Source organism: Dryas octopetala, chromosome 9, assembly GCF_963921425.1.
Source record: "Dryas octopetala chromosome 9, drDryOcto1.1, whole genome shotgun sequence".
Taxonomy (NCBI): Eukaryota; Viridiplantae; Streptophyta; class Magnoliopsida; order Rosales; family Rosaceae; genus Dryas; species Dryas octopetala.
In genome coordinates this window covers 8,262,410-8,404,043 of record NC_141374.1, presented here as the reverse complement: position 1 = coordinate 8,404,043, position 141,634 = coordinate 8,262,410, and the positions used below count along the sequence as shown (strand labels likewise).

Genomic DNA, 141,634 nt, shown 5'->3' with positions numbered 1-141,634 from the left:
TACAGTGAGAATGACAGGCATTTTAGAGGCGTATTCATATAGCTTGTGCTTGGCTTCATGCCCCTAATATTAAGGCACAGAGGTCTTGAGTGTGATCATTCACAATGCAGGTCCTGTGTTAAAGCTGGTAACTTAGGTGTTAGCTGTCGGTGATTAGATGATTTTGAAACTCTCCTTGTAAAGATGTGTAGAAATGGATCTTATGCTCTTTACATACAACTGGAGTACTTTTTAGAAGAGGAAATTCCAAAGTGCTATTATTTAGTATTGATGTTTTGGGTTTATCTTAACAGCATCCATGTAATTCTCTGTGTGTGTATGTGTTTTTTTTTTTTTATATTATTTTTTTTACAAGCGGCCTCTATAATTCTCTTGTAGTACTCAAAGGTCTCGTTTGGTGCTCAAGATTGGATTCAATAGACTCACTAGATTCAAGGTATATTGAAGGAATAAATGGAGGTTAACTAATAAGTTTTGTTCAACTTGAAGGACAATGATAAATTAGTCATAAGGGGTTGATATCCCACCATTTATGGGGTGATTGGAAGGAATAAGTTTCTTTCATGACTAATCCATCTTCTTTCTTCAACTTAGACAAAAGTTAGAAGTTAGCCTCTATTTTTTTCTTTCAATATAGCTTGAATTTAGTGAGTTAACGTGTCCAATCCAATCCTAGACATCAAACGTGGCCAAAAACTTCCTATCCCTTTTCTATGACAAACTTTATTCACCTTCGATGATTGATCTGAAATAGTGTGAACCATGGAGTCTTGCTCACCTAATTTACAAATTTTGAACACCAGTGAACATTTATTTCATTCAGTGGTTGGATTTAGTACTAGCACTTACAAATTTAATCCAATGGTGGTTATACATTGTTTCTCACAGTTGCTTAATTTGTCCCTCATCTGAGCAACTTTGATGAATCATATATGAAAATAAGCCAATTTGTGTAGTTTCATTATGCATTTGTTGCTCCACAAAACTAGCTTGGGTAATATGGGGTATCTCTATGGGGAAAGTGGGTGTCTACTTATTTTCAGATCTATCGTCTTGTAAATCATTTGGTTAGGTGGTCCTAAGATAGTTTCTCTGTTGTGGTTTTTTAGCAATTAAGTAAAAATTGTGATTTCGACCAAAAATAAGTAAAAGTAGTGATAAGTTTATTGTATTACCTTATATTCAGAAGAGGAAATAGCATTTTATTCAGACTTTCAATTGGGTTTTAAGGCTACAAGAAGAAAAGCTGCAAGAGCTTGCGCAACGCAACTTGCAATTGGGATTGCAATGCAGTGGGTTATTCTTTGAGCAAAATACCACTCCATTGCAGATGAACAGTGGGTTGCAATAGATTGACATTGCAAAATGTGATGCAATGCATTGATTTTTGTATTGCATTGACACTCATTGATTTTGGGGCCCACATACCAGAACTGATGCCATGCCACAACATTTTTTTGTTATAGAGTCCAATATTTTGTATAAGAAAATGGTTTTTAAAAAGTAAATGATTTTCCAAGTTCAATTTACATCACCTAATGTTAAATAAACCAATTTAATGTTTCCAAATGCTAAAATGATCCACCTAATCATAAATTACCCCATGACAAATTTTAAAATTGCATAATAGCCGATATGTTTTTTCGTTTCTCATATCGGTCAGTCGGTCACTCGATTTTATATTTTTATCGCATAATGATCAATGAGTCCAGCCCAATTAGTTATTTCGTTATGTCATTTAATATTCGACTGGGTTATTTTTGCCCCTCCTTTTTTTTAATGTCCCACATTTCACTCTCTTTTACTTTTTCCACTTCCCTTTCGCATGCAGATCGACCCAGCGATCTCTTTCTCTTACCCTTACTTTCTTTACTTCTCTCTTGCATGTAGATTGACCCATCGATCTCCAATCTCCAATCCAAGCTGATGAGCTTGGTCACAATTCAAACATGATGCACCTTCTCCTGAGGAACAGCTTCTACAACAGTCTCAACAAGAAGAACGTTCGGTCGCCATTGATGTTGCATCATCCAGAATGGAGGTGAAGGAGGTCCTTGGAATCAAAGGCAATGATTCAAATTCAGTTACTCAAAATCAATGACTAACACATAATCTCTTATTCAAAATCAATGACTGTGTAATTCAAAATCAATGACCATCATACAATCACTATATTTAGGGTTTAGAAAAGTGGAAAAGCTGACATCGACAACATGATGGCAATGACAACAATTATAAGAGTCTTTTGAGGCTGGTTTTTAGGATCCAAAATTCACTTTATTCCATTTTTGTCAATAGTGAGTAAATTGGTATTATGAAATAGTACATTGGATAATGTATAATTATGTAATATATTATTTTTTAAATCACCCTAAAAAAAGGCGCTCAAATTAACAAAACAAAAAAGGCACTAAGTGCACATGAGTCGTTGAACAGTGCCAATTGCCATTACTCGACAATAACTATACAGCGATAGTTTATGTTCAACAATAATTTTGCAACAATGAACATGACAAGGAGTAATGTGACTCAAATAGTATTTTTTTTGTGTTTTATGTTGTTTTTATGAACTTTTGACATGTTTGGGTAAGGAAAAGCCTATAAGTATCATCTTTATGCCTTTTTTTTTTATAGTTATTGCACAATGAGTGTAGGCATTGTTTTAACAATGGCCACTATTCAACAACGCCCATGATGTAAAGTGCCAAAAAAAAAAAAAAAAACAACATGTAACACCCATGCTGTAAAGCACCAAAAAAAAAAATTAATGTGCATTGGGCTTCGTGCCCAGTGCGTTTTTTCATTAAAGTAGGTTGACTTATCACTGGTTTTTTTAGAATAGTTCGGTCTATCATAGTATTTTCCACAATGGGCTTGGAAAAAATATATAAAAAAAAGCCTTTTTAAAAGCAATTCATATTCCCCTCTCGGAGTTTTGTATGAAAAATATACATAAAAAAAAAAAAAAAAAAAAACCCTTTTCCACTATTTGCCAGACTGCCACCACTCCCCTTCACTCTGTGTTTCTCTCTATTACTTTTCTTTACAAGTGCATCCTGAAATGATGTAAGAAAGGTCGTTGTGAAAGCCATGGTGGTCATAGGTCTCCTCAATGCAACTCAGTCAAACCTCCACTAAAGTGCTAAATATTATATGAGTTTTGAAGTCCCTGATAAGAGCAAGTTCATACTAAGCATGGTGTCAAAAGTGCTTGAAGTCAGACTGAAAAACGTGAAGAACGGTTGAAGGATGCGTGAACTTAAAGCATGGTGGTCTGTTAGGAAAACGGAGGTCACAAGGAGGATGGCTAGCTGAAGATGAAATGATAGAGACTTATCTTGCATTGGAAGTTGGCCAGATGGAGAAAAATTAAGTAAGGTCAGGTTTGGCATCCAACTAGGTCAAAAGTAAGGTCTGATCCCATAATGAAAGAGAAAAGGTTAAGGTTTTTATTTAGGGGGTTCCCAACTTGGATTTTAATAGATTTTAAAAATCTAATGAAATTTATGTGTCTCCAACTCAGATTTTAATAGATTATAAAGAAATCAAAGTGTTTCAAACTCAGATTTTAATGGATTCCAATAAAATTCAATTCAAATGTCTTAAAAAAGTCATAAATTTCATTAAGTAAAACATTTTAATGGATTTATATTCATTTTTTATACATAACAAATTTCACGAGAATTTCAGCCAATTCCTTTAGATTTTGATGGATTCTATGAATTTTAAAATCTGAATTAAGGACACCCTTAAATATGATTTTGGCAAAGATTATTTTACCTATAAACTTTTAATAAGCTCCAATTCGCATTTGATTTGCATCTACCCGCTCATAAAATCTAGGTCTATTTTACTAGGGCAAAATCAAATGTTAAAACTTTTCCTTGTTGTTTTTTTAAGAATTCAAAACTTGTCTATTAAGATTATATGTTAGAACTTAATCAACCCATCTCGAAGATGACAACTCCTCTATCTCGGGTCTAGAGGTGTCAAGCGGGTCGGGCCGGCCCGAGCACGACACGGCACGACACGATTAAAATAGGCACGTCACGGCACGGTACAATTAAATGGGCCGGGCTGAAGTTTTTAGCCCATCGGGCACAGCACGAGCACGGGCACGAATTAGGCACAACTATTTTAACATTTTTAGAGAACTTTCCAACAAAAATATTCAATTTTTATGTAAAATAATGTTAATATTTAATTATAAATAAGAAAAAATATCATAAAATTAGTTTTATCACCATAAAAAATAGAGTAAACTTCATTTTAGTATCTCAATTATGCACTGATTTTCAATTTAGTACCCAACTTTAAAAATTTGACAAAAAGTACCTTAACTTTCATTTTGTGTCAAAATAGTACCTCCGTTAGTTTTTCTGTCAAATAAACCGTTATCTGCTGACGTGGCAGTGATATTTTCGTCTTTTTTCCCACATTTAAAATATAATAATATTTTTAAAATTTTTTGAATAAAAAAATTCTTAAAAAAATTAAAACTTTAAAAATTTTAAAATTTTTTTGGGGCCCTCCCCTCCCCAGCTAACCCCTCCCCTCCCTGCCCGACCCGCCCTCGCCCTTCCCCCTTCCCTAGCCAGCCCCCACCCCACCCCTCCCCTCCCCTCCCCTCCCCTCCCCTCCCCAGCCCGCCCCCCTCTCTGCCCGACCCGCCCCTGCCCTCCCCCCCTCCCTAGCCAGCCCCCACCCCCCGTCGCACACCCCTCCCCCCAGCCCCAGCCCCTCCCCTCTCTTCCCCGCCCCCACCCAGCCCCAGCCCCAGCCCCATCACCTTCCCTTCCCGCCCCCACATAGCCCTTCCCCAGCCCTCCCCCAACCATCCCAGCCCGCCCCCAGCTATCCTTCCCCCTCTCCCTGCCCGACCACCCCAGTCCCATCGCCCTTCACCCCCCTTACCCAACCCCAACCCAACCCAGCCCCCCGACCCTCCCTGCCTATCTCTCCCAACAAATTTTTTAAAATTTTTAAAGTTTTAGTTTTTTTAAGAATTTTTTTTATTAAAAAAATTTTAAAAATATTATTATATTTTAAATGTGGGGAAAAAAGCGAAAATACCCCTGCTACGTCAGCATATAACGGTTTATTTGACAGAAAAACTAACGAAGGTACTATTTTGACACAAAATGAAAGTTGAGGTACTTTTTGTCAAATTTTTAAAGTTGGGGTACTAAATTGAAAATCAGTGAATAATTAAGCTATTAAAATGAAGTTTACTCTAAAAAATAAAAATAAAAAAAGGTTCGTGGGCCGGCCCGTTTAAGGCACGGCACGAGCACGAATGGTCCGTCGGCCGTGCCGAGCTTAGGTCTTAATTATATGGGCCGGCCCAAGCACGGCACGAAAGCACGATGAGCTCAACTTAAACGGGCCGGACGCCGTTTGACACCTTTACTCGGGTCCGTGGTGTTGGAGAGAGGAGAGGAGGATGGGGAAGGGTGAAATTTTCTAAAATTTTGTATGAAGGGTAAAATGGGATTTTGATATGTTGGCAAAAAAGACAAAAAAGGGGGTTTGAAGAGTAAATTTGGGTTAAAAAATGAAGCAGTCGAGTTGCATCCAGGGGCAAAAGGTATAGTCGTATAGAACATAGAACATAGATATTAGATTTGTTTCTTCCTTGTTCCATTCCGTGTCTCTTGTCATTTGTGAGATAGATAGTTTTAAGGTAAAAAGCCGATGATGAAGAAAAGGGCGACGCTGAAGTTCGAAGAATCGAAGGCGTTGTTTGGGCTGCTCAGAGCAGAGCAACGCCCACTCGAAGAGACCCTCTCCGACTTCAACTCCATGTTCTCCAATCAGAACCGCCAATTCATTCCCTGTTACTCCCTCTCCCTTCTTCTAGAGGTCTCTCTATACTTTCCCTTTTTCTTATACATTGAAAGTTACTCACTTTAAATTCTTTACAAAAATGGAGAAAAACCCTAGATCCCTTAGGGTTTATATGCAATTGGGTATCCATATTTCATGTTTTAGCTGTTGGGTTTTGTGAGATATGTGCTATGATGTACGATTCTAACTTGTTTGGATGCTATGTACTACTCAGGAGAAGAAGATGCTGAGTTCCACTCAACGTTTGATTGCATTCGCTATTCTTCATCATGCTTATTCTACCCAGAAACCTTCTGCGAATCCGTTCATAAGTTTAATTATAAACGTAAGCATTGTTTTGTTGTTGTCACTCTTGCGTTGATAGTTCATTAGTTTTGATAATTGAATACACTTTGGTATCTGGGTTTAATATATCCATAGCGATTAAATCACCCAAACAAGTTTCGAACTTGTTTTGTTTGGCATTTTGAATAGTGGGTTTACAGTACAACCATTGGAAGTTGTGATTTAAATGGTGACCATAAAATCCCAAAACAAAGAGAATACTCATATGATGGCTGAAAAAGAAAGAACTCAACTCAACTAAGCAGTCTATTTACACCTGTTATTCATTTATTTTTTATTTTTGAACTGTCCAGGACAATCATATTTCTTCATTATGTGACTTAAACAGCTGTTAATTTTCACCATTCTATGGAGTTCTATTGATCACCCTAAAGGTTATTAAAATAGAAAGCTTAACTTGACACCTTTGATGTTTATTTATTTTTTTTGTTTTAACGAACTTTAGCTAGATATGTAAAAAAATATTTGGTTTGAGACCCATGATTGCTAAATTATAAGGTTTTACCGAATCACCTATAGGGCCATTGAGTTCAATTCTGCAACTATAACTTACAGTATTGAGTTCAGAATTTTATATGAATATATTACTAGATTAGTGTCAGCTTTGAGAATGTAAATATGAAACTATGAAAAATTTTGATGAGCTTGTGGTTTCAAATGATTTATCTTTTTACTAGTTGGATCATGGATGGTTCTATCACCAATATAAACAAAAGTGACACTGAATTCTTTGAACATCTCGAATCTTGCTGATAATCTTGTTAATCTTTTATCCTAATTAAATTGTTGAATGTTTTCTGTTGGAGCTGGCATTTGCTTTTTTTTTTTTTTTTTTTTGGGGGGGGGGGGGGTAGTAAATGCATCCTTATGTCTGTGCTTAGCAGTGCAGTTTGGCTCTTAATTTGTCTTTCTTGATGGTACAATTACTTCATCTTTTGTGTGCTTTCTACTCTTGGGTTACAGGCTGCATGTGATGTTGAAGCTGAAAAATACGAGAGGGCATTTGTTTTGCAGCTATTACAGCTATTTGGCTCTGATGGCTCATGTAGTGGCAAAGAGGTTCTACATTCTTTGTTTAGCTTTTTGATTTGTGAAGTTAAATTATGTTGTTGATTTAGTTCTATACAAATTTTCTTATCTTTGTGTGTATGTGACTTAAAACTGCAAACTAACACCAATTTTGTAATCTTGTTCTTTTCCCCTATAAATGTTTCTCGATTAAGATCATTACAATGAAATTGACCCTAACCTATTGGATGTATGCGCTCCTTAGGGTAATTAGCAACTTTTATGAGTTAGAATTTCCTAGATATCCTATATGTACGTCTATGTGTTTACCTGACACCCCCGCCCCAATGGTTAGATTTTGGATTTTTCTTTGTTAGCATGTAGTAAAATGATACTTGTTGTATATGTAGTGTAAACTGTTAGTATCAGACATCATGTACTACACTACTGTAAAGTGTAACCTGCAACCTTCTCTTTGCCTTCCCCTCGATGCAGTGGTACAAATTTCAGGAGCTTTCTTTGTTGCAGTTTTCTTTGTATGTATGTATGTATGTTGCCTACTTGCCTCATGTATTTCAGAATCATTCAAGTAATACTTTTTGGCAGAGAACTGATTTTCCAACTTTTTAATATGGATGCAAACCACCTTTTATATTTCTAAATAAATTTGATGGATGAGCTCTTGCATTCTTGTCCAATATGTCAGGTTTATCATCATTGGTTCTTTCTATATGGAGGATGTGTTTTTTTGTTAGTAGGTGGCTTTGATATTTGTAGTATTATGTAAATAAAATGTTAGTATCTGAAACCATTTTCTCCACTCCTGTGAACTGTGATAAGCTCCATTGATTTATCCAACTTTATTTCATTACTGCCTCATCATCATATTTTGGACGTTTCTTTTCAAGATTATGAATATCTGAAGGAGGTTCCTCTGTTGCAGCTTCTTAAACAGTCTCCTTCAGATTACATCAAAAATTTTGATCCTTCAGTGCACGTAAGTGATGTGTAGCTACGCAAATTTTACAATTTTCTAGCTTATGAAGGATCCTCATTTCATCAGGGATTTTTTTGATATGTGGTGAGATGCATTCTTAGTGTATTATCTTAATTGATATTTTTCAATTGTCCTCACTTTCAGGCTTTCCCTCAGCATGAACAGTTGCAACAGCAGTATGCTGATAAAGTCCAGCCAGAACCAGATAATTCTCCACTTAAGGATGGTTCAGTTAAAAATGTGGTAGCAGATCCTGATGTTCCTCGTGGTTGTGATGCTAACTCATTCGAGTATGATCCTTGACAATAGATTGTTTTTTCTTCTTTGCTTCTTCTGCATTTGACATCAAGGATCATCATATAGGTTTGATCTACATCCTGGAGAAAAACCTAAACTTGGTTCTGGTGATAGAGACGAGACGGTGCTTGGCTTGCTGTCCAATTTAGAGTTGGAAGGGTTAAGTCCTCACTGGTGGAGGCCCGTACCACCAAGACTCCCTTTTCAAGACGAAGAAGTAAGACATAAGGGTTTGTATTTAGATTAATTTTATAGATTACTTGTTTACTTTATTTATGCTTGTAAAACCTTTTTCAGCTACTGTGGCTCAACCAAGTTGACAATCATGAAATTTTATGGGATGATGGTATGTGTGTTGATACTAGCAGAGGGGCAGCTGTACGGGATTTAATTGCAAAGGCTTTGAAGGGACCACTTGCGCCTGCACAACAAGAGGTGCTGATATATATTTGTATGATATATAATATATGATATAGTATTAATAATATAACCAGTTTTTATAAGTATGCATGTATATTTCTATGTCAGTCCAAATGTTGACTGAATCAATCTTTCCATATCGAAGTTGTCATGTGTCTTTCTCATTGGCTGATGTGGGTCCTAAAATTTAGTGTGAGATTGTCTGGTGGTTGGTTCTGGTACGTGCATGAATAAAATAGTATAATATTTTGTGAATACGGCAGTAGGTAACTTGCACTAGAAAGCTAAGGGAGCTGTGAATATTTATCAACCATGTTACCCCTATTCAACCATCCGAATTGATTTAGAAGGCTAAGGTACCTTGTAAGGTACAGATTTTGGTTTGGAATTTTGTTCATGTGATGATCAATACTTGCAATGTTATTCAACGAAAATAGCCTAATGTTTGTATCTTAACCTCTTGGTTAGTGTGTAAAAAGGGAGCAGAGAATATTGATTATATTTTCCTCCATTGCCCAATAGTGGGCTCATTGTGGAATAAGCTCTTTTTCGAGCTGAGATTGAGTTGGACGATTACAGCTTCTTGTGTTAAAATTTTTGTCGAGAAACATTGGGAGACAAAAGGAAAAAAGCTTTATGGAATTGTTGTTTTGTGGCTTTTTTTTTTTTTTTTTGGGTAGTTGGTTAGAAAAAAACTCCAGTATTTTTGAAAAAATGTGAAGGAGGTGGTGTTATTGTGGGAGGGTGTGTTATTCGGCTTTGGTTTCCAATAATTCTAATGAATTTAGAGATATTTCGTTCTTCATTATTCATGGGTTGGGAGCTGCACTTTGCTGATCTTCTGGGAAATTTCCTTGTTTCTTTGTTTTTGTCTATGGTTATAGATAGAATAGCTTTGTATGCACTGGTTTTGTAAGTGGACTTCTTCCCACTGGTGTAATTTGTGTTCTCTTGAATTTATTGAATAAAGTCTGTTTCTTATAAAAGAAAATTGCAATAGAAAGAAACTCTCTGATGAATGGGGGAAAATAAAAGAAGCCCTATCCAATTGGGTCTACTTCAAGGTTGATTTAAAGCCGTTTCAGGCAGACAAGGCTGCTTTCTTTTGTAGAACCCGCTTTAGGCAGAGGAGTTCAGAGAGTATGGCAGGTGTTTCTTAGAAGGACTGGTGTATCTCGTAACCTGTCCTTCTAAAAAAGACACCTGCAAGAGTTGTGTTTCATAAAATAAATTAATAATGATAAGTATATTTTGTTGAAGGCTTCATTTTTACCTCACTTCTCAAAGAAAAACTGAGAAATTCATGTTATTTTATTTATATCGTGTTACATCAGTCATTTTGAAGGCAGAGATGACCCAATGCTTGCCCTTTCATTGTCCAGCAAGTCTTGTTGGAGTTGGCAAATGACCCGAAACTTGTATATCACTGTGGGCTGACACCAAGAAAGCTACCGGTAGTTTTCATGTAACATAACTCTCAGTCAACAACATGAGTATTAGTCAATCTACTGTTGTATAATTCCTCAATTCTTGTTTTCAGGAATTGGTGGAAAATAATCCCCTTATTGCAGTTGAAGTTCTCACTAAGTTGATAAATTCCCCTGAAATTGCAGAGTATGTCTTTGGTTTGTGTGATTTATTTCTGTCTCTAATTCTAGAGTGATTCTGCTTTAAAACTGTCCACTTCCTCAATTTCCAAGATTTTTATGCATTATAGACATTTTTTGCTTACAGATACTTTACAGTGCTTGTCAATATGGACATGAGTCTGCACTCAATGGAAGTTGTGAACAGGCTTACAACAGCAGTTGAACTTCCTTCAGAGTTCATACATATGTACATAACCAATTGTATATCATCATGTGAGAACATCAAGGTACTTGCTTCACCTTGCCACCGTTATTACTCACTATTTTCTGAGATCTAAAGGCACAATTCAAATGTTGACTCTGACATGTTAAGGTGTGTTTTGGATAATGTCTCCATTTGATGGTTCTGTGCATGTGAGACTAACTGGGAGATGAAGAAAAGTGGGAGGAGTTTTCTTGGTGAAATAATTAATAGACTGGCTAGATTCTTAGGGGTGGACATGGTGGTGGGTTCTTAGGAGTTTTTCCCCACTCCAGTTGGGTGGCTTCAGTAGAGAAAAATCTTGTATACAACCCTTCTCTCACATTGAACCCCTCACATGTTAGTCATGTGACCAGTTTTGTGAGATGCAGGTTGTATACAAGAATTTATCCTTCTGCAGGTGAGTCAGTGCAGTGTGCATGGTGGTGGTGGTGGTGGTTGTGAGTGAAGTTGAATAGGCACGTGAATTCTCTTTTATAATTCAATTAGGCTTGGCTTTTATTGTAGTGTAAAACTTTGTCACTTGTCAAATTCTTCACAATCAAACTGATGAGCTATATGCTTGAAATCTATGACAAGAAGCACAAGCTCAAAATGAACCGTTTGTTTTGATTTAAAGTCCTACTCTTAAGGTATTAATATTTAATGTTTAATGTTTGTTCTTATTACGAGACTCTTTTGTTTTATGGACTTGGCATCTAAATTTTTCTTCCTCCCAGGACAAGTACATGCAGAACAGACTTGTGAGGCTTGTATGTGTTTTTCTACAGAGCCTTATCCGAAACGACATTATCAATGGTCAGAGTCATCCCTCTTTATGTGCAGCGTGTACTGTTGTTATTTTGGTCATTTGATTTTGATTCAACATGCAAACATCAGTGGCTGCAATCATATATGCATTAAGAATTGTGCTCTTCATGATTATCTACTTGCATTGCATGTTATATGCTGAAGGATACATTGTTGTAATTATAGGAGAACTCTGAAAGTCACATTTTGAAAAAATCTTAAATCGGAAACTGTTGGTAATGTTACTGACTTTGGTCAATGGTTGTCTTTGCAGTTAAGGATCTTTTCATTGAAGTCCAAGCTTTTTGCATCGAGTTCTCGCGGATTAGGGAAGCAGCTGCACTATTTAGGCTCCTTAAGTCTTTGGAATGAATCAAACTCATTTTTATTTATTTATAAATTTTATCCCAATTGTAAGATTGTTACTCTTTTGAGCTAAGCAATTATCTTTTTATTATAAGCACAAATAACCTTTCAGATGAAATAATTATAGCTCTTTTAGACGAAAATTCCCTGCAAATTTGTCAAGCATTGAAATTGAAGCAAATGAAATCTTAAAGGCTTTGCTTTCAAGGGCGGTTTATCAAAATTTAGAGTGATGGTGGCTCAGTCAGATTGTGGTGTGCATGTGTTGGCTTAAACGTCAGATATAAACTTGATCATGGCTATATCAAGGCTAAGCCCAAAATAATAGATTGAAATGAAATTGATAAAAAAAAAATACAAACAAAAAAGATTTTGCGTTTTCTTAAATTTGTTATGCTTATATCCCTTGAAGTTTATCGTCTTTTCACATACATCCTTTGGGGTTTCAATAACTACACATACACCTCATGAAGTTTTAAAACTGTTGCATATAACCCCTACAAAAGAAAAAAAATAAATAAATAAAAAAGAAAATATTTGTATTTAGGTTGGACTTTACACCTTGAATAATCTTATTAGGCTATTTAATCCCTTAGCATGCTTTTTTGCATAATTTCTTATCATTTTCGTCTCACTATAGGAGGTTATATGTAACAGTTTTAAAACCTCAGGGGGTGTATGTGTAATTATTGAAACTCTAAGGGATGTATGTGAAAAGTCGATAAATCTCAAGGGGTGTAAATGTAATTAACTCTAAATTTGATCACTACATGTTTTCTTAAACTTGATTGCTACACCGAGCATTTTAAATAATTTTTTTCTTCTCATCGGAGTTATTGTTATCCCTATTTGAGGATGTGATATTCAAAATGATCTAATTAAGGATTTTTAGTTTACTTAAGTACTAGAGTCAAATATTTTTCGTCAATTCAGTCATAACTACCGTTTAAAATATGTTACGTGACCTGCACGTGATCAATTTGTGGGGGATAAAAAACGTTTTTTCTTCTAAAAAAGAATTATTAAAAAAATATCATTAATAGAATTTTAAAAATTTCAATTATGTCAGCATTGCTTTCTTTATAATCTCTTTTTTTTTTTTTTTTAATGAAAACACCTTACAATCTCAATTCCATGCAAAGTATTCAAGGTCCTTCCACACAAAGTATAATGAAATCAAATAAAATGTATGAAACACAACAGATAAAAAAGGTCAAGAAATTAGCATTTCTAGAAAGTATGCAATTGATTGTTACACTAAATTTTGAGTCTGAAGCAAAAATAAAGAGAACAAAAAGAAGACTTTGAAAAGAAACTTACTGATTTGCTGAATTAGCATCACAATAACTTTGTAATGATGAGGGTACTCGATAATCAATTTTCTGATATCTGCCAACGAAAATATCGATATGAGAAAAAACAAAGATATCAATCAAACTTCTCTCTGAATTGCACTAAATCTATCAGCATGAATTTTCACATTCTTCAGTCTCCACAAACCAAGATCAACCTGCCAGACATTGAACGCATCAAGCATTACTTTGCTAACATAAAGGTTATTGCCAAATTCACAGTTTGACTGGCAGACTAGTACTGCACCTTCTCTCCTACCTTAAAAAATTCATGAAATGCTTTCAAAAAAGAACATAGTTTCAAGTTTCAACAGGGTTCCAATAAATTCTACATAGTTTTGAAAAAACAAAACAAAACAAAACAAAACACATTTATAATAAAGAAAAGGTTTTGATTTTACGCCTCAGTTTAGTTTCCTACTTTTCAAATGGAATAACATCACAATTGTTTCAGAGTTTGGAATCTTTGGATGAAAGCATTCACTGATACATTTGAACAAATTAGTTCAAGTAGTTTATACATGGAAGTGGATTATACTGATACTTTTGAATATAAGCTCTCACTGTTATATTCAATATTAATTAATCTAACTCATCACTGTTAAAAGACAAGAAAGGCAAGAATTCCTTCCATTGATACTATGGCAATCTATTGGAATACTTTTTTTGCTCTAGGAAAACAGAACATTATATGCAAAAGACAAGAAGTGGACGAATACAAATACTATGTATGCTTAAGAACTTATTATAAATAAGCCAAAACGTGGTGCCAAGGCAATCCCACATCGGAAAACAAAGGGTTTGTAAAAGGTTTATATACTATCAGCTTGCACACGAACTTGTCCCTTCGGGGACATCCGATAAAATTGGAACGATACAGAGAAGATTAGCATGGCCCCTGCGCAAGGATGACACGCATAAATCGAGAAATGGTCCAAATTTTTTTTGCATATCGTCTGCTACCTTCGAATCGTGTCTGCTCTGCTATTGTTGCTCACCATTCAAGGTACCTTCCGAGCTTCAACCATAAAGTTTGGAATTTTGTGAGTTTCGTTTTGCTTCTTCCTTGTTAAATTACTTCACTTTGATGGTTCAGTGACTGATTGGTCTTTGATTAATTGTGATGAAACGCATTTGTGAACCTTGCGCCCTAGCTGTTTGATGAAATGGGTATGAGGATCTCTTAATCTGTTGTCTTTTCTTATGCTTTTTTGAACTGGGTTTTCCTTCAATTTAGTTTAATTCTTGGGTTTCATCAACAAAACTCAGATAACCTACTCTCTCTCTGTTTTTTTTTTTTTAACCGACTGAAGTACTAAAAGTCTCAAGTTCTGAATGATTTGAAGATGATTAACTAGTTTATGACGGCTTATATGTGAACTTATTGCTTGCTGTGGTGCGTTAATCTCAAATTTTGTTTTAATTTTTAATTTCGTTTTTTTGCTTATTTAGTTTATTTCAACGTTTTCTTTTTGGTAGTGGAATTTTGCTTTGAATTTGATAACCCGATTACGAAAGAATTTTGCTTTGAATTTGATAACCCGATTACGAAAGAACCACAGTACAAACTACAAATAAAAATGAATGGCCCTAAACTCTGTTCACTCATTTGAGTGTAAATTCTAAATCATGGTTATCAGATTGTAAATGAAAATTTTGGAATGAGTGTAGAAGTGTCCATGCTAGAACATAGCAATACTTATTGAAACTTCGTTTCCACAAGATAAAGAAGGGGAAAGGATTCAGTTATGCTGTTCAACATTATAGCTTTGTTCTTCTGTTATAGAATTAGGTTGCAAATGGGATTAACACATGAGAACATGCCCACTGAATACTCCTATCTGGGTCCTCTTAATATGCCTATGATCTAAGCATTTGATACTTGATAGTGTAAAAGTAATGCGTATACGGATTAGATCATTTGTTGAAGTATAAGGTATAGACTGTGGACTAATCTTTGGTATATTGCCTGTCCACTTGATTTTCAATTCGAAATTAGCAAGTGGATATGTTACTTGGGGGTGTATTCAATTGAGATTTTAATGGATTTTAGTGTTTTTTCATAATAGTTTCAGTATTCAAGTCTGCCTACTTATGTGGCTTATTGAGATGCATGTATACTTTAAATATATTTGTCAGATGTCAAACCATTCTATATTTATATGTTAAGATGTGTATGTGTTTTTTCTTACTTTCTGTTATGAAATCAATTGGCTTCCTTGGTTTTTTTTTTTTAATTATATTTTTGTTATCACTTATTGTCATTGAATTGAGAATAGTATAAATAAGCAGAGAAGAGATGCCTTATTTTATGAAGTCAATCATGACTGATGATGCCTTAGGAGATTCTATGAGTAAGCAGAGAAGAGATGGATAAGAATGTAGAGAAATATCTATTTTCAATTTGAGTGTGTTCTTATCAGAGTGTCTCTTAAGAACATTATGGTGTGACTGTACATCAGTGTGTTCTTATCAGTCTCTTATAAGAGTCTGTATTGGTGGCACCAGAGTTTTTATTTTTTATTTTTTTTCAGATTAAAAAGGAAACTTTGGTGGCAATCATAGAGACTTGGTGGATGTTGCTTTTAGAGGTAAAACATATAATTACGAGCTTCATCCAATAGATCTCTATGGCTGCAGTGCTGGGTATAGTAGCTTCCTCCACCCCAAACCCAATGGCTTTTAGAGGTAAAGCTAGATATTCTTTAGAAAAGAAACAGTAAGCCTATATATCAGTATTATGTATATGCATGTAAGGATGTGTTTGCTTTGCATAGCATTAGATCTTTTTCGTTTCTAAGTTTAGATTGGTGGTAAAATTCCAATTTTCTTTTCAATATTTAGAGGGTTTATAATATGTTGGTTTAAGAGAATATAGAAGTTCTATCTCCAGTAAAACTGGACTCAGGAACCAGTGAATTATTGATGGCTATGGATTACACAAATTTAACTATTGTATTCAACTAGGGTAGTTTAACTGTGAGGGTTGAAGATACAAGCCTACTACTTTAGAATTAATTTTTAGCAAACCCATTAATGTTATCATCTTTATGAGGAATGGGAAATGTATTTCTTTCTCTTTGTTGAATGTTGATATATTTGAATCTTTTCAGTTGGTAACAAGTACTACTCAATCTGCAAAAGATGCAAAGCAGTGAAGTACAAAAATTCCAAGTTAGAAAATTAGAGATCACAGACAAAAGCAAGGGTTTCATACAACTATTGCAACAGCTAACCGTATGTGATTCTGTATCTGACAAGGATTTTGAAGATCGATTTGGAGAGATTAGCTCCCTTGGAGATGACCATGTTATCTGTGTTATAGAAGATGATCAGTTTGGGAAGATTATAGCAACTGGAAGTGTGTTCATTGAAAAGAAGTTTATAAGGAACTGTGGCAAAGTTGGGCACATTGAGGACATTGTGGTTGATGCCAATGCTCGTGGGATGCAGTTAGGCAAGAAAGTTATTAATTTCCTCACAGACCATGCTCATTCGGCAGGTTGTTATAAAGTGATTCTTGATTGTATTGTTGAGAATAGAGCATTTTATGAAAAATGTGGCTTCAAGCAGAAAGAAATTCAGATGGTGAAGTATTTCATTTGAAAAGCATTTTGGTTTCTTGTAAATTTGCTTAGGGCTACATTTTTGAGTGGAGAGGAATAAATACAAACTTAGATCTTCACACAAAATACGGTTATGTAATGAAGAGAAAAAAAGAGTTGCCAAGAAAACCATTACTTGGTTCATGGTTGCAATTTAGTCACCCTGATTTATAATATTATGTTGGCGTTGCTTTGTTTCTTCTGCCTTGTTCTGGATAGAAATAAAGAGATTTGGCAGTGAACACGTGCAATGGTGGGTGTCAATGGAAATTCAATTCAATCATATTGACCTCTATTTTTCAATTGTGTCAATTATTGACTCGATGAAACTGTTTTGTTGCATGGTTCAATTCAATTGCATAAGTCAGTATCTATACGTTTTTTAATATTTTTTTATAATCTCTTATAAATTAAAAACTATAAATTTAATTATTTTATAGATTATACCATTGAAAAATGAAAATATCTCAATTAGATTTTTCAAATGAGCCCAATATTTAATATTTTTAAATAATTTTAAATTATCACCTAATTTTAAATTTCATAATTTCATATTATAAAGTATAAAATAAAAAATATATTAATAAAAACCATAATTTATGTAATAAAAAATAGCACATTACAACTTAGACTTAAAAACAGTATATGGTACAACATAAGAATTAAAATATATTAATTAGATAGTCTAGCTATATATTAATTAGATAGATTAATATATATTAACTAATTATATACATTAATGAAGTGGACTGCTGCATGTAATGACTATATTTCAAATGGTCCAATATAATATTTTCACGTGGAAGCCACATCCATTTGCTAGTACAAGTCGACAAGGTGGGGTAGGGGGGTAGCTTCTTTGCCAATCAAAGCATGCCACATGTTCATTCTCTTTTTTCATATGAGGTTGATTTCTTAAGTGGGGCAGGTTGTTCTCTTAGTATTTGTAAGGTTAATTTGTAATTTTCATATCAATTTTTTGACATTCATTGCAATTCAATTTTTAATATTAACTCTTTATTGCAAAATTTTTTTCTTCTATAAAATTAATAAATTGAAATTAACTTGACATTGACACTACCAGTGCACATGCTATCCCTTTCATGACAATATCAAAATAGCCAAATGTCACGTATAATTTTCGTGGTTTGCTTCATATTGTGGTTTTAATTGTTTAATCCTACCATCGTGATTTTTTTTTTTTTAAAGAATTGACCATCGTGGTTTTAAAATAAGGTTTATTAGTTGCTGATGTGTGATCCACTTGCCAATGGTGTCCGAGACAATGTTATGCCTTCTATTGATTTCTAATGGAAATTTTTATGCTATTCCTCAAAAAAAAAAAAAAATAATAATAATAATAATAATAATAATAATTCTATGTGGTGTACACCGTACACGCACTTACGCACTTATTTCAATAAAAAAGACTAACAATGTCATTTATGTGAATACATTGTATAATCTCGCCGTGGCCCCTCTGTCTCCTCAGTACGTCCAGAGGTCCACCGCCGCCGCTGCCTGTCGAATTGATGGTAAGCTGGTTGTTTAATGATTGTTCTAGCTTTCTTGTTACAATCTAGCTTCTGCAGAGAAATTTTGTATATCTAAGATAGAAAGCCACTTTCTTAATTTGTGTGCCCTCATTAGTATTGATCATTTTGTTGAATAGTAACATATACCAGCAATTCAAGTTTTGGGCTGATCCTTTTTGAATGAAATTTGCAAAAATTGATGCTTTGAACTTTGAACTTTGAATATCAAATATGTATTGTCCAAATTCAGTGCTGCATTTACTTTCCTTGGTAGTTCACTCAAGTAGAAAGAAAGAGATGTAAGCTTCAATATATGTATGACAAGACATTGTGTCTTGCAGAGCATGTTGGTTTTGTAAGCAGTATCGATATGATATTTTGGTTCTCTTCTAACAGTACTTTTTTCATCTGAAGCAATATATATATAAAAGTGTATAATTTCTCATTGTTCTTTCTTGCTTTTTATTTTTTATAGACGGACTCTACAGAAATGTCAAGCCATGGTGCTGAAAATGAGGAAAATCAAACAGCCCCACAGTCCCCACAATCAACACCAACTGAGGGTGGGGACAACTTTGTACCAAATACTGAGACTTGTGATTCATCGGGTGAAACCTTACGTAAAAGGAGATGTACGTTAGAAGTATGGGATCATTTTACCAAGCGTATAGTTGCCGGAAAAATGAAATCTGTTTGCAATAATTGTAGTAGGATGCTAGGAGGGGATAGCAAGAATGGGACCTCACATTTGCATGATCACCTCAAATGTTGTCCTTTTAAGAGACAAAAATCCATATCACAATCAATCTTGAATCCTACAGGGAATAGTGATGGGAGCCTTAGACTTGGTACGTATAACTTTGACCAAGACAATGCAAGGAAGGAACTTGGTGTTATGATTATTATCCATGAGTATCCGATGTCCATGGTTGATCATGTTGGGTTTAGAAGGTACTCCCAAGCTTTACAACCATTATTTAAGGTTCCTTCTTGGAATACTATTAAGAGTGACATCTTCAAGATTTATGAGTTTGAAAGAAAGAAAACAATGAGGCTCTTGGATACCAATGAAAGTAGAATTTCCGTTACTACGGAAATGTGGACATCTAACAATCAAAAAAGGGGATTTATGACTGTCACTACTCACTTTATTGATGATTCTTGGAAGTTGCAAAGTCGTCTTGTGAGGTAAATTTATTTAATTATTTACTATAATTTTTTAATAGGTTGTGATGTAATCAATTCAGTAATTTTGTTTTTAATTTGAATTGTTTTTATGGTAGGTTTGTATATGTACCATGTCCACACACTGCGGAGGTGCTTGCGGATGTTTTGGTGGATTGCTTGTTGGAATGGAATCTCGATCGTAAGTTATCCACTTTAACGGTAGATAATTGCACAACCAATGATGCCATGATTAATATAGTTTTGGGGAAGTTGTCTTCTAGTTCACTTTTGTTGCAAGGAGGCTTTTTTCACATGCGTTGTTTTGCACACATTCTTAACATGGTGATGAGGGATGGGTTAGATGTTATAAAAGAGAGCATTGAGATTATTCGGTCTAGTGTTGCATTTTGGACTGGAACTCAAAAGAGAGAAGAAAGGTTTATCGTGGCGGCTCGACAATTGAGAGTTCCAAGCACTAAGAAGTTGGAGCTTGATTGCAAAACTAGGTGGAACTCTACATATACCATGCTTACCACTGCATTGGAATATAAAGATGTTTTTCCACGTCTGAAAATGCACGAGTCCCTATACAAAAAAGTGCCTAGTGAAGAAGATTGGTCAAAGACAAAGGTGCTAGCTGAAAAATTGAAGCTCTTTAATGATGTGTCTAAGTTATTTTCAGGATCCAAGTACTCTACTGCCAATCTTTATTTTCCAAATATTTGCAAGATTAGGTTGGCAATTGAGCAGTGGGTTACGTCAGATGTGACTGAGGTGAAGGAAATGGCATCAACTATGCTACCAAAGTTTGAGAAGTATTGGGATGCTGTGCATGGGTTGATGGCAATTGCAAGTATCTTGGATCCAAGGTATAAGATGATGCTCGTTGAGTTCTATTTCCAAAAAATCTATGGAGACACATCTTTTCTTAAGGTTGAGGGAGTTAAAAAGTTAGTGTATGACTTGCTTAGAGAGTATCAACCAAGATCACTAAGTCATCAATCATCTCAAGCTTCTAATACTAGTTCTACTTTTTCACTAAGTGCTATAACTGAAGTTGATCAAGAGTTTCTTGAGTATATGGCTAGTTCTAGTAGCGCTCAAAGTGTGAGGTCAGAGTTTGACTATTATCTAGAAGAGTCTCGTATACCATTGAATGTTGATTTTGATATATTGTGTTGGTGGAAGACAAATGGGGTCAAATATCCCAAACTGCATTTGGTTGCTAGAGATCTTTTGGCTATTCCTGTGACTACAGTAGCTTCAGAATCCGCATTTAGTACAAGTGGAAGAATTGTGAGCCCTCATCGTAGTCGGCTTCATTCAAAAACTATTGAGGCCTTGATGTGTGCTCGAGATTGGCTATGGAAGGAGATTAAAGGTATTCTGAAATTTTTTTCATGGTTTGCTAATTAAATTGTTTTAAAGTTTTCTAATAATATATTTTTTTCGTTTTATGATTAGAATCAAGCCCGAATGAGGTAGAAGTCATGGAATCTGAAATTGGCGATTCAACTATAGCTGATTCCTATAAGGAGAAGGTCAGCAACTCATATTTGAATACATTGATGGTTTTGTCTGGTGAAAAGCTTGTGGCTGCTACTATCTTTTTAAAATTCTGATATTCCTTGCTAAGTGTGGCTAATTATTCTTTATTTTGTTTTGATTGGTTTAGGTTTCTTGCAATGAGCAGGAGAATAGCTCATTATATGATTAAAATGTAAACCTTTATGGAGTGGTGTAAGGTATCAGTCTGCTTGATCTTTTATTACATTTTTTCTTCCCCTGCTTGATCTTTTTGTACTTAAAAAGCTCTCATTTGGTGCTTATTCTTGTATTGTTGTTTTGCATCAATTTGAATCTTTCAGGTTTCAATTCTTAGGAGTACAAAATTGCAAAGAAAAACTGGAGTAGACCATTTTGAGGCCCAAATTGATCTTTCAGGTGAAAAGCTTCTATGAGACTGACTGATCATGTCCATTTGGTTTTGTTTGTTGGTTTAGCTTTGTTTTGGATCATGGCCATTTGGTTTATTTGGACTGCATTGAGTGAGATAGCTTTATTTTGGTACTGCTCGACTGATGCATTGAGTGTGCTGGACTGCTGGGTGAGAAAGAGATATGTACAGAGTCAATGAGTGCATGAACCAAGATTTGTTTTAGATGAATGTGATGATTGATGTTTAGGAATTGATTGTCATGCTAGAGTCAATGAGTGCATGGCTGGATGTTTGTGTTAGTGGATGTGCTTAATAGGTCTTCAACAAAATGGCTTTGGTTAATTGGTTTATCCAATTTGGGATTTGTAAATTGTAGGGTTTGTTGCAAAGAAAAAAAAAAAAAAAAGAGGCATGGGCGGGGATTTGGGGCGGGCTCAGGGAGCCACTCCCCGGTGGGGGATCCCCGTTTAAGTATCCGGGAATTGGGGCGGATTCGGGGAATAAAACAATTTCGGGGGCGGGTCCGTTGCCATCCCTACATGTAGGAAAAATATATTTGCACACCGAATCAGTTGACGGCTTCATGTATTGCTCTTGAGGGAAAATGGTAATCATAGGGAATGAATCTTTACTCTTGCTAGTCTTATCTTTTTTTTTTTTTTTTTTTGGGCCAAGGAGTCTTACCTTTTTTTAAATTTGAATAATTCTTGACTACGAGTCCAAATAATGGGACAAAAGTTGTTTTTTTACTTTTATTAGAAATTAAACTGAATTACACAAATTCTCAAGCAAGAGTGTCACAACACAACGAACAGAAATAAACATCAGCCAATTTATTCTGTAGTATCATTGAGTTAATAAGAGACCAAAAGATTGATCCATCAATCATACACATTCAAACTAGAGTCCACCTCAAATTACCAATAAGCACACATGTTGGATCCAAAAAAGTGGAACTTTATTCATATTATATCCTAACCGATCCAAAGTACACATTAATCTATCAATTGGTGGGCAAGGCAAGTGCACTTGCGCCTAACCAACATACAATAATACAAGCAACTAAGATGACATACATACATACATAAATTTCTATCCTTAGGCATGTAGCTAAATAGTTGAATATAAAAGATTGGGAAAGTATCCCAAAAGATGCTTAATTGAGCTGAATGTCTGACTGATAGGCAGCCCCAGCCTTCCAATCACTTGGGATGGCTTTGGTTGCTTGCGCCCATTTTATCCCTGCGCTGCCACTCACTTGGAACCTGATGTTAATGCAACCACTTGGTGGGTTTGGTGTGTCCCACACTGCTCCATATGCTCTACGCATGCTCCTCCATCGTTGGTAATCCTCCTGCATGCCCCAATATATTAGACACACCAAATTTGTTTAATATATATGAGGATTTAAGTCGATGCTGATTGTAATGTGATCTTATGATCCAAACTGTTTGTTCATTAATTTTGTACGTTTTGAGTTTAAAGATACAGTTAGTTGAACTAGAAATTGTTTAGTCATTTGATTGTCACTATCATCATTTTAGTATTGTTTATGAATTCGTCTAGTTATTTGGTCATAATAATTTCAAATTTGACTGATTTTTTTTATAAGAATGATCACTAAAAGTGACACTTATAAAATTAATAAACCATTAGCACTATATAAAAGCACATTGCAGGGTGGACTCCACATGTAGTTCTCAAGTTAAGTACTCAACCTAAGTTGCATATATTAATTTGCATTTCAAATGAGTTTTTGTGGTTTTGAAAGTTGAAATTGATGCAGCATTCGAAATGAACTTTATTACCTCCCACAACTCAACAGCTGTGATGTCATTTTGGCCAGCTACATATTGAATCACTATAGCCAAGTATCCAGGATATTTGCTATGCTCATGAACCTTGAACACAAGGTTGTAACCAGAGTACTGGCAAGAGATCCTTCTGTATTCTATATCAACCACACCATAAGCAAACAACTTTTGAGTTGCATCTGGGTTATTGATTGCCAACTTTGCATAGGCTCTTGGGCTGAAGATAAAGTCAGTTCTGTCTCCTTCACCATAGTCAGTCACCACCACATTTACCCCATCAGCACTGCAATGTTGAGGGTTTGTGCACCTAACCTGAATATGACACACAAAATTAAAGTTGACTGTACTTGTTTCAAACTTTTCTATTGTCATACAGTCTGACATGATATGTTGTAATCTGAATCATTATTCAAATGAAATCTTATTTAAATATGTTGTCCAGATTGACAATGTGACAATACCAGAAATCTAGCAAGAGAACCTTACACTATGCTTAATTATAAATTAAAAAAGCCACTTGTTTAGTTGTTTATTGTTAGTGCTAATAAACAAAGTTATTGAACATAATTATTGTTCATGAATTTTGAATAGTTAATACAAGTGCGTAACATAATTATTGTTTATGAGTCTATGACAATGTTTTTGTCACATTCTAAGGTAAATGATTGAGTAACTTCGATCGAGTGTACCTGGTAACATGCACCACAGCCAGTTCCATTTCTGTACAGCCTAGAAACTCCAGATACATGGCCATCGTTGACAGTCCTTCCATATTCTCCAAAGCCACAAGCTCCAGCTACATGATCAACATATCAATAGAATTAGTTAGTACGTAGTTTCCACGTACTGCTATATTTTGCAAGGCTACTTTGCTTTGTTTCCGCTGTACAAGGAAATGCTCTATTTCTTGCTAGACATTTTGATATATTATGTTGCTGATTATAATTTGGGCAATTGATAATGAGATTCTTGTTAAAATGCGAGCTGAAACTGATAATATGACAATATAACGTGACAAATGTATGACAACATATGAAGCATTACTTCATGCATACATAAAATACAAACACACACACACATATATATATATATATATACACACAGATACAGTAATTCGATCTCTTTTGCAAGTAGTCTAATAACATGCTATAATGTTAGACTGACAATTTCACACATTCAGACAGGATTCTACATTTCTGGTTGATTAATGATGGTATGACATGTTAGAATATGATATGAGAAAACATTAACATATACATATACATATACATAGGAGGTTATACATACTTGGGGTCCCATAGCAATCTGCGCTACCATAATAGGTTGCTCTAGAGCATGTAAATGTGTCTTGAGAGGTACACAGTGCAGGCAAGAGCACCATGATACAAAGAAAACACATTTTCTGCATAAGGGAATGAAATTCCATATTTCAATGACAAAGTTTCCTAAGCAATTTATGAAAGCAAGCTCAGATAGAAATAAGCAAAAGAGTTTAGTAGGGAGGTTGTGAGAGAACAAAGATATGTGAGTCCCATATTTATAGTTGAGGCTGGAGTAGGTGCATGTTGAGGTGTTAGATACATTTTTTCTTCCACTTTGGGACTACAGAGTGCAAAAGGCTAGGGATTGGAGCTGGTCAGCTGGGGTTTAGGATTAGATCGATAACGTGTACATGTACACTTGGACCCCTTTATTGACACCTTAAGACCATTTATGAAAACAAATTATTAAGGTTTTTTTAATCTGAAAAGGACATATTACTATGTTAATTGAGAGAATACAATACATTTGCAAGAAGCCCAAGCCTAACTTTTGTCTCTCATTCTTTGAACCTGCACGCAGATTAATTTAGGGTGTTTTGCACTCATCTTTAGATTTGGAACCATTGTTCCTCTATTCTTCCTTAGTAGTACAAATTGGACAAAAACTAGGAATTTTGTACATCTGTGTACAAATTATTGTCAACATCACATATTGTGGACATTCAGTGAGAGAAGAGAGATTACTTTGTTGTCAATGTTTCAAGAGGTACTGCATTTGTAATCGGTTGTGTGACTATCCGGTGAATTCTCCTTGATGTATGTTGCAGAGATTGCATGATAAAATCATATTGTGTTTATATTCAAAACTACGTCATTTCAAACTTTCACATAATTATAATTTTAATATAAATTTTAAATACTAAATCCTAAACTATAACGCTTGACCTTAAACCATGACATTATTTTGAACACAAACACAATACCACTAAAAAAACATAAATAGAGAATCATACCCTAAGCTAAAGCTACCAGTTACTAAAGGCACTAAAGGCACCAACCTTCAATCAATCTGATAGACATGTATTACAACATATCCTAGTGTCAAATCTAATTGGGCTTCTTCTTTTCTTTTCTTTTTTTAATGTCAAATAGCTAAAGCTATGGGCTATAAACAAGTGGATTAATTTGAGCCCACCAAACCCATCATCATGTTTGGTTGTAACGCACTGAGGTGGAGTATATGAGTAGGAAAACTAAAAGCATGGAGCTCTTGTCCGTGTCAAAGTTTAGATCAGAGGAAGAGCACTTAGTTTTATAATCTCATAGTAGATTGGATTTAAGATTTTGACCAGTTTGCTGTAAACCAACAAAAAGAAAGAAATTGTTTTTTGAAAAATTACCGACAAGGAGAACTTTTGACATGTTTTTATGGAAAAATAACATGTGTAATCAGAGGTTTCAAAACACAATTTTTGTTCAATCACAATTGGCTTCCTGGCCAAAGAGTCGATATTGGGGTTGGTGAATCTTCATCTTTGTTGTCCATTTGGCTGCTTGCAAGCACACCAGGCAGCATGAGAGAGAGAGAGAGAGAGAGAGAGAGAGAGAGAGAGAGAGAGAGAGAGAGAGAGAGAGAGGAACATTCCGTTTTCATTTAACAATTCAACGAATATCTTTAACAACATCAAGTCTAATGCCCCGGCTGATCCAACAATTAACCAGCAAACAAAAAAGGAAATAACAAAAAGAAAAAGGCCAATGCAACACTTTTTTTATTTTACAGAAAATAGATTCAACAGCTACAAAGGTACCATCAAAACAGAACACAGTGATAAGTTCTTTAGGCTCGATACAAGTTTAGGCTATGTAGCATGAATTCCCTTGTTGCACTAGAAATATTGGTGTTACCACTTAAAGCTTGATGCTCAGGTTTTTCCGTGCATGGTGCAAGGCTTGCTCCGGCATTCCCAAAGCTAATCACATAAACTTCAATCTGAAAAAGTTAATTTGAAATAATGAATTCGCATGCACAACTGGCAATAAAAATGAGACATCACAATTCCACTACTTTGGAGTCTCCAATATTAATCTTTCAACAACAATTTACAAACATGTACAAATCTTATTTACGTTTATATGAACATCATCATGCGTACACTAATTGCATTGACATAAACTAATCTTTGATTAAAGTATTGAGCATTCACTATGCAGACACTTTGTGCTGTTGTGACCTCAGCAAAAGCACTCTAGAAAAAATTAGCAACCTCCGACAAAGCAGAATCTCCAACCTACCCAATAAATCGAATTACATTACTACAGCCAACAACGAATCATGTACCCAATAAATAACACACTAGTATCAACTACCAAAAATGTAAACTTTCTAAACACCACGCACCAACTAATTTGTTCACACTGATTATATCATAGTTTAAGGAGGGGGTTCCAACACAGAGCAAGTGACTCACTATTGGGATTGAAAAATGACATCACTTAAAATAAATGGGATAGCCACTTAGAGCAAATAATGGAAGAAACTGTTGAGAAATATGTGTACGGTTTATATTATCAAACTTTCTACTTCATCACATCCCTTTCTTACACTATAATATGGGAGGAGAGAAGAAGGGAAAAAGGTCATGTTGACGGAGACGAAACCAAAGCTACCAGTAACCAAGCCGCTTTAGTCATTCTGATTCCCAAATTGAGCAGGCAAATGTAAGGTGTATAGCAGCTAACCATATGGTCAAACTAACAACTTTAGCCACCTCTTCCAGGTGTCTCCTTACTGAATCTTCTGGAGAAATAATGGCAAAGGTGGTGTGGCCATTAAAATAACAAGCAATTACTTTGCAATTCGAGAAACAACTTATATTCAGACTAAAGCAACAGAATGGTTAAGAATAGAAACTGGGAATGATTGTGAGAACTGAAATTAAAAAAGAAAGTGTGCAAATTTCTCAATAAAAAAAGAAAAGCACATGTCCAAAAAAGCCCAGTTCCTTTTCCATACTAGCCTGTTCAGTTAATTCATGGCCATACCACAGCATATGAAGTGGTTCCACCATTGCACTAGATAAGTTAAGAGGAGCTACAATGTCAATGCCGTGGTATGATGTGCAACAAAACACTACCCAAGAACATGGAGTTTCCAACCTCACCAGGGAGCTGGACCAGCTGGTGTCGTTGGCTGAGAGAAAGGAGGTTTTCCATCCTTTCTCAAATGACAACCTAACTAACTGGAGTCTCCAGAATCCGTCAAAATTGTTGAACAACAGAAAAAAATGCGCAAGTAATCCAAGCGTCATAAAGGAGTTGAGAAAGGTTTAGGATAATTTCTGACAAACTGCCAGTAAAAAGGGGGCCACTGATTGTCAAACTTAAACACGAGCCACTATAAAATTTCACGTAATGAACAAAAAGCAATTAATCATCACATAACTTAAAAACTGACAACTTATTATTGCCCTGTACCTGAATGTTCACCTGTTAATCATTCCAAGTCTTCCTACGGTCAAATAAGTTGTGCTTTTTTCAGGTCAGCGACAACCCCCCGGTCTACGGTACCCCTTTCATTGTACAGTACCTGGAAAAAATAATTGAAATGGGTATACAGTATGGTATGAATTAGACTAAACAAGTATTAAGTCTTTCTACTGGAGGTACCTTGTCTATGATTCCATATTCAACTGCCTCACTAGGACTAAAATATTTTGGACGCCTAATGTCCGCTTCAATTTGCTCAGTTGATTTTCCAACATGCTTTGCGAAGAGCTTAACCTAGAACATAAATTAAATAATAAACATTTGAATTGATAGATCAACTCATGTTTAAATGCACTTTTTTGTTGGACAGAATGCACATTTCAAATGCAAAGATTATAGAATTAGTCACTTCTGGACTCAAATCACAGCGGTTTAAATACCACCGCATGTTCAAAGAAGAGCATTTTACCTTTACCTTCCCCAGAATTATTACAATTGAGCTAAATGGGAATTTTTAAAACCTTCCTCCAACCAAAATAAAAATAAAAATAATATGGATTCATCATGGCTGTAACGATTTAAGTGAATTCAAAATAATTACCTTTTATATATAAGTAATTCAAAACAATTACCTTTTTATATAATAAGTAATTCAAAACAATTACCACATCAAGCATATGCAACAAAAAAAATATTTCTGTAAAGAAGCATGAGAAATTTTTTTTTGTTTTTTTATATTTCTTTTCTGATAAATTATAAGCCAAAATTTTCCAACTTGGTCTCACTTTTCTGCTACAAAAAAGAGAAAAATGGTAAAACAAATGAATTCAAGAAAAAATACAATCTCTTCCATTCTTTGAAAGTTTTGAAGATCATAAACATCTAGCCAACATCCAAACTAGTCAATGAGCACGGAGTGAAGAATGGGAAGAAATATGTAGTCCAAGGGCCATTAATCTTACCAGTTCTTCTTTAACATTCTTCACTTCCTTTCTTGCAAGGTCAATATCTGTTGCTTGACCTTGAAACCTTGCAATCGGCTGCAGATAGATAACGAAAGAAGACAAAAGATTCATGTTAGAATTTAATCCACATGCAAGTGCCACTCAACCAGATAAAAAGTACTAATTCCAGCCTTGCAATAAAGAGAGAGAAAAAATACGATGATACAATATCTTAAAGCTCAACAAATTAGTGATAAAGATAGAACCTGCTTTATCATGATTGTTGATGAGGGTAAAGCAGAACGGTTTCCCTTGGCACCAGCAGCCAAAAGTAAGGCAGCTTCTCCCCAAGCATTACCAACGCAAAGAGTAAATATAGGTGGCTTGACATATCTGCAGCGGTTAAAAATTAGTTTTAAACTGTAAGGGCAAGGTTCAGATCATCCCTAAAATTCAATGAATGCAAAGTAGAACTTATCAAACATGATTGATTAAAAAACATGACATAAAAATGGAAAACATAAAGATTAATGACCTCATGACATCATATATTGCAAAAGCCTCTGTCTCATAACCCAACTTCTCACCACCCTGAAGAGTACAACATAAAAGTCATATAAAACGAACAAATTATTATAAGAAATAAAAGAATTAAACAAGGCATAATATTTATAATCTTTGCTGTTCTCTTTAAGAGTAAATTGGAAAAGGGGGCATTAAGATGAGAATTGGTACACATAGGTATGGTTTTAAATAATAAACAGTTAACAAGCAACTATCCTGTTTCTCAGCCAAACTGAAGAGGATCCAGCGGAAAAAAAGAGGGCTAACAGCTCAAGAAGACAATAATTTATCTTTCTCCTAACACACCTACCATCAAGTTGATTAACAGAGCAATGCTTATGACACAAGAGAACTTCAATTACAACTACAGATACAATCAGAGAAGTGGGGCAGAAGTAGCCCAAAAGTTAAAATGAAAATAATTAAATAAAAGTGGAGTTACAATCATACATTCTTTGGTTCTTTCTGGAAAACCTTAGCTTATAATCAATACTGCTGCCCCCATTGTTGACATTACTATAAACCCTCACAACTACTACCATCCCACCACGAGAATTAATCCCAACTTCTCCTTTGCAACCACCATAATTGGCATCACCTATGATTGTATCAGAACTTCTATTTTATAGATTGGAACCACCCAATTACCACTACTATAACTCACTCTGGCACCATCATCAACATCTAAGCAATCGCTAGAATGAGACTATAAGCACTCATATCTACAGATAAATGCATAATAATGTAATAAGCATGCACTCTCTAATTACTACCGAGTGATTAATTGACCAATACCATCAAAATGCAAAACCATGGATATACCTACGTTTTAGAACTTTCCCATTTTTGTCCTGCCCCATCCACCTTTTAATTATGGGCAAACATTGGACCAGTCATCTTCTAATTATCTCATACTATCGTGACTAAATAAAAAAATTTTAGCAACATTAATACAACATTTTCCCTTGGACTCTTGGTTGTGCTTCAAAGATTCCAATGTGTTAAACAAGCAGATCGTTACACTAAAGCTACCAAAAACAAAGAAGGGTGTTGAGTGTTAACCTTGGTTGTTCCGGTGGAGTTTATGTACAAGTAAATAGGCTTTGTTTCGTCTTCATACTGAAGGTATAGAAACTCCGCAAGTATCAACTCCGTTACCGAAGGAACAAGTGACATGCCCAAGTAAACAATCCGATTTTTGTACAGATATGATGCCAGGTCCGGAGGCGGTTGCTCCCACGCACTTCCCCTTTGAAACGGAATCACCTAAACACACAAATTTCAATTTTTTTTTTTCAATTTTTCAATTTCATCACACAATAATAATCAAAATGAACATTACCTAAAATCTCCTATCTCTGTAAATTGAGCCTAACGGTGAAATGTGTGAAGGTAATTGGAGGAAACACACAAAGTTCAATTGTTATTCAATTTTTCAATTTCATTTCACAACAAACAAAACCAACATTACCTGCAATCTCAAATTTCTTCAAAGTGAGCCTAATTACAGCTTAGAAACCCTTAAAAAAGCAAACTCGCGGTGCAAATGTGTGTGAAGGTAATTAATTTGAGGAGTACCATGGTGACGACGCCTCGAGAGGGCTTGGAGCCGCGAAACGACGCCGGATTGAGGGAAGTGGGGCGGAGCTTGTGGCCGGAGAAGTCGGAGGAGAGGCTGGTGCTGCCGGCGAAGGAAGAGAGGAAGTTGGTGGAGAGGGAGGCTCTGATAGGGGACTTGGACGACGACGCCGTTTGGATGCGGTGGTTAAGGTTTACGGCTCGGGGGGTAGTCGGTGGCCGTGCTAACATGCCCGTGTGGAACGCGAAGCTGGAAGCTGTGGTGGCCACCTCCATTGATTTAGTTTAGAGAGCAGTGATAAGTAACTGGTAAACGCTGTGCGAGAGTGAAGGAAAATAATACAAGAAGATATTGGAACGAATAGACTGGGCTTTTGTGTTATCGGGCCTTCAGTGGTGGGCTTTGGGTCAAAACTCGTTTAAATGTTGACTAATTCTAAGGCAACCCCACAATCTGCTTTTCACAGCCCCACTGCCGGCGGGGTGGAGGAAGGGAGGGTAGGGTGGTGGTGGGGTGGGGCTGTTCAATATGATTTTTTTTTTTAAAGTTGAGGGTAAATTGGAAATTTAAAGATAAACTAAAAAAAAAATAGACTATGGAGTTTCTTTAGAGTTACAATTATTGTTAATTGGAGTTGTAAACATTTAAATTTAAATATAGTCTACAAATAAATTTAAAAATAAAAATATTTACCTTAGCAATAGAAAAACTGGATGAGTCAACATCCAAGGTTAACCAAATATGTCAACCTACCTAAAAAACAAGGTGATAGGCCGGTCTACTTTTAAGTATTGCTTGACTCTGCTTGGCGCTTATTTTTCATCTTTTGCAATATCGTTAATGTCCAATAGTAACTATATGTGAACGGTAACGTCGGTAAGTATAAAAATGCATTAAAATGATGCTTATAAATATATTTTATGTTTCTTTTCTTACATAAATACTTCAAAATTAAACGAACATAAACATGAAAATTCAAATTTATGAAATCACATTCACCCTAATTTTAACTATAACAATAGTTGTTATTATTTGTCACTGCAAAGATACTGTCAAAGAATAACTATTGGTCTAGTACAACGCCTTATATTCACTCAGCGACTCTTTTTTTTTTTTTCCCAATTTTATCGCCTCATTTTAAAAATGTGGGCTTATTATCATTTAGTGAACCTTTTTAACATTCTAAAACATTAGATGAGTTGATTTAACATTAGGGGTTTAAAAACCATTAGTGTAATTAACCCTAAGTTTATTTAAACAATTAGTTCAATTGGATTTGATATTGCAGGTATATTGACACAAATGTCTAATGTGTCACTCATTCACGTTGAGATGCATTATTCCTTATTTTTGGTAAATAAGTTTTACGAATGTACCAATACTTATTTTTTTTGGTAGAGTGGGGAGGCCTAAAACAATACTTATTGATCTGCTTGAAAAGTTGTATAAGAAATGCTCTTTCTTTTTCAAAAGAGTGATAAATTTTTGTTTATTAACAACTCTAATACAATTCCAATCTCAACGAAAAAATTTTAAGTATGACCGTAACACCGTTATATTGTGTTATTAATCTGTGTGTTATAATATAGATAAATAACGTGTTTATAAATTTAAGGTTTAAGGTTATAGATTTTAATAATTTTATTCATATTATATTTTTAATGAATTTATCACATCGTTATATAATGTCATTGTGTCGTGAAGAAAGGAGAAAAGAAACTTAAAAATAAGACTTTTCAAATCTAAGTCGCCGGCACTACTGTTTTTTAAAAGGTGGACCACGGACTCTTCTTCCTATTTTCTTCCGAGCGACTCTTTTTTTTTTTTTTCCCAATTTTATCGCCTCATTTTAAAAATGTGGGCTTATTATCATTTAGTGAACCTTTTTAACATTCTAAAACATTAGATGAGTTGATTTAACATTAGGGGTTTAAAAACCATTAGTGTAATTAACCCTAAGTTTATTTAAACAATTAGTTCAATTGGATTTGATATTGCAGGTATATTGACACAAATGTCTAATGTGTCACTCATTCACGTTGAGATGCATTATTCCTTATTTTTGGTAAATAAGTTTTACGAATGTACCAATACTTATTTTTTTTGGTAGAGTGGGGAGGCCTAAAACAATACTTATTGATATGCTTGAAAAGTTGTATAAGAAATGCTCTTTCTTTTTCAAAAGAGTGATAAATTTTTGTTTATTAACAACTCTAATACAATTCCAATCTCAACGAAAAAATTTTAAGTATGACCGTAACACCGTTATATTGTGTTATTAATCTGTGTGTTATAATATAGATAAATAACGTGTTTATAAATTTAAGGTTTAAGGTTATAGATTTTAATAATTTTATTCATATTATATTTTTAATGAATTTATCACATCGTTATATAATGTCATTGTGTCGTGAAGAAAGGAGAAAAGAAACTTAAAAATAAGACTTTTCAAATCTAAGTCGCCGACACTACTGTTTTTTAAAAGGTGGACCACAGACTCTTCTTCCTATTTTCTTCCGAGCGACTCTTTTTTTTTTTTCCCAATTTTATCGCCTCATTTTAAAAATGTGGGCTTATTATCATTTAGTGAACCTTTTTAACATTCTAAAACATTAGATGAGTTGATTTAACATTAGGGGTTTAAAAACCATTAGTGTAATTAACCCTAAGTTTATTTAAACAATTAGTTCAATTGGATTTGATATTGCAGGTATATTGACACAAATGTCTAATGTGTCACTCATTCACGTTGAGATGCATTATTCCTTATTTTTGGTAAATAAGTTTTACGAATGTACCAATACTTATTTTTTTTGGTAGAGTGGGGAGGCCTAAAACAATACTTATTGATCTGCTTGAAAAGTTGTATAAGAAATGCTCTTTCTTTTTCAAAAGAGTGATAAATTTTTGTTTATTAACAACTCTAATACAATTCCAATCTCAACGAAAAAATTTTAAGTATGACCGTAACACCGTTATATTGTGTTATTAATCTGTGTGTTATAATATAGATAAATAACGTGTTTATAAATTTAAGGTTTAAGGTTATAGATTTTAATAATTTTATTCATATTATATTTTTAATGAATTTATCACATCGTTATATAATGTCATTGTGTCGTGAAGAAAGGAGAAAAGAAACTTAAAAATAAGACTTTTCAAATCTAAGTCGCCGGCACTACTGTTTCTTAAAAGGTGGACCACGGACTCTTCTTCCTATTTTCTTCCAACCCACAAGGACCACAACTACTGTTGTTCTGTTTGTTGTTTCTTGTTTGCTAGTCAAAACTCTTTACATTGACCACAAGGTCCAGAATTGACAGGATCGGAGTGTGGCTCCTGCTTTCCCAGAAATATACTATGAAGTTGCTTCTAAATTTGCAGGTAGCAGAGTGAAATCGTGGTATATACTTATGAAGTTACTTCACTTTTTTGTATTATATGAGCTTCATTGTGTTTTGTTGCCACCCTCCTTCCCTCTTTTGCTTGAAAACTTTGTGTTCTTGTGCAGTTGTGCACCTTTTGTTTGGTGCTAATATGTTTGTTCACTTGTCACAGATTCTTTACCTTACCCTTAAAGCCTTAATTCTTATTATGTAGAGAAGTTTTCAGATCTGTATCCCTTGTCTTGTTTTGTCCTGAGGAAGGCAGTAATATTAGTGTTTCTTCAACAATTACTCTTCCTATTAGAATCTAGATGCATTATCCTAAGCAGCTTGATTGTATCAGTATCAATCAGTACTCTCCTAGAATGGACCTGAGGTTGAAGAAGGCTGCTCAAGCAGGAGATATTGATCTCTTGTACACTTTAATTCTGAAGGATGCTAAACTTTTGGACCACATTAGTGGGGTACCATTTGTTGATACTCCTCTACACATAGCTGCATCTGAAGGGCATATACTGTTTGCCATGGAGATAATGAGACTAAAGCCATCATTTGCTAGGAAGCCAAACCAAGATGGGCTCACTCCCATGCACTTGGCTCTGCAAAATAGGAACACCCAGATGGTGCTTCGCCTCCTTGACATTGATAGAGACCTCATTCGCGTGCCGGGGAGGGAGGGTGTGACTCCCTTGCACCATGTAGCCAAAGAAGGAAATATGGAACTCTTGGCTGTGTTTGTATCAGCTTGCCCAAAATCCTTTGAGGATGTGACGATTAGAAACGAGACTGCTCTGCACATTGCGTTGAAAAATGATAAGATTGAAGCATTTGAAGACCTGGTGAGATGGCTAATACAGGTCTGTTATGAAGAGGTCCATCAACTGGAGAAAAGGATATTGAACTGGAAGGATGAGGATGGCAACACTTTGTTGCACATTGCAACATCTAGAAATCAACCTGAGGTGAGTTTTCCTGTTCTTATTGTTTTTAATTAAATGGGGTGCTACACCAATTATTGACATTACTTTATATACATTTGGCATCTTGGAAATTCAGCTTCAGAACTAATGATTGGGTGAAACTTGAGGGTATATTTTGTCGTATTATAAGCACTGATAGGGCCCTCTGTTATCAATACCTCAATTGTGTGCTGTTACAACACGGCAGCAAACTTGTCATATTGGATAAAAATGTTTTTAACTTCTTATTTTGCTTGAAGCTTTCAGTTTACTCAATCAAAGAAGAAACCACATTTTTAAATTGATTTATCTATTAATTGGTTAATTTCTCCATTATGCAGGTAGTTCAGCTATTATTGAACTCCAGAGTAGATGTAAACTCCAAGAATTTGGAGGGTTTGACGGCCCTGGACATGGTACAGCATCAAAGGCCGTTGGCTGACGGACGAATAAGAACCATGCTATGTGGTGCTGGAGCTCAGGGAGGAGCTTCACTTCCTACTGTTCTCACCATCACACATTCCTTAAGGTTGGAAAACTCAATTTGATCAAGAATTGGAAATTTTACTATTGTCATCATAGATACATAGCTTCATTAATTCATACATACATCACTGCCTCACTATAGACTCTGAAAAACTCAAAGAATAAGTTTAGCTGGTTCATAATTCCTGAAACCTTTTACATGGTAACAAATATGTCCAGCTTTGGCATACCATAGTGTAAGATTTTCAGTCTTTGTTGGTCAAATATATTGCTCTCAATTAGGCTTGATATGTGTCACAGAACCACTCACATAGGATCACTGCCATGAATGCAATGACTTATTTATAGAAAGTCAACCACTTCTAGCTCAATTGTTCCACAATTTCCACAGCATAATATTGTAATCTCTCAGCTTCCTACTTATGTCTCTTCTCAGAACGGATCAGAGGTTGAAGAAGGCTGCTCAAGAGGGAGATATTGGTGGCTTGTATGAATTGATACAGGAGGATTCCTATATTTTAGAGCGCATAGATCAGGTTCCATTTGTTAATACTCCTTTGCACATTGCTGCATCTGCAGGGCATACCCATTTTGCCATGGAGATTTTGATATTAAAGCCTGCATTTGCAAGGAAGCCAAACCAAGAAGGCTTCAGTGCAATGCACCTTGCTTTGAAACATGGGAAAAGACAGACAGTGCTTTCTGTCTTATCTGTCTATAGAGACCTTGTCCGAGTCAAAGGAAGGGGGGGTATGACTCTCTTACATTATGCAGCTGAAATTGGAGACTTGGATCTTCTAGCTGAGTTTCTAGCAGCTTGCCCAGAATCTATCATAGATCTGACAATTCGAAAAGAAACTGCACTGCATGTTGCTGCAAAGAATGACAGGTCAGAAGCACTTGAAGTCTTGTTGGGATGGCTTCAGCATGTTGATATAGACCTGGTCTTGCAGTGGATTGATGATGAAGGCAACACTGTATTTCACATTGCAACAACTAGAAATCAATTCCAGGTAACAGGAGAATAATGTTTTGCTTCAGGTATCAGTAATTGTCCATTAAGTTCCTCAACCTGCAAGCATACATGCATGTATTTCATTGATTTTTAGGTTTTCCTTGAGGTTTGAGTTTGAGGTATTAAAAGGAAACAAAGATAATTTTCTTTCCCACTTGTCACCTATCTTTTTAATATACCAATGATCAATGACAAACTCTTGTGCCCAGTATCCTTGGTAGTTATAAGGACTGCTATTATAAGTTGGCTATGTATAATTTACCACAGTTTTCAAATAACACAAATGGTGGGATGGTATTCCTAGAAGTTGGGTATGTAGTCATAAGCTTCAAAAACTAGAAAGAGCTGATTATGAACTTGAAATAGTGAAGCATTTAGCTCTTCCAAATGGATAAAAGAACCAAGTTGTAGAAGACAACTGCTTTAGTCATACTGCAAAACAACCAATATCTCTGACCTTTTTCCTGTATGTTTTAATTATAACTTTGCATGCTAATATTATGCAGGTGGTGAGGTTGTTAATAAAAAGGGTTGATATAAATGCCAAGAATTTGGAGGGTTTAACAGCTCTCGACATCTCAGACCGCCAAGGACCAGTAAACAATACAGAGATCAGGAATTTATTACTCCGAAGTGGAGCCCTAAGAGCTTCATCACTTCCTAAAGTTTCTACTCTTGCAGATTCTTTGAGGACAGAGATGTCATTACCTGAGAAATGGGTAATATGCAGTTACCTCACTAAACATTGCATTTCAAATGAAAATCGCAATGCGCTACTAGTGGTAGCTGTGCTGATTGCAACAGCCACATTCCAAGCTTTGCTCAGCCCCCCTGCTGGTATCCGGAAAGATTACTCTGAAATTCCATATGGTCTCGAAACCAATACCACCAACAGTACCAGTGAACAAAATGTTCCATCATACTTTGCCTTTCACTCCAAGGCAGCATGGATTTCTTTCTTGGTTTTTAACACCATGGCCTTTTTGACATCAATATCTGAGATATTGTTTCACCTCCCACGTGGCCCTTATTTTTTGATAAAATTGGTTTTGCCTCTATTATTTTGCTACATGCTCTCATTGAGTCTCACAACACCAGTTTCAAGCGTGATGCCATTTTACCTCCTTTTATTATTTTTATCTCAACTGAAAGCAGTAGTGAGGACCATCTTTTTTAAGAGGTCATTGGAACTAAAGCTATCCATGTTGAAACACTGTCACAATTTACATAGAGAAATGAAAGTATGACCTCCTTTATTCTATGGGATCCAGTGCAATGCTACATACAACTGATCGTGGATGTACACGAAAGGGATTACTTGAGAAGTGTACTACCAAATTCTGCCATGTATATATATGATTTTCATTAATTATGGGGGTGTGTTGAACAATATAGTCTGTGCAAACTAAAAGAGAAACTGTGTAGTAATACCTTAAGGCCCATCATCGAGTTGCATTACTTACGACGTTATTTTCTCCCACCAATAATGTGATGCATTGAGTTCAACAAATACGTCTCTAGGATATAATGAAGTTCTGACTTCCTGCATGACGACAGTAGACTCAAACACCCTTTGAAGCTTGAAGCCTGCCAAGAAATCATATATTTCTGCAGAATAACAAGACAATAGATTTGATTGACGTCGAAATATAGAAATGTTGAGGCATATGCTGATTTGGAAGCAGTAACACAGAAAGAAAAAATATTGTTTTCTGGTTGAAATCTGATGCCCAGATGGGGATTTTTTGTCTTATTTGTAGACTTCTATGCATCTATTCATTTTGAGTTGCATCCATTAGTTGTAGTTATCAGTTAGGATTACATGTTTTGATCATACTTTTTCAAATTTCACTGTACAATCAAACTTATGGTTCAATCTTTAAAGAAAGATGTAGGGTACATAATGGAATTAATGAGCTCTTATAACTTATCTTATTAAGGTTTTTCTCTTTTTTCCATGTGGAGCTACTTTCACACACAATAACTGCTTGGAATATCCTAAAGAGTTATGCATTTATTCTGAAAAAATTCTAACAGATTGAATTTGAATAATGAATATTCTTGCTTTATGTTCTAAAAGTTCCATTATTGGTACATGTTTTGAGATCATTTTTAGCTTTTGTGCGTAAATTGAATGTTATTATGTATTAATTGTTAAGATGGATCATGCTATCATACGATATGTCAAAATGCTTTGTGGATGATTTGGAAGACTCATAATGCAGTGATGTTTGCAGGTTCTGTTGCTGATTCTTGAAGCAATGTCACTTGTTTGATTAAAGTGGGAGAATATTTTGTGGCCAAAGCAGTATTGCAATCAGAATTTATATCTTCACAGTAGAGCAGGGTAAAGGCCCAAGATGTGGTAGACACTATGCCTTGAAGAGGGAGTTTTCTTATGCAAAAAAAAAAAAAAAAAAAAACCAGCAAATCAGTAAAAATCTGTCTATGTGATGGATGTAATGCCCCCTAATAAGACTGGAACGAAAACAGATTGTACAATTAAAACTTCAAAGCCAAGTAGTCTCTTTTGGCAGAACCCTTCATGTGCTACATTTTGAAAGGTTTCATGATGCAGTTAAGGGCTGTGTGGCTCATGACGAACTATGTTATTTCAAACTTTTGGGTTCTATGCTGGGGTTTCTACCTCTAGCAGTATAGCAGTCATGCCTGCACTCATAATAAGAGTTGGATTCTTGTTCTCCCCAACCTCTAAATAAATTTTATAAATAAAAAAAAAATGTTCTAGGGTTCTATTTCTTAAAATCACCATTTGAGAGAGGTCTTTCTTTGATAATCAAACTGTAATTAGATATTCTGGAAGGTTTTGAACACATGAGAAAGGAAAATGACCAAAATTTCTGACCAACAACACTAAAACTTTATTATAATCAAAGAAAAAAGCAAATTATACCTAGATTCAGTTTTCACGAAGTTTCAGCATGCAAAGACAATCAAAAAGACCCCAATCCAAAGAAGGCCTAGAAAAGATCCATATACTATGACCTAATGCTGGCCCTCAAGTCTCAAGGCTAGCAACCCTCCAAGTCGCGCCATCTTAGGTAGACCAGCCCAGCACGATGGTGTGTGTAAGCTACTGCACAACCAGGATATGAAAAAGTTGGTGACTGTGGCCAACAATATCAAAGTACTTTCCTGGTCTCCACCACTCTTTATCCTTATAGCATAAATCAAAGGCCCCAATCCATAAAGGATGCCCATTAATTAACACCTCATTTGCAACCTAAGCCTATAACACAGGAACAAAGCTATAATATTGAACAGCATATATAATTATATCATTTCCCCTTCTTTATCTTGTTGAAATGAAGTTTCTGTTAGTATGCAATGTTCTAGCATGGGCTCTACACTCATTCCAAAGTTTTCATTTAGAATCTAATAACCATGATTTAGAATTTACTCTCAAATGAGAGTGAACATAATTTAGTGCCATTCATGTGTATTTGCAATGTCGTTCTTTACGTTAAGCCAACCTCTTAACCCGGCGAATTCTCTCAATTGGGTTATCAAATTCAAAGTAAAATTCCACTACCAAAAAGAAAACGTTGAAATAAACTAAATAAGCAAAAACAGAAATTAAAAATTAAAACAAAATTTGAGGCTACAGCACCACAGCAAGCAATAAGTACACGTATAAACCGTCATAAACTAGTTAATCATCTTCAAATCATTCAGAACTTGAGACTTAGTACTTCAGTCAGTTAAAAAAAAACAAAAACAAAAACAAAAACAGAGAGAGAGTAGGTTATCTGAGTTTTGTTGATGAAACCCAAGAATTAAACTAAACTGAAGGAAAACCCAGTTCAAAAAAGCATAAGAAAAGACAACGGAGATCCAAATGTGTTTACAAGAGCGCGAGGTTCAGAAATGTGTTTCATCACAAATAATCAAAGACAAATCAGTCATTGAATCACCAAAGTCAAGTAATTTAACAAGGAAGAAGCAAAACGAAACTCAAAAATATTCAAAATTTATGGTTAAAGCTCGGAAGGTACCTTGCATGGTGAGCAAGAATAGCAGAGCAGACACAATTCGAAGGTAGCAGACGACGATGTGCAAAAAAAATTTGGACCATTTCTCGATTTATGCGTGTCATCCTTGCGCAGGGGCCATGCTAATCTTCTCTGTATCGTTCCAATTTTATCGGATGTCCCCGAAGGGACGAGCTGATGTGCAAGCGGATCTTATATAAACCGTTTACAAACAACAGTGTTTCCCGATGTGGGATTGCTACGGCACAGCGTTTTGGCTTATTTCAAAATGGTGTAGTTTTAGGCTTTAGTTTTTAACTGTAAAATAAAGTTTCTTTTGAGGATTTTTGGAGGCTTGGAGCTTCGTAATTATTTCAACTTCACCAATTTTATTCCGTTTTCTCAAAATAATTTAAATGAGTGATAATTTTTAAATATAGCTTAATCATATTAACAGTTTGCAAATTTTGCCTCAAGTCTCATTTGAATTTTAAACTTTATTTTTAGATTGTTGAGTTTACTAATTTTGCTACCTTACTCACTTCAATCGCTTTATTAATTTATTTAAAATTGCCGTTAAATATTTATATGTGACAAGTATATAACTGACTTACGGTCCTCAAAATATAACATTTTTTCACCTCAAAAATCAGTCATGTACTTGTCACATACTTACCCCGCAACAGTGTGAAAGATGGTTTCTCAATTTTAGTTGATTGACATACAAAAAGAGAAAAAAAAATAAAAATGAAAACAACTTGGAGTGAATTACATGTATGATGTATGTAGGACTTTCATAAACCACACTCAATGAGTCAATGAGTCAAACTGCCAAAGTAAAGACCCTCCCTTGCACAAACAATAAGAAGAAAGCATCGGTTTGGGAACGTCAAAATAGCTTCGTAGAAAGTAGAAGAAAATAGACGTTAGCACCTAGGGTTGCACTATGGGTGCATTGTATGTGTAAATTTGAATATGGTGTATACCGTGTATTTATAGGATTTTGAAAGTTCTTATTTGGTAAAAGTCCTGAAAAGATAAGAATTCTTGAAAGCTAATCACTTAATTGCATGAGGAATACTTGCTAAAAAGGATATATTGACTAGTAATTAAAGGGTTTTATTTGTGTCATGGAGAAGAAATGTAATCCATGCATGGTCTGACATAACAAGACTAAGGATATTTTTGTGATCTTCTAAGTTGACCTATTGGACTATGTTAGTAGTGTGTCATATCTTTATTGGCTTAGTAATATTTAGTCATTTAAGCCTTTTAACTATACACGCGGTGCTTCGATCTATGATGATTTTATGCTCTTACAAACTATTGCATGTATTAATGGAATGGGTTAGTTAAAATTTAGATCATTAATTGACTAGCTTACTGTCTTTTTTCTTTTTTTTTTTTCCTTCTCATTCACTAGTTACTTTTTTTTTATCGTAAAAGATTAAATCTATATAATCTATCAAAGATTAAATTTATATGCAGTTGTTGGGTTAAAAAAAAAAAAAAGATCCCCCCTCCCCCAACTAAAAAAAAAAAAGATTAAATTTATATAATCGTAAGTGCATTATCCAAAATTATGCACGTTGTTGACACGTAGTTACCCTTATAAGAGCATGCACAATGATAATGCTAAATGCTATCGTAAAGATAATAATTTTTGGTAAAAAATGAGCTACAAATCTACAATGGAGGAGGGTTGCTAAATGCTAGACTTGTTTAGCGATTGCTAAATTTTAGCATAGCAATTATTTGGATTAAGAAAAATGTGGGACCCAGCTGGAATAAACATTCAAACCGAATGGGAATAGGAATTTTGGTGCTAAATTTCCACTTAGGCCCGGAATTGCATTTCATTACCAGATCATCCCGTAAAGGAATAGTTTAAAACTTTCCATTCTAGGCGTTTGGAACGATTAGAAATTAATATTAGGAAATGATTTGCCCTTTCCTTTCAATACTGTGCAACTTACACTTATGGAACTAAACACTAATAATTTCATCCATAAATTTCATCATGGCCATTGCTTGGACTCTTCCGTCTTCTCCCGCACGCAAATTACCGTACGACTTGCAGAGTGCAGACAAAAAAAAAACCCAGTAAGGGTAGTTTGGTCAAACAAAGTTAAAGACCACAGTTTGACCTTCTTCTTTTTTTGGCCACTAGTTTGACTTTCTTTTTGACTCTTCCAGACACAGTAAGAAAATGAGAGAGAAAATATTGACTGAAGGTTGGACTCCTTTTACCCCTATGGGTTTTGGCCTGCATGCTCTGAAGAAGTGAACTCCTCTACCTCCTATTCTGTCACGCTTTCTTTGTTCCTCTGTCTCGATCTGTCTCTGCACGTTCACCATTGTTGCTGGTAACCCTCTTCCTCTAAACTTCCTTTGCTCTCGATCTTTTTGTGTAGATGTAAGTACGCATATATGCATGTGTTGTACGATCGTTGTGTGTGTGTGTGATTTTGTTGTAAAGGTGCTGACTTTGTGATACTTTTTATATTTTTTTGTAGAATAGATTGAATCCCTTGCTCTGTGTCTCGGTATCTGTCTCTCTGCAAGTTCGCCATTGTTTCTGGTGAACTCTCTCTCTCTCTAAACTCTCTTTGTGTGTAGATGTAAATGTATATATGCATGTGTTGTATAATTGTTGTGCATGTTGGTGAATTTGGAGTAAGGGTGCTGACTTTATGATGCTTTATGTATTTTTGGTAGAAAAAATTGAATCTTTGTGGCTACGATGTTGATTGACTATAGCTTGCCCATAGCAAAGAGAACAAGGGCAAGGGTAGACCAAGCTTACGCGGAGTATTTTGAGAAAAAGAAGAAGAAGAAGAATGTGATGGGTGACTCGGCCAGTTTGATTCAACCCATTAGAGGTAGAGATGGAAAAATAGTTGGGAAAAGAAAATTGCTTTATGGCTCTGAGAATTTGGGGTCTCGTTGTCCTGGAGAGAGTGCAGGATCGAAGAATGGGAAGAAATCTAAACTGGGTTTTGGGATTAGTGAGACTGTGGGTCCAAATGATGTGGAGGATTTTGATAGTGAACAGGATGAACTTTGGGCCGGGTGGGAATTTGCTCTCAGATCTTGTGAGATAGGTTCCGAGGATTCCAATGTGGTAGGTTGCCTTGAACAACACTTTTTTACTCTGCTCTTTAAAGTACATACTATTCCCTATAATGTTGCATTATTCTAATGTACTAGGTGTCTAATATCATCATGAGTGGTTATATTATTGCAATAGTCTATCATTTTTGCATAGCTGGTGGTTCTTGTCTCCCCTCCCCTGTCTCATGTATGCATGAAACCATTTAGACAGGATGACTACTTGTATTTTTTCAACGAGTTCGTTTTGTTTCTTGAAAATATGGTTTTCTTATTATAAGTGAAATTTTGATTGGCAGGTTGAGAATAAAAGAAAACTGCTTGATGGGTCTAAGAAAATGGTTGGTAAAAGAAAATTGCTTGATGGGTCTAAAAAATTGGGTTCTCATTGTACAATGGACTCTGAGTCTGTAGCTGTTTCTGATGATGGTGAGGAGATCAGCGTGGAAGTTATTGGTATAGGACCTTTGGGTTCATTGGAAAAAGCGGATGGCGATTCAGTGGATTCTTGTCCTGCAGAGATTGCAAGATCAAAGAATGTGCAGAAATCAAAATTGGGTGTTGGGAAAATTGAGTATGTGATTGATGTGGAGGATAGTGATGACGACGTGGTGTTTGTAGGTGATAAGGGAGGAGGAGGACGAGGAAGTTTTGATTGCTTGAATTTGCAGAAGAGTGAGGGTGCCGGTGGGGTTGCTGGTGGGGTTGCCAGTGAGGTTTTGGGTGAGGATGCTGGTGAGGATGCTAGTAAGGCTGCTGGTGAGGATTATGAACTAGAAAAGTCACAAAGTTCTGGTTGTTTAGAGCACTTGAATTCTTGTGGTGGAGATGATGAGGTGAAAAGGGGGCAGAATAATGAGGTTGATAGTGCTGGTGAGGATTATGAACCGGAAAAGTCACAAAGTTCTGGTTGTTTAGAGAACTTGAATTCTTGTGGTGGAGATGTTGGGGTGAAAAAGATGCAGAATAGTGAGAGGGAGGATGCTAGTGAGGTTTCCGGTGAGGATTATGAACGAGAAAAGTCACAAAGTTCCGGTTGTTTAGAGCACTTTAATTCTTGTGGTGGAGATGTTGAGGTGAAAAAAGGGCAGAATAGTGAGGGTAAGGGTGCCGGTGAGGATTCTAGTGAGTTTGCGGGTGAGGATGCTGGTGAGGATTATGAACCAGAAAAGTTACTAAGTTCTGGTTGTTTAGAGCACTTGAATTCTTGTGGTGGAGATGATGAGGTGAAAAGGGGTAGAATAGTGAGGTTGATGGTGCTGGTGAGGATTATGACCAGAAAAGTCACAAAGTTCTGGTTGTTTAGAGAACTGGAATTCTTGTGGTGGAGATGTTGAGGTGAAAAGGGGGCAGAATAGTGAGGGTGAGGGTGCCGGTGAGGTTTCTGTTGAGGATGCCAATGAGGATTATGAACCAGAAAAGTTACGAACTTCTGGTCGTTTAGAGCAGTTGGATTCGTGTGGTGGAGATGTTGAGGTGAAAAAGGGGCAGAATAGTGAGGGTGAGGATGCCAGTGAGGTTGCCGGTGAGGTTGCTAGTGAGGATGCCACTGAGCATTCCAATGAGTATACCAGTGAGGATTGTGAACTTGAAAAGTCACAAAGTTCTTGATGCAGTACAATCAGCCAAAGGTTTACAAACGTAAACCTAAAAGAACAAGAAGCCTGGAATCCACCAGGAAATTGAGAGAAAACCTCAACAATTAGTTTAATAAAAATAATAATAGAATAATCCGCTAGCAATTGTAAAAATTGCTTAAGTACGCTTAACGAAACCCTAGGGCGCAAACAACCATATAATTAAGGCCCACGGATAATTACAAACCCAAATAAAATAAAAAAGAAAATAAATAAAATGTCTAAAAGTTTAGAATGCAGTTTGACTCGTCTCGCGATTCCCTTCGAAACGATATGCATTAATACCACTTTCAGAGCCAAACCCTCCGACTAGTAGAAATCATTTCCCCAATTTCTTGGGTTTGCAACGATCAAGCTGTTGCATAAACTTCTCCGCCATCCGTTCTGCATCAGTCTCCTCTACTTCCGAAGAACTCGACCCCGAGTTATCTTCAAGATAACACGCCTCATCATCATGGAATTCATGAAGGTCTGCAACATTGAAAGTGTTGGACATTCCCATTGACTCGGGCAGATCAATGATATAAGCATTATCATTGATTCGTTTCAGCACTTTGAATGGTCCATACTTCTTTTGTTTAAGCTTACTATATAAACCAGCAGGGACCCTCTCCTTCCTTAGAAATACCATCACGGAATCTCCTTCCTGGAACACTTTCACCCGCCTGTGCTTGTCGGCTGCAGCTTTATACTTAGCATTGGTCTGCTCCAGCTTCTGCTTAACCTTATCTCTTACTGCCAGCACTTCCTCAGCCATATTTTCAGCAGCAGCACTTGTACAATGACCTGCAGGTAACTTCACTAAATCCACCACATGGTTAGGCACAGCGGTGTACACAATGGAAAATGGAGACCTCCCTGTCGCGTTATGAACTGCGCTGTTATACGCAAATTCAACCTGTGGCAGCGCATAGTCCCACTGCTTGGGCTTTTCTCCGCAAATGCTTCGTATCATATTTCCCAGCGTCCTATTTGTGACTTCAGTCTGACCGTCAGTCTGGGGATGAGCAGTGCTGCTTCGGTTCAAGGAAGTTCCAAACATTCTCCACAGAGTGATCCAAAAATGACTAAAAAACTTGGTGTCACGATCAGAAGTTATAGTTTTCGGCACACCGTGCAGTCGGACCACCTCTCTGAAAAATAGCTTGGCTATGTTGGATGCATCAGCTGTTTTCTTGCACGCAATAAAGTGCACCATTTTGGAAAACCTGTCAACCACCACAAAAACTGAATCCACGCCCCTTTGTGTTCGGGGCAATCCTAGCACAAAGTTCATAGCAATATCCTGCCAAATATCGTTAGGAATAGGCAAAGACATATATAAACCGGTATTTTGAACCTGACCTTTCGAGACTTGACAAGTGTAGCACTTCTTAACAATGGCCCCTACATCCCGCTTCAACTGGGGCCAATAGTAACGCTCCTCTAAGCTTGCGATAGTTTTGTCACGGCCCAAATGTCCGCTCAAACCCCCTCTATGTAAATCTCGAATAAGCTTTTCTCGCAAGGATGTCATAGGGATGCACAGCAGATTACCCTTGAAAAGATATCCCTCATTAATAAAGAATTCTGTCACTGGTTCGTGGTTAACACACTTCGCCCATATCTTTTTGAAATCGTGGTCAGCCTCATATAATTCCTTCAAACATTCGAACCCCACAACTTCCTGAGAAAGAGTAACCAGCAGGGAAGCTCTTCTACTTAGGGCATCAGCAACCCGGTTTAGAGTTCCAGACTTATGCTTAATAACAAATGGGAACTTCTGCAGAAAAGTCACCCACCTGGCATGCATTTTATTAACATATTTCTGGCTGTTAATGAACTTCAGGGCCTGATGGTCTGTGAACAGTACGAATTCCCTCTGGATCAGGTAGTGCTCCCATTGCTTCAATGCCCTTACAACTGCATAAAATTCTTGGTCATAAGTACTCCATTTCTGACGGGCTTCGCTTAGTTTTTCAGAAAAGAAAGCTACTGGTCTTTTTTCTTGGGAGAGCACGGCACCCACTCCCACTCCGCTAGCATCACATTCGACCTCGAATACTCTCTCAAAGTTTGGAAGAGCTAGAACCGGAGCGGTGCAAAGTCTCTCTTTGATGAGAGCGAAACTCTTCTCCTGCTCGTCTCCCCAATTAAATCGGCCCCGCTTCAAACACTCCGTGATAGGCGCAGTAATGGTACTGAAATTTCGCACAAACTGCCTGTAAAAAGTGGCCAGACCATGGAAACTCCTCACCTCAGTCACTGATTTTGGAGTCGGCCAATCCCGGATTGCTCTAACCTTCTCATCATCAACCTGTATACCGTCCTCACCAACTACAAATCCCAAGAACAGCAGCTTGTTGGTGCAGAAAGTACACTTTTTCAGATTCATATACAACGAATTTTCTTTCAGTACGCCCAAGACTCGTCTCAGATGAACCAAGTGTTCTTCTTTGGTCCTGCTGTAAATTAATATATCATCGAAATAAACTACAGCAAAAGAGCCAATAAATGGACGAAGAACCTGGTTCATAAGTCTCATGAAGGTGCTAGGCGCGTTGGACAACCCGAAAGGCATCACCAGCCACTCAAATAGGCCATCCTTGCTTTTGAACGCCGTTTTCCATTCATCACCTGGTTTAATTCGAATCTGGTGGTAGCCACTTCGCAAGTCTATTTTTGTGAACACTTTAGAACCTTCAAGCACATCTAGCATGTCTTCTAGGCGCGGAATAGGAAATCTGTACTTGACTGTAATCTTGTTGATGGCTCGGCTGTCAACACACATACGCCACGCATTCCCTTTCTTTGGAACTAAAAGGACCGGAACCGCACAAGGACTCATACTTTCCCTGATGAACCCTTTTTTCAACAAGTCTTCAATCTGTTCCCTTAAAATCTTATTCTCCTTCGGACTCATGCGGTAATGGGGAAGATTTGGTAAACTAGCGCCGGGTACCAAATCAATTTGATGCTGTATGTCTCTCATAGGTGGCAGTTCATTAGGCAATTCGTCAGCGACGAGCTCCTGAAAATTCCTCAACATCTGCTGCACTTCAGGAGGAATGGTGGTGTCTTTGTGTACCGTCAACAAACCTTTCAGTACCACAGGAAAAAAAGAATCAGCTTCAGTTATTGCTTCATTAATCTCCCGCTCACTGCTAGTCAAGGTCAGGAAACTGGAATTCCCTCTTTCTGGCACACTTAGCTGTCCTGACTGTGTAATAGGAGCCATAGCAATTTTATGTTTGTTCCAAGTAAATAACACCACATTATCTCGTCCCTTAAATGTCGTATCCAAATCAAACTGCCAAGGGCGTCCCAACAGTACATGGCACGCATCCATGTCAATCACATCACACAACACTTCTTCCCTATAATGTCTACCAATGGAGAGTGGCACTCGGCAAGTTTCAGTAACACGAACTGAAGGTCCTTTCTCCACCTAGCCCAGCGAATAAGGCGTCTCATGCGGCTCTGTTGGTAACTGGAAATGCTCGACCTCCTTTTTCGACACGAAGTTTTCACAGCTGCCATTGTCGACAATCACACTGCACACTTTGTTTTTAATTGAACAGAGCGAACGAAAGATACTTCGCCGCTGCCCTTCCTCTTTTGGAGCCAAAAGAACTCGTTGTAACACCAGATTAATTCTTTCCAGCCCCTCTCCAAGGACAAACTCAGCCCCTGCATAATCATTGTCAGCCGCTTCTTCATCTCCCTCTTCAGGTTCATCCACTTCTACTAAGTTCGCCTGTCTAGCTCAGGGCAAACATTCGAACGATGCCCGGGTTTGCCGCATCTATAGCAAATATCTGTAGTGGGTCTGGCGTACGGGTTTTGTTTTTGGGGTTGGCTGCGAAACTGCCCTCCTCTATCAAAATTCCTGCCACTACTTTCACTCGTTCCTCTAGCTGGGAAATTCGAAGACTTCGATGCACCCCCGCTACTCTGCCCAGTTTTCCCTTTATCAGCAGGAACAACAGCACTCGCTTCAAAGGAATCTGCTACACTCCTCCGATAAGTTATTTGGCGCTTCTCTTTTTCCATTAACTCGGCCTTCAATGCTATGTTAATCGCCTCCTGCAAGGTCCACATATTTTGCAATCCAATTCTTTCTTGAATAGATGATTTCAACCCGTTCACATACCTTGCAACCTTCTGGTTTTCTGTCTCCTGTAGATGGTTACGTTCGGCCAATCGCATAAATTCATCCGTGTAATCAGCCACTGCTCTATTGCCCTGCACGCAGCTTATAAACATGCGATACAAAATTTGTTCGTAATCTGCAGGAAGGAATCTGCCCATCATGAGTTGTTTCATCCTTCGCCACGTCCGAATACGACTCTTTCCTTGCCTCTGGCGGGTATTCTGCAATTGATCCCACCACACAGCCGCAGTACTTTTTAGACGGAAAGCGACCATTTTCACCATCTTGGACTCCTGAATCTCCATAATCTCGAAGAACCTCTCCACCTCCACCAACCAATCCAAGAAATCCTCAATCTTTAGGTTACCCGCAAAGTTCGGAATGTCTGCTTTAATCCGATAGTCATCAAAACGGTGATTATTATTAGGACGATTCTGGTTATTTTCCTGGGGTAGTTCTTCGATCTCCTCCTCAGATTCGGAGTCACTCTCTTGCACACGACGTCCCACGGGGTTTCCCACGTTTTCGCCCCCTTGATTGATACCACCATTATTAGCGACTGCTCTCCCATTATTAACACCAATATTGCCAACCGTTTGCCTTAATAAATCTCGAATCTCACCAAATTGCACAGACAGATTGTCAATTCGACGGTTCTGGGCATCCAGATCCGCTCGAGTGATTGGTTCTGCATTTTCACGGTCACCCATTGCTTGAATCAACGATATCGAAGAGGAGAGACCTGCTCTGATACCACTTGATGCAGTACAATCAGCCAAAGGTTTACAAACGTAAACCTAAAAGAACAAGAAGCCTGGAATCCACCAGGAAATTGAGAGAAAACCTCAACAATTAGTTTGATAAAAATAATAATAGAATAATCCGCTAGCAATTGTAAAAATTGCTTAAGTACGCTTAACGAAACCCTAGGGCGCAAACAACCATATAATTAAGGCCCACGGATAATTACAAATCCAAATAAAATAAAAACGAAAATAAATAAAATGTCTAAAAGTTTAGAATGCAGTTTTGAGGCCCTAAACGATCTCGGATGGCCGAAAAAGCCCATACATCATGGCATAGCCATGAGTTTGACTCGTCTCGCGATTCCCTTTGAAACGATATGCATTAATACCACTTTCAGAGCCAAACCCTCCGACTAGTAGAAATCATTTCCCCAATTTCTTGGGTTTGCAACGATCAAGCTGTTGCATAAAGTTCTCCGCCATCCGTTCTGCATCAGTTCTTGTTGTTTAGAGCAGTTGGATTCTTGTGGTGGAGTTGTTGAGGTGAAAAAGGGGCAGAATAATGATGAAAGTGAGGTTAGAAAGAGAAGTGGGAAACTGGGAGAGGGGCAAAGTGTTGAGGTTGGTGCGAAGAGAAAGATAATGGTTGACTGTATCGGATCAATCATTACTCTCCTAGAACAGACCTGAGGTTGAAGAAGGCTTCCCAACCAGGAGATATTGATCTCGTGTACACTTTAATTATGGAGGATGCTAAACTTTGGACCACATTAGCGGCATCCTTATCTTATCAAAGCTGTTCTCTTATTTCCATGTGGAGCTACTTCCACACACAGTAAATGCTTTGGAAATGTGCATTTTTTTGCAATCTTCTAACAGATTGAATTTAGACAATTTTCCATGTGTAGTATGCTTCTGATTTCCTAAAATAAAATGCATGTGTCCTACTAGAGATGCACAGGGGAGTTTTTTTATGATAGGCTGCAATTGAAACATTAGATGCTCTGATAGTCTTACAGCTGAAGCTGAAACAGCCAGGAAAAGCTTGGAAATTTGCTTCCATATTACTCATAAGGGTCAGTTGTGAATGGCCAGATTGAAATTATTGTCTATGACATCAAGCAACTGGCAGTTTGGTTCCCATTTTATTTCTCTACTCATGTAAGATGCCAATATAACATGACTGCACATCTGTACGTAGCAGCTTTGTCCATAAAAAGCTTGTTAAATCCATCTGACATAATGTTCCTCCATGTTGGTTTGGAGGTCTTGGAGCTCGATAATCTATTGATGTAATTTTCTATGAATTTCTGTTATTTGACCCAACAAAAAAAGTACAGCAAAGCAGTCAAAGAATTTGTCTATGTGATCATGAAAATTTATTGGACAATTGAAACTTCTGAGCCAGGTAGTTTCTTTGTGCAGAACCCATACAGGCATGCTATTCGTATAGACACGGGTTGTATGGCTCACGGACTTTGTTACTTAAAGCTTTAGGGTTCGGAACTTCTAGCTCTAGTGGTAGAGCACTTATGCCCACACCCCATAACAAGAGTTCGATTATAAGAGGTCTCTTTGGTAATCAAAATTGTACTTAGACATGCTAGAAGGTTTTTGATCTCAGGAGAATAGAACAATGTCCAAAATTTATGACCAACCACACTAAAATGTTATTCTGGCCCGAGAAAAAGTTATACTATACCTTTGATTCAATTTTCATGAAGTTTCAACATGCCAATAAAAATAAAAAGATCCCAACCCCAACACAGAAGAAGGCCTAGAAAGGATCCATCCACTATGACCTAATGCTGGCTCCCAAGTCTCAAGGCTAGCAACCCTGCAAGTCCCGCCATCTTAGGTAGACCAGCCCAGCACGATAGTGTGTGTAAGCTCCCGCCACAACCAAGATATGAAAAAGTTGGTGACTGTGGCCAGCAATATCAAACTTTCCCGGTCTCCATCGCTCTGGTATCCTTGTAGCATAAATCAAAGCCCCCAATCCATAAAGAACACCCATTAACACCTCATAGCCAGTAGTCTGGAGGACCTCTGGTTGGTTTCTGTACAATATGAGCTTATGTGCTAAAGGCACCACACCTGACACGCCCATCCCAAAGAAGAGAGAAGCACGATAACTACGGAACTTGGGTCCTTGAAAAAGTGGGAGGAGGGAGAAAACAATGGTGGCGCTACCTAGTAGTGTTATGAATCCCAAGTAGAGGTTGCAAATGAAGGGGTTGCACATGAAGGAGTAGTAGACAGGAGGGTAAAAGGAGGTTGCAATGAGTGCAGCGATGCCTGCATAGTCACACCTGAGTACTATGTAAGAAAGGCGCTCTGAGTGGCAAGCAAGGAGGTGGCATGTGCTACTGGCTAGCAAGCAGAACATGGCTCCGCCTAGGAAAGCAAAAAAGGGCCACCTAGTAATAGGTCGATACATAAGGGGAGCCACCATGTTCATCAAATCTTCTTTCAGTCCATGCTGCAATTATCAAACAAATAACAAAGGCATCAGGCCGTGAAACATGAAAACAAAAGGACAACTTCGAATTAAAAAGTATGTTTCCATAAGTATATAGAACAGGTTTTACAGAGATATTTTATAGAAAATTATATGTAGTCAGGTAGCTCGGTCAAAAACTGACGCATATGAGGTGAAAAGACGTGGTAACCAATTTGAAAGCAATGAAATGACAGTTTTGCGTGAACATAACTTACAAGCAGAGTTGCATGTTATATCAATATATCGTGGGAGTCAATGTCAAGGAGCAGGACAATACCACAACAGAATTCTCAGTTTGATAGGCATGGGAGAATCGCTCAGGCAAGCATTTGGTGAGAAGTTCCATTACATTCCCTGAAACTGAGAGAAAATCCATAGATGGCAAAGATGTCTTAAACTCGTCTTTTAATTTATAAAGATCAGACAGGTTGGGCAGTGAAGGGAGGCAATTCAACAGTTCTGGATGAATTTTGTACAAATCAGCTCTTCTAATCATCTCAGGCAAACGTTGCAGGGAATGAAGATCCATGAAGTCTGGAGCTCTTGTTGCTGTGTATATGGTTAAGAAGAGGAAAAGGAAGAACCCGATCAAATGCCTACAAAGTACAAACAAATTCAAGAATGTTTAAGAGCAAAGGTCCTAAAATCATTTATCAGTAATCAATGTTGTTTCATATAAGGACTGCATCAAATATAATGAAAATCATGTATCACAATTTCACAAGGTATTACCAACATGAATGTATATAAATTAGGGAGGGAGAAAGGAAAAGAAAAACAAAATAAGCATTAGATTAAAAGAGGTAATAAGTTCTTGAACTAAAGTGCTTACGTCCAGACATTAAGAGTCTCATTATGAATGGAGAAGATGCTTAGAAACACCTGCTTCAAAGGCCATTCGGATCGGTAATAACCCAGAATGAACTCGTTGTCTCTTAAAAACCCAGGCAATGAATGGTATTCAACAAGCTGATTTTTTCCTTTCTTCCATAGTCTCTTTCCCTTTCTTTCCTTTAGAGACACTTTTTCTCCATCTTCACAGTCAAAATGATTATCTAATGATTCAGAGGAAGCAACCCAATTCTCATAGCGGCCACCTATCATCTCTGCAACCCACAAACAAGAATCAATGAGGGACATTGTCATACTAAATAAGACTACAAATGAAGCTCTGATAAAAGTTAAAGAAGACATCACAAGCTAATGCAACAGGCATTGCATGAGAAGAGCTTTTCTTGGAAAAATAAAAAGAAACAAGTATCAGATGCACAAAATCTGAGAAAATACCAGTGGAGTTCACTTTATTATTCATATGCAGGTCCTCCCATATTCTTGTGTTTCCTAAATTATTTCAAAATTTTCTTTAGTAATGATAGATGATTAAATGTTTGATAAACAATATTCTTGAATATCTAATATACCCAAAAGGGTAAAACCCTTGAGAGACACTTGGTTAAAAACAGTTCAATCACACCAGGTTGTTAACATGTACCCAACTCATTGCTTTACAGTAAACCAACAGTTCAGGAGCCAAAATTAGAAAGTCTATGACCCGTTGTTGGCTTTATAAGTAGATATACATCCTCTAGAATTTATATCACAAAAGATTATCCAGACTAAGGTTTATTTGTAGATCTTTTCCCCTCACCCATAGCTATTTAATTAAAAGAGTGTCATTAAGGGAATCTGGGAGGCTTGGGAGCCTCTCTAACCCAATCTAGCAGAGCTCATCATAAGTTTGCAGAGATATATAGGCCAACAGATAATCAGGTGAAGAAAAAAAAAATAAACAAAAGGTGTACTTTTTTGATAAACATTGGTAATTCTTTTAAGATTTTCAACAAACAATGACACAAAAATGAATATTCACAACAAATTGACAGATTTTCCAGTAAAATATACAAATGGTGAAGCCAGGCCACAATGCAATCAAGTTTTCATAGACCATACCCAAAATCATCAGCTGATTAATTGGCAGAACACAATTGGACGAGAAATATTAAACTCAGAAGACATGTGAGAGAAAAATTACTTGGTCTTGGAGAACCACCACCCATGATCAAAACCCAGAAGATATATATATATATATATATTTTGGATTTATTTGGGTCTCTTTAAAGGAAACTGCCAAAAACACAAAAAAGCGTCGATGAAAACAATTGCCGTCGAAAATAGTTATTTTTCTTGGCAAAATTTCCTTTCCAGGGAAAGAAAATTTCCCGAGAAAAGTAGAAAATGCTGATGAAAAGTGTGATGAGAAAGGGAGAGGCAGTAAAGCTGGGGTGAGGAGGAAAGTTTTGGTTGGTGTGTCATGTGTGTCATTAAATACCAAGACATTGATTGAATGTGTATTGTGTAAATTTGGAAGGAAATCTTAATTTGAGAAGCTGTCTTTGGGCTTTTCTTGACAAATGGCTACCTATTTGCGACGACAACGCAACTTCTTGGGTGGTTATAAACTTATAATGGAACTTTCTTCTCCTCATTAAGTCATAAAAACTGATATTGACCAAACAAAGAACACAAAGTCACAACAACTGGTCGCGTGTTACAATATTTTTTTTGCATCAGTGTATTTGGCATTTCGAATCTTCGTTGATCACTATGATTCAATAGTGGGGTACATTTGGTTAGACTGATGCATATTTGGCACAAACCTAACTCGTTAAAAATAACCCAATATTATATCAGTTTACTTGACGTTTTAAAATCATTGTTGATTCGTATGATTCAATAATGGTGTACATGAATTGAACTGATTCATATCTAACACAAACCGAATTTATTTAAGACTGACTCGACCTAACCGTAGATATATTTGACACTTTAGGTCTCACTAGACTAAAAATTTGAGCTGATTAGATCAACCTAGTCAAACTTGCTTTCAGTTAAATTAGTAAAAGCATGTGACATATTTGAGGGTAGACACAACCTGTTTACATATTTTCTTTTTGAAAAGAGCCTTTTACATTTCTTCGATTAATTTGTTTATCAATTGCATTGAAGAAAGGTTTCTTCATCTTCCAAAAAGCCAACACTAAAAATTGCCTTGGCTAGTATAAATCCTTCAGGTTGGTTTCTAATTTTCTCTCTCAATATCTACTCTCAATATTTACTCTCAATTTCTCTTAATCGCTCTTGCTCTATATATATATATATATATATATATATATATATCTACTCTCAATCTCTTTTCTGTTCAATAATTTTATAAATTTTATAAATCATATTAAAAGATAAAAAGTAAATTAAAAAAGGGACCTGCCCCTCTCGGACACAATCTGAACCGATATGAATCGTACTTTGGGTTGGGTTGAACCTATCCTTTTAATGAGGGTAAAAAACTAAAATATAAAAAATTATCAAATTAATCTGACCACATATCTTAATAGAATTGAATATGAAATGACAATTGAATGCTAAAAGAAAGTAAACACACACTCAAACATGCATGCATAATGCATTCTATTTATATTGAAAGCAAACAATCTTCTTCTTGCCAAGCTAAAAACTCAAGTGCAAAAATTGATTGGAAACTAGTGCCTTTTCTTGCTTTTTATTCAGTGAAGCAGTGAAGAAGAAAATTGGAGAAATTGGTTTAGAGAGAGAGAGGGGGGGATGATGGTTTCAAGCAGTAGTTTTATAGATTCAAAGGGCTGGGAAATACTTGTCCAATCTGCATGGTAGCGCATAAAATTCATCGTTCCTAACGTCCGAGCTATATAAGCAAAACTTCTCCCACCAATATAAACCGCTGTCTTTTCGAGATGCATCAGTTTCACGGGACAGTGAGCAGTCCAATATCATAGCAACCAGAGAAGCTACCGTTGTGTGGGACATGAAGATGACAGTCACTATATTGTGAAACTGAAGTAATTGAGCAAATTAGAATAAGCAAGGCCAATGGAAGATTTTAAACGAAAAAAATTATAAGACTCTAGGAAAAAAAAAAAAAAAATCTTACCCATCCAGTACTGCTTTTGGACCCTGTGTGATAATATTCTCTGAAGTATTGTGGTACTGAAATTCCCATGAAGAAAGAGAAGCCCAATATAAATTTTGTTCTGAAACTGTTCAAGTTACAAAATTGGAGAAAACCAAGACCTGCAGAAGCTGCAAGTCACATTATAGGCGATTGTTAAATATAAGGCATTAGAATCATATTTCTTGTTTTTGTTGTTTGACAACTTAATTCACAATATTTCAATCAAACAACTGAAACTTATGTACTCATGCATTAATGGGATTGTGTAGGATAAAAACATAGGAGAAATCATCATAATGCATGTTCTGCAATGTATGAAAACATGAAAATGTCAATACAATGATCAGATGTCTAAACAAACAGAGATACGTACCAACATAGCCAAATAAAATACAATAAATAGCTGCTATTATTGGCAATGGAATAGAAGCAAAAAGTGCTCCAAATTTTCCTGGTTAAGAACACCACTAGGCAACATGAGAAACGATGAAGAATACATATGTAGTATAAGAACTAGTATGAAACTACGTCGAAAAATTGGCAGCATACCAAATACAGAAAATAAGATCATGAACCCAGCTGATATTTGGATGACTCTACGGCTTCCAACTCTAGTCATTGCTAATAGACCAGCATTTTCCCTGCGTGGCAAATTAGAAGAGTGTAATAAGAAGAAAAAATTTGGTAAAATACAAATTGTTAGGTTAGGATTCCAACCCTTTTTCTTGTATAAAAAAAACCCTGCTGCATTGTATACATGCATAAATCGAAAGAAGGCATGAATTTTACTGAAAATAGAGACATGAGGTTTGAGTTCATTACACTGAAGCAGTAGAGCCGGTTAGACAACCAAACATCCCATTAAGTAAAACTCCTATACCCTGAAATTAAAGAAGAAAAATAAAATTAAAAAAAAAAAAAACATAAAAAATTGACAATGGAGCAAAGCACCTAGAATAGAAAAACGTCACAATTCTAAATTAGACGAGCAACAGGCAAAGATGTCCCTACCAGCCAGCCAACACCACGGCTAATGACAGAGGGTGGTACAGGTGTGGCACTCCCATATCTTGCTGCAGCAAAAAATGTACCAGTGGACTGCAAACATTGAAGGTATACTAACAATATAACTAGAAAGCCATCTTTTTCTCAACAATGTCTTTTTCATTTGATCCAAAAGCATTCCATTATATAGGAACAACATTGATAAATACTGATAACTCTCGGATAGAGTATTAGAACGGAAAAATCCATTAGATGATGAACTATTGGTTCTAAGATTTTTATAAATTTTATAAATGTGTTTTCCTAAAGCAGATTCCACAACTGAGCCATAGAGACTTACACTTGCATTTTGTTAACTACTGTGTATAATGTAAGCTAAAGTACTTAACAAATTCACTGCTACCATCAAATTCTTAGTCAAATTATAAACCAAAATTTATACAACAGTATCATTGTAGATTTAGAACCTTTGACATAAATCTAGTTTAATAATTCCTTTATACTACAAGTATTCCCAAGTAACTTAAGTGAAAATAGGAATGAACCTCAAAGGTTGAAACAAAAGAAGCAGCAATCATTGCAAAAGCTTCTCCTGCATTAAAAGTGGGGCTCCCCCATTGAAACGGATAAGGAATATATATCCTGCATATTTATGACAAAGCAAAAAGACAAGAAGATCCATTGTTGTCAAAATACTCAAGAGACAAAATGAGTTAATAGATAATTACAGATCGCATACAGAAGCTCACCATGGAGATGCACCAAGAAGGCCAGTACGATCAGTGCGGCAACTAATTTGGGTACTGGCAGGTTTGTGGTCATACACACCACTTGAGGTCAGAAGTTGTGCAAACAACCATACAATTGCAACAGAGAACAGCAAAGCAAATCTGTCGCATATTTGCTTCTTTGTATGTATAAAATGAGGAAGATACTGCAAAACAGTTAATCATCTAGAACATTACTTAGTGCCATGAGAAAACTAAAGGAAAAGACTCTTCATTTGATGTCATATACTGTGTGGTATCTGGAGTAGGCAGAGTAAATAATAATTGATCAAGACTTGCCTGTGCGATGAAAACCATGATGATCAACTCTGGAAGCCCAAGTTCAACACATTTGGCCAACTAGAAGAAGAGAAAAAAAGAGGGGAAAAAAGAGGTGGATAGTAAATACACTGCCTACCAAAACCTAATGTTAAGAGTAACCAAATTTCGATAATCTACTTGCACCAACATACAAAATGGATATATATGCATTCTCATTTTCTCACTTTCAAAATAAAAGGGAACACATAAATCAGGCAGACCAAGCCATTCATGACTTAATGCTTATTTCTTGAATTTGAAAACTCGAATTCAGATTTTTGAGGGGGAAAGAAAGCAATATGATAACATGCATTTAATACTTCATAGTGCTAAGGTTCAAAAAAATAAACATTAACTATGAGAAAAGAATGAAAGATCAATTGAGAACTCTTTACCATAGGGAAACCAAGATGATAGAGACCAAGTCCCGTAAAAGTTATGTATGGGACAACAGAAAGAGGGCTAAGACACCTGCATCAAGAAAGTTAAGAAACTACAGTCACAATTCAAAAAGTATCAAATACAACTAGTAATAATTTGAAAAGTTTAATTGATTACTTGCATTCAACAATCCAGATCTTCAGTTCAAAATAATTTACCTTACAACATTTCTCCACAAGCCTAGGAAGCCCATAATCATCTGAAAACTGGCAGTAATGATTAAAGCACCTTGTATACCTCTCATCGTCTGTGTAAACTTCTGGAAAATTCATTCATAAGGCTCAATCAAGGAAGAGATCCATGGAAACTAGAAAGTGATTTCACCTATAGGAAATTATTTTTCAAAACCAAGAATAAATAAGTTAAGCCTGACCTCATGAGGATCTGTGTATTCCTTATATCTACTGGCTAGGAGTACTGAAGTTGTGGGGATTACATATGTATATGAACCGACTATCACTGTGGGAAGTCGGGTTCCAAATAGAGATTGGAAGAGTGTGCTGAACCCCGAAACAAAGAGCATGGTTTGTATCACCCTAGCCTTCTCAACCTGTGACGAAAAAAGACTCAAGTAAATTAATCTAATACGTGAAACAATCATAAAGTTAGAATCATACTCGAGGAACAAATTAGAATCATAAATTTAGCAATCAAGCCCTTACATTTCCTCCACCCATTTGAGGAACAATCATACTTGGGATTAAGATGGTAATCCCAAGAGTCAAAAGATAATGCTGGAAACCCAACACAACAGCTTCCGCTGCATAACCATGAAGATAAAATCGTTACAGTGCTTGTAACCATGAAAGATAACACAATACCCAACACGAACAGGAACATGAATACGTATAGGAGCATAAACAGAAACATGAATACGAACATGAACACAAACACAAACATAAACACGTACAGGAACATGAACACAAACAGGAACATGAGCACGTACAAGAACATGAACACGAACACAAACACAAACACAAACACAAACACGAACACGAACACGAACACGAACACGAACATGAACATGGACACGAACATGAACATTAACATGAACACGAACACGAACATGAATACGAACATGAACATGAACATGAATAGTCTTTCACATTGAGAATTTGAGATTATAAGAGCATAATAATAAGAGAGAATACGAACGCCATGGAGGCGGACTGTTAACACAATACTGAACACCAGGCAACTGCTCTTTCAGTGGGTGCGGTTGTAACTCCTCCACTTTCTTGATGTTGTTATTTCCACTCCCCCCACAATTCTTGTTGTTGTTAGTGCCTCCACCGCTGCCGCCACCACAGTTGTTATTGTTATCACCATTGTCAGCATAGTTGTTACTGTTGTCACCACAGTTGTTGATGTTACCGCCACCGCCACCAGTACCAGCATTGTTATTGTTACAGCCACCGCCACCTTTGGCCATGTCTTGCTAGTTTGCAGATGTCTACGGAGGAAAGAGAACCAAAGAGAGGTTATAGAGTAGCCAGAGAGCTTTCTCACACAATTTAGCTGTCAAGTAGACCGTTACAAACTGTAATAACCCATATTTATTGGAGATGCGTAATGAGTTAAATGGGTAATGCTCGAAATTGAGTACCAAGTGAGAAAGTGATTCGAATTTCGAAGCAGCAACCGTTACAAATTGGAATAACAAACAATGATTGAATGATAATGGTGGTCATCAATTTGTGAATTGAGTGAGAAATCATTTTGAGCAATTCAAATTATTCAGAAATCAATTTTCATTGAATGCTGAATATTTTCAACGGTTTTCTATCGTCAACCACAAATGGTTTCGTAGTAAAACAATTATGCATTCTCACTCACCAGAAATTGCATCACTGCTGCTCTTCAAGTTCGAGCTTTGGAGGTTGAACTGCACGAGCATTTTCGTGATTTTCATTCTTCGTCTTCTTCTTCAGTTCCGAGCATTTTCTCTCTGGTTCAGAAGCCAGTACACTCCCACTCCGAGACATTCCGATTATCCGGCGGAAGCCGTCTCGGATTGTTGGACTCGGAATCGGTTTCGGATATGTAAAACGACAGCGTTTTGGATAGTTGGACGAGGTTGACCCAGTTGGCGGGTGCTGTCCTCCGTTTGAACACCCCCATGGCCCCACAAGGGAGAAATGTTTGCTTCACTAAAATAAATCAATCAAATATGGGAATACAGGAAAAATACAATAATGCTAGTTGTCCCACATTTTTTTTCCCATATTTGTATCCCACTTGATGTGTCATTACTTTACTGGAATGATATTTCCTTTTTCTTTTTTAGGTTTTATTTTTTAATTTTTAGTGTCCAATGTATGAATGCCATGTGAGATGGTATGAAATTGTGGTATAAAAATGTGGTAAGTGTAGCATTACTGGGAAAAATAATCAAGGAAAATGCCAGGTACCATGTCCTTGTACCTTATTTGTGGTACCACATGATGTGGATTCCTAGCCACCTTTGATTTCTTCCTCTCTCTTCCTCTCTCTTTTTAGATTATGAAGCCACATCATGTTGTACCATAAATGTGGTATAATGACATGGTTCTCCTTGCATTACCCAATAATCAAAGACAAAACTATTTGCCAAGTGCCAACTAGATATTTGGGTTTTTTTTTTTTCTTGCATTTCTAAAAAATTTCGAGTTCAAATCTCCTTCTTGAATTTATAAGATAAAGAAAAAAAACGCAAAACTATGTATATCGATGATGATCCTATAAAAAAAAAGTAAATTATATTTCAATCTCATCAAACGATTTTGATAATAATTTTTTTTTATTTGGGAGAGAGAGGATCGAACTTGATTGCATTGTGGATAATTCTATGGCCCCTCAAACTGGGCTACCCAACAATTGCAATTTTGATAATAGATTTATAAACTCAAGATTGCTAGAGTAAATATGCATTCCTTACTGTAAATCCATTTATTCTCTTCCATCATATTTACACACATATGGTTAATGACAAGCCGAGGATTTAGGAGGCCCTAGGCAAGAAAAAAAATTGAGGTAATTTGCCCATACAATAACAAAAATGAGTTGAACAAAGAAGTTGTTGGGTAGCACAGTTGGAAGGGCAGTAAAATTACCCATAGTGCACCCAAATTCAATCTCTCCTCTCCCAACTAAAAAAAAAAAGTTGAGCAAAAAAATCAATAACAAGCAATTTCTAACTTGATAACCATAAATTTAGTGAAATTTAAATTATTTGAAAATCTTTAAGTGCACAAAACTAATATATATCAACATATTTGATTAAATATCAGAGAGGACCCAATTTCTAACCACAAAAATATTTATTTAAATTAGTTTTTTGTTTATTATAAATTCAAAAATAAATAAATGGCAAAAAGCTCTCTTTTTTTTTTAGCAATAGGATAAAAAACCCAAATTAATTGTAGTAGGAGGCCCTGGACTAGGCTGGTCCCTAGGCGGTCGCCCACCCCGCCTAGCCTCAAGGCCTTGCCTAGTTAATAATCATATGGTCTAGTTGATTACATCAAATTTATTTTTGTTGAAGAACATATTTCGAGTAATTATTCTGTATAATCGTTATACCGTCATATAATGTAACTAATTTACTTGTCATAATATGGATGAACGTTATTCACTATATACCCTACAAGTATAATAAACATATGGTCTACCCATATTACAACATGTTCACTTTGCCCCCAAACTAAATTTTTTGACACTTCACCCCTGTACTATGTTCCATCATACAAAAGACCTTCATTCTGTAAAAAAAATAATATTCTCTATTAGTTTTACACAGGTGACGCTAAGAGAAAATGCCATGTATGCAAAGATGACGGCCCATTCAACTTTTTTTTTACTAAAGGGATTATATGTTTGAGTGTTTGACGAAACATAATTTGAGAGGTGAAGTGTCAAAAAATTGAGTGTGAAGGCAAAGTGCAAATTCCTAATAATTTGGGGATTAAATGATAATTAACCTAAAAACAAAATAGCAATTGAATGCGAATGTGCATGGTATCATCATACTACTATCCGTACTGTACCGTAGCTCATTTTTATAATAAGTAAATACTTGCGACTACTATTTTAATAACAAAGCTACAAGACACAAAGACTTCCCATTTGGCCAATTCTGATTTCTAAGGCTGAGGAATGAGGATAGCCCAAGACAGGCACCATGTTCTGAACTTCTGATTGACACCCCTCCCCTTTGCTGCAATCAAACAATGTCCATTTCCATGGCTTTGTTTTCTCCTGCAACCCATGTCCCAACCCTCTCTCCCTCTTTATTCCTCAAACCCAAACTGACCCACAAGCCTTATCTCTCTCTCAGACCCAACAAGCCCCTCTTCACCACCAAGGCCTCAGCTGAAAATGGAGCAGGAGCTCTCGGCTCAGCTGCTGCCACTGCAGTGGAGCCCAAAGCAGAGCCCAAGGTCCCGGAAACCCCTGAGCCTGTTGTAAAGAAGAGTGAGAGCTCTGTTGGGGCTAATGGGTCAGCTGGACCAATTGAGGAGGTGAAGGTGGTCAGTTTGTTTGAGGACACCAGATGGGTCAATGGGACCTGGGACTTGAAGCAATTTGAGAAAGGTGGAAAAACTGACTGGGATGCTGTTATTGATGCTGGTGAGGGTTCTAGGATTCTTTCTTTTTGGTCTATAATTTGTTTAGTTCTCTTTACTTTTTGTTTAGTTCTAATGCAGCTGTGTTTGATTTGGTAGGAGATGATATCTCATTTTACATTCATTTTTAATTTCTTATTTATCAATACTGAAAATAACTTATTGAACTTGAAATTAAAAGTTCAATTTTTTGTTTCTTTCCTTGCTTCTTTGATAAGGAACATTGAATAGTAGTTGAGAAGTATTGGGTGTGGGAGAAGCATGATTATGCACAACTGGGAATGTTTGTGTAGAATGGGAACATCTGCTGGAAGTGTAAGACCCAAATGGTTTAATTTGATTTATGAACATGCATGTTGATGTCAGAACAAATTGACTCTTTTTTCTTTTTTCCAAAAGTCTTGGAACTTAGATGAATAGATTTTTATTAGGTTTCCAGGAACCCAAATTGGCTTTTCCTTAGTGCAGCCTTGAGACATTTTGGGTTTCTTGTCTATTATTTCAATAATTCAAATGCATGTCATTGTGTTGATTGTTGTCAGTGAGCAACTGGTAAAAATGCACATTATGTAACAGCAACAAGTGAGATTATCCCAACCTTTTATTGCTGTATTTAAGGTCTTGATTACCATTCATTTACATATGGCCCTTTCTAGAGTGGTATTGATATGTGTTATTTGAGTCTTTGAATTGAACAATGGCAATTTGGGTGAAGGCATCTCTTTTATGTTATGAGTTTGGCCCTTTAGGTGGCTCTGTATCTACAGATTTTTCCTGAAGTGGCTGCACCATTGGAACATGGAGGTGTCTTTATATTAGCATTTTGAAGCTATTTCACATTGTGGGGATAATTCGAGGATTGAAATAACTTGGCATGTCCGCTAATTGTGGGTGCTAAGAAAAATGTTGTTGTTTATGGTGAGCTAGCTATGCTCCTCTATATATTACTTCCCCTCCAACAAAGAAATATAATAAATTTGGGATTGTATTCAGACCACCCTCCTTTGATCCTCAAACTAAAGGGCAGTTTGTATTTGATGACGCTTTATTTTAATTTTAAATTTTTTATGTTGGCATTGGTCTTCTTTGTTGGTTCTGTGCTCATTGTGCAACATTAGAATGTACTCTTCCCCTGTTCCTCAATTAATAAATGTATTTAGGCTCCATTGGACATTGGAAACAAGAAGTGAAAGAAATTGTCCCCTTAAGAAATAAGGTGTCTTTTCTCAAGCATTTTACACTTTCCTTTCCCTTGTTCTTTTCAAGACTTACTCTGCAAAAGAAAAAGAAATAAGTGTCTCGTGGAGGACTAATCAGTAATCACCCCAGTGTGAATTTAATCATGTCCGAGTTCCTAGAGCTTCCCAGAGCAAGTTGTGAGTCTATTTTACTTACTGCAATTTTTAATACTAACAATGGCCTACTAGAGTATCATCCCCAATGTGAATTTCATACTTTTTCTGTATTCTTCTTATATATTAGAGAAATATCATCTATCCAACTCTTTGATTCTTTTTGCGCATGACCTACTAGAGTATCAATTGCTGCCTGAAATAGAATCCACGGGGAGAACATCTTTGTGCACCTTTGTATTTAGCTAAACAATGTTGTGCTTTTTGTAAAAATTTTCTTTTACAGAATAGAGAGAAACAGATGAAGTTAGCATTCAACTATAGTTTTGTCTTTGAAAAATAACTTGTTATCCTTCCTGATAATTCAGGAATTACTTGATTTCTAATGTACCACCTTGCATATTATTTTCAGAGGCTAGGAGGAGAAAATGGCTTCAGGATAACCCAGAATCGTCCAGTAATGATAACCCTGTAGTTTTTGACACCTCCATTGTACCTTGGTGGGCATGGATAAAGAGATACCATTTACCTGAAGCTGAACTACTCAATGGTTTGTACAGATCCACTTGTGTTAATTGAAAGTTTGAAACATATATCATGGAAAAGGAAATGTGTCTCAAACTAATTGATTTTGTGCTCTTTTACGAGTTTTATGCAGGTCGTGCTGCTATGATAGGTTTTTTTATGGCTTATTTCGTTGATAGCTTGACTGGAGTAGGTCTAGTTGACCAAATGGGGAATTTCTTCTGCAAAACATTATTGTTCGTAGCTGTGGCGGGAGTGCTTCTGATCCGCAAGAATGAAGATGTTGATAACCTAAAGAAGCTGCTGGACGAGACAACGTTTTATGACAAGCAATGGCAAGCAACCTGGCAGGATGAGACCCCTGGCAGTTCCAAGAAACAGTAGTTGAATTGTCCATCTTGATCTTGGCCTTTTGAATGTAGGGTTATTTAACTTGTTTTCTTCTTTTATCCTTGTGCTACTGGAATTTCTATGTGCTAGTGGAGACTGAAGATTCTATTTTCAACATTGATTTTTGGATCTTTATTAGTATTTTTTGTGTTTACAATGAGGGCCCATTTGGTTCGCGGGGTGGATTGTTTGGGAATGTTACCCTCCTCATTCCAGGGGGATGAGAATAAATAATTTCCATTATAGATAAATATAAATAATTTCCATTACAGGTAAATGCCATGTCATAATGCCGTGGCATGTATAACACCGAGGATAATTCCCCAACACTACATATAGCAAGGATTTCTAGCATGAAAATTTTGCTTAAGTTTAGGACACAAGTATGCCAGTGCATAAAAAATCATCATTATATGTTTGCTTCCTTTTTATAAATGTGTTCTTTCATATTTTAGGGTAGTCAAGGGAGCCTGTTCAATGAGGCACTTGAAGTCTTGTTTTGTCCATGCGTACACCAAATAATGAACTCAGTCAGCCCCTTGTGGTATAGGCCCATGCATACACCTAATAATGATCCTGACATCGTCTCTATACTTGAAAGCTAGTCACGTTGCTGATGGCTGATGCTGACCTAACTTATGGACACAGTTTCCATAAGGGGATAGTAAAGCCAAGAAATTACATAAAGAAATTTCGTCCATCACTAGCAATATCATATAAAGTTCTCATGTCATTGTCAGAAAACTAACATTGTCAGAAAACTAAAGGAAAAACCAACTTCATATTTATATAGCCAGATAGGCCAAATTGATGGCCAGATATCAAAGTGAATGATGGGATTCAGTGGTGGCTAATGACCAAATATGTGTTAGAAGGACACAAAAATCTGAATGTAAATAACTGAGAACTTTTATTTCTTTAAACCTCAGGTTAGTTCATCTCTAGTTTACTCTGTGTATCTGATCTTAGAAAACAAACCCCCTCAAACCCACACTCATTTCCCATTGAAACAAATAGGAAAAGTTTCTTTCTTTTACTTCTTTGTAATGACTAGGAGAAGCATCTGATGGGAGCAGATAAAAAGAGTTGCTCATGCTTCCCAGCCCCTCAAAAGGGTGGCACGTGCAACCCGGTTCACCCCAAGGGTAAAAGCTCCCATTCGCAAATTGCACTCATGAGTTTGACACATTCCCTTGATGTCACGGAAAGCTTTCTGCATGTACTTTTTAAGCTCGCAGTTCACTTTCTCTTCTTCCCACATAAATCCTTGAATATTCTACACAACAGAGATGGGAGGATCACAAGCCACATTGATTCAGATAATATGGATATATACAATAGGCATATACAGCATTTCAAACTGCAATAAGGTTATATAGGGCTTATATGATAGGAAATAAATAGTTCAATTTTTTTTTTTTTTTGAGTTTGGAAAAAAGGGCATTCCTTAAGCTATGTATTTTACCTGAACCCACTCAAAGTAGCTCACAGTCACACCACCAGCATTTGCATATATGTCAGGGAGAATAACAACTCCCTTCTTGGACAAAATCTGCGGAAGAGGAATTTTATATCTAAGTATGCGAGTGTAGCAACCAGTATGCCTATTTAAGTTCGAAAAAGTGCAGCTGTCTTATTACCTCATCTGCTTCAGGGTCAGTGGGATGATTTGCAGCTTCAATTATGAATTTTGCCTTCACATCAGCAGCATTTTCCCTTCAATACAAAATTTGAATAAAGCTAAGACCAACAACAGGAAAGGATAAAGGAAACAACATTGGGAAAAAGGAAAAAGATATATAAATTATCAATTCCATGTCCATCAAAGTGGATCTTTTGACAGAAATTTCTGATATGTTTATTATAAGAGACCACTTTCTTAGTCTTGTCATTATGTCATGCTTAGTATTCTGACAGAAACATATCGTTTTATGATGTTCTTAATGAAGCAGAATACATACTTGTTAATAACCCCTCCTAAGGCACATGGAATGAGAACATCGCATTCATGAACAAGCAAGTCATTTGGGTCCATAGCATCTCCGCCTTGGAATTCCTTCAAAGTTGCATTGCTCTCTTTGTGTTCCAGCAGAGCTGGGATATCAATTCCATTCGGGTTTCTAACTGCACCTGTGATGTCACTTACAGCAACAACCTTACCCCCTCTATCATGGATCAACTTGGCTGCCCATGAGCCCACATTTCCAAACCCCTAAAATTTATCGAAAAAATTGCAAAACGATGTACTAAATGGTTAGAAGCAGAACACATTTATGTTATCACGCGTTGGCCCCCAGGAAAAAGAAGGTTTGATAGTGATTGAGGAAATACCTGTATAACAAACTTCATACCAGAAATTGACTTCCCATATTCAGCAAGCAAAGCCTCTGTTGCAAAAACCACTCCAAGCCCAGTTGCAGACTCCCTTCCAAGTGAACCCCCAAGATCCTAATTGGCAGCATGAATAGAAAAAATAAAATTATAGTTCTCTTAGAATCATGGATCATTTAATTCTATTTCAGTGGACACAATTATAACTCTCATCTGTGTGTGCAATACTTACAATAGGTTTTCCTGTCACAACTGCAGGTGAATGCCCATGAAACTTTGAGTACTCATCAAGAATCCAAGCCATTGTCTGTACAATTTGATAATTAGGAAAGTGTATATGACCCTAAAGATAACAACAAAATATTCTCCATTTCCATCTGAAAAGGCTATATTCTCAATTCAGTTTCACTGGAAACAGGATACCTGTGCATTAGTTCCCATGTCAGGGGCAGGAACATCCCTGTGAATTCCAATGAGGTCATGGATCCTCTGAGTGAAGACACGAGTTAAACGTTCTAACTCACTGATACTCAGGTCCCTTGGGTTGCAGCCAATCCCACCCTTAGCTCCACCATAAGGAATGTTTGCTACAGCTGTCTTCCATGTCATTAGTTGAGCTAGAGCATTCACTTCATCTGGGTCAACCTTGCACCATTGCATTTTGATAGTTCAGTACTTGATGCATACTAAGAAAGCTTATATGTAGATGGATATTTATCATACAAATCTATGAGAGGATTCACAGGTAATAATCTATACTCGAAACCAAATTGAGGTTTCCGCAAGGGAAGTCATGCCAGCTCTTAGTGTCATTAATTTCCATAGTGGGTCAAATTTGGGTGCACAATATAGGCAATCCTTATGAAGATTGAGAGTTTTATATAAACCAGAAATCTTTCCAATTATTTAAAAAGGAAAAATGTAGCAAGCAATAGAACTGCTATAGAACAAATCTGGTTGATTGAATGGCAATCTGTATGCATGAAGAATTAACTATAGAAGCATTAATTAATACTATATGGTTTAATGCAGGCATTTATAGCTAGTTAAACATTTTGCCTCACAATAAAACTAGTATAGTGTTCTGTATATGTGAGTTTGAGGCTGTACATAGAAAACCTTTAAATACAGATTATGTTTCAAGTTCTTATTGCAGTAACAGCTAGCAGTAGCACTTCCTTTTTTGTAAGTAAGACCAATAGCAGTAGCACTTGGTATGCACATCTTTTTACATCTAATTTTACTTGGCCAATTCATGCTTAGGAGTGAATGTAGAAGCAAATACAAACTACATGGATTCCTACTATAAGTGGACTTCACCATTGGCACGGTCTAGGTAATATATCAAGCACTCCCTATATCACTCAGATTCCCCTTCCCAATGTTGCATATCAGAACTATGAAGTTTAGTCCTAAAAGTTTTAATAGATTTATAGTGTGGGCCAACTTAGAAGGGAAATGAGTAATCTATGTTTTCACATTGATACAGCTGAAAAGGAAAACAGAAAAGAGAAGCTTTACTTATTACACATAATAAAACCACAAGGCGACAAACCAAGACGTACTACATTGATCTTACAAGCATGAACAGAATAACAACAAAGTTTGGACTTCAAATTATACAAATAAAGTTAATACCTTAGTATAGGAAAAACAGAAAAGAGAAAAGTTTACTTATTACACATAATAAAACCACAAGACAACAACCCAAGACGTACTACATTGATCTGACAAGCATGCACAAAATAACAATGAAGAATGGAATTTACATTATACAAATACAGTTAAAACTGTTATGTAAGGCGCTCAATGCCAATTAAGCAGTGCTCATCTACAATAAAAAAAATGTCATGCTATACAATTGTCGTTTATCAATCATTTTAAAGTGTAATGTCCAGCAAAAAGAAGCCAATAGTAATTTTGAGAAATAAGAAAATTAAATTCCTCTTCCACATTAAGAAAAAGCTTGCATAAATGAGTCGAACTGAGAAGTAACCAAGCAGTTTTCCAATTATGAAGATAGAAGCCAAACTCATTGATAAGAAAATACTTTATGTTAATCAAATATTTCAAGGCACATGGATATACTCATCAAACAATTTGACAAAACAAGGGTTTGGCATAACAAAATGTGAAAATACGGCTGTCCATGACATTGGAACCAAAATTCCAATATAAACTCTCCCAATAATTCAGTCAAAAAAAAAAAAAAACTCCCAATAATTGAGAACATATTGTCATCAAGATTGACTAATCACAAATATTACCAAGAGGTCCAAAATTGGATGAATAAAACTTGATCTGCAATCAAAACCGTTGAATCCTAACATAACCAGAGATAGGTCTTCCCTTGCTCTTTTACTTGATCATGCATAAACTCAAACAGTATGAATCCACTTATAAAACAAATATTCTTAATTAAGTTGAACCATTAAATTGCTACACTGTTGTAGACTAGGAATTCAATTAGTCAGACCAGAAATTATAACCCCAAATAAACTTGCATATTCATGGGAAATATCAACATTAGCATACAATACCAAGAAGATGGAAAAATGAAAGAAAGAAATAACTAAGACATATAACCTCAGGGTGGTAACGGATTCCTCCTTTCATTGGCCCACGAGCATTGTCATGTTGGATTCTAAATCCAACATAGGAAGCCAGAGTGCCATCGTCTTTTGGAATAGTACACTCAACCTGCAAAATCAAAAGCATAAAACCCAACAAAAAGAAAAAACAATGAAGCAAAATCAAAGAATAATTTATAAAATGAGTAAATGACAATTACTTTGATTTCTCTGAAGGGAATCAAAAGGCTTTTCTCAAGCTTAGAATCCAGCCCAAGAATGCGAGCTGCATGGCGAAAGTTGCGGTTGGTGGCTGCAAGAGCATTCATGGCTGCCTGAAATGAGTGAAACAGTGAAACCCAGAAACTGAAAGCAACCCAAAACACACCAAGACAAAGATACGAGATGGGTTTAACAGAAAAGTTAGGCTATAAAAGGTTGGGATTCTGTGAGAGCTTATATGGAAATATAAATATAAATACATATAGTTGGATATCCGTTCTTGGAAAATGGCATTGTGAGACTTCTGAGACTGACAATACACTTTTTTTAAGTGTCTGACGAGGATGGTCTTGAAAGGCAGACAGTGACACTGTGACAGATAAGTCTACTAAAATATGACTCTTTCACAGTTGTAGGATTTGTCTTCATCTCTTATGCGTTATGACCATTCAACGGGTCTAATTCATTCAGGCCTTTAGTTTCATTGCAAGAGGTGAAAACTAAAGGGAAGTGGAGCTTTATTGTGGTGCCAAAACCCAAAAGTGTGCTAGAATAAGCCATAACAACCATAGGTCCATAACATACAATATTTTTTAATCATACATCCAAATTTCTAATTTATTTATTTTAAGCCCAAAAAAATATTTCTAACCCATAATTCAAGAAAATCTAGTATGGAACATTCAATTCAAACTCAAGCATACTCAAGTAATTAAGGTATTTAAGTATACCCAAGTTTTAGTTAAATTAATTTTTAAATTCTTTTGAGAGCTTAAAGTTTATGGTATAGTCTTTAGAATTTAGGACTAAAGTCTTAAAACTCTAAATATGAAGTCCTAAAACCTAAACTCTAAATGCTTAAACCTTAAACAATACTATATCATTCAACCAACAAAGTATTATTATACGAAATTATAAAATGTAACTCTACAAAAGTTACATACTGCATTATAACAAAATAAAATGTAATTATTTACATACTGCATCATAACAAGATTTACATACGGCGCGCGTTAGAAATTTTTTTTTAATTTTAAGCTACTCATTGTGACTTAAAAATAAATAAATCTTTTACATAAATTTTAAGTGACACTTATTTTTGTGGCTTTTTGCTAATTTACTTTGAAAATAAATGGGAGTCAAACTATGGCAGTGAGTGTACGCTTACTTAAGAATGAGAAAAATTCCCCTCCTTAATTAAATTAAGGCAGATGGGGGATAATTAACTAGGCTTGTAATTAATCTACTAATTGAGGGGCATTGCAAAGTGACAGAGAATTATGGAACAATTCTTATGTATGGTTGTGTCTGAGATTTACTAAAATTCATGTGGGCCTACTGCATATTCATTGAAAAGTTAAGATCGCTAGAACAAAAGGTAAGTCTATATAATTTGAACCAAAAATAAAAATTACTGTTATAAAATACATTTTCTCAACACTATGGTTGTGAATTAGATATTAAAAATTTACTATTTTGGTGTATTTAATTGGAATTCTAATGAATTTTAAAAGAATTTGCAAGTCCATAGAAATCTAGGTATATCTAATTCAGAATTGTAAGAATTTCATAGAAATTTAAGTATATTCAATTTATAATTTTAAATAAACAAGATAAAACCAACAAAATGAATTCAAAATCTGTTTTTATATATACCTAATAGATAATTACAAATAAGTCAATAAAATATTTCAGAATTATAAAAAGGTCAATAATAAAGCGGAAGCAAAGAACTATGAATTCAAAATCAATAAGGTTTTTTGCAGTCCTCACACCTTTCAGTACCGTTTCTAAACATATATTGCAAGCCTTGTGTTAACACCTTAGAGATATATTAAGAGAAACTTAGAGATAGATCCAATGTTAACACCTTTCTTAGAGTAACACCAGGAGAGATTTAGAATATAGATAGAAGTCCTTTTAATCATAGTCATCAATTACTCAGCAGTCATGTCACCTTTTTTTTTTTTTTTCCCTTTAATTTAGAAACAACGTTCTGACTTCTGAGCTTCTCCATAAGTCCCGTTTTTTTTTCTCCAGTCTAGTTTCCTCCTTTTTTTTCTCAAGCTTGGTTTCTTATCATCCGAAACTCTCTCTCTATTCAAATTTTGATCTTATCTCTTGTCTAGTTTAGTTTAGTTTCGACTGTACCAGGTTGGATAGGGGAGAATGTTGCTGGGGTTATTTGGGTTTTGTGGTTCTTGAATTATATCGTTCCTTCTTCTACCAGGTGGACCATGGTTGACACTAGACATTCGAACGGACTGATTCAACCACCCATGGTATATATGTTTCCTTCTCAAGTTCGGATTTCATTTGGGTTGTTTTTGGTTTTCTGTAATTGGTGTATATCATGTACCATGGGAAAGGGGTTAATGTCGGATTGAGTTTCTTGTTTTTGTTTAATAACTTTGTAATTGCTGTATTTCATGTACCATGGGTTTGGGTTTCAGGGTGGTTTAGGGTTAGGGTTCTTATTTAATCTCTTGGTTATTTCTGAATTTAATGTACCATGGGTTTGGGTTTAATGTCGGATTGGGGTTTCTTGTTCTTATTTAATGTCTTGTTAATTTCTGTATATCATGTACCATGGGAAAGGGGTTAATGTCGGATTGGGTTTCTTGTTTTTGTTTAATAACTTTGTAATTGCTGTATTTCATATACCATGGGTTTGAGTTTGAGGGTGGTTTGGGGTAGGGTTCTTTTTTAATCTCTTTGTTATTTCTGAATTTAATGTACCATGAGTTTGGGTTTAATGTTGGATTGGGGTTTCTTGTTCTTATTTAATTTCCCTTAAATTTTTGTATTTCATGTATCATGGGATAGGGATTAAGGATGAATTAGGTTTCTTGTTCTATTTTTTTTTTTTTTAATTCCAGAATTTCATGTACCATGGGATAGTGTATAATGTCGGGTTGGGTTTCTGGTTTGTATTTCATTTCCTTGTAATTTCTGTGTTGTACCAATTGCACAATTAGCAGTTGATTAGTTTCTTAGAATCACCATTTGTGTTCAAAGTGTGATTTTAATCTCTTGGTTATTTCTTGTTTTTGTTTAATATACTGCAATAGTGCATTTGTCCATTTGTCCATTTGTTTTTATGTTGTTTCATGTACCATAGTTTGGTACATTGTTTAATGCAATATACTGTCTGCATATGTTGCAGGAATGTCATAGAAAAGGGTTGACTAAGCAATTGCATGGTTTACTTTATTACACACTATTCAGAGTCTTTGAGTCGTTTGATATAATTTTCTTTCCAATGATGCATGTTTCTCCAGACCATTTTACCCTTCTCATTTTGGATAGGATTGAGAAAAAATGGTTCCATTATGACTTATTAAAGCCTAGACGAGTTGTTAACCGTCCAGGCACATGTTACAGGGATGCAAATGTGCTGGTAAGAACTTGAGAATACGAGGGTAACGTATATGTACAATTAAGTAGTTAACTAATTCAGATTTTGTTTCATGAAGCGTGGTTTGGTAAATTCTTTTTTGTATTGGTACAAACCCTATTCCAAAAGAGGGATCCAAAGTGGAGTTGTGCCCAACCACATTGTTGATGATGTAGGTTTTGTGAGGAGCAAACCTGGGGATTATGTACTGTCTGAATCTGAAAAATTGGCTTTAGCTGCAATAGAGCAAACTGAAATTAATTGGCCACTTCTTAACTGTGATAAGGAGCCCCAACAAAAGGCAGATTCGTAAATTGAATACTCATTTTAAATACTTGTATTATTAATTTAGTTCACACTAAATTGGTTCTAAATTTTTTTCCAGTTTGGATTATGGGGTAGCTGTGATGTGGTATATGGAGTATTATGCGCGCCGGATGGAAATACGACAGGTCTTTCGACCACGTGACATGGTGGAAATGAGGGTGAGGTGTCTGTCAATGATGTTAGGTGATTTAGAAACAAATGCAGTCCAAAAATGATGACTAGTAGCAGCAGTGACTTGTGACTTTAAGATGTACATGTTGTTGGTACTTTATGTTTTTTTATTGCTGGGCTGGTTGGTTCATTTAGGCCAAATATTGCTATACTTTTGAATCAACCATGATGTGTAGGTTTGGTGGATCATTCATTTTGGTACAAAGATGCAGGAGAAGTTCATTTTGGTCTAACAGGGGTTTAAGGACTTTGTGAATTTATTACAGTTAATTTATAAATGGATATTTCAGTTTGGATTTTCTTGACTGGGTTTGGTTTGTAAATGTGTGCTTATGTGAATAGGTGAAGGAATGTGTATGGTACTTTGTGCTATTCTGCACTTAAATATTTTGTGTACAGAGATGAGGACATTGTATGAACATGTGCATGACGAGGGAGGTTTGCAGTTAAAATATTTAGCCGTGTAAACCTGAAGGGAAATACCAGGTTGTTTTAGGATTTGTTTTCTAATTGTACCAATTGTGTTTGTAAATGTACCAATCCATATACAGTTTTTTCTAAGCTGTGCTTCTTCAATGGTAATAATTGATTCTACATAAACCCTAAGCCTTAAACCTTAAGCTCCATGTAAACCCTAAACCCTAGATGTACCAATTTTGGGTATAAATGTACCAGGACACATAAACCCGTAACGTACACGAATGTGTTTAATTCATGCAAACCATAAACTGCGAACTTCTTAACCGTAAACCATATACCCTTAACACTGTTTTTTTTTTTTTGCCGCTATATATCCTTAACATTGTTAATTGTATCTAAAATGTACCAACCCATTTAATTAGGGTACCAATTGTGATTGTAAATGTACTCGACCATGTAGAGTTATAGGACCTAAAAAGATAATCTGGTTTGTAAATTCAAACTCTAAAAGATATATATTTGATTTCTTAATTCAAAATTAAGTAAAGATAAAAATCAAATATCTGTTTGGTTTCTGAAAAATATAATTTAAATTAAAAATGCTGACGTGTATATATCATTTAAATTATAAATGCTGACGTGTATTAGATTTTCTGATGTGGTAATTAGAAAAAGGACCTTAATCTATATGAAAAGGATTTACTTATGAATTTTAAAACACCCCCGGCCTGTGCGTAAAAATTGTTGTCTAAAAGGACTTAAGCATAATTTTCTGTATTATTAATTAGCCGTCTCAATTTAGCTTCTAGCACTCCAAACTGAGAATTTTACAGTTCTTATATACTCACATTGTAGAGTACAAAGAAGCTAAATATGAGTGTCACTATAGTTAAAATTTAAAAAGGTCCAAAATCATTGTCGAGTACAAATCATGTTCCAAAATCCAACCCATTCTATCAAGATAGTTAAAAAGGTCCAAACCGGCCTGGCTATACTAAATCTCAGGAGAGACCGAGAGAGTAAGTGTCTCCTAATTGTTAGCTATCTAATACTTCAATATATTTCACATGCACACTTCGTCATATTTGGACTTTGGGGAGATAGAAAAACACAAGAAATAGAAAAGAGTTCGTGATAAACTAAAAATAAGAAATAGAAAAGAGTTCACTTCTTTTAAAGATGAGGTACACATGTTGGTACACAAAATGTAATATTCCTATTTTTATTTATTTTAGTAAAGTGAAACTCACTTTTATTAGAGAGAAAATATGATACCTTAACATTACTACAAAAGAAATTTCTAGTCATTTTAACTAAAGTTTGACTGGAAAATAAAAAGCCTGCTTAGAGATGATCTAACTAGAGTTTTAGCATAAAGCACATAACTACAAGTCTACAAGAGATGCTTGAAATTTTCACAATCGTGAATTGTCAATACTAAATTACTAACTCAATGCCATCATGCCCACACGGAAGCCACATTTTAGGGAAACAAAGTGGCGCAGATACCTAAAAGTTAGACATCTAATGGGTTAGTTTGTATCTTTTACCTTGTTAGACTAACGAGGCTAAGAGTCCCAACTTTTTTTTTTCAATATTTATTTCTTACCTCATATGTTATTGTTTTACTGGATATGATATTTTTTTTTTTAAGTTTTTTTTTTTTAGTTGTGGAACCATGGGTAATTTTCATGAAGATTAAAGAGCAATTAAGGAAGAACATAATCCGGGTAGTACCCACAATGAGAGGTAGTATCCACAATGGGAGATAGTGCCCACAATAAGAGATAGTGTCTACCATAACTAAAGGTACTCATAACAACAAAGGACCTACACCTTAATCAAGGAAAAGACCAATGAAGAATAGAACTAGCTTAGTAAGGTAGTCACCAAGTAAGGTAAACCAAGAAGGGTAGTCACCAAATAAAGTAATCACCAAGTGAGGTAGTTATCTATTATTAAGGTGTCATAAGAACCTCCGCTTACTTTTGGAAAATAGAAGTACCTTGTTAGAAGTTACTTAACCCATTGAAGAACCTAACATTGTCTGCTTTGTTTTACATTGTGTAGATCTTATTAGTTGGGTGGGAGAAGCTCATGTATGGCTTCAACAATAGTTTCAATTGAATTGCAACTCTAACTTGTTTTGTTTTCTTCAATAAAGTATATCTTTCAATAATAAAAAAAAAATATGTACAATTCGGATTATTGAACTAAAATACATAATGAACCCACAATGTGTCTCTTAGATAAAGTTATTTAAGAAACCTCAATAGTTCTCCTGAAGTATATGTAATTATATATATGTTCATGCCAGCACCTATATATCCAAAGCTCAATTTTTTTTTTTGACCAAAAAAAATCCTAATCTTATTCGGTCACTTTTGGTTTTGGTTGATGATTACATTGATCAAAGTCTTGTCACTTCCATGAATTTGATTGTTGTCTCACAAGCTCTGATTGCTGATCACCTCTGATTGCAGAGTAACCAAGCCTGGAGACAAGGTAATGTTCTAAACTTTGTAGTTTTGTTTAGGTACAAAAAAAATATATGTATATGATATAATTTTGGACGGCAAAGCATGCAAGAAAGACTTTGCCGTTCTTGTCCCTGCATTGGGTCTTTGTTTAATATATTTACAATGAGTCTTGTCTCGTTCCAACCAAAGGCATAGGAATTCATGTTGCCCTTCTCTGTTTGGCCTCACATCATCTTTGCCAGCTTGATCAGTAAGTACATTTTATTCCTACATACTTATCTTAGGGTTTTTTTGGAAGTATTTTGAGTAGCGTTTTTATTAGAAATACATAAAAAATTTGATTAAAACTCAAGTGCATTTTACAATTTCGAAGTATTTCTCCTGAGAAATACTCTATAGGTACTTTTTCATAAAACAATACTTATGTAATCCTAGAAAATCAATTTTATCTATTTCAGTCAAATGCTATATAGGGTTTAGCTATCTGAAAGTGATTTTAGCTCTACTCAAGGCACTCTCAATTAGCCCTTCTATATATCCCTCTTACCATAAGTAATAAACCTCTCCTCTCTCTCTCTCTCTCTCTCTCTCTCTCTCTCTCTCTCTCTCTCTCTCTCTCTCTCTCTCTCTCTCTCTCTCTCTCTCTCTCTCTCCCTCTCAACATGCCAACCAAAAAGGTACGTAACAATATATATGCTTATTGACACACTGATCAACATGCACACAAAGCATATATGCTTGACATGGTAGTAACTATTGATGACTTGAGTTTCAGGAAACAAGCTGCAAAAATAAAGGTGTGCTGGTGACTGTGTATGTAGAGAAGCCGAAGAAGAGAGCATTATCGAATCACCACCACCACCATCATATTCACCACACCATCAAGCGAGAGGTTATTCATTATAGGCAAGGTGGTTGTGGTGGTAAAGGAGGAGGAGGGTACATTAGTAGGAGAGCTGAGCTCCTTCAGTACTCTCAACGCCTTCGCCAATCAACTAGATCACCAGCAGCATCCACACCTTTCTTTGCAAAGCAAAACAATACCAACAATCAACAACCTCATACCCAGGTGCCTTCATATTTTCTCTGTTTCAATTAACTAGTGCTCTCTAGACTGTGAACAAATTTCTTGGAAGTAATTTAGCTTTACAAACTGAAACAATTAACTTCATATATATCATCTTGCAGTCGGTTCAATTCTTAGCTGAATGATTCTGTTTGGTAACGTTTTTGTTTTTCCGTTGTATTTGATTTCAAATCTATCTAAAAATTAAAAACTACTTAAAAATACTTTTAGTTTTTAGCTTTCAATTTTTGTTTAAATAATTATTCTATATATTCGTCTTCATGTCTACTTCTAAACTCTCTTCTCCCTTCTCCTCCCTTTCCCCTTTATTAATTTATTTTAATATAAAATAAAAAACTTTACCAAACATGTACTTAGCTTATGAAAAGAAAGGAGGCCATGATCAACAATAAAATTTTATTAAGAAAGGACTTTTTTTATGGTCTAAAGAAAGGAGGACTTTAAATTGTTAGTATTTCAATAATTATTTATAAGGCAGGTTATTATGTAATACATTGTCTGATAAAGTGTTAGTAGTTAGATTGTCGCTGTCCAAAGAAAGCCAAAGAATGCAAGAACTCCCTCCTGCTTTGGCAACTGGAAGGTTCCGAACATTTTTGGAATTTTTACATGTTTCCAAGCTAAGAAAGAGAGGAAGACAAGAATAAAAAAGCACAATGGTACTACCAGCAATAAAATAAAAGCTGTTATCAAAGGCTTAAAGGTAAATTAATCAAGAGCTGAAATTTATGTGATCTAAACCACTATTTCTTTTGTTTTTAAGAGACACATCCTATTTATTTTGGAAGTTTAATCTAAACTCAAATCCTTTCAGGTGGAAAAGAAACAGGGCTTTTTTTCCAAGTTGTTCTCAGCACCACCAAAGAGAAAGTGAAGCTATAAGAACTTGAGTAATTTTTTACAATGACCATTTTTTTTTTTTTTTTTTTTGTAAAAAAGCTGGGGAATGGGCTTCTTGGGACATGAATTCTCTTCTTTTAACCAGAACATGATCTTTGTTCCAGGAGAAAGAGTAAATTTAATATAGATGAAAATTTTTGGTCCATGATGAAAGAAATTTTGACTGAGCTGCATCTAACTGTGGACCAAAAAGAGTTCAAAAAACTCATGCTGGTTAAGTTAAAATGAATGAAATTTGAGTTAGTTAACCTGTTAGGTAGCCTACATTAGACTTAAGATTAGTGCTCAACGCTCCTCCTTGTGGGATCCCATTTTGGGTCCCGCGGTGTTACTCAAATATCACATCTACATTGCTAAAAATTGGGTTGCCACATATATTTTAGCCAAGTGAAATGGGAATTCAGGATTTCATCACCTTCATATGAATATTTTTTCTTCCTCTATATAGAATATTTCAGTCAACAACGGTACAACAGCCGGTGCAAAATTGACTGTTTAAAGCTGCTGAGATCTTGGTCGAGCAAGTTCTTTGTGTATAGCCAAAAGACCGTGTATGCTGCTTAAAACAAAAAAGCTATTGGGATCTCTGCTGTCGAGTATACTCCCACAGAGCAATGGCACCGCTGACATGAACATTGAGAGATCTAACAACTCCCAACTGTGGAATCTCAATGCAAACATCCAGAATATGGATAATATCAACTGGTATACCTTCCTTCTCACGCCCAAGGACCAGTACCTGCACAATGGATGAAAATAATAAAGCAACAATATCTGATGACGAAAATGGAACACATTTTCAAAATCCCATTGAAAGAATGCCACTCCCCTTGATATACAATGCATCTGATAAAAATTTAAGAAAAATAAAAAAGAAAACCAAATAGGTTTTGGGAAAGAATATATGCTACGGTTATGTATGGAAGTCCAGCATTTATTTTCTTTTACTTCTGAGTACTGACAACTAGAGCTTTCTTCTTTTCTCTCCTTTTTTCTTTTCCCCCAATTAAAGGTAGGGGTTATTCTCAAGCAAGCACCAGAATGATATATAAGTACATACAACCAGTATATATAATCTATTGTGATATGGTCCACAGGACTTTCCCATACCACTCACCGTCACCAAATTAAAATGGAAGACCGTGTTGACAGAGTAACTTACTGTCTTTTTAGGAAAGATATACTGGTCAAGAGGCATGCTATTTGCAGTTTGCTCCAATCCCAAAATTGAGAAGCCTTCTCGTTTCTTTCTCTCAAGGAAAGCCTTCAAACTACCCACTGGAACTTCGATGATAGGAACCCACTTCTCTGCAGTCACACTGAGGAAAAAACAAAAGCATTAAAAACCTGTAAGTCTGTAACTAATTTACTAAGGGCCAATTTTATAACATTTATGTTTTTGGTTATCTTTTTAGTTAAGAAGATAGAGAGAAAATATATGGGACAAAGGTGGGAGAGAAAGGAGGGAGAAGTGGGAAATGCAACGAAGAATTAAGGGGGAAATGATGAAGAATAAGAAAACAAAAACTGAAAAAAAAAATTAAAAATTAAAAATTGTTTTTGGTTTTTAGTTTTATGGCAATCATTCTAAATAAATAATCTCCTCCTTCCCTCACATCTATCATTTCTCATCTCACCATCCTCTCATTCGTCGTCTCTACTTTTAATTAAAAATTAGAACAATTAACCAAAATGTTACCAAATGGACCCTAAGAGATACATTGAAAATTCACTTCACAAATTTTAAAATACAAAATAATGGAAAAATCATAAACCAAAATATACCACTGTGAATGGCGTTGTATCAGATGAGAGGGTGATCAGTTTGGGTTTCATAACATAAATAGTGAACAAATAAAACCTAATTGGCAATATATATATACACATACATATATGTATATTATATTGATCATATAATCACCGGTATTTATGAAAACCCATGGTCAACAACAGTTGCAGTAGAATCCAACTGTTAACATTCAAACACGGTTCAAAACCCATAAAAGTATTTTTGTTGGAATTACTCAGTCATTGGATTCTGATTTAAAGGTTGTGACTGAGGATGGAAAAAAAACAATAAAAAGATACAAACAATTTTAAATTGGAATTTTTTTTCGTCAATAAGCATAATTATACTAAGAAATATATCAAAGTCGAAGAAATAATCAATTTATTGCTCACCAGAAATCCCTATGTTGTGCCAACAAGTGACCACCACAGTTATTGGTAAATTGTTTTACAAGGTAATATTGTGTGTCACAAATGCAACATGTACCACACATTGGGGAACCACCAAGTGACCACAACTTTGTTTGGAATTTTTAATTTATCATTATTGTTTTAATTGTGTGCGCACACGCGTGCATATGCACGTGTATTTTTATCAGTAAAAGTGATACCAAATTATAAACAAACCTGATCAGTTGGAACTGTTTGTCATGCAATATGTTTGCATCTGCAACAGCCAAACACGATGCCTTAAATACCTGGTAAGAACGATGCAAGAGAAATTGAGCGGAAAAATTCTGCAAACACATAATACAAGGAGCACAAAATGGCAAAAAAGGCTCATTGTAGTCCCCATCACACACCTCACAAGTCCGTGCCAGGCCAGCAAGGTTAGGTATACGATCAAGAAGAGATGCTACAAGGATAAGATGTTGTCTACTTCCTCTCTCTCTTTCCATTTCTAGACTTCTAGACTGCAGTGCCTGAGCAAGAAGCTTATCGTCCTTTTCAATTTCTGTTTTTTTACATACAAGCCACATTAGATTACATCAATTTTAGATTTTTATAAAGAAAGCCTGCTTTTAAAAATATGGCTTTCCTTGAAAATTTCGGCATACATATTATCATTTACTAAGCTACTCCACGACATTTGTACATACCCACAAGTTGTTTGTAAGTTTCTTGGTTTCCCAAGAAGGAATTAACATCTATGTCTTGCTTCTCATGTTTAGAGAGAGTAATCTTTTTCTGAAAATCCAATGAAACATCTTTCAGTAGCTGGGTAAGCGATTTTCCTTCATTAGCATTAGACAGTATAGTTGTGCAGTTTCGATCTTCATCAGATCTTAAGCTCTCATTCTTAATAGTCATGACATCCTTTGCCATTGAACTTCGAAGGTCTTCCCTGACATCCTGCAACACTGAAATCTGAGATACCAATCATACAAGAAAAAGCCAGTAGAAAAAGAAAACATACTTACATTTAAAAAGTTGAGCACTTGCTCCATAAGGGATATAGGTACACATTCAAACTCGAGCTCCTTTAGTGCAACAAAAGAAAATTTGATTCAGATGTCTCTCGTTTACCAAAAGCAAAGATACATTCTAACTAAATTAATCGGAAACACAATTCCTTTATTGACATGTCAGGATAAAAAAAAACTGACTAGCAAATGGAATCAAAAGACTACATCAAAAGAACATAAAGCTTATACACAATTGGAAGTAACCATGAGGAAACAACTCATGTCGTGTTATCTCTAAAAATGATATGCATCTTATTCTATATGAAAAATGGATATGGTTTCTGTTATTGCTTCATATTTTGAGCCATAATCAAGGAATAAAATTTCGGGTTTCGAGGAAATTTCGACGGAAATTTCGAAGATTTTTAAATTTCAACAGAAATTAAACGGAAACGATGGAAATTACTATCAAAATACGGAAATTTTGAATGAAACTTTACTATATGTTTATGAGCAAATTACAATTTAGTACCTCAACTTTACATGTTGTTTCAACTTAGTACCTCAACTTTGAAAACTTACAAAAAAGTACCTCAACTTTCATTTTGTATCAACTTAGTACCCCAACTTTGAAAACTTGCAAAAAAGTACCTCAACTTTCATTTTGTGTCAAAATAGTACCTCCGTTAGTTTTTCTGTCAAAGTGGCAGGGGTATTTTCGTCTTTTCCTTAAATTTTAAAAATAATAATTTTTTTTAATAAAAAAATTTCTTAAAATAAAAAAAAAATTCATAAAATTAAAAAAAAAATTTATGAAATTTTAAGAAATTTTTTTATTAAAAAAAATTATTATTTTTAAAATTTAAGGAAAAGACGAAAATACCCCTGCCACTTTGACAGAAAAACTAACGGAGGTACTATTTTGACACAAAATGAAAGTTGAGGTACTTTTTTGCAAGTTTTCAAAGTTGAGGTACTAAGTTGATACAAAATGAAAGTTGAGGTACTTTTTTGCAAGTTTTCAAAGTTGAGGTACTAAGTTGAAACAACATGTAAAGTTGAGGTACTAAATTGTAATTTGCTCTATGTTTATTTAACATATTATCTACTACATTGATAAAAAACATTGAAGAAACCAAATTATATAGTAAGTTTCATGTGATATAAGATGAATATAATGCGCGCTGAAGGTGAATACTATGAAATAAAATTAGTATAATGAATAAATAAAATTAATATTCTTTATACTCTATAATATATACACTAAATTCTATATACTTTATAATCTATACTCTATATTATTTAAGATATCGTATAGAATATTAGGGTTTAGGCCCTTTAGGATATTTTTAATTATTTTTTATATAAAAAGGTATTAGAGTTTATTGGTTTAGGGTTTAAAAACAATTAAACGAAACCCCAAAACGGCCAAACGAAATCTCAAATCTTTTTTTTTTTTTTTCAATTGCCTAAAAACCTCAAACTAGGATATGGTATATGATATTAGGGTTTAGGCTTTTTAGAGTATTTTAAATTATTTTTATATAGAAATATATTAGAGTTTACAAATTTAAGGTTTAAAAACAACTAAATGAAACTCCAAAAAGGCCAAATAAAAACCCAAACTATTTTTTTCTCTTTACAATTGCCCAAAGGCCCCAAACCCCAATCAACCCTAAACCTTTTAATTCTTTTTCTCTTTCTTACTTTTTTTTTCTTTTTTTCTTCTTCTTTTTCTTTCCTTCTTTTTCTTTTTTTCTTTTCTTTTTTTCTTCTTCTCTTTCTTTCCTTCTTTTTCTTTTTTTCCGTTCTTTTTTTTTTTTTTCTTCTTTTTCTTTCCTTCCTTCCCTTTCCTTTCTTTTCCCCCCGAGTCTCCAGCAAAAGCCTTCCACTCTCTCTCTCTCTCTCTCTCTCTCTCTCTCTCTCTCTCTCTCTCTCTCTCTCTCTCTCTCTCTCTCCCCAATCCATCACCAACCCACCTCACCCTCACCACTTTCTCCCCCTGCCACGCCTCCACTGTCGCCCCCCCTGCCGCGCCCTCGATCTCCCTCCTGCTGCGCCCCCCGGCCACCCCCTGCCGCCGCCCCTCCTCTTTCTCCCCTGATCTCCCCCTGTCGCGCCCCCCTGCCACCGCCCCCTCCTCTTCTCCCTCGATCTCCCCCCTGCCGCGCCCCCTGCCACAGCCCCATTTTTCTCCCAAAACCATCTTTTTCTCTCCAACCCAGCCTCCTCTCGAAAAACCCAAAATTCCAAAACCAGATCACCGGCGAAAACTTCGGCGAAATTTCAAAAATTTCGAAAATTTTGCCGAAATTATCCCGAAAATTTAACAAAACTAGGTTTCGATTTCGACCCCTCCTCAAATCGAAAATTTCAGCAAAATTTCTCCGAAATTTTCGAAATTTAAACCCTTGGCCATAATCTCATGTTTTATTATGCTTAAATTCCATGTTCCTCTTCCTAAAAGGTTTTACTGTTATTTTTTTAATTAAAGGTGCACAAGAAGAAAAGTGTACAATAGAAAGGGAAAAAAAGAAAAGTGTACAACTCAAAGAAAGTAGATAAGAACCACTACACTGACCTCAACCCGATTGATGAAAATCCCCGCAGGAGTGACAGAGCTATTGGGACTGTAGGCATCAAGATATCCTTCCATTGATGCTCGTAAGCTGAAATGCAAACAAATCAAATTAATATGACAGAGCTCACTATAACCATGTATAAGAGGCATGAGAACAAAGTGTCATAACGTAATCTATGCCTGATTGTAATCACAAAGACGTATATAACAGACATGTTTTGCATTGAAGTTGATTGGCTCCTTTAGCTAGGAGTGAAAAAAGTATTCAAGGCACATAGTCTGCTAGACATCCATATATGTAGCTTAGAAGTCTGATTTGATAATTATAGGCGATCAACTTGATTAATAGGCATGTGGTGAATTTTAAATCCATTGACCATTATGATGAGGAAAATTTAACCCAAAGTTTTATAATTAATTTCATTTTAGTTCCACTTGATGACTTTCTATTTTCAAAACTATAACCAGTGTATGACACATATCTGATGGGTGTGCAAATAAAGATAGCTAGCCTTGCAATATGATATAAGTTTATAAAGGAACGGGTCTAGCATTGCGTACTAAATTTACATATTTCCATTTAATGAAAATATTTATTTGTTTTGCCAGTTTCTACAGAAACAAATAATACGAAAGACAGTGACAGTACACTTAAGAAAAAAAACCAAGCTGAGATATCCTACCGCACACAATCAGAGTTCTCTGCCAGGTAGGACTTCAAATTCTCAAAACACCTCTTCTCTAAAGTCATGGTCTCAGAGGCTTTAGAATCTAATGAAGGAAACAATTTGCAAAGGACTTGGTAAACCAGTAACTGCAAAACGAGGCACCTCACAATGAATGAAAAGCATTATGAAAAACAGAAAAATATTAATAGGATCCAAAATTCAGTATTCATCAACTCTGAATTAGCCAACCTGGGTGAAACCACGCAAGCTGTGGTGATGTGAGGTTAATAGTGGAACTATAGGAGGAAGTAATTCATCCAAATACTTGTATTGAAAAGCTTGAGATGCATGGAGGATGACATTAGCTGCTATAAATACATAAGAAGAGAGTGCCTGCATTTCATGTCAAATAATTAATAGAATAGATACCTAACATATACCAAAAGCATCTTAAACTGCAAAGAAAGTATACGTAAAAAGTAGAATTCTTGAACTGAAGGAAGTTATAAATTGCTAATAGAAACATTGTCATGTCAACTGACATGTAATATTCTATATATACACAAATATAAGGAATTAAAGAAAAGTTAACTTTTCTTAGTAAGAATTGGATGCATGCAATTAGCACCTCATAGTAGCGAATGATAACTAATTCTTATATCAACCAATGAGTCTAATGATCAGATACAATTCTAAGATGCAATGCTACTACAACAATCTGAACGAAATGATTAACCAATAAAGAAACAATAAGGTTTGCTAACAAAGATAAGATATTTCTATAATTGAATCTAATAACATAACCCACAGCACATCATAGTGCCACATGACACCATGAAAACTCATGCTACATCATTACATACATCCAATTACACTTTTAAATCCTTTTACTTGGTCCACAGAAATTTTGTTGGTATTGGTATCACTTGTAACAATTTATTGTATTTACTCTCCCTAGCACCGAAACATGGAAGAAAAATGAAGAGTACAGAGAAAGAAGAATTGCATTGATTGTCCATGTTACACAGTCATAAGGTACCACATAACCATTCAATGAGTTCATAAAGTTGGAGTATTTTAAGATGGTGATTTACATCTTTTAATTAAAAACGATTTTCCACTTCAATTTTTCAATACTCAATTTGTGGAACAATTGTTTAGATAAACCAAAGAATTTAGTCTATAACCTTATGCATGTGACTTCTTAAGTGAGTACGTGACCACTCAAACAAATGACCTTTTGACATCGTTGCATAACTTGGTATTGCGGTATAAGCTATGCACTTAGAAAAGCATTTTCAGAAAAGGTTGAACGAAACAAATCAGGATAGCACTCATCCAGGGAGAGAATAACTAAAAGGGTTTTGTTTCTTTGAAAAAATCAGTAATATATATTTTCTATCAAGATATATGTTAAATAGATAAAATCACTTGGCTCTTGAGGAAAGTTCACCAAATTGAACAGCTTAGATGTCTTTTGTCTAGTTTACCACAAAATATTTAACAAAAGTGACTATAATTTTCATCAACTTGAATTCGCATCAAATGAAAGGTTTTAAGTTATGTCTACAAAGACATTTTTCTATTAACAGGAAACTGCAAACCCCACAAGCTCTTCAATAGGTACTATGAAAATGTGGTTCTTGAGCAACAATGTTCCCTTATATAATCTTGCGATCCTAAATGCTAAGGTTCGAAGAGATACTAAAGGTAGCACCTTTCAACCGGATGAATACATCAGAGAACCGCAACAATAAAAAATTGAGCACAAATGTCATAAACTCATAATAATTCCAAAACAATATATACCTGAGGCCTCATGTTGTAATCTCTCAATACAGGAACTAGTTGCTCCCCGACCTGCAACTCCAGCAATAATGTAAGAATTATTAAGTGTGGCTTTTCAACTTTTTAACAGAAGAACGCAAAATTCTTGTCCAAAAACTCATAGAAGACAAAAATTAATAAACCCAATAGGCATGAAAGACCTCATCCTTGAGTTAGGTCTTTGATGCCAACTCCACAAACATAGAACTCATGCTTAACATTATCAATTCAATACTTCCAGGCTGCATTTGGACAGCACAGTTCAAAAGGAAAACCAATCCAAGTCCATCCTCATGAACAGTTAAATTAACTACCTGCTCATCGCAAACCACTCTGGTTAGTTTGGACTGTCTACTTTTCAGGAAGCAGTGACTTTTGCATCACAATTATTTAGTGCAAACATACACATTTCATTTTGCTTGTTCCGCCTGCCAACCCAAGCATACTGTATGGGTCTGAATATTGAGCATTTATTCAAAACGTGTCCAACATATGCCAGAATATATCACTGTTAAAACTTTAGCATTTGTTGACCTAGTTTTTCATTTCTTTGCCATCATCAGAAAAGCAATCCTCAACCAAGCATTGATGCTCAACACAGGGAGAGAAAAAGAGAAAAGAAAACTGAAACTGTTAGAATATAAGACAATTGTTGGTCCACATCCTAATAGCTTAAGATTTCGGGAATAGTGGTAAACCAACAAACTGTATCACGGTATCAGAGTAGAATCCTTTTGCATTGTCCCAATATAAGTTGAATTTCACAAGTTGGACTCTAATGGTAGAGAAAGACCCACATTTGAGGTTAGAATATAAGACGATTTTTTGCCCACTCTTAACAGAATAAACTTTTGGGAATAGCGGTAAACCAACAAACTTTATCAAAAACCGAAAGTTCAAGATAACTTTAGACTTTATTCTTGTATTCCCAATATCAATAGACATAACTAGGGTTCAATTTTCAAAGAGTGGCCTACATATCTAGGCAAATCTGAAATTAAATCCCACATGTACAAGGAAATAATGAAATAACTAAACCCTACTACAACAAAATAGAAAGTAAATGATTAGCCTAATTATTATTTTGCTCCTATGCCTAAAATAGGATCATAGACCACCAAGATTCCCATCAAGCACATTGCGCTGTGGTCTAAACATCAAACATCCACTTTGTGAGCTCCAAGATAGCTAAAAAAACATGTCATGGTAAAACCCCAACCATATATCTTAACCTTGTTTCCCTTTCACCATCAATACCACAACTGATAAGATATATACCAAGTAGAAAGTATAAAAAGGGCATAGAGTTCACCAGTTCTAAAGTAATATTGAAGAAAACCAAAGAAAGGAAAATATCTAGTAACAAAAATGAAGTCGCACAGCAGATATGTATCTTGCATAGAGTAATAAGAAAAATTATAAACTTGGCGAGGAAAAAAGTATATAACTTCCCTTCACATTAGAGTAAGAAACTTAAAAGTAGAATATCAAGTAGAATCAAGATAGCAAAGAATTGTAGATAAACCATCTTAAGATGATTCTTAATTCATCTTTCCTTTTTTACTGTTATTAACAGTCAACACCCAACTGCAATCTAAGCTGAACAAAATAAGCAAATATTTTCTTAATGGAAGATTTGAGAACTCCACTCAGTTGCATGTTGATTTATAGAAAATTATTTTGGATTGAAAAACCACATGCACAAACCCACTTGATCTCTCATATACACTTACATGGAGGGAATTTCATTTTGAAAGTTTCACGACCTCCTTTGTAAGCAAGTACTGTGCAAAACACATAAACTCACATTGAATGAGGAAAGTAATGTCTTTCCAGGCCTTCATGAATAAAACTAAACACACATCTTCCCCTCCCCCTCTCTCCTTCACAACTATTATGAAAAAGCTAGCTGTATTTGCACCATTAAACCACTAAAGAAAAAGCCTTACCAGTGGTGGGAACTTCAAGTACATATTAATTGCAAATGTTTCCAAGTATTGACGAACTGCAGGTAAGTTGTTCCTCTGCAATAAATACACAAGTAAATCATTCAAGCCAACAGATATGAGTAACATCTTATCCCCCATAACTAGTACAATTATACAAGCAATGAAATGACGCTATCAAAGACGCAGCCTTATCCACTCCCAGAGGAAATCAAACTGTAGGGGGCAACAACTATTACTTCCAAAATAAATATGCATAAACTTTTATCACACAATTCCTTGAAATCCAGCATCAGTAACCATATATCTCACACAATTAGACTACGTATCCCGAATTAAAAAATAGTCCAAAATACCAAGGAGATAATAATCCCATGTAGAAACATGATCAACTTTTCCTAGGACAAAATGATTGGACCACTACAACAAAATTGGACAATTATCCAATCCTATACTAGCAATCTAGCAATCTAGACCAATCCAAATCCCCTCCAGTCCAAAATAATAATCCAGTCCAGTCCGAAGTCTCAAATGAAGTCTAAAGGTTACAGCCAAGGTTCTTTGAAATTGCAGCATGTGTATTTATGGAAAGACATGGTTTGAAAAGTGATCTTATAACTTTCTACCTACTAAAAGAAACTAAACTTCACAAAACACTAAGAAAGCAAGACATATAAATCCCAAAAATTATGATTCATCAAAAACCAGGGCCAAATATTCTGCAACGATTAAAGATTGTATGGTAGTCATTAATTAAAAGAGGCAATGAACAATTGATATGATGCAACATTTACTTACATAGAGGGATATGTGCAAGCAATCTGTGACTTGCGAAACTATATCTTGACAGACGAAACGTGACAAAACACATATCATTTGCCACACACGCACCTTACGCCTATGGATCTGTGAAAAGAAGTGTAGAAAATCAACAAAAATTAAAGTAAGATAAAATAATAAGGAAACATAAAGAAACAGAGAATAAGCAATTTGTAACCACCACAACCAATTTGTTATTGAATAAGCACAATGTTACCATGTCTATTTGCATTCAAGCATCTTCTACAGAAGATCTACAAGATTTTACACAAAATAAATGGTTGCAGATTGCACTTGCGTTATTATTTTCTCTATAACATCTTTAATTAGTAGTTACAGAAATCTCATTTTAATTCGATTTTCAACAAAAAACAGATTTCTTGGTTCAATAGTTTTAGCTCTGAAAAAATCTGAGGTTCTATTCCCAAAATTTGGAGGGAATGGATACTCACTGCGCTGTACTTCTTATACAACTCTTTTGCAAGATCCTTGTCGTTTTCCTACATTGGCAAATGATGTAATCAACATCAGGACAATATTATAACAACCCTTAGGCAATCTATTAAAAAAAAAAAAAAAAATTAATATCCGCCTAGCATGGCATGCAGAATGCAGTAGAAGGAACTGTAAGCATAAGTTATAACAACCACAATAATACAAGTTAGCAATAACTGCACGATTGACTGAATGCTAAAATTTCTAAACAGAGCAGAAGTTGTCCAAAAACAGATGTGTTCAAGGAAAAAATAATATAATAAAACAAACAAGAGAATGGAAGGAGAAGAGAGAGAGAGAGAGAGAGAGAGAGAGAGTTCCAGCCTCAAATAATTGTATGTGCAAATTGTGTGGGCCCAGCAACTCAAGGTCTTAATAAATCTGTAGATCTCATTTGGGAGATAAAGTTCAAATCAAGTATAGGCAGGCATTAGCAAACTGTAGCACATCAGTTAAGTTTAACGGATGGGACCAATTAAATTTTTTGGCAAGATAAAGGTCTAACTATGCTGGTAGGTCAAGCTGCTGTATCTTTCAAGACACAAAAAAAGATGAGTAACAAAGCAAAAAAGATACAATAAGCAATGAATGCATTCAAAATTATTTCAGACATAGAGAAAAAAAATCTGTGATAGATGCCTCTACAGGTTCAAAGAAAACCAAGGACTGCAACTGCAAGCAAAAATTGTTTTATTAGCGTTCAGTGCTGAAAATAGAAGATTAGAGCAAATTAATTGCAACAAGTAATGGAGGAAATAAAGCGCATAATGCCATTACCTTTTTCTTTTTTGAGAAGAAACAAAAATAATTATATTCAACAAAAAATAGAGCCATAAAGAGAACTAACCAAAAAGGATTTTTTCTAGCTGACCCAATTAAGTTGAGTTCTATATTGGATCTCTTCTATTATTTTTACAATGATAATAAAGATTCAATTTCAATCTGCTTCATGCTTCTTTAATGTAACATAGATAGAAGTTCAAAAGAAATATTAGGCGCCCACACACATAATGGGCACACATAAAGGGCTAATTTAATATACGCATATGGGAGCACATCAAGTAACATGGAGAAGATATAAATTAGAAGGCATAAAACAAATAAATAAAATCATTACCACAGAATCAAGAAGCTCAAGCAAAAATATTTTTCCACATTCCAAAGCTGCATGACAATCTTCATTTTCATTTTTTGATCCCACCATATCAGCCAAGTCTGCTAGCTTGTAAAACAGAACCGCAACAGAGGCACGTGCATACAACTCTGTGTTGATGAACGCCTGACAAGAGAAGCCAAAAGAAACATTTAGATTTCAAACTTCAAAGCTCCATATAAAGCAACTAGGAGAAATTTAAAAAGTGTCTAAAATGAATAAGAGCTAGCATCAGAAAAATAAATATTCTGTTCAAGGTCCAAGCAAAGCAAATATCAATAATACTTATTCCCATGCGATATTCCCATGATGAATATTTAGATTTCAAACTTCATCATCTAGTCTATGATTTCCTTCAAAGCTCCAGATCCTCAACTTGACCCAATTCTAATAAATAAATAAAATAAATGACCAAAGACAAAAGCAAGGTGCTTCTAAATGGAAACCCAACTTAATAAAAGTTTCCTAGTCATCTAAAGAAACTAAAAAATGCTACCATTACCAACTCCCTAAGGAGATTTAAAGTATGAATATGGAAGGAGTATTCACTTCTCAAAGGTAGATGACACTCGTCATTACTACAATATATTACCAACATTAAATTTAATTATTATATAACCTACTTTGGTCAGTTCAGTATCAGGGCCTTTTGCCAATAAAGAAACTTCAGTCCTTGTATCATGATTGTCAGCTAATTCACCTTCAAAGTCCTCATCGAATGCAACTGTGGAAGAAAAAAGTCCAGTTACAAGTGATATACTATAACAATGGAAAACAATATAAAATATCAGCACAACTTGAGCATAAGAGAGTGTGTGATTCACCAGAACCATATAGTGACAGCAGCTTCAGCTCCTTCACATAGTACTTTATAATCTTAGGATATGATAGCCACAGCCCTGTCAAATGTAATGCAGCAAGACGAATTGTACGGGGACTTTTCGTGCCTTCCTCAAGAATTTTCTCAACGAACTGTCAGAAAAAGATGTTAAAGGCAAAATAACCTTATACTGGTATACCAATCAGCAGAAAACACACACAAGTATGCACACACATGCGCCAACACCATATATATATATATAGTTTCTCTAATACAGTGCTTAAATGAGGACATGTTTCTCAATCGTTGATCAGATATGGACGACTTAGATGCACAGTGGGTGAGATGCATCTCAACCATTCATATATGATCTAAATCTAATGGTTGGAGAGGAGAGAGAGAGAGAGAGAGAGAGAGAGAGAGAGAGAGAGAGCACATACCCACTTCAGAGGCCCAGGTGCACTGTCAGTTATATGCATGCTCTCATCACTAAAAAGGGATGAATGCAGAATAGAAGACAAAAGTGCAGCAATAGGTGCAACCTTCCGTTTGTTGCAACTGACATGCAATATCCAAGAAGAACGAACCAAATGCCACATCATCTGAAATAACCAATAGTCAAATGAATGTGAAAAAGTTCAGCTATTTCACTTAAACAAAACATAACCTGAGCAAAGGCTATAAAATGCTAAAATCTATCATAGGTTTTGATACTGGTGACTCATAAATATTCTATTATTTCTTAATCTCTTACGATGCTCAAATTTTTATGCGAGATAAAGAGAATGGCCATACAAGGTCTGAATGTCTCAAAACACAAGCTACTGTGGTGACACAGAGGAAAAGAAACATTAAATATTTTTTTTTTTTTTAAAAGCAAGAACACAAGCATACAATGGAACCATCCTCAGTTCTCCAGGAATCCATTCCACCATTTGACACCTTTGGAAACAGATTCAGTCTCATGCAAGGTTACCTTATGCCCTGGGCTTGAAAGCTTATTTTTCCCCCCAGATTAATAAAACTAAATTAACCGTTCAAATCTCAATCTTAGATGCCCCCATTACTCCCATCAAGAATCCCTTAACCATGATGTCTACACTAAACTAAGTACCACCAAAGTTGAAAGGATCAACTGAAATGGGCATTATATGCAATTATACCATGCTAAGAGATATGGCAGGCATGATGTAATTTTTTATTTAATTCTTTTCTCCTAAAGGGGTAACTTTCATGGTCCAAAAACTAAACCCTAATTAAAATCATAAGCAAAAAGCGACAGTAGACATTTCTTTGCCCTCAAAAAAACCCATCTAAAATAATGAACTCTCAGAGGAGCAATGATATGTGAACACTATGAAGAGTGCAAAAGCAATGGCCAACAGAAAAGTGGTCCACAATGGGACTGTAGTGTACAGACAGAACACCTCTACTCCCATTCTCCCAGTAAGAACGAAAAAGGAAAGGTATAAAGTATTAATAGTTGAATAGTAGTTGATGAGAAATTGCACAGCAGTATAACCAGATTGTCACTCGGCTGATATCACAATCACAGGCTACTCGACCACAGACTCAAAGCAACCACACAAGCACAACTAAATAGAGTTACAGACTGAACCTGGGCATCCACCCCATCACATAAGGAGACAATTGAACCGGACTTTCCTTTGGCAAACAGGTCCAAAACTAATCGGACTGATCTCAACATTGGTAAAACAGAACTTTCCCCAGCATTTTCAAGACTGCAAATTAATAGAGAAGTAAGTTGGTAAGTCAAAAAGAATAAAGAAAAATCTTCATCAGTGATAGCCATTTCTATTGCTACAAGAATCACGTTTAGACATCAGGCAAAAGCAAGATAATGTATCCAAAGTACATTTCTCAACTATTCAGAGAGGCCAAGCAAAGAGATCTTGAGCTAGCATTTGGTTTAGAATAAGATATTGCTTCATTGCAAAAAGATTGTAAAGAGAAAGATATAGGATAATCTATTAAATAAAAAAATCAGAATAAAAAAATGAAATAATAATTAACAAATGAGTTATGCACAAACTGCTGAATTTGGACAGGACTAATTGCTAGATGTCCTCTTCCCAACCCCCAATAGAAAACCCAACAAAAATTAGATGTCTACTGAGAACATACATAACAAAAATAGTGGTACATGTAAGCTCTCCTCATTTCATACCTCTCAAGAAGATCAGTAAAAATCCATCTGAGAGCAGAACCTGAGAAGAAAAAATTATTGTCCTCCAGATGAAGCCCATTTCTAAAAGCATAGCCAGGAATCGACAATAGAGATTCAAGGCAAATCCACTGCATCAGTCACAGAAAACCAGTTAAATAGGTTAAAAGACCCACCATTATCCATAGATGGAATAAACTTTTGATTTGTGTAAATGATAAATTGATAAGTACCAGTATTGAAATGCAATAGAAAATTAAGAATGACAGAAGAAAATAGTAGATTTATTAGAATAGAGGAACAGAATTAATAAACTGATTCAGTGACTTCAACACAAAATAACATTAATACATTTGGCTATGTTGTTTATGAGATTCCAATTTTCCAGATGATATGAAATGCACTGCTAGGAAGGCCAAAATAATCTTATAAAAATCATTGGTATTATAAAGTTAAACATTAAGATTCCTCACCTTCCAATTCATTAAAACTGCACGTCGAGTTCGTACAAATACTCCAATTGCAAGGAGATTATTTATGTTCTGAAGAAAAGAAAGAACCAAGGAATCTAACAGAGGTTTGCTATCTGATAGTAACAAGCTGTCATGTTTCTTGACCAAATCCAAAGATTGAGGAGAAAACACAGACAACAGTGCTGCGAGAACAGGAGCTAATGCTTCATATGCAGCAAGACATATTTCTGCTCCAGTCTGTTTTGGAGCACACAATAAAATTCTAATATTAGCTGATGACAACAAAAAATCTTTAAAAGTAAATCTCCATTACAACACAAGTCTGCAACTATGTCACAGTGAAAAGATCCATTTAAATTGCAATGTACCTCTGAATCACAAGCTGGAGGCGCAACAGTCTTCCAGTAGAATTCCCACAAAAAATTAAAAGCAAGATCAAGTGAAACATCACTTTTAAATTGTGCACACCATGATGAGATAGTTGCAACAGCCTTCATGGATATTATCTGTATAAAAACAGGAAGGATAAACAAAAAAAAAATAAACCTGAACATGTGCTTCAATAAAAGCACTATTATTTATGAGAATGGCAATGAACTCAGTGGTTAGTGAAAGATCACAAGATAAAAATGCACATATCCAAGAGAATGTCTTATTGTATATAAAGCACAACAGAGAAAAAGGTAAAGCAGAAATCTCACCGAGTTGAATCCAAAAACAGCTGCTTACCAAGCAAAATAACAAAAAAATCCTTCGATAATAAAATCTGACATATTAAACTCCCATGATGGATATAAATTATAATCACAACAAAAGATGCAACACCAGAAACTAAAGCATGCAAAATGAAATAAATTTTTTGATTCGATTATGAATGTCTTTATGGGCATCAGTTACTCCAATTTTTAGGGATTTTTCATTTTCTGTAATCTTGTCTAATTGGGGGGCTGTTGTGTATTAGGGGGACTTTCTTATAACTTTTGTACGATTGTTTTTTATCATCCTAGAGCTTATTATCTAGGAAGGTGTAGGTTAGTGGACATCTTGTTCACTGCATTGTATGTTGTATGTTCTTTCTTTCTTTTAATGAAAGTTTGTTTCTGATAAAAAAAAAAATGCACCAAAAGGTGCTTGAACAACAAAAGATTGTTGACTAAGGAAAACTGTAAACATTTAAAGTTTTCACTATGAAAACAAAGTTCACAATTATTAGGCAAATGAAATGAAGAGAATAGAATACAGACACAAAGTGCCAGTGTTTGCAGATGTCTCTGACTTAAAAATCCTTTCTAGAAGTAAACCAAGGGGAACTAGAAGTACACAGAAACATACAGCTTGCAACACAGCAGTGGTGGTAGAAGATGACAAGCGGCGTTGACTAGGGCCTCCAAGTTTTCCTCTTACAGAACTAGGAAGGGTTCCATCTGCTGTCTTACTGCTATATGAGAATATGGAACAAGAAAAGTTGGAAAAAGAGACCAACTCCTCCTGCAAGCCGGACAAACAGAGAAGCCGTCAATAACAAGTTGAAGGGAGAGCACCAAATAAAAGAAGAAAAATTTTACAAGCTTCGTGCAATTTGTTCCCCATACCATTATAGAAAGAAAAACGTTGGTGAACATTTGATATAAATTAGGAGCATCTGCATGACTAACTTGATCCATTGACACAAGCACACCAGAATATGATTTGGTTCTAACTTTAGAACCATATTCGGGAACTCTTTCTTGCATCATCTTAAGCTCCAAAACCAAGCTCAAAATGAGGACGAGAAACTTCACAGGTATTTGGTCCAAATTATTGTTTTCTTTGCAGAGATCACTACCATGATTTTGAATAAACTGGATACATCATCAAAAACGAAAAGTCAAAACCTCCTATTTCTTACACGAGAAGTATAGAATAACTTAAAGTCTATCATGCAAGAGAAAGATGCCAATGTAAACATGCAAAATTAAAGGGAAGGTAACTCCAAATATAACACCAAGAATCTCATGATATCTATGAATCATGGAAATAAGTACATGTGCGTGTCAGATTCCCAGAAAATTGAATAGATTTTTATAAGGGTACACAGATGTGCATACATCAATTAAGATATCATGATTGATACAACACTGATAATCTCAAAATCAATACATCTATGATATCAATGTAATGCTTATGGACAGAAAGTAAATGTCATTTATATATTTCTCAACCAAATTTCCGAAAATGAAATTTATAGTAGCATAAGAGGAATCACTAGGATATACTTATCATTGAACCTATCAAGAACCTATGCAGATATCAGCTTCTGCCTTCCAGAAAGAAGTTCAACCAATAATATTATTAGATTAGAAATCATAATTTCATTGGAGGAAATCTTTCAAGAAACAATTTTTTTCTTTCTACATGTAATATTTTCTTTTCCATACATTTCTCTATAGAATATTAATATTTATATTAAAAACCTAATAGTCCGGTATAACAAAAATGAAAATGCAGTCAACTAAAAGCCTTTAGTTGATAACCTTAGAGAATGTTATATAATATTAAGGTTCCATTTGGCACACGAGATAACCAGTAGGATGGGATAAGATAAAATATGGGAAGATATCAGATAATCTTTTTCTTGTCTTATATATTTGGTAAAGAGCAGGATAGTAAGATATGGTATTATATCCCAAATCTTCTTTTCTTTCCCACAAGGATTACATTTTTTTTTTTTTTTTGAGAAGAGCCCGCAAGGTTACATAGGATATGGAATTGTTGTTTGACCCTAATAGCATGAAGCCCACACATGTCGGCTTCCTTAAATGTTGTGTTATCCTAACCTCTTCTATCCCACCATTTTAGGAAACCATTTGGCATGCCAAATAACTAGGATAACCTTTACCCTATCCCATGTTTGTTGCATACATAACCAGATAAAATCCAATCCAACCGGATTTTATATCCTCCTAATGTTTAATAAAAATTTTCCAATGAAAATGTGGCATAAGGAGGTATAGTATTGTAAAGGATAGCAAAGGATTCAAGTAAGTCAAAATGAGACAGTCCCATGTTATTAATGTCTACAAAAGTATCATATCCAATCATTGCATGCATTAACGGAGGTCTAGGATATAGCACCATATCTTATTTCATCCTACTCTCTACCAAACAAAAGATGGGATCATAGGATTAAAAAAATAAAATCAAAGGGATTCTTATCATTTTCTATTCTCTCCTATCCTATATTGTTGAAAGTGAACATGATAATTTTATCTTGCAATTTTGCTATAAGATCAATTTGAAAATATCCTATCCATGTGCATGGAAAATGAGGCATATAATAAACGTACCAAACAAGCCCAAAAAGATTTTATTTGTCAAAATATGCTGGCAAAAACTGGAAGAATATACAGATAAACAAGCAGCAAACCACAGTTTGCAGGCAGAAAAAATAGAAAATAGAAAAAGGCACACCATCAGTATAGGTATCAATTGATATTCCTCCTTGCATGCAAGAAAAAGCACTCTTGCCCACCTCTTCGCTTCAAATTCCCATGCATCCAAGTCTTCATCGTCAAAAGTGATCAAAGCATCAACCATATAACGACTTGTAAACCTATTGGGGAACTCATGAAGACTCTTCAGAAGTTTCATCTCAGTACTGCAGCAGTTGACACTGCAATGCTTCTTACCACACCCCATAAGCCATTCTTGTACTTTCACTCTTAAGGAACCTAGGAATTAAGAGAAAGAGAGAGGTTATAAAATTATCACAAGAGACTTTGGATTGCATACATCAAGTTTCGACATCCGTTCAGGGTAACTTTATGACTACCTAGACATTTTGCTTATTAATAATTTGGCAAAGTAATTTATGGATCACATAGATTTTATATGCAAATCTGTATGCATACATACATGCAATTATGTATGTATGTATGTATGGATGGATGAATTCGACATGCACTCATGTGTTAATGTACACATGTATGTCTATGGCACACACATGCATACAATGGATAAGTAAGTTTACTACTCTAGAGATCGATAAAAACTGAAACTGGAAATAAAATGTGACAAGGATAAAGCATACCACCATAGTCAGTAAATTCCCATGGAAATGTTGAAATGAACTGCAAAAGAATATCCAGAGGCACATCAAATGTACACACCACTGAAGCAGCAGAGTCCAGGACTTTCTCACAAACTGGAAGAGAAGATAATATTCGATCAGTTATGCTCTGGCCTTTAATGAATAATGATTGCAATGCAAATATTCAATTGCAAAAGACAGAATATTATAATCTAACCAGATTAGTGATCAGAGACCTCGAAGACGATAATTAGGATTGAAATGTTGTTTGCTGCTCTCAATAATAAATCTCAAAGCATCAAGTAAAACAACTTTGTCATTGTGAGGAGAATTTTCCACTTGGATCATGTCAGGAATTGCATCTTCAAGCCACTGTGCTTCACTTTCATTATTATCTGTTCCAACTTGACAAGCCGCAGAAGTAATGCATTCAGCAAGGCACATCAATCCAGCTCTACCAAAAGGTTGCAGCTTAGCAGTTGATGCTAAATTGCTCAAAAATGCAATGCACTTCCTGGAATGATAAGTAACAGAAAAAAAAAAAAAAAAAACATATATCAACCTCTAAAAGCCCAACAGCATTTTCTCAATAATAGCATTCAAAATGAACAAAGACACTGTCCTGTAACCATAACGAACGAGTAATGCAATTATTTTCCAGCCCAAAATATGCAAAGTAACTTTTTTTTTTTTTTTTGAGGAGAAACAAAATTTTATTGCTAGCAGTGGATAAGAAATCCACTTTAAAAGATACCACAATACAGATTGAAAAACTCAGATGGTACAAGCAAACCGGAATGTTACAACCATGACCAGCCAGAACAAGGAGCTTAAGACATAGGAAAATTAACACACTGCAGCCTTCCAATTAATCAAAATATCCGAAAAAGAAAGGTCCCTAAACTCTGAAGGAACCAATTCCCACAGTGCAGACCAAAATAATATTCTGTCCCATATTCTGATGCATAGTGTGTAATATGCAAAATAACTTCTGATAAATAACAAAATCCAGTAAAGGTGAAACCGCAGAACATGGAAGGTATACAAGAGAAACTAAAGTGTGCAATCTAGCAGAGTTAAGAAGTCCTTCAAAGAAAGGAGGGTCTGGTTTGTGCCAAGGATAAGGGCTAGATGTTATTATTGTAGAATCTGACTGTCAAGAAGCTATTTCTGCAGTCAAGAGGACTTCAAGGCATTGTCATTGGGAAATTTATCCTTTGCTCAATGAGATTTGGAAGCTATGTGCTAGTTTTTCTTCAGTACGGTGAAAGTGGATTTCTAGAGAAGCCAATAAGGCTGCTGATGTGGTCTCTAGGCTTGTAAGATTGAATATGTGTCCATCGGATTGGGTCTTAGCACCCCATCTTCTCTTTTGGGTATTCTTGTTGCTGATGGACTTCCTTTTGATTAGTTTTTGCTTTTTTGTGGTTTTGTCTGTACCGTTTTGGATGTAGTTGGTTGCTTTGAGGCAGTGCTGGTGTAGTTTAGTTGTTTAGTTTCTGGTTTTGGCTTTTTAGTTTGAGTTGTTTGCTGATTGTACTTTGCCTTTTAGGCTTTCTTTTATTGGAATGATGCATTCATTGGCCCAAAAAAAAAAAAGTCCTTCAAAGAAGAAAAGGAAAGGCAGCGCAAAGTAGAATCCAATGATATAGAGAATATAAATATTTCAAAGGATTTCTGTTAAAGACACTAATTATTCCATTTTGAGGGTGCCAAGGAAGATCTCAGAATCCACTTGCTTAAGAAATTGAGACTTCATATTTGAAAAGAGTGCAACACCTAACTGAAGGCAGAAACTGTTACAAAATATGCATCAAACATAACAAACCAAAACAAACAGCAAATTCAATCAGGGGTATGCGTACCGTACACATTTACATGTAATAAGTTATAGTGCTATAAGCCTATACCCAAACAATATGAGCAGCAAACAATTAAAAGCAGACCAGAGGGCTTCCACATATATGTCATCAAATATTGCACACAGCATCAATCTAATAGCATAAAGAAGCACATTTTCTTACCCCAAAAGAAAAGAAAGCGTTGTTTTATGTATGTGTCATGCATGCATATATTACATCCTAAAGTGGAATCGAAGAAACCTGCATGTCTAGTGCAAGCTTAACACCAAAACTAAGGAAACATTAGCTTTTGGAAAATCTTTTTTTCTATCTAATAGACTAATACTACCAATTAAACCAGTGAATAACAAGAGTTTTTTGCTTTTGGAGGTGGAGTGGAGGCTAAGGTTTTCTGAAGATGCAGTGTGTTAGCTATTTTTTGGTGATCTGGATTCTGGGATTCTGGATGGAAAGAAACAGCTTACTTTTTGAAGGCAATGTTGGGGTGGATGGACTTGGGATAAAGTGAGGTTATGGGATTCACTCTGGGCTTCACTTTCTTCTGCATTCCAAGACTGCCCTTTCTTGGCTTAAGTGTAATTTGAGTGGTTATAGTTTTCTGCCTTTTCATGGCTGAGGAGCTGTTTGTTCTTTTATTGTGTGTTTGTGCCCTACTTATTATAGTAGGCCTGAGGGTAACATCTTTGTGGGCTGCAGGCCCACTTTATTTTCGGAAAAGAAAAATTAAAGCAGCAAACAAGACTGATACTAAAATGCAGTTACCCATACAAATCTAGCTTAAGTGAACACATTCTAGATCACTCAAACTGAAATATAATTAGCTTTCATATGAAGACAACTCTCTTCTGCAGCTCCCTAGTAACACTATACTCAACGATGAAAAATCATCAAGCACATCATAGCTTACCTCGCATTCAGGCAACTTGTATATTGGCGTAGAAACCTAGTTGCACCTTCAATTGTTGTTGAGGAGTATACTCCTTTTACACCTATAAGCGGAAAAACAGAATAGTAGGTCAGCCTAATGGATTGTGACACTCTTAATTAATATTTTTTCTTGTAACATAAGCAAAGTGAAGGGAGAGCTTTGAGCTGTCTTAAAATGAACATATAAGGGGCACAAGGAAGCAAACAAAATGAGAGTCACATATCCACCGGCATGATATAGAAGATTAATAATAGTTGAAAAAATTATGATATTTGAGACATACGAGCATGACCTATTAATTCTGAGTCAATACTATCAGACTTAATAATGACCTATAATAAGTTACTAAAGGGTCAAACATGCTAATTCAACTTGTAAAGTCTTTTTTTTTTTTTTTGGTCGAATAACTTGTAAAGTCAAACTCAAAAAGATTACAAACCAAATTCTTTGTGGTGCACAGGGTCATTTAACCCTTGTATGAATGAACCAAGAACAAAATATTCAGGCACTGATTTTGCATGAATTCCATATTTCTTCCAATCGATGCCCAAAAATGACTTCATGATCAAGCACCTAACTGCATTATACACAAAATGGGAATTATGACTAGATTAGTTATTTTACAAATAAACCAGCAGAAATAATTTAGAGTAAACTAACAATCCCATGAAACCAAATAAATAATCAGATGGTTGAACATTCTGTTACCTAGAGGATTATCATGATTAAAACCCCTTTCCCACAAAATTGCTAACCAGTTAAAGATTTCGCCTGGAGTTTCAATCTGGTTTTGATGAACTGTTCCATTGACAGAGCCTGCAATATTACCTTGTGGGGTAGAATATTGAAGCAACAAGGATACCTGGGAAACATATACATATAACTAAAATGAGTTTTATGACGGGGAAATAAAATATGCTGATTGTAACCTCATCAAATGTCAAACCTTATTTTACTTTTCCAGTGAAGTAGTAAGTTATGCTCATACAGACATTTCATGTAGCCTATTATAATCATATCTTGTCTGGATGAAAGTCAAGAAAGCTGACATGAAGAACGAAATAACCATTAAAACATACCTGGTAATTCCAAGCTGCCTCAACCAAGTGAGTACCATACTCTTCCAGCATTTCATATAGCAGTACAAATGCCTCCCACTTCTGCTGGCTCTTCAGATGAGACTCAACTGGGCTGCATATTTTCCCCACACCCAGGGACTTGGCTTCTTTATCTGCCCACTGTTCCCTCTTTGTCATGCCATGAGGAAATGAATGATTTTCAGGTAATATCATCATCTCAGAAACACCAGAGGATTCACTTATGCATAGTGCGGTCTTTAATATAAGCAAGGACTGCTTCCTCACTAAACTCTCCTTATCAACCTGAACAGTAAAACCCCAAATATAAACAACTAAAAGTACTATGGCTCTGTACTGCTAGATTAATTAGCAAACAATGTATTATAAACAATAATTGATAGAGTGATAATGCTAAAGTACCAAGCCTCTTTTAATTTCCTCCCAAAATTCCTTTTCAGCTCTTATATCGATTCCTTCCACTTTATCATTCATGCCAGCATCTCCACATTCTTCAGTACAAGGGAAAATAGAAAAATACAGGGACAGTACACTATAAGCATCTCTTCTCTCCACGGTTCCAAGAGAAAACAGTATCCCACAGCACTTCCAAATTTTCTTAAAGAAACTGTTCCTGGAAGCCAATCAGATACATTCAGCTAACCCAGAATATATATATACACACACACACACATAAGAACAGGGAGGTTCCGTTAGGGATACCTTAAATAAGCTTATTTAAGAGATTTCTTGTTGGGCCCACTCCACATTCTATTTTGATGATAAGAACCGCTACTTTTTAGGTCTCCATTGAAGATCATCCTTGCAAAAAACAAGAAACTATTTAACCATTTGATTAAATGGTCATCACTTCAAATGTTTATTGAAACATTTTGTTCGTCTATTAATTTGATCAAAATTAGATATCTTATGATTTCTAATTTGTCTAATTTTTTGCAAAAATGATCTTTGAATAGATACCTAAAAAATAGACAGCTCGGGGTTGATTAAATGGTCATCACTTCAAATGTTTATTGAAAACATTTTGTTCGTCTATTTATTTGATCAAAATTAGATATCTTATGATTTCTAATTTGTCTAATTTTTTGCAAAAATGATCTTTGAATAGATATCTAAAAAATAGACAGCTCGGGTCGTGGAAATACAATGTGGAGTGGGCCCCACAAGGGATCCCTTAAATAATTTTATTTAAGGGATCCCTTAACGGATCCTGTATACGCGTATATATATAAATGAAAATATGTATACATAAAAGAATATATGAAAGTGAAATTAGGAAATATATGAAAGACAAATGTAGTTGGAAGAGATTGTAGTAGCTACCTTGAAAGTATAAGGGTCTGCCTATGTACTGAGATTTCAAAAGAGCAATAAGAAGAAAAGGCTTTGAAAATGATTGGGAGAAGAAAGCCAATAGCACAGGACCGGTGTTCCAAACTTTGTGAAAGCAACTGTTCAGTCATGCTACAAAGACCCCAGGTCAATTTACCAGCAAAATTTTGAGCATCAAAACACCCATTTGCAATAATTGAATCTGAGGATGCAGCTGTTTTCTTGCTTTGAAGGGCAGCATCAAGCATTAAGGTTAGAATGTGGCATGAAATTTGCAGCGACGGTGTCCCAGATGGCGACAGCATGCGTTTTTTACTCATTTCCAAATGATTTACCAGGTCATTAGATCCCAACACCCACTGAAAGATATCTGTTACTTCATTTTGAAGCATACCCATAGAACTAGCAACTAATCTTAGATAAAATGGCACCAGGGTTTCCTCCACAGCTACCCAGGTGTTTGTCTCGATCACAACATTAATAAATGACTCTGTAACCTATTACCAAAATTATGCCAAACCAATAAAAGCATGCACAGCAAGCAGTAATTAGGCACAAGACAAAATGTCAAAAGTACAGTAAATACGACAAACAATAAGCTTTCAAAATTCACCTGGTTAAGCATTTTGCGGTCCAAAATATGTGCCATATTCATCAATGGAAGAAAACTTCTACAGATAAATGATTGCAAAGCACCACAGTTAGCACCTGCAGAGATATATATTCAACTCTCAGATAAATAGAATATTAAGCCTCAACACATTAGTTATACACTTGAAAACAAACAGTAAAGCGCCTCTCCAACTATATCACAACAACAACAACAAAAACAACAATGACAAAGATGATGACAATGAAAGTTGAGTAAAAAAGAAATAGAACTATGATTCAGAATAAAAAGGCTTGCAAGAAACCATAAAATAACAACATTAGGAAATAGAAGGATCGGAGCATTAATACAACATTCTGGCACCCAATTGCCTAAGCTCCAATGAGAAAGTGCATACTTTAGGTTCATTTGTATGCAGTTCAAGAACAAGAGGTACACTTTGGAATCAGTTGAAATAACAATATTTACCTTTAGTATTGAGTTTTTTTGTTTCCTCAGAAATTTTAAGAGAATAGGTTAAAAATACATAACAAGAATAAAAGATTCACAGTGAAAGTAAGGATTAGAAATATCAAACTTGGTGTAGCAAATCGACACTTTGAAGATCCTGATTACAATTTTCATTTTCAAACAATTATATATTTCCATTATCGTACAACTTCTTGGCAAGCAAGAAGAACATCGTTGTCCTAAACTCATATAGTATTTCAATAGAAACAATAACAGAAACCCATGTGACTTCCTATGAATCTTTTCACATCTATATAATATAAAAATCCAACAATTATATGCACATGAAGAAAACCCATTTCTGAGATGGAATTTGGGACCATGACTTACCAGATATCTTTAGAAGGTGACAAAGTGCACCAACCAATGACCCCAGATAGTTACAGTGATTGGAATCCAACCTCCCATCATTTTGCATAACATCCTATCCAAAACAACCAAAACCAGCTAAACAATAACTCAAATTCAACCACCCTATGTTATAGTACAATAGCAAACTGGACGATAAATAAACAATAAAGTTCTAAAAATCATGCAATTTTTTATAGGATAAAAATCATGCATACTTCCCTTGTGATTTACTAAGAACCAAAAGCCTAGCTCAACAAAACCAAATTAATCATTATAGAACATGTGCTGTTCAAATTGAAAATATTATTAACCCATTGAATACAATAGAGACCCCTCATCTACTTGGCAAATTCTCAACACGCAAAGCATTACATGTGCAGAGCTTGTCACGTATGCATGGGTTAGTTGAATTTGAGTATAAACAACAAAGTTTAAAAGTCTTTTATACTTTCCTTGCTTTACGTACCGATAAGTAATTTAGTCAGAGTCTTTGCATCGTTTGGGTATGGTATCTATTTTGTTGCAGTCTTCCTACTTTTGTGGCATACACCATTTTGTATGAGTATTTACTTATGAAATGGAATGAATAACAAAAACAGACATCAGATTATCATTTACAAATAATGTGCGCATACCAGAGGACTTGAGTTCCCTTGAAATAACCCAACTTATCTATATTTCTATTGTGTTTTCTTGAGTAATCAAGATAGGTAAAATAAATAGTGGTCTAGTTGTACCAAAGTGGTATTGAAGCTCAAGCATGGACCAAAGAGTGGAGCAATTAGAGAAATATATAACATTGCTATCCACAAGTCAGCAGGACCTCATTAATCAGGGGGCTAAGATGTTTGATAAACTCACCACTTGAGTTGATCAACTGGTTATTCAATCTTCTAAAGAGAGTGGAGAAATTCACAAGCTCCAACTCGAGCTAATGGAAGACAGCATAACAACAATGGCAGATTCCAACACACTAGCTCTACCAGTTCATATACCCTTAGTATCGTGAAGTTGGATTTCCCACGTTTCAGTAGGGGCTAGGACTCAAACAATTGTCTACATAGTGCTCGTTAATTCTTTCAATCTCATAAGACACAACAACCAAAAAGTGTATCACTACCATCCTTCCATCTTGGGGGTGACAGTCAATTATGGTATCAATAACTAAACAAGATGTGGTTATCATCACCTGGGATGAATTCAAAGATGGACTACTCTCTCATTATGGTCCAAATCAATTCTAGGATCTTTTTGGAGCACTCACCAAGTTGCACTACTCTCTTGTATCTTTCTCAAAAAGGAAAAAGAAGATATGGTACAAGACTTTCAAACTGATTCCAAAACCTTAGAGCAAAGTCGAGCATCTTCCACAAGCTCAACAAGTAATTTTTTAGAGCATTTTCCATTAGAGCCAAATTGCAAGCCATAAAACCAACTAATTATTGATTGCAAATGGTTTGGCTCACTTGTAAGAATAATGAAATGTATCTTGACAAACAAATCAGGAGTTCTCAACCCCAACCAGCCAACAATTCCAGTGAGGCAATTGACAATGGCAGAGTTGCAAGAGCAGAGAAGCAAGGACTTTTGCTTCAGTTATGATGAGAAGTTCATGCCAAGGCATCATTGTAAGAAACTATTCATGATTGCAACATGCTTGAAGGAAGAGGACAATGTCAACATGGAACAGAACAATGGCAGTTGAATTTACATCAGATTCCAAATAAAACCCTAGTACAAGGGCCATCTTTAAGGGGAGGGAATGTTACATGTGCAAGGCTTGTCACGTATGCATAGCATAATTTATTTTGAGTATAAATAGGAGATTTGAATAAGTCTTTTAGCCTTGCCTTGCTTAACGACAGGATAAACTCAATTGATTTAGTTAGTCTTCCTATAGTTTGAGTATGGTATATATCTTTTTGGGCTTCTCCTACTTTTGTGGCATTTACCATTCTATGAGTATTTATTTAAGAAGTGTTGGGGGAGAAAGAAGGGTGAAGTCTTATGAAGGTATAGTGTGTTGGGCATTTTTGGGGTGGTGTGGTTAGAAAGAAATAGAAAGTTTTTTGAAAGCTATATTGGGGACAGTTGGAGGTATTGTGGAACAAAGTTCCATTTTAAGCATCTTTATGAGCTTAGGTTTCGTCCGAGTTTCAAGATGTACCATATTTTGTTATTTTTGCAGTTGGAAGACTGCTGTTCGTTAAGTGCCAGATTTGGTTAATGTACTGTAATTAATGTCAGATACTTAGCTTGTAGTTTCCGTTTACGTGGACAACTCCTCCTCTAAGATTATACTTCTTATCCGTTTTCTCTCATAAAAATATATTAAAAGGTGGAACAAATGATAAAGGTGGGGATCAGATTATCATTTACTCTTTTGCATATAACCCTTGTGTTTTCCTGAGTATTCATGATAGGTAGAACAAAGAGTGTTCTAGCTGTACCACAAACATAGTAATGCAGTTTTTTACTTTTGAAATTCATGTATTATGTCACTTTAACTTACTAATAGCCAAAAACCTACCTCAACTAAACCAAAAAATTATTCTAGATACTGCTACTATTCGAATTGCAAATGAACAACATCCCATTATATGCAAAAGAGTGCCTTTATTTAATTCAATTAGCATTTTCTCAACAACCCAACATAGCAATGTAGCATTTCACAAACTGGGTATTTGTGAAGTAAATTAATCATACCTCAGAGAGCTTAGGAAAAGTATCAAGAAGTGAAGTGAAAAGCGATGACGGAGATAAGCCAGTAGAAGTCAAAATGCAATCCAGGACGGCTGGAACAGCGGCCGGAGGTACTTGGTTGAAGCTAGTGGACAGTGAATTGATGAGAGAGGCCATAGAGTCAGTTTCATTTGTAGACATAGACATTTCCTTCACAAAGATTGCAGAGGCTCTCTCTCTCACTGTGTGAAAATCAATCGGTGAAGATGTTTAATTCAAATGGTTCTGATAAACCCTAGGGTTTAGGTGCTTTAGGATGATTAAACCCTGATTTGGGTTCCCAATGGTGTCCCCTGATTGCTTCATAATTATGTTGGCCTCCAATAGTTTTTTGCAAAGGTATCCCTAGCTTTCTTCCAAATGTTTTGCTAGGGGCTTTTTCAGCCTTTCACCTTTCACCTTTCACCTTTCACCTTGGGCGTTGGACACTTGGACCTGTCATATAAGAATTATTTATGGACGGAGGTTATTCCGACTGACCTCTGTTGTTAAGTTGATCATCCTAATATATTTTAGGTAAATTTTTTTTATTTTATTTTTTTCTTACAAAAAATTATAGAATTACCTAAACTCATTCGGCAGCATCCCACCGAAATATATAAGGAGTTTGGTAGCTTATAATCGAATATAATGACAATGTTCGACAGAATACTGCAAAATGTTTTTTTCATTTCTATTCGGTGATTACTTATTAAAAATTTCGCAAATATTCGGCAGTTAAGTGTTGAATAACTACAAATATTTTGACAGACAAGTGTTGAATAACTCGACAAATAAAATTAGAATTATTTATTTTAAGGGTAAAATTATAATTTAAAAATAGGGTGGTCAACTTAACAATTTAGGGTGGTCAAATAGCCTGAGCCTTATTTATGTTCTCATTCATGTGTTTACTAACATTTACAATGAAAAGTGTACTCTTCTGTTGCGTATTTGTACTATATCAAGTTCTTAGTTAGTACCATTGAAGTCATTATTTCTAGGATAAATTATTTTATGTAGCTGATACATCGTCATATGGTGTAATTAATCTAACGTGTCATAATATGAATGGATGTTATTAATACTATATTCTACTAATATAAATATATCACTCAATAATACTTTTACGCGTTAAATTAATAGACAATTATTATTAAAGACCAAATTTTAATAATTTTTTAGTATAACATGAACACCATATAATATTTCAATTGAACTACTAAATTTAAATCTAGTTTTTTAGATTATGTCACAAACATGTTGGCCATTTTGATTTGAGCATTTTCTATTTGACATTTTTGTCCTTTGCCCCACATACGATGGATGTTAGTTAAAATTTATAAAGTTTTGACAAAATTGCCCTTGGCTTTTATATTATCTTGAAAATTTGCTAATGTAGTCTTAATTTCACATTTAGTTGTGACTGAACAACATTCACATCTAAGTTGTGACTTAATTAAAGTTTTTTTAGAAAAATTATACTATAATATAGTATAAATAGAGGTCAAAACAATATTTTTACTCAAAAGAATACATAGTATAGTGGTGTGAGTTGTCTCTTTCAATTTACCAAGACAGTCACAGTTAAGTTGTGACTGGATTGATTTTTTTAAATACAATATAGTATAAATTAATGTAATATTTGTGATGTAATATTATTTATATTTTTTCATTGTAGTGGCATGTGATTGAATATTTGTAAATTCTAATACCTTTTACTTTATTATTTTGTTTGACTTTTCAACTAGTACCTAATCTGAAATGCTATTTAATTTTAGTACCTAAACTAAAAAATTATTGAAATTTAGTAATTAAAATCAATGAACCTTTAAATTAATTACTCCACATGACAATATATCGAATACACTTAATAATTTTTTCAGTCTTAAACAAAATTTTAAATAAAAAAATTTAGTTGCAGTTGTGCTAATCTAGATCACCGTAAAGACTTTTACAGTGTGTTTGAATGTAAAAAAAAAACTTGGGATTTAAAAAAAAAAAGTCAGTATTTCACGCGTGAAAAATTGAAAGTTCCATGTTTGGCCAAATTATAAGGGAATTCACAAATTACGAGAGAAATATTTGTGGAATTTACAGAGCTAAACTCCTGAGTTTAAATTCCAACAAAATAGGCGTCATTTTACAATTCTTATGCAAGCAGGAATTCTCTTTTCCAAGTGGGAATAAATCTGAAAATTCTTAAAAAACGAAATTACTCATAAAAACAAGCGGAACTTCCTTTTCCATCCCACCCAAAAAACAAATGTAGGTACATAGGTGCTTCTTTACATCTCAAAGCAGCCCAGTCCCTACAAAAATAGAAGCAGAACGAAATTACTCATAAAAATTATGCAAGCATGAATTCTCTTTTTCAAGTGGGAATAAATTGGAAAATTCTAAAAAAAACGAAATTACTCATAAAAACAAGCGAGACTTCCTTTTCCATCACACCCAAAAAACAAATGTAGGTACATAGGTGCTTCTCTACATCTCAAAGCAGCCCAGTCCCTACAAAAATAGAAGCAAAACGACAAAAACCCAACCAGATCAGTCACCATGGTGCTATACTAAAGAGATTTGCTAGTTTGTTTCCTTTCTCACGTATGTTAATTTTATTTCACTACAAATACTCATGTGTTCTTTCTCTCTGATTTATAATATAATTTGATGGTTAATTTATGAATTTTTTTTGGGTGAATTGAAAATAAATTTATAGGTAGAAGAACAATTATATATATATGTTAGCCCACAATCTGATCACGACTTACAAAGGTCGGTGAACATATATAAATATATATATTCACAAACCCATGTTGTGAATATATATATATTCACAGACCCATGTTGATATATATATATATATATATCAACATGGGTCTGTGAACATATTAATCAATATGTGTGTGAATATATATACCCACCCATATTAATCAATATGGGTATATATATGTGTGTGTGTGTGTGTGTTACGACATGAGTTTAACGACTTTTCCAGCTATAATAGCATGAAACAAATTCATATCAATCAATATTAGCTGTGAAGCATCCCTAAGACACATATTGATTAATATATATATATGCTATGGCATGGGTATGTTCACAGTCTGTGAACATATTAATCAATATGGGTATATATATATGTTACGACATGGGTGTGAGTGTATATATATATGTGTGTGTGTGTGTGTGTGAAAATGATATAATGGCATGAAACAAGCTCATAAGGACTTTTCCAGCTATAATGGCATGAAACAAGCTCATGTCAATCAATATTAGCCGTGAAGCATCCCTAAGACTGGGAACTCTAGCTCCTACAATTATTTATTTATTTTTTTATCACTGCACTATTTAAATTTTTAAATAACATCCGTTACCCAAACAAAAAATTTATAATTTTTGTTATTTTCTAAATTCTATATACATATATCTAAATAATAAAAAATATAATTAATAAAAATTTAATAATAAAGTTTTAAATTTCATCATTTACAAATTTCTATAAAAATTAGAATTACATCATTCAATCGCACTGTTAAAAGTATTTAGTTCCGCTCTCTTCGAAGCTACATTGAATTTCAACTTTGATCATTCAAGATTAGGGGTCGCAGTAGAGTGTTTTGCTATAGTTTTTCTTTTTTCCTGTTAAAAAAAAAAATAATCAAAATAGAATCATTCTTTCTTTTTTCTGGTCGAATAAAATAGAATCATTCTTGTGTGTCATATCTACAACAAGAAAACCACTTTACAAGTGTCACGAAATGAATGGGCCCCTCTGCCACTACGCAATTTCCTAGTCACCATTCACCAACGATCCACCCGTGCATGTTTTGTCGTCTTTGTTCTCCTTCTCCTTCAAAAGTCCAAACTTTACATACCCACAGAAGAACGCTAAATTTGAAGTACCTACACTGCACACCAGTTGAAAGCACAAAACTGATACTCAGATCTCTCACATCCTAGTCACAATGAATCACGCTAGGGTCATCATTTTCACCACTCTAAGTACCAACCCAACTTTTCCCTTCTTTTTCTTAATCAGCTTCAGTCTGTTTGGTTACCCAGAAAACGTAGGAAAATGAGAAGGAAATCCAAATAACCATTCTTGTATTCATCATAGTGTCTGGGGCATGAACATAAGCCCAGTACAACTGTTTTGCTTATTTGGGTTTCCATTCTTTAATCATGTAACACATTGAACGGATTGTTAAGTTTTTATAGTCTGTAATGATGAAGCTTCTCAATCTTGAACCTTTTCAGGCTTGCTCAAAATGGCAGTGGCTGGAGAGGAATTTTGCTCTGCTGCTTCAATCATCAACTCAGGTTCAAACTCGAAGCATCTGTATTGGAAGGTCACCAATCCCACACTTTCTCCTTCTCATCTTCAAGGTCAGTAATATAGAAATCTGCATTTTGTTTGGAATTATATGATTATGTGGGTGATTTTGAGAGTGGACTGTATTGGTGATTACTGGTTTCTAGAGTAATCAGTTGCATGGAGTTTGGTTGGTTTATCCTTAATCCACTAACAAGTGTTTGGTTGCTGGGGAAATTAAGGAAAAGAAAAGAAAATGGAACCCCAATTTGTCTAAGTTGCAAAAGATAAGAAAATGATAATTAGCAATGAAATAGAGCTGGAGTCCTGTACTGGTCAGTAATATAGAAATCCCACACTTTCTCCTTCTCATCTTCAAGGTCAGTAATATAGAAATATGCATTTTGTTTGGAATTATATGATTATGTGGGTGATTTTGAGAGTGGACTGTATTGGTGATTACTGGTTTCTAGAGTAATCAGTTGCATGGAGTTTGGTTGGTTTATCCTTAATCCACTAACAAGTGTTTGGTTGCTGGGGAAATTAAGGAAAAGAAAAGAAAATGGAACCCCAATTTGTCAAAGTTGCAAAAGATAAGAAAATGATAATTAGCAATGAAATAGAGCTGGAGTCCTGTACACGTTCTTCTTCTTGTGTTTTTGATTCATTAGGAGCTAAAAGTGAGAATTCAAAAACAAAATAAAAGCAGAAAATCCTGTCAAACTTCATTTTGTATTACTTTTGTATTTTGGTTCTTGTTTTATTTACAACCAAAATGGTGCTAATAGACATTTAAATCACCTGAGGTTTATTTGGGTTCTTTCTTCTCAGACTTGCCAGGATTCACGCGCAGTGTTTACAAAAGAGACCATGCTTTAATAACACCGGAAAGTCACGTCTTTAGCCCTTTACCTGAGTGGTACTTTCCTCTGCATTATGATATATTGTTAGAAAGGTTCCTCTTCACTGCTGTACAGTAATATAGATTGCTCTAACAGGACCTTGACATCGGGAGCCTATTTGATTACTCCGGCAATGGGCTCACACTTTGTAATGTACCTAGCAAAGATGCAAGGTTTGGTAGATTGAGATATGTCCAATTTTATCATGTCATGTTCATATTACAACACGGCATTGGAATTTATTAACTGACATTTCTTTTCTTAGAGTACTGATATATGCTTTACCGTGTGCAGAGAACTCATTATCTGGACTCCCTCCATATGGTGTTGAAAGGTGTGGGCATCCTCTTTTCCGAATTTGTTTATTTACTTTATCATAGTGAATTTCATATTTTTTTGACAGTGATTTCAGCATTTATATGGAGCATTGGATTTATTCCATAAGTATATTACTCTCTGTTTTTCCTACTAGGTTCATATTTGTGGTTCAGGGTGCTGTGACTCTCACTAATGTTTCTGGTATTAGCCACAAATTATCGGTAAGAAAGCTCAATCAATTTTCAGTGTAAGATTGCTAGTTGTGGTTCATAGTTAATTTAAAATACTCATTAGTACATTTAGCATATATTTTTCAAGTATCCTATTTTTTAATATATATTATGTTTGGTTCACCCATTCTTGCATATAATGATAGACAGATATACATCTATTATATCAAGCAAGGACTCTAGGCTATCTAATGGAACTGCTGCTTTGCTTCCAGTGCTTTTAGTAATTATGTTCCAAGTATTTTTCCTTTGTGGTAGACTAATGGCAATCTAGTTATCTGTGAGATGGAGGTGCTCTTGTGATTAAAAGGTGAAAAGAAGTCTGATTTGATTCATATATGATCAACAGGTGGATTCATATGCTTATCTACCTCCTAATTTTGATCATTCCCTCAGGTGTGATGCATCTGCAACTCTTGTGGTATTTGAGAGAAGGTTTGTGTTCCCATACATTATGGTTGTTTGGATGGTTTTTCTTGTCATTATATTAAATCAAGTGCTATCATCATGTCATCTCAACATCAGAGTTCACTCAAATCACCCTTACATGGCATTAATGCTATTACAAATGGAGTGCACAAACTTGACTTGTCCAAGACTGTTTTCTTGATAACGAAACATTAATAAACCAATATTGTTTTGCTTAAGAGGTAATGATTTTAGATATCCACCTATCAAATAACTTGTATGGTACTCTTCAAGCGGTTAAAGCACTCTCTGATGCTTCCCTTAGGTGTGCTAATCTGGAAAATCAATCTACTGAGCAGATTGTGGGTTCTACAGATCAGCAGCCACTCCTGGAAACTCCCGGCGAGGTAAGTAGAGGCTTTTGGACACGGTTTATCTTTATTTTGTATACCATCTCAATTTAGAATAAGCTCCGAAAGAACTACCTATGAAATCTTGTCGTGGATGTCTAGGATTCAATCCTTGAAACATATTAGTGAGGAACATCTCTCCACCAGATGTTAGAATTTTCCAGTTCTTGAAAATTGTATTATTTATGTTTTTGAGAGTTTAGTAATACTTAACTGTGTACCTTGTTGATGTATAAGATTTTGTAGCCTCGCGTTTCACTTTTTCTTTACCCATTATCAGGTCTTTCAATTAAGGAAGCTTATTCCAACATCTATACCCTATGACTTCAATATCCATGTAAGCCATCATTTACGTATTTGAGTTCAATAGTGATGGTCCTCAGCTTCTCTAACAGTGATTCGACATTTTTGGGCCTTTACCTGCAGATTATGGATTTTCAGCCTGGGGAATATCTTAATGTGAAGGTATCAGCTTCTTCCTTGCTGGTTAAGTTTATTGTATTCGGTTCCATGATTTACATTCTGAAACTTTAAATTTGGGTTAAGCTTTTGTCTTTTCTGGATTGGAATTAGTTTAAGAAATCCTTGCAACTTTGGTTTGGTCACTCTTGAAAAGAAACATAAAAGTTATTGAAGCTTCAAAAATATGGCTTGAAGCTTAATCGCACATCCAACATTCATTTTGCCTTGTGACTTTAATAAGTTAAGAGTGTCCCTAGAGTTAATTTATGGTGTTATAAGAAAAGTGAGGCAAAAATATCTTATGTTTGTTATAGCTGTGTGAGAGAGATAGCAGGTGTAATACGGTTGTGGATAGAGAAGTTGAGAGTTACTCTAATCTTACAATTTTCTTTATTAGAGGATTTGGTCTTCCTCTCCTGTGGACGTAGGCAATAGTGGTCAACTTCCTAAATCCTTTTGTTGTCTCTCATGTTAACTTGCTTTAATTTTCCTATCAACTATTGCTGCATCTTTCACAACAACTACCCCGCTTTTTCTTTTTGAAAAAAAAAATAAAAAACAACCTAAAAGGAGCAGTCCATCTGACGTTGGGGGGCTTCAAGCAATGACCCTGACAATGGTTACACCTACATCAGGGGAGGGGGGAGGGAGGGAAGGGAAGGATATGAACCCATAGGTAGAAATTGTTCTTGAAAAACGACTAGCAAGGGAAATGGTGTCAAAGAGTGCATATACCTACAACTAATCCCATACTTAGGCAATGGATAACAAGAGGCATATAACATGCACCACGCTCTGCAACCTGTTCATGGCTGCTCATTATTCCCAGATGGATGGCTTCGCTGATCCTGCTTTATACATACCAACTTCGCCATGTCTTTTTGTGCGTAACGACAACCACAAAGTCATAGCCCATACTTCTCCTGATCCCATACCCAGTGTGGTGCCTGCTTTAATACCGAATGATATAAACATATGGGCTATGACAAGGAGAATCTACTAAACGAGGAAATAAAAGGAATGGACATAAACGTTCATTCTTCACAGGCTTTGTTAAATTCTTCTCAAAGTTGTCATGATATTTATTTTGGTCTTCAGCTTCTTGAAAAGGCTTTCCCGCAAACATGTAGGTTGTGCATATTGTATAATACCATATGGTTGGCTTATTTGGTTTTGTAGGAGGTCCATTACAATCAGCACGGTTTGTTGCTTCTGGAGGGACAGGGCATTTATCGCTTAGGCAATAGCTGGTAAGAGTTTCATTCATTGTTGAGACTGCATGACATTTTATGTTCATTCATTTGTTAGGGAGCATTTGGTGTGTAAATTACTACAGTTAAAATGACTAGATGATTCATTGTCAGGATGTTTTTCCAATTGTATACAAAAAGAGCAAAAAAAAAAACAAAAACAAGGATAGAAAATTGATCTGTTATGCCAGACAAGCTTGATGCATGCTATGAATTTTCTTTATTCGACAGTATAGTCGAAATAGACAGGCTTTGTACCAGGAATTAGGATTGTTTTTTCAATGAGGTCCCATTTTGGACTCTTTCTTTCTTTATTTTCTGCTTCAAGGGCATTAAATGAAAAATAGACACAAGGCCTTGTCTTCCACAATTAAAATGCTATGGTGTAATTGTGTAAATAGTATGTGCGTGTTGCTTATACATTGCTCAAGTGCCACGTGTTCATTGTTTGGTACTCAACCATCAGAAGTCATGGCATGTGAGCACAAAATAAACTCATGGCATGAGACAAAAGAAAAATACTCAAATGATGTATTATATTATCGATCCAAAAATGAATGTCTTTCTTTTTTTGGTTTTTAAATTTAAGTTTGAAAACCCTAAAACAGACGTTGAAAGAAATAGAAAAATTAAAAAACAAAGGTTTGGGACTTGGTATGATGGCTTCTCAACCTTGCACTTTCCTTCAAGTAACAATTGGTAACTAACTTTTCTTACAGTGTACATGCAGTATCTTCATGTTTTTTGTCTAGGTCCTTGCATTTCCAAGTTATAGACCAGAATTTTGATCTCGGAACATACTCACTTGAAAATGAATTTGGAAAAAATGTTTCCGACTTTAACATTTGAAGTTTATCTGCCTTGGGGAAGAAAGAAAGATTACATGTTATTGGCTGTTCTCCTTCTTCGGCTCCATGCATGTGTTCCATTATACTGTTGTGCTAAAATTGCTGCATGTTCGTGTTCTTATTGCATCAATTGTTCTTTTGACTGGTAAATTGTGGCAATTAAATGAACTGTTGCTTATCTTCCCAGCTTTCCACTTATGATAGCATTCTACCTTCTGTTCTCAGATTTACCATACTGCTACATCAATAAAGTCTATTTTCATTGCATGCTTTTGTTGATTCTTTTGTGAATAGGTACCCTGTTCAAGCAGGAGATGTCATTTGGATGGCACCATTTGTGCCTCAATGGTAAGCCATCACGAATACAAATATCTTGTTTTCCATTTGATATAAAAGAATTTTGTTTTGCTTTCTCCCCATTTTAGTTTGGCCAAATCAAATAGATAATGATGTAATTTGCAAACTTTTACAGGTACGCTGCATTGGGTACAAGCCGGTCCCGATATTTTCTGTACAAAGATGTAAATAGGAATCCACTGTAGTCACATGTATGTATCATTAGGATGCCAATTATATGTTTCTCAAGACAGATTTTATGTACCAGAGCACAAATTGAAACTTTTCATTAGCCTATGAACATGACATTAATGAATTACAGTTTGATGTATTCTATGCATAATATATTAGTTGATACTGATGACTACCAGAAATTTTGGGAAGTTATTATTATATGAACAGATAGGTAACGATGTTATGAGGCCAAGTTATTAATAACTATTAAACTTTACACCGATAAATAAATTAATTAGGCAGGTGGGTTTTCATAAACTATTCCAAGTTGGCTTATTTCATGGTCTATCTGAAAAGATGAAAATGCACACTGTCTTATTCTTACTAAGAGGAAGAACAAACTATTTATCTTATATTTCTTTCCAATTGAACAGAACTCAGTGTCTTAGAAGAGATTTGAGAGAGACTAGAACTTTACCCACTTGTATGAATTAATTTGCAGTGATGCAGCTGCAGTCCATTAGTGACAGGCTAGTTTTGGACTGTGGTATAAATGAAAAGTCACATCCTCCATAACACATGCAAAACCTATCGGGTACTGTGTCTTTTTTGTGTTTCAAACTTCAATAATGAGCGATTGAAAAATTAATGAAGAATTTTAAGCAGGAAAAAAAGAAACCAAAAATGAATGAAGTTCAACAGCAAAAGAAAAAAGTGTAGTGATGACAACGCGAAAACAGAAATTATATATATATTGGATTTTTTAAGGCACATCTTATGGTCCATCTTAAGGCACTTGCCTGTACGTGATACAGCTAGTACGTACAGCATGTGACTCAATAGTTGAAGAAATGAAGGTTATTGAGTGAGATTCAATGGACTCACTGACTCGGTAGGGTCTTTATATTTTCATAATTGAGTGAGATTCCAATATACAGTACCAGACTTGGAAGCATCTCTGAAAAGCTTGCTATATAGTCATGGCCAGTTTCTGAAAAGTTGGTGCACCAGTTTCATATTTCAGATCAACGGTCCTGATTTCTTTGATAGCTAGGTGGATAAGATCAAATGCTAGTTTGATCCCTCACTATATATAATCACTCTCAACTCTCATCTTCTTCACTCTGTTTTGCCTCCTCATCTTCTTCACCAATCTTCCCAGTTCCCATTATCTTCTTCTCTGTTCTTTCTCACTGCTCGGGCCCACAGCTGTATCCTCTCAAGGTCTTTAATCTTTTCTACCTTCAAATTTTGCTGTCGATTAATGCCTGAATTTGGATCTAACCATTTTTTTTTTATCTTGCCAACTGATTTTATTTTATTTTTTGTCAACAGTCTGCCTCATGTTTCTGCATGGTTAGCATGTTCTGAAGGCAGCCATGGTATGATCTCTGTTTCTTCTTCTTCTCTTTTTTTTTTTTTTTTTTTTTTAAATATCTTTAAATTTTAGTTTTTAATTACTTGATTAGATTGCTGCATCTCTATCACATATAGCTTTCTCTCATAAGTAAGAACAAACTACTTATCTTATATTTCTTTTCAATTGAACTCAGTGCTTGAGAAGAGATTTTAATAAGAACACAAAGGCATTTTGGAATGGGTGGGATTGGAAAGAAAAAGAAGGTATGTTGGTTTTTATTTTGTATTCCGATGTACGAATTTTACTATAGGGCATTTCATCCATTAGATCTTTAACTCATTTTTTATAAAGGCATTTTGGTTTTGACTCATTTTTTATTAGCAATCGGGGCATTTGTCTTGTGAAAAGACCAAAAGGGGCAAAGTACTATTTAAGTTGGTCTAGCTAGTTTAATTGCTTTGCCTTTGTCAAATAGTGTAAAAGTTTGTTCGTAGGCTAACTTGTTGTTGTAAAATTTACTCACAAATGGACGAGTGTTTATAGTAAACTTCGTACAAAATACGAGGTCGAATCCTAGGAAGTGTTAAATGATCTAATTTAAAACTCTAAATCAATTTAAATCTAACATAATTTAGAAATGACTATACTCGCAGTCGTAGACAAAGAGGTCATGAGAGTCTGATACGACAAGAAGATGATTCGTTATCCACCACTTTTGATTCTATGGGGGTTGGAAGTGATAATTATAATTATGGGCAAAATTCACAGAGTCTTGCAAAGTATTTGGTAAGAGACTGAAAATAAGTCCATGAGTTGACCACCATTTTTGGAACCGGAACCACAAGGGAAATTTTTCTTAGAATTTCTTGTCAAAATTAAAGAACCAAAAATGACTGAAGTCTTTTATTTGGTGCAAGAATATCTTGTACCAAGCATCAATGTAATCATAATAATTAAATGTAACATTTTCATCAAGAAATCGATGAGAGTGAGGATAAGGACCTCAATCTGGTTGATTGATAATTTTTTGAATATATAAAGAATGGTAAAGGATTTTGTTTGGATCATTCATATCCTTGATAGGTTTAATTTCCGTCTAATTTTTGTTGAAATCGAAATTGCTTCGAAATTTCCAAAATTTTCTCAAAATCCGAAATTTAACTCCTTGGTTATATTGTTGTTTTTTGGCAGTTTAATTGTTGTTTTTTTTTTTTTGTAAAAATATAACAGGTCAATCTTAATTAAACAAAAAATGTTGAATTTCTTTATGGTGTATGCAAGGAAGAAAATTTTGTTTTGAGGGGGACGGGGGAGAAATTTTTTTCCAATTCCATAAGTTTTTCGAAAATATTTCGATGATTTCGTCGAAATTTCACTTGCTTCTAACATGCAAGTCCAACGCCTTTTTGCGAAAAATTGTCGAAATTTCATTTTTTAACAAAATTTTGATTCCCTTCTTTCCATTTTTAGAACATTTCCTAGCCAAACCTACCCCCCCTCTTCGACTTTACCTTCTCTCTCTCAACTTCTCTCTCCTCCACACAACCTCCCACCTCTAGCCACATCTCGGCGGCCTAAAACCACCGGTGTGACCCCCACTTGCCGGCCATCCTTCACTGCCCAAGCCTAGTTCCTCCAAGCCGGAAACCACCTAGCCAACACACTCTCTGCCGTCGAAAAAATCTCCGATCTCGGGCACCTCTGGCGTCCAATCTCAATAATTTTTGGTAGGTTTTTCTCCCCTGAACATGGGATTTAATTCCCCTAATGTGTGGTTTTCCAATTTGAAGTATTTATGAAATTGAAATTTTAGGGTTTTGTATAATTGAAATTTAATTGAAATTTAATTTGAAATTTAGCTTTAATTGAGTAATTTTGGAATTTATTGTATGATTTTGGGTTGATTTATGATTTTGAATCATTGATTGTATAATTTTGGACATATTGTGAATTTGTGGTATAAAATATGGAATTGGTAATATGGAAATTAATGGAATATGGAATTGGTAATATGGATTATGGAATATGGAATTTAATATGGAATTGGTATAAAATATTATATTGGAAATATAATATCAAATATAATTTTGGACATATTGTGATATAAAATATTGAATTTAATATGGAATTGGTAATATACTAATATGGAATATGAAATTGGTAGGAGAATTTGTAATATGTGAATCATAATATACTAATATATGGAATTGCCGAATTGGTAATATTGAATTTGATATAAATTAATAATTAATATGGAATATGAAATATGAAATATGAAATTGGTAATAAACTAATAATAATATCAAATATAATTTTGGACATATTGTGATATAAAATATGAAATGGGTAAGGGAATTTGTAATATGTGATTGCTAATATACTAATATGGAATTGGTAATATATCAATATGGTAATAATAATGGAATATGAAATTTAATGATTGTGATTGTTTATGTCTTTTGTTATTAGGTACTAATATGGCCAGCAGAGGAAGAACACATGATTCAGCTTGGAAGCATGCACTTCCAAATCTGGATAGTAAACAAGGTTCAATATGCAGATATTGTGGCCTTGTAATGAAGGGTGGTGGAGTGACAAGACTGAAATACCAGCTTGTAGGTATATATGGATCTTGGAAGCAATGTGCAACATTGCACTAGTATCCAACCAGAAGTGAAACAACACATTGCAGACACCTTAGAATATAAATAGCAACAAAATAACAAGAAAGCACAACAGATAGAAGAGATTCAAGCAGAACTTCGCGAAGAAGGTCACATAAACTTGAGTGACAGTGACGACGATGATCATAAGGATGATGTAGGGCCTGAAGAGCGAAGACATTTTCGAGCTGCACTTCGATAATCCAAAGCAGCACAATGGGATAAAGAACACCTACATAAAGTCTCGAATAGGGGACAAAGTTCTGGGTTTAGTAATGGTTCACAATTGCTAAGAGGATCAAGTGTGAGGGAATCACAACCAATACCCTCAGTAGCACCAAGCTTCTACAAGCTAGTCATCTAAAGCACGCCAAAAGAATGTTAAAAATATCTTTTTTAGAGGGTCAATCAAAGAGAAGATGCAGAGCTTAAGCCAAGTTCTTCATATACGAAAATGTTCCTCATTCAAAGCAGCATCTCATCATTTCAAAAACTTGGAGATAGGATGTCAACAGGTAGGAGAATGAGTGGAACCTTCATCACCCTATCAGATACGGAATGTATATTTGGAAAATGAGTTTAATGAAATACAAGAGCATGTTAACAAGTTGAAGAAGAATTGGGCAACTTATGGTTCCATAATCACATCCGATGGTTGGACAGGTCCAACCAGTTGTATATTTTAAACTTCATGGCATACTCAAGAGGAAAGACTATATTTCTTAAGTCCGTTGGTTCTTCAAATTGCATAAAAGATGCAAGATATATATATGGGCTACTGAAGAATGTAATGGAAGAGGTTAGATCGGACAATGTTGTTCAAGTTGTGACCGATAATGGTTCTGCATATGTCGCCGCATAGAAGAAGTTAATGAAAAAATATAATGTATACTGAACGTCGTGTGCGACACATTGCATTGATCTCATGTTCGAAGAGATGGGGAAGAACCAAGGGGTTGCTAAGCTGATAAAAAAGGCTCAAAAGATCACAAATTTTATTTACAACCATAACTGGTTGTTGGCAAAGATGTGTGAGATTTGTGTTGGAGATATTATTTGTCCTGGTCCCACCCGATTTTCTACTCACTATCTTGCATTAGATAGTTTGTATCGAAAGATGATGGAGTTAAAGCAATTGTTCACTTGTACTGATTGGGGCAATAGCAACTTCCGGCGAAGAGAAGCAGGACAACATGTGGAATCCATAGTACTTGATCACAATTTTTGGCAACAAGTGCTTAAGATTTGCAATTTGTTAGAACTTCTCTACCTAGTTTTACGTGTTGTCGATATAGAGGTGTATCTTACTATTAGATCAGTTTATGAGTTGATGTGTCGTGTGAAGTACGAATTACTTCATAAACACGATGCACGGTGGGTGGTAAAAATCATCAATAATCGGTGGTTCAAAACATTACAACACGATTTGCATGTAGCATGTAACCCAAATATGTTTACATTAAATTTAGTTCTGCATGTTTTTTTCATTGATCTAAGTTATCTAACTTTAAATTATTGTTACTAAATATGTATTTCAGTATTTACTTGATGCATACCACTATTTGAATCCTCGCTACCAATATCAAGAAGTCGTTGCAAATGATGGTGAAATTATTTGGGCTGTGCATAACGTATATAAAACATTGGATCCTAATTCAACAGAAGTTGCCCAATTTGAAAATGAGGTGAAAATAACTTGCCATAACACTTTATAGAGTTTGATTGTCCTTTTTCCACAATTGTATAAAGTATTAATATTTTAAAGAATTTTATTGTCTTAAGTTTTATATTTGATGGATATTGTAAAATTTGTATCTAGCTAACATATTTCAAAGATGCATGGAGATTGTTCGGAGAGTGAGATGCAATTGTCTCTAGATCACAAATGTCTCCTAGTGAGTATACACCATACTTTTATAAGTTGGATCAGGTGAATGGTTCAACTTACACTCATAATTTTTCAATTTAGGTGAATGGTGAATTATATATGGGACTGATGCTCCTACTGTAAGAAAATTAGCCATCAAAGTTATTTCACAAACGGCGACATCATTCGCTTGTGAAAGAAACTGGAGCACTTTCTCTCTCATACACACCTAGAAAAGAAACAGGCTCTCATATAGTAAGTTAGAAAAATATGGTCTATTGCTACTATCATATGAAGTTTGCACTTCGAGACAAACAAGTTGAGGAGGATCGCGTCGACAACTATAATCCGCTAGATATGTTTGAAAATTATATGGGGGATGCTGATGCAGAGGGAAACCAGCTTTATCAGTGGATCAGGCCCATCCATCTAGATGATGACGCAAGTAATCCAGATCCTGATGTTGCAGCTTAAGCACGCCAGAAAGGTATCAATGTGAAAATAGTTCTTAATAAGGAGGTGAGTCCTACTGGGAGTTTTTGAGGAACTTATGCAAAGTCCAATACATCGAAACGAAAATGTTCCCACTAATCCTTCTTGATCAGGTAACTATAACACAAGATCAGACACACATACCAACAGTGGAAGTAGAGGTGGTGGTAAGGGTGATGGTAGAAATGAAGATTACACTGGAGATGATCAATACTATATAACCCGATTTACTGGGGAAGAAAACTACACTCATGCAATACAAGATGAGGATCATGGGAGTAGGCATGCAGGACATGGAATTGATGTCATTGGAAATGACTACACTCGCAGACAAAGAGGTAATGTGAGTATGATACCAGAAAAAGAAGATTCGTTATCCACCACTTTTAGTTCTATGGAGGTAGGAGATGATAATTACAATTATAGGCAAAACTCTCCAATAGTCTATCTACCATATCTCTTTTACTCAGGAGAGTCTGGCAGTAGCTCATGGGCACAACAAGAGGCAAGCTCTTCAAATGAGTATGGCTATGAGAAAATCCCACCATGAATACCATATTCTGATTCATATGATTAGTATGTTGAGAATTATATGCAAAGTTATGTTGGAGAAATATCTTGGGGTGATTATTCTTTGCAGTTCACCTACTCTGGATATGATAATACTGAAGACAGCAGAAATTTTGAACCGGCTAGAAACTTTTTGTGGTATTGAATACTTATTTAATTCATGATCTAATATTGTAATATAAATAAATTTGAGGTGTTATTTATATAATTATTAATTAGTGACTCATTTTTTTAACAGTATTTACCTCCAACGCGCATTATATTCACTTTATATCACATAAAACCTACTATATAATTTGGTTTCTTCAATGTTTTTTATCCATGTAGTAGATAATATGTTAAATAAACATATGGTCAAGTTTCATTCAAAATTTATGTATTTTGATAGCAATTTCTGTCGTTTTTCTCTAATTTTGTTCAAATCGAAATTTTAATCGAAAATTTCCTTGAAATCGAAATTTTACTCCTTTGGTGTATATCAATTTATATGATAATCTCTTTTGTTACTCCATGATTTCAGTGGGAGAGGAAAAAGGACAACAGCTACTCTCAGGAACAAATTGAGGAAGTGCACGATGAATGAGCGGGCTTTCTGGCGCGCAATATGTAGATCCAATACTCCTCACTTCCCTAGGTCCTGTGGCTGGTTTTAGCAAGCATATATATATATATATATATATGTATATATATATATGTTTTTGGTAAATATTTTGTACATCTAACTAAGCTGTGTAGACATACATTATTTTTGGTACATATATGCTAGGGGCAGTTTAGCGACTAATCTTGCAAAGTCAATAATTTTGGTACATATATGGCTGACTTTGTACGATTACTTAGTCATAATCTTGGGTTCGATTCTGACTTTTATAATTAAACTCCAGTTCCTATTTAATGAATTTCTTGATCTTTTTGAGTTGAATGTGGATTGATAATTTGTAAACTTCAATTCCTATTTCATAGATTGATAATTGACTACAGATTGATAAGTTGATGCAAGCTATCTGTTGAATGTCTCCCTAACAATCACACAACTCATATTTGCGAAACCTGTTGAATGTGAATCAAACAAACAATGGTTGTCAATTTAAAACTATTGTGTTAGTAAAATCGAGACAACAATTTTAGTTGAATCACCATTGTATAACATATATATGAAACAAAAGTTTTAGTTGAACCGCTATTGTATAAGATGTCTTCTAAAAGCATTTAATAAAATCAAACAACTGTTCCTAGTAAAATACCGTTGACCTAGGTAAGTCTCAACTACACAAATAGAAAATAAAATGATGTACATGAAGCATCTACACAACAATTTCATTCAAGAACCGTTGTCCAAATAATATTATAACAAGGGTTATAGAAAATGAAATGATGTGTATATAAAATTCAAACATGTTTTAGTTGTTTAGAAATACTCCCAACAATATACCTGTAACAGTCAAGAGTTATTTATACTTACACCCCCTGAGGTTTATTGTTTTTTCACATACACCCTTTGGAATTTTAAAAATTACACATACACTCCTGAGGTTTCAAATATGTTGCATATAACCCCCTACAAGAGAAAACAATAAATAAACAAAGAAAAAGATATTTGTATTAAGGTTGGACCTTACACCTTGAGTAATCTTATTAGACCATTTCACCCCCTTAGTATGCCTTTTTGCTACCTTCTCATCATTTTTCGTCTCACTATAAGGAGTTATATGCAACAGTTTTGAAACCTCAGGAGATATATGTGTAATTTTTGAAATCTCATGGGATGTATGTGAAAAGATAATAAACCTCAGGGGGAGTATGTGTAAATAACTCAACAGTCAACAATTTTTCTAAATAACGATGTTTAACTTAGTTTTGGACAACCTTTATAGTAAATAACTATTGTTAATAATAAAGTTTAACAATAATTTTATTTCCAAAACCGTTGTGTTATCTTTTGGCATACAACATTTAGGATCAAATATAGGGTTTTTCAAGGGCCATATATATACAATGGTTTTCAATGATGAACCTTGTATGAATTAACTCATACAATGGTGGAAAACCGTTGTATAAAAGGGCCATAGTCGTCAGGTGCTTAGACAACGAAATTTGGGAGTGCTAGACAATGGTAAAAAATTGTTGTCTATTAACCTGATTATAGTAGTGAGTTCTTAGGCTGGTGCATGGTTATGTTTAGACCTTTACAAAACAAAAACTATGATTGTTTGTTGGATATTGTACTGTAAACCCTTTTTGGCAGCTTTGAATGTTATTGGTGCTTGGAATATGGAATATATGGGAATGAAAGATTTTATACTGCACAAATTTCAGGCAATTTCAAATTATAGGCACAAATGTATGTTCAATTCATTGATATCCCTTTTAGGTAAAAAATAAAATAAAAAATAATTGATATCTACTATACATTCCAATTCCCTTTTTTGAACCCAAAATAATAAACAATATCAGTTTTGGTCTAAAAACTGGTATGTTATAATGTTTTGATATCAGATTTTATCTCAGACCTGATATTGATACAATGTATCAATATCAATGTATCAATATCAGGTCTGAGATAAAATCTGATATCAAAACATTGGTTATATATGAGATTCTATCTCAGACCAATATATAAACAAATGTTTATATATCATATTCTACTTCCGACCTGATATTTATACCTTAGTTATATATTATATTTTATCTCAGACCTAATATTTATACTTTAGTTATATATCAGTGTTAGTGTCAAATAGGATGTCTATTGACTAGAACTATCATACTCGGATATTGTAGATATCAGAAATATTAAAAAAATGATATCCATTATGTCTTTAATTAGGACATCAAATTGAAAAAAAAAAAGGTATATAAAAATATTTAGATATTAGTCAGACAACTGATATCTAAAGGGGCACATTAGATATCAGGGGATATCATATTTTTACCCCATTAGATATCAGTCTACGACTAATATCTATCGACGTTTTTGTTGTAGTGCTTGTAACTGAAATATTAGGGCTTATAGTCTTGCATATTGATGTGAGCCACTGCTGTGCTGATGTATGGAGTGCTGCAGTCACATGATACTGGTTTTGGACAAAAACATGGTGGTATTAGGATCTGTGATCGATTGGTACAATGCTTTATGTAGTTCTAGCTGCAAAGTTATTGCCGCTTCTGAGAATTCTTAGATTTTTTTTTTGCTGGAAGTGGAAAGGAAGTTGCCTTATTCTTGCTCCAAGTGATGAAGAAATTGTATCTACAACTGATGTTGATACTTTACTTGAAGATGACTCATTAGCCTTTTCTAATACTTGCTTGTGATCGAGTTTCCTCACTGGTTGTCTGAGTAGCCTTAGAAACCTGCTGAATTGCATTACTATTGCTAACATTGGGCTTACTAGCTTCTTGTGATATAACAACTCATTGTTGAACTGATAAGCTAGTAAATCTTGTTGCTTTAAGTTCAAAATACGAAAATGCTTTACTACACTATTATAATTATTATTGAGTTCTTTAAAATGTTTTTGCAATGCTTGGTGGTTAAAATTGTAACTAAAAAATTCATGCTCCAGTGTTCTAATAAACTTTTCATGTGCCCTTCTTAAATTTTCCTCTCTTGGTTTAGCTCTTCAAAAATCATTAAGTAAAACATGATGTTTTTTCTGTAAGATGGCTAACAGTTTTAAAACAATACAAAGGGTTTTACACAGCTTGGACTCTAATATTATTAAAAGAGTAAACATGTGCCTGCTATTGATACTATTAACTGGTAGTTGTGCCTGTGGCATCTCACTTGCCCTGTTATAAATATTACTAGCTGGTAGTGGTGCTTGAGGTACTCCACTTGCTCTGTTATTGTTTATGGAACTACTTAATATATTGCTTGCATATTGCTACTTTCATAGCATTCATCTAATTAGTTGTATGGTTGTATGTTACATCACATATTTTCATTTGTTATGAAATTATCACATGGGCTGCCTTAGCATTACCTGATTCTTGGACGTTATTTACCAATTTATTATCAAATTTTACTATAAATGAACTCGTGTTTCAGATGTGAAACCTTTTTGTATGTAGATGTCAATTGGTGACTGCTGTATTTCATTAGGGGGCTAATATATTGATTTTTAAAAGTTCTAATCATAAAAAGGTGGCTGAAGTACTAAACATTAATTTTACTTCTTTTTGGTTTTTCTTGTCCAAAACCCCAAACAGCTGTTTGAATGTAGTTAACCCTATTGCCAAAATAAAAATGTAGTTAACCCTACATCGATCTCATTCCAAGTTTCCAACCCATGCTAAATCTTTTTTTTTTTTCGGTACAACGGAGGGCTAAAGCCCAGAGAAGAAAACTAACCCATGCTATATATATCTTCCACAACCTATATATATTACAGCTGTGAGACATTAATGGTATGGCCATAAAGTCATGGATGTGATATCTAAACTTGATTCAGTATGCTTTTAGAATGCCTCCGGGCTAGAGATAACAATTAATTATGGTACTCATCAGTACTGGTTTTTTTCTTTTTTTCGATCAGATGGAGAAATCATAGAACTCAATAAAATAAAAAATTAAAATATTTTGGTGAAATTATTCAGTTAGAAATTTATTAAAAAATTAATTATAAATTTTTTAACACCGATCTCGAATGCGAGTATAATATTAGTGGCGTAAGATTTAAATAATGTCAATTAAAAAGGATATTATAATAATGAACCAAAAAAAAATGCTAGCACTAGTCATTGGTACTTGCGTAGACAGGTGATTGACAAACTATTGATTACTAGGTTCTATAGTAAACCTTTCGAGCAAATGATTTAGATTTTAGAGCACACATGGATGACTCCCAACTATTAATTGGTGACCCTACGATAAACCTCTCACACCAATCAATGGCCCAGAGTGCATGTGGATTGACTTACACTAGTAAAGCCCAAATGGATAGGTTTGACTATTTGAGATCCAAGATGATGGACATAGAAAGAAGAAAAATAAAATTTCTTAGCAGCTGTTGGTTAACAAACTCGATAACCTTTTATATGAAAATACGATATGGGATATCTCTCAACAATTTCTACCCTCATAATTCATACATGAAGTTTGCTAAAGTTTTCTATGATTCAAGTTCACATGTACAATGCATGCCTCTCTAGGAATAGGCAAGTGCATAAATATTAAATATTCATCCAAAATCTTGTAAAAGCAGAGATTTTTTTTTTCTTTTTGTTGGGAAAAAAAAGCAGAGGATTGATTGCTCGGTCTAGAGCATGAAACATGCACACACAAGAACCCTGCTGCTTTCTGTACAATATAAAAATGAATTTCATGCAAATAAGGCAAGTAGATAACTTTCCATGGGTGTATATTGCTACGCATGGGATAAAGAAATTAATAGATTTTGTATGGCGTGGATCATGACAACACTATATTTTATCAGTGGCCCTTTTGTTTTGTAAGTAGAAAAATAAAAAGGTTTAACTTTTTAATTATGGCAGACCATCTTCATAATTCAGATCAAGTTCTTGAAAATTTTCATCTTGCGATGTTACAAAAAAGCAATGTTTTGATAGGTTCTCTTTTTGTCTTTGTGTCATTTTTGTCTTTGAGCCTTTTATATTTTCCGTAGAACTGTTTTTCTTTTGTTCCCAATGCTAATATTAAGTCCTCACTGTAAGTGTAAATTAATAACCTTCATTGTAGTGACAGCATTGATTAGTTACTTTAAATCCTTCTTTCTAATTAAGTGCACTACTCAATTTAAACAAGGCAAATAAAGAATTCAAGGAAAACAACTAACTATAGTAGTGTTTTTTGCCCAAATAGGAAACGAAGTAGGCAACTTTGATCTACTTACTATATTTTATAGAAATTTTTTGCATCACTACTAAAATAACCTAATTTGTTTTTTATACAATTATATATGTATGGTTGGGTGTCGAACAATTATATATATATATATATATAAACAACTTCCATCTATTCATACTCAACAATTTTCTTTTCTGACTCAACATTCTCACTACACCCAACATTCACTTTATGTTTTCTTCATTTTCTCATTATACCAAATTTACTTTCCTATTATACCCCTATGTTACTAAAACTCAGACTAACACTAAAATTTCTCTCCCTGCCCAACAATTATCTCTCACACCAATACCCAACCTATCCAACCAAACTCTTCCCACCGAAAATCCAAGATACACACGATCAACCCCAACCCAATAAAATCCAAGGTAAATCAAACACTTTTTCTATGTTTTTTGGACAAATCCTTCATATTTGATGATAAATATAATGTATTTATATGAATTTTAAGGATTGATTTGAGTTTTTCTGCGGTAAATACAGGTTATGGGTGTGATTGTCGAAGGGGTTGGTTCGGACTAGTGTGCCAAATGCGATGACATTATTCAACACCCAACCACCAAATATATGTACTTTGTTCGGCACATCCCCATCAAATGAATTGTTTTTTTTTTGCCAAATATATATAGCCATTTGGCTAAGGGGTTCTGAATGGAGAAAACTTATTTGGCAGATGTCCACCGAATTAGTGTTCATTATTTGGTTGGCAACCGTCGAAAATAGTTATCGTGTTCGATATTGGTTCATCGACCGAAACGCGAACCAATATTTTCCCAAGACGTACGTCATAGACATAAAAAATTGCATAAAAAATAAAAAATATATGCGCACATATCTCATCTGGAGGCTCATAAGGAATGATTTCACCATCTATTCACCTAAAAAACCTTGTTTTGATGTTATGGGTTCCAAAATTATTTAGGGTTTGGTGTTAGTTTGAAAGTGAGATTGAAAGTGAGTTTGAGAATGAAAGTGAGAGTGAGGTTGATGAAGGCTAAGGTTGTTGGGTATGTATAGAGAGTAAATTGAGTTTTTTTTTTTACATATAATTTGTCTTTAATAGTAATTTCATACTAAGACAGAATGGTTTATTCATGTTCAAAATTTATGTTGGATAAAAAAGAAGATTGTTGAATATGAATAGAATTTCCCAATTAGAAATATGGGTGTGGCAATCATCCCTCTGCTTCGATAATATCATTTGAGAACAAATTGTACTTAGATTCATGGTCTCAAATCATCAAATTCTGTTCTGAATTTAATTTGTCCATCGTTGAAATTGGGTCCCATATTACTTAGATTTTTCTCCCCAATTACCAAGCTTTTCAAAAGCTTAATCAAACTTTTCACCCAAGAAGATATCCAATGCCATGAAGGACCTGTTCCAATTCCACACACGATTGAGCTCCGTGTAATTAAGTAAAGCTCTAACCATTGGCTCTAAGAATATATATATTTTTTCTCTTCAATTAGCTAATTTGGGTTAACACGAGTACACGACTGAATCATGACGAATTTCAATTTGAATTGCCTTCCATATATCTTCAGAAGATAACGAAATCACACTAAATCTAGAATCTTGATTCGATCCATTCATTAAGGTTATTAATCCTCCCGCAGACAACATATGTTTCTTCCAAACGAAAAATTATTGTTTGATAATAACATTATATTAACATGTCACGTGGCCGGTATTAGAATAACATATAATAATTAATTGAGATAATCAGGCTTGGATCCTTTAGAAAAATGGTTTTTAGATGAAGATCGAGGGTGTTTTAAAATTTATAAGAAAATCATTTTAATTCATAATAAAGTCATTTAATTTTTAAGAAATTTTTTTTAATTCATAATAAAGTCCTTTTAATTTATAAGAAAATCTTTTTAATTCATAATAAAGTCCTCTCTCAATTTGAAGGGTATTTCCCTTCCTAGGGTGTAGAGCGGAGCCCAAAATTCTGAAGTTAAAACCTAACATAAAGCTGTTAAAAAAGAAAAATAAAAGAACTTGATTAAAAACTCTAAATCACTACCGGTCTTAGTCTAAGAAAAACTCATAAAATGAACTGTACTCTAAATCTCCCTAATTAATTTCACTCCAAAAACAGCTGCCACTAGCATCACTCCTTGATACAAGGCAACCATGCTTGTCTTGTATTAAGGATTACGTAATATATACTAATGGACAATGGCAGATCCATGATTTTTTTTTCTTTTTTTGGAGGCTAGATGAAGAAACTCAAATAGCATGCACACTTCTTGTACTGTTGTTTTGTCCAATTACAAACTTAGTTACGTATCTTTTTAATGCATTTTATCAAACACATTACCCTCAACTTGATCTTTAACGTAAAAAACTAAAAACTAAAGGGTAATTAAACACTTAAAATTGTGAAGAACATTAATGTCATGGGGTCAAATGATCACTCTGAATTGCTTCACTAGATCCGTTAATGGATAGAGAAATGGTAAATGCGCACATAAACCCTAGCAAGCTAGTGCTCCTACCTTATATGCTTTTTATGTTAAAGAATTAGTGACTTCTCGTCAAAGAGTCTTTAATAGACACTAGCCATGTTACTATTCTCTTGATCTTGTGATAATTTTTTTATATTTATTTTGTAAGATCGGGCACCATGTCAAAATCTGTTGTGGTAAATTTTGTTCACCACAAAGACCGAAAGTAAACAAAAACTAATTCTAAATTCTTAGTGCACGTTCACGATTTATATTTTAAGTCCCAATGGTATAATAGCCCATTAAACCCATGATCTTCATACTCCTAGAATCCTTGTATCAATTCTTGAGAATTTGATTGTATTTTGGCCTTGGTGATCAACTTTCCATCCCTGAATATCGGCTTTTGATCATAGAAAATGGATAGGGCGATGAACAAACTTAATTAGATCATATCCGAACAAATGCTTTTATTTTTTCCATATACAATACATACTATGATACGAATGTCATGTGACTTAATAACTCCAACCACACTGGCGGCGGGAAGTCATAATGGATTAATGGGACCTTTTCTTGAATGCATATATATATGGATCCTAGCTAGAAAGATTTATATGATGGCACTAGAAAAGTGGAAAGCTAAATTTGGTCTTAAAGGGAGACCTAGTTTTAGGAAATCAAAGCTTTCTCCTTGGTTGATAATGATACATACTATGCTAATGATATCATAGAGAAATGAGAAAATAATTGCAAGTTGGGTTTAACTATGACAACATGTCAATCCATCGATCTTTTAGTGGGGGCCTTTGGATTATGATGCTATTTATACTATATTAACTGATCATGCATATGCATTTAATTTGTGTAAATAGATACAATATTAGATTATTTTTACCTCTATTAGAAAAATGATATTTGAAATGCATGATTAGTTGATATATTTGGTACATATTATTTTTTAACGTAGAGTTGTGCTTTGCTAAGTCCACAACCACAAGTAGTGAGTTTGTTCATATATAATATTGAAAGTTTCGGTTAATATCCTCTCTAACTCTCTCAAAATCCTCGGATATTTTGCCTCCATATATCAATTAATCAACTTAATTAATTAAGATCATGTCTTGATTATTGTAAAACAATAACATAAAGTACTATTGGTACTCTAGGGTTAGCATGTGTTCAAACCAAATAATAATGAAACTCACCATCGACCTCACCTTCTCAAATCATAACCTACATATATAGTAGCTAGCTAGGGCAAAAAATTTCATTACTCTCTCTCTCTCTCTCTCTCTCTCTCTCTCTCCAATACTTACACATTTGGCATTTATATACAGCCTTACTGCAATTGAGTTAGATAATTAATAACTGTGTATCGATCAGTAATTAAGAATATATACTGAAGGATGCATGCATGTAGTAGAGCTTAGAAAGCTACAAATTAAACACTATACTTAAGTCCAAAATGCACTACTTTCTAATTAAGGATTATCCATATATATATATAAATGTTGATTAATTCCTTCCCTCAAAAGAAGGCATTTTGTTCCTCCACAAGCGACCTTATAAACTATTCTTTTTCTCCGTACCTTTTTATTACTATTATATATATATTGTCTCTTCTCATGTATAAAAACAAAGCACTTTTCATCAAATATATTTAACAGGACCTTAAAAAATTATATTTGAAGGTTCCTCTGGCATAAAAAAACAACTCTAAGAAGGGACAGAGATAACACTCACTATATAGAGGAGAGGTGAGGAATGAGGTCAATGGAAAAATGAATGACCCACTTGGAAAGTCAAAAGCAAAAGGCTAGCTCTCCCACTGCTTCCCACCACCCAGCTTCTGAGTGCAACTTATAACTACCAATCACATTGAAAAGCATATAAGAAAAATTCCATTCTCCCAATGCTTTTCTTATTATAGTTAATATGCCTACTACAGTGTGATATGTTATTATAATCCAATTAATCTTAATGGCACAAATATTGTACCCCATCTATCTTTCATCTTAGTTCCTACTCCATACATTGTATAACTCCAAATGGTTTAGGAATCTTAAAGCTAAATGGTTAGCGGTAATTAATTTGGAGCACTTTTCTGAAGATTGGGATCGGATATATGTGCATGCGGCAAGTACCTATCCTGTACGTATAAGTGTATAACAGAAGGTTGTGCTGTTAGACAATTATTGTACTTTAAAAATTTAAACTAATAGAGAATATGCTAACAATATATGTATGTTAAGCTAGCTATCGATCACCCTCTATTACCTGATCGAAATCTTATTCTGCACATAAAGATGGCATATGTAAACTAAGAACAACATGTAATTAAATGTAGCCTCGATCATCTTACGCCTTATAAATTAACAAATAAGTAAAAGATGAAGATATATTTAAAGTTTAGAACGAACGAACTTCTACAACAAAAAATCTTATATAATGTTACACAATTGCAGAACCCCAAAAACTTAAATTGTTGAATAATGAATTGACAATCATATATATATATATCAAAACAACACAATTTCTTCACGTGTAATCTCATCTTGCATGTGAAGAGACACATAAATGATAACTAGAGAAAAACATATAAGTGCAACCTCACCATGCACCTTGAAATTAATTCAACAAAGGAAATGGGAAATTAATTAATGAGGCTTAATTTGAATGTAGGATCTCCTGCAACCAATTAAATGTCTTACAAAACAATTGGATATATCATAAATCTTAAACTATTAAAAAATATAGGCCAACAATACATCTCAAACTATAATAGAGGCAATATGTGTGAAGCAGGTCAACGAGTGCCAATGATGCTTCTGAAGGGTTTGTTGGGGGCAATTTCAGCCAAAGAGCTCTTTTGTTTATTTCATTTCGTTAGTTTTAAGCTATTTCCTTCTTGCTGTATGGTTAATTAAGTAGCACATTAGGAATTGACATGATTTTACTGTTGGAGTAAATCCTTAATCCTTTCTCTAAGGGGATGATCTGCTATGGAAGTTTAAGCGGGATAACTTGTTATATAGTTGTGATTGGAATTCAATATTCCTGTGGATCTCACAAAGCTGGCCTATTATGATAACAGGGAGAATAAATAAAGCAGAATTAGGGAGGGTACACCAAATTTGAATATATATCAAAAAAGAGAACACATTGTAATGTAGGTACAGAACCTAGCAATTGGCTTGGCTTCTAATTTAAATCCATCTGTAATCTCTGAACTTTAGCTCAATTCATAAGTTATATATATGCACTTCATGGGCGGCCTAATGATTTCTCTTTTGAAAGTCGCATTAGCATTTAGATAACCACTAATTCAAGCATGACTATATGCATGCATTCCCCATATTTCCAAAGTGTGTGTCTGTGTGCGGATTCAGATCTTTGTTGATCTTTTTGGCGTTGGTATTTGTGTTTAAAACTACGTTCATTTTAGATTTTTATATAAGATAAATTTGCACAAATATCACCTGTACTTTGGGACATGTGTGCATTATATCACCACCTAGAAAAAAAATCTTGTGGACTTACCGTCCAAGCTTTCTCCCAAGTGCTAATCCACCATTTCCATCCACTTTTCTGTTAAATCAAAATAAAATTCCAAATTTACCCTTAAATAAATTTAAAAATGAAAAAGTATTCCTATAAAATATTTATTTTACTCTTAAAGCATATTAAAAATAAAATTAAATAATTTTATAATAAAAAAATCAACTAAATCCATTTATATTCTCTAAATCCTTCTAAAACCATCAATTAAAATAAATAAAAAACTAAAACAAAACAAAAAAACAAATCACCAGCAACACCACACCGCCCACCACCTCCCTCCAGCCTTCAACCTCGACAGTCTCACCACCGGCAGCCATAGCCGGCAGCCTCTTCCCCTTCTTTCTCTCGATTTGGAACAGCCACGACTGTCTGGGTGCCGGTGGAATGGGCTGAGAGGATGAGGGAGTGATGGGTGGCGTGGAGATGTTGTAAGTCAAGTGAGGATGATTTTTTTGTTTGTTTTCTTTTTCAATTTTAAATTTGATTAGTTGATTTCTTTTTTTTCTTTTTTTGTATAACTAATTTGTCATAAGAATTGACAAAAATATCCTTATGAGTTAACATAAAAGTGGATGGAATTAAGTGGTTGGAGGTGGTGGATTGGCACTCGGGAAAGAGTCTAGGTTAAATCCACAAAATTATTTTTTTAGGTGGTGATTAAACACATGCTCTAAAGTATATGTGGTATTTGTGCAAATTTAATTCTCTTTATATAATTATATATTTTTCTAATATAAATTTTAAATTCTAAATCCAAGAAAAAAGAAATCCTTATACTCCAAAGCAACATCATTTTGAATATAAGTAGATCAGTACACTGAAAAAACCAGCAGAGGATCCTATACCCTAGATGACTTACCTCCACATGATAAAATGTTCATGTAGATGTTGACAGCAAATTGCAAATTGGCCTATAATTTGTAATTAAAATCTTATAGAGTTTCCCATTGTGACGTGTGTATAGGTAAAGGATCAGCATGGACCACTTAATCCCAACCAAATATTCTCGAGCCTTTGAAAAAGATTTATGATTTGATCATGAAGTGGTTAATTATTAAGCTACGCTAGTTCTCATCCTCTTAATCCTCAAAGCCTTCTAGTATGTTAGATTTGATTCACTTAAAAGAGAATTGTTTTTTGACTTCTTACTCGGAAAGATAATTAGAGAGGAAAAAAAAAGAGCATAAGATAATCTTCAAATCAATTGTGATGATAGCGCACCACTACCACATTGTATTTATACAATAAATAAATATTCTCTTGTCAAACTATTTGTTACATAATATTGTTATATTAAACGCATAGTTTTTACGCTGATAACTAAAAGCGATCGAAAATATTATGTGAAAATAAGTTATCAACAAAGATGTAAGAGGATAATTAAACGAATGGACTAATATATAGTATCTCACCTTTTGTTTTGTATGTATTTAAGGGATTTGGTCAATCAATACCAATTAATGATTATGCATATTTTTATTAAAATATGTGATTTAAAATAACAATTTAACATGAATATTTGGTGTGACAACGTTAAGGTTAGGCGCCCTTTATACAATTTGTGCTTTTTAACTGTCAACTGCTAAAACTGATTCTCCATGCATCCACTTTCTATCTTTCACTGAAAGCTACATAAAGCCTTTTGGGCTGCAAGCAAAGTAATTTGGTGAACTCCTATAGGTTGAAGTTGAACCCTAAGATGAAGAAGCATTGTGCTTTATCCAAAGTTTTGTGTAGCTAGAATATACCTGCTACAAAATAGGAAAATTAATGGCCTAAGCTTGAGTTATGAGATTAACTGCCTAGAAAAGGTAATCAAAGTAAGAACAGGAAAAAATTTGAAGCCTAATGAGAAATCAACGAATGATTATTAATCGTACCATGCATGGATGTTCAAGATGCTTAATTTGATTTCATGTACTCATTTTCATTTGAATCTACAAGCTGTACGTTTGATTACCATTCACTTTACCAAACTCAGCCTAGCCATTGTGTTTACTTAAATGCTAAACAAATGACCCCAATTCAAGTCAAAATCACTCAGTGTTTAACACTTTTCTTTGATGAACCAACTTTAATTATTAAAGAACCTAAAATTTTATTTATTTATTTTTCTATAAACGATAAGATTAGAACCTAGGAATTACCATATTTCATCATTCACACCAATATATATGCCCCTTGAGAGCCAATGCATATGAGTTTAACCCAACTGTTTATGTACGTATTCACTAGCTATTCAGGGTCTATTGAGGCCCAATATCGTTTGACAAAATATTGATAACCAATTAGTTATTGGTGTAGTGGTATTTTTTTTGTAACGTTGAAAAAGATCTTGGTATAAAATATTGTTGAAATCCACGTCTTTTTTTGCATAGATATTATCCCAAATTTAATATATCTAATTATGGACTATCCGGGACAATTTAATTTGATCCACACCTATTTTATTTTTCTTTTCTCCTATATATATTGTATACATTATATTTGCACCCCCAATAATTTTAAATGAGACTTATAGTTCAGTCTATTTTATGAGTTTTTCTTAAACTAAGACCGGTAGTGATTTATGATTTTTAACCAAGTTTTTTTATTATTTTCTTTTAGACGGCTTTATGTTAGGCTTTAATTCCGAAATTTTGGGTTCCACCCAAAATCCTGGAGTTAAAACCTAACATGCAGTCTCTACAAAATCCACTCAACACCTTAGGAGGAGAAATACTCTTCAAATTGGAGGAGGACTTTATTATGAATTAAAAGGATTTCTTATAAATTAAAAAGACATTATTATGAATTAAAAAAAAATTCTTATAAATTAAAGAACTTTATTATAAACTAAAAGAATTTTCTTATAAATTTTAAAACACCCCCGGTCTCCATCTAAGAACGATTTTCTAAAAGACCAAAGTCCAATTATCTCTAATTTTAATCATTCATATATTGTTCAATTCAAACATTCGGATATTAATCATCCATAAATGAATTTTTTTTTTTTTAAGAAAAAAAATTCAAACAGTCATTTTATACAGTTTTATTTTTTTGCTTTTTATGTTTAAGTAGGCTATAAAT

At 35.0% G+C, this 141,634-nt stretch overlaps 13 protein-coding genes, 2 long non-coding RNA genes and 2 other non-coding genes across 25 annotated transcripts in view; 9 read left to right on the top strand and 8 right to left on the bottom strand.

Annotated features, from left to right (window-relative positions):
• The window catches only part of LOC147273673 (uncharacterized), a 5,423-nt gene extending 5,121 nt beyond the window's left edge, over window positions 1-302 (top strand). Inside the window, exon 3 of the mRNA XM_086227648.1 lies at window positions 1-302. This exon is cut by the window's left edge and continues 136 nt beyond it. The gene's annotated coding sequence lies outside the window, so the exon portion shown is untranslated.
• Window positions 303-5,594: 5,292 nt separating this feature from the next.
• LOC147273672 (CCR4-NOT transcription complex subunit) lies at window positions 5,595-12,085 on the top strand. Its single transcript, XM_086256489.1, has 12 exons — window positions 5,595-5,862; window positions 6,062-6,172; window positions 7,156-7,251; window positions 8,144-8,197; window positions 8,342-8,487; window positions 8,561-8,711; window positions 8,792-8,929; window positions 10,297-10,368; window positions 10,455-10,528; window positions 10,649-10,790; window positions 11,485-11,563; window positions 11,829-12,085. Exons 1-12 carry the CDS (start codon window positions 5,695-5,697, stop codon window positions 11,924-11,926), a joined length of 1,329 nt encoding a protein of 442 aa, XP_086112615.1. The 5' UTR covers window positions 5,595-5,694; the 3' UTR covers window positions 11,927-12,085.
• A 1,982-nt stretch (window positions 12,086-14,067) lies between these two features.
• On the top strand, window positions 14,068-17,127 carry LOC147273670 (glucosamine 6-phosphate N-acetyltransferase-like). 2 transcript variants are annotated; one of them, XM_086227560.1, is made up of 3 exons: window positions 14,068-14,278; window positions 15,807-15,960; window positions 16,386-17,127. In XM_086227560.1, exon 3 carries the CDS (start codon window positions 16,417-16,419, stop codon window positions 16,876-16,878), a length of 462 nt encoding a protein of 153 aa, XP_086083686.1. In that variant the 5' UTR covers window positions 14,068-14,278; window positions 15,807-15,960; window positions 16,386-16,416; the 3' UTR covers window positions 16,879-17,127. The 2 variants fall into 2 exon arrangements, with proteins under 2 accessions (XP_086083686.1, XP_086083685.1); XM_086227559.1 differs by lacking the exon at window positions 15,807-15,960 and having other exon boundaries at window positions 14,070-14,278.
• LOC147273671 (U6 spliceosomal RNA) lies at window positions 14,114-14,216 on the top strand. The gene has a single exon (XR_015119784.1). It is a non-coding gene; the product is annotated as a U6 spliceosomal RNA (small nuclear RNA).
• Window positions 17,128-22,332: 5,205 nt separating the features above from the next.
• On the bottom strand, window positions 22,333-24,824 carry EXLB1 (expansin-like B1). The gene is made up of 4 exons (XM_086256399.1): window positions 24,620-24,824; window positions 24,022-24,128; window positions 23,327-23,644; window positions 22,333-22,872 (listed from the first exon to the last, which is right to left on the bottom strand). The coding sequence occupies exons 1-4, from the start codon at window positions 24,756-24,758 to the stop codon at window positions 22,675-22,677; spliced, it is 762 nt and encodes a 253-aa protein (XP_086112525.1). The 5' UTR covers window positions 24,759-24,824; the 3' UTR covers window positions 22,333-22,674.
• A 1,402-nt stretch (window positions 24,825-26,226) lies between these two features.
• Window positions 26,227-31,503, bottom strand: CLPR4 (CLP protease R subunit 4). Of its 2 annotated transcripts, none has more exons than XM_086228456.1 (8): window positions 31,170-31,503; window positions 30,654-30,857; window positions 29,563-29,618; window positions 29,294-29,420; window positions 29,046-29,123; window positions 28,264-28,377; window positions 28,072-28,183; window positions 26,227-26,587 (listed from the first exon to the last, which is right to left on the bottom strand). In XM_086228456.1, the coding sequence occupies exons 1-7, from the start codon at window positions 31,443-31,445 to the stop codon at window positions 28,112-28,114; spliced, it is 927 nt and encodes a 308-aa protein (XP_086084582.1). In that variant the 5' UTR covers window positions 31,446-31,503; the 3' UTR covers window positions 26,227-26,587; window positions 28,072-28,111. The 2 variants fall into 2 exon arrangements, with proteins under 2 accessions (XP_086084582.1, XP_086084583.1); XM_086228457.1 differs by having other exon boundaries at window positions 28,084-28,183.
• Window positions 31,504-34,522: 3,019 nt separating this feature from the next.
• Window positions 34,523-40,212, top strand: LOC147273667 (protein ACCELERATED CELL DEATH 6-like). Of its 2 annotated transcripts, XM_086227907.1 has the most exons (5): window positions 34,523-35,518; window positions 35,857-36,044; window positions 36,438-37,014; window positions 37,523-37,735; window positions 39,254-40,212. In XM_086227907.1, the coding sequence occupies exons 1-5, from the start codon at window positions 34,868-34,870 to the stop codon at window positions 39,290-39,292; spliced, it is 1,668 nt and encodes a 555-aa protein (XP_086084033.1). In that variant the 5' UTR covers window positions 34,523-34,867; the 3' UTR covers window positions 39,293-40,212. The 2 variants fall into 2 exon arrangements, with proteins under 2 accessions (XP_086084033.1, XP_086084032.1); XM_086227906.1 differs by lacking the exon at window positions 39,254-40,212 and having other exon boundaries at window positions 34,524-35,518; window positions 37,523-38,277.
• LOC147273666 (uncharacterized) lies at window positions 36,838-41,177 on the bottom strand. Its single transcript, XR_015119652.1, has 3 exons — window positions 41,033-41,177; window positions 38,448-38,624; window positions 36,838-36,976 (listed from the first exon to the last, which is right to left on the bottom strand). It is a non-coding gene; the product is annotated as an uncharacterized LOC147273666 (long non-coding RNA).
• Window positions 41,098-41,200, bottom strand: LOC147273665 (U6 spliceosomal RNA). The gene has a single exon (XR_015119783.1). It is a non-coding gene; the product is annotated as a U6 spliceosomal RNA (small nuclear RNA).
• An 11,121-nt stretch (window positions 41,201-52,321) lies between these two features.
• LOC147273664 (heptahelical transmembrane protein 4-like) lies at window positions 52,322-55,297 on the bottom strand. 2 transcript variants are annotated; one of them, XM_086228530.1, is made up of 4 exons: window positions 55,170-55,297; window positions 53,970-54,243; window positions 53,415-53,733; window positions 52,322-53,116 (listed from the first exon to the last, which is right to left on the bottom strand). In XM_086228530.1, exons 1-4 carry the CDS (start codon window positions 55,192-55,194, stop codon window positions 52,463-52,465), a joined length of 1,272 nt encoding a protein of 423 aa, XP_086084656.1. In that variant the 5' UTR covers window positions 55,195-55,297; the 3' UTR covers window positions 52,322-52,462. The 2 variants fall into 2 exon arrangements, with proteins under 2 accessions (XP_086084656.1, XP_086084657.1); XM_086228531.1 differs by lacking the exon at window positions 55,170-55,297 and having other exon boundaries at window positions 53,415-53,686; window positions 53,970-54,071.
• Window positions 54,078-61,620, bottom strand: LOC147273663 (Xanthine/uracil permease family protein). Of its 2 annotated transcripts, XM_086228528.1 has the most exons (16): window positions 61,493-61,620; window positions 60,812-61,109; window positions 60,319-60,416; window positions 60,030-60,206; window positions 59,815-59,915; window positions 59,611-59,686; window positions 59,195-59,254; window positions 58,877-59,061; window positions 58,673-58,769; window positions 58,134-58,220; window positions 57,945-58,003; window positions 57,672-57,763; window positions 57,496-57,573; window positions 57,102-57,250; window positions 56,805-57,004; window positions 54,078-54,243 (listed from the first exon to the last, which is right to left on the bottom strand). In XM_086228528.1, exons 2-16 carry the CDS (start codon window positions 61,086-61,088, stop codon window positions 54,222-54,224), a joined length of 1,758 nt encoding a protein of 585 aa, XP_086084654.1. In that variant the 5' UTR covers window positions 61,089-61,109; window positions 61,493-61,620; the 3' UTR covers window positions 54,078-54,221. The 2 variants fall into 2 exon arrangements, with proteins under 2 accessions (XP_086084654.1, XP_086084655.1); XM_086228529.1 differs by lacking the exon at window positions 54,078-54,243 and having other exon boundaries at window positions 56,675-57,004.
• Window positions 61,621-63,744: 2,124 nt separating this feature from the next.
• On the top strand, window positions 63,745-66,687 carry LIL3:1 (Chlorophyll A-B binding family protein). The gene is made up of 3 exons (XM_086257037.1): window positions 63,745-64,264; window positions 66,025-66,162; window positions 66,271-66,687. The coding sequence occupies exons 1-3, from the start codon at window positions 63,865-63,867 to the stop codon at window positions 66,519-66,521; spliced, it is 789 nt and encodes a 262-aa protein (XP_086113163.1). The 5' UTR covers window positions 63,745-63,864; the 3' UTR covers window positions 66,522-66,687.
• A 633-nt stretch (window positions 66,688-67,320) lies between these two features.
• LOC147273661 (glutamate dehydrogenase 2-like) lies at window positions 67,321-71,933 on the bottom strand. The gene is made up of 9 exons (XM_086256238.1): window positions 71,650-71,933; window positions 71,445-71,558; window positions 69,282-69,503; window positions 69,091-69,165; window positions 68,859-68,975; window positions 68,489-68,739; window positions 68,168-68,243; window positions 67,993-68,079; window positions 67,321-67,803 (listed from the first exon to the last, which is right to left on the bottom strand). The coding sequence occupies exons 1-9, from the start codon at window positions 71,755-71,757 to the stop codon at window positions 67,618-67,620; spliced, it is 1,236 nt and encodes a 411-aa protein (XP_086112364.1). The 5' UTR covers window positions 71,758-71,933; the 3' UTR covers window positions 67,321-67,617.
• A 7,174-nt stretch (window positions 71,934-79,107) lies between these two features.
• On the top strand, window positions 79,108-80,406 carry LOC147273660 (uncharacterized). The gene is made up of 4 exons (XM_086228253.1): window positions 79,108-79,122; window positions 79,221-79,514; window positions 80,053-80,235; window positions 80,347-80,406. Exons 1-4 carry the CDS (start codon window positions 79,108-79,110, stop codon window positions 80,404-80,406), a joined length of 552 nt encoding a protein of 183 aa, XP_086084379.1.
• A 397-nt stretch (window positions 80,407-80,803) lies between these two features.
• Window positions 80,804-110,315, bottom strand: LOC147273659 (tRNA/rRNA methyltransferase (SpoU) family protein). 3 transcript variants are annotated; one of them, XM_086256370.1, is made up of 35 exons: window positions 110,059-110,315; window positions 107,332-107,425; window positions 106,495-106,589; window positions 105,873-106,378; window positions 104,952-105,162; window positions 104,532-104,834; window positions 104,161-104,314; window positions 103,892-104,029; window positions 103,432-103,513; window positions 100,899-101,176; window positions 100,663-100,776; window positions 100,044-100,303; window positions 98,186-98,434; window positions 97,926-98,081; window positions 96,962-97,099; window positions 96,594-96,830; window positions 96,124-96,251; window positions 95,554-95,677; window positions 94,376-94,537; window positions 93,940-94,087; window positions 93,739-93,839; window positions 93,080-93,241; window positions 91,920-91,967; window positions 91,447-91,554; window positions 90,652-90,726; window positions 88,685-88,735; window positions 87,125-87,268; window positions 86,891-87,021; window positions 86,208-86,295; window positions 83,642-83,701; window positions 83,321-83,573; window positions 83,024-83,175; window positions 82,848-82,918; window positions 81,595-81,751; window positions 80,804-81,171 (listed from the first exon to the last, which is right to left on the bottom strand). In XM_086256370.1, exons 1-35 carry the CDS (start codon window positions 110,239-110,241, stop codon window positions 81,007-81,009), a joined length of 5,526 nt encoding a protein of 1,841 aa, XP_086112496.1. In that variant the 5' UTR covers window positions 110,242-110,315; the 3' UTR covers window positions 80,804-81,006. The 3 variants fall into 3 exon arrangements, with proteins under 3 accessions (XP_086112496.1, XP_086112497.1, XP_086112498.1); XM_086256371.1 differs by having other exon boundaries at window positions 100,666-100,776; XM_086256372.1 differs by lacking the exons at window positions 107,332-107,425; window positions 110,059-110,315 and having other exon boundaries at window positions 105,873-106,013; window positions 106,495-106,567.
• Window positions 110,316-113,937: 3,622 nt separating this feature from the next.
• UGLYAH (ureidoglycine aminohydrolase) lies at window positions 113,938-119,910 on the top strand. 2 transcript variants are annotated; one of them, XM_086256879.1, is made up of 13 exons: window positions 113,938-114,078; window positions 114,334-114,462; window positions 115,220-115,307; window positions 115,387-115,463; window positions 115,585-115,624; window positions 115,763-115,829; window positions 116,188-116,273; window positions 116,572-116,653; window positions 116,937-116,993; window positions 117,083-117,121; window positions 118,298-118,368; window positions 119,511-119,564; window positions 119,689-119,910. In XM_086256879.1, the coding sequence occupies exons 1-13, from the start codon at window positions 114,042-114,044 to the stop codon at window positions 119,756-119,758; spliced, it is 897 nt and encodes a 298-aa protein (XP_086113005.1). In that variant the 5' UTR covers window positions 113,938-114,041; the 3' UTR covers window positions 119,759-119,910. The 2 variants fall into 2 exon arrangements, with proteins under 2 accessions (XP_086113005.1, XP_086113006.1); XM_086256880.1 differs by having other exon boundaries at window positions 115,763-115,855; window positions 116,235-116,273.
• Window positions 119,911-120,697: 787 nt separating this feature from the next.
• Window positions 120,698-122,175, top strand: LOC147273657 (uncharacterized). The gene is made up of 4 exons (XR_015119722.1): window positions 120,698-120,950; window positions 121,062-121,108; window positions 121,280-121,349; window positions 121,740-122,175. It is a non-coding gene; the product is annotated as an uncharacterized LOC147273657 (long non-coding RNA).
• The last annotated feature ends 19,459 nt before the right edge of the window (window positions 122,176-141,634 follow it).

Coding starts and splice junctions, on each gene's coding strand:
- UGLYAH (XM_086256879.1), top strand. CDS start 114,042: ATGAATCACGCTAGGGTCATCATTTTCACCACTCTAA. Junction 116,654..116,936: donor TCCTGGAAACTCCCGGCGAG/GTAAGTAGAGGC, acceptor ACCCATTATCAG/GTCTTTCAATTAAGGAAGCT. Junction 116,994..117,082: donor CCTATGACTTCAATATCCAT/GTAAGCCATCAT, acceptor CTTTACCTGCAG/ATTATGGATTTTCAGCCTGG.
- LOC147273672 (XM_086256489.1), top strand. CDS start 5,695: ATGATGAAGAAAAGGGCGACGCTGAAGTTCGAAGAATCGAAGGCGTTG. Junction 8,712..8,791: donor TCCCTTTTCAAGACGAAGAA/GTAAGACATAAG, acceptor AACCTTTTTCAG/CTACTGTGGCTCAACCAAGT. Junction 8,930..10,296: donor TTGCGCCTGCACAACAAGAG/GTGCTGATATAT, acceptor TTCATTGTCCAG/CAAGTCTTGTTGGAGTTGGC.
- LOC147273667 (XM_086227906.1), top strand. CDS start 34,868: ATGCATTATCCTAAGCAGCTTGATTGTATCAGTATCAATCAGTACTCT. Junction 35,519..35,856: donor CATCTAGAAATCAACCTGAG/GTGAGTTTTCCT, acceptor TCCATTATGCAG/GTAGTTCAGCTATTATTGAA. Junction 36,045..36,437: donor ACCATCACACATTCCTTAAG/GTTGGAAAACTC, acceptor GTCTCTTCTCAG/AACGGATCAGAGGTTGAAGA.
- LOC147273663 (XM_086228528.1), bottom strand. CDS start 61,088: ATGGCCAAAGGTGGCGGTGGCTGTAACAATAACAATGCTGGTACTGGT. Junction 59,062..59,194: donor TCATGGTTTTCATCGCACAG/GCAAGTCTTGAT, acceptor ACTGTTTTGCAG/TATCTTCCTCATTTTATACA. Junction 57,764..57,944: donor ACCGGCTCTACTGCTTCAGT/GTAATGAACTCA, acceptor TTTGCCACGCAG/GGAAAATGCTGGTCTATTAG.
- LOC147273661 (XM_086256238.1), bottom strand. CDS start 71,757: ATGAATGCTCTTGCAGCCACCAACCGCAACTTTCGCCATGCAGCTCGC. Junction 68,740..68,858: donor GTATGAAGTTTGTTATACAG/GTATTTCCTCAA, acceptor GATAAATTTTAG/GGGTTTGGAAATGTGGGCTC. Junction 68,244..68,488: donor TTAGGAGGGGTTATTAACAA/GTATGTATTCTG, acceptor TTTGTATTGAAG/GGAAAATGCTGCTGATGTGA.
- LOC147273659 (XM_086256370.1), bottom strand. CDS start 110,241: ATGTCTATGTCTACAAATGAAACTGACTCTATGGCCTCTCTCATCAAT. Junction 104,315..104,531: donor AGGCAGCTTGGAATTACCAG/GTATGTTTTAAT, acceptor TATGTTTCCCAG/GTATCCTTGTTGCTTCAATA. Junction 101,177..103,431: donor ACAAGTTGCCTGAATGCGAG/GTAAGCTATGAT, acceptor TTATCATTCCAG/GAAGTGCATTGCATTTTTGA.
- LOC147273660 (XM_086228253.1), top strand. Junction 79,515..80,052: donor ATCAACAACCTCATACCCAG/GTGCCTTCATAT, acceptor GTTAGTAGTTAG/ATTGTCGCTGTCCAAAGAAA. Junction 80,236..80,346: donor CTGTTATCAAAGGCTTAAAG/GTAAATTAATCA, acceptor AAATCCTTTCAG/GTGGAAAAGAAACAGGGCTT.
- LIL3:1 (XM_086257037.1), top strand. CDS start 63,865: ATGTCCATTTCCATGGCTTTGTTTTCTCCTGCAACCCATGTCCCAACC. Junction 64,265..66,024: donor GGATGCTGTTATTGATGCTG/GTGAGGGTTCTA, acceptor TATTATTTTCAG/AGGCTAGGAGGAGAAAATGG. Junction 66,163..66,270: donor TGAAGCTGAACTACTCAATG/GTTTGTACAGAT, acceptor AGTTTTATGCAG/GTCGTGCTGCTATGATAGGT.
- LOC147273664 (XM_086228530.1), bottom strand. CDS start 55,194: ATGGGTGGTGGTTCTCCAAGACCAA. Junction 53,734..53,969: donor GAGACTCTTAATGTCTGGAC/GTAAGCACTTTA, acceptor TGTACTTTGTAG/GCATTTGATCGGGTTCTTCC. Junction 53,117..53,414: donor AAACTGAGAATTCTGTTGTG/GTATTGTCCTGC, acceptor TGATAATTGCAG/CATGGACTGAAAGAAGATTT.
- LOC147273670 (XM_086227560.1), top strand. CDS start 16,417: ATGCAAAGCAGTGAAGTACAAAAATTCCAAGTTAGAAAATTAGAGATC.
- CLPR4 (XM_086228456.1), bottom strand. CDS start 31,445: ATGGAGGTGGCCACCACAGCTTCCAGCTTCGCGTTCCACACGGGCATG. Junction 29,619..30,653: donor ACTCCACCGGAACAACCAAG/GTTAACACTCAA, acceptor TGTACTCTTCAG/GGTGGTGAGAAGTTGGGTTA. Junction 29,124..29,293: donor CAACAATCATGATAAAGCAG/GTTCTATCTTTA, acceptor ATCTATCTGCAG/CCGATTGCAAGGTTTCAAGG.
- EXLB1 (XM_086256399.1), bottom strand. CDS start 24,758: ATGGAATTTCATTCCCTTATGCAGAAAATGTGTTTTCTTTGTATCATG. Junction 23,645..24,021: donor GCTGTGGTGCATGTTACCAG/GTACACTCGATC, acceptor TGTCATATTCAG/GTTAGGTGCACAAACCCTCA. Junction 22,873..23,326: donor CAGCTGTTGAGTTGTGGGAG/GTAATAAAGTTC, acceptor TGGGGCATGCAG/GAGGATTACCAACGATGGAG.